Genomic DNA, 144,179 nt, shown 5'->3' with positions numbered 1-144,179 from the left:
TTCCTTTCCAATAATGAAGCTTCTACTAAAATAAATTATGTATTATTGTAATTAATCCATCTTATAATTTGATAACAATATTTAATCTTGAAGAAAATCAGTAAAATAAATATCAATTTCAGTCAAAAATTCGGAATTTGTGGACTTGATAGTAATTTAGGCTAAACTAACAAAGACTCGAGACTAAAACCGCGATGTCAAGAATGATATGAGAACTAATGGATCCTTGAAATATATCGGCTAAAATAGAGTAGGTTAAGTGGTAAGATATCCTATCACCGACAGAGGAACATCTGAGAAAGAAATAAACACTGGCTTAATGACAACTAAAAAGCACAGTTAAGTGGAGCTTCTTTGTCTGAAACCTCAATGCTAGCAATAAATGAGGCAATGAACAATGGTTACTCTTTACAGTAAAATTAAAATCATGATGTTTTTATTCCAACCTGTATAATGAATAGAGGGACATCAATTTGGAATTAATGAGAAAGAGCAAGGTTTATAATGAAGCTTTAGAATTTACGTTGATTTTTAAGGGTTGTGACATTCGTATGTTGCATTAGGTCCAGTTTCGAGTACAAAATAAAAATGCTTAATTATTACTTTTTTCATATGATTACTTGTGATTTGGGATACAGCAGTGTAAAGTAACAAAAAAAAAATATATAAATTCACATTGGTTTACTAATTATTAAGATTATTTTTTGTTCTCTCATGTCTGTAGAATAAACACTTAAGAAAAGCGTTCGGACCAATAATATTAATTCATAATCTCATGCAGTAGATTTGTACAATATCATATCTTTATTTATTTTTGCAACCAAACAGATTACAATCAGTATATTCTAAGATACACGTATATTGTGTTTTATTCTAGATTGCAGTCCTATGTTGACACATTAATGTTACTTCATAAATAATAATAAATATAAAACGTTTGGTCGTAATCTTCGAGGTACATTATATATAGATTCCGAAAGTTGTTTGATCCAACCTCTGATATTTATCTCAAGATTTAATATTTTTAAATGTCTCCGCTGTAAACTCCAGAGCAATCGTGAGAATAATTGCGACTAAATCTCACCTTAATCTTTATGACTTCGAAGAATTAAGAATTACAATGTCAATCATAAAAGGTTTTATTGCGACAGACCGAGACGTATTAAATGTTCCTTGTGAATTTAAGAGGGAACAGTCGTTAAGCCTTCACAAAAAGCCTTAAAGTCTGGCGCTAAGCTGGGCCTTGGACTTAAACTCTTGGTGATCGAGATGCTAAGGTATGCTGTTTTTTTTTAAAGTCGAATTCCGATTTTAGATTCGTTAATGTTTGTTTATTTGTGTTGCTATAGTCTGGCTTTAAGCGGGGCCTTGGACTAAACCCTTGGTGTTGGAGATGTTAAGCTATTTTGATTTTTTTTTTAAAGTCAAATTCCGATTTTAGATTCTTTAATGTTTGTTTATTTGTGTTGGTATGGTCTGGCGTTAGAGGGGCCTTGGACTAAAATCCTTAGTGTTGGAGATGTTAAGCTATTTTGATTTTTTTTTTAAAGTCGAATTCCGATTTTAGATTCTTTAATGTTTGTTTATTTGTGTTGGTATGGTCTGGCGTTAGAGGGGCCTTGGACTAAAATCCTTAGTGTTGTAGATGTTAAGGTATTTTTTTTTTAAGATGAATTCCAATTTTAGATTCTTTAATGTTTTTTTATTTGTGTTGGTATGTACATAATCCATAAACCCGTTGTATGTTATCTAATTTTAACAAACAGCTTGAATAGATCATAACTGATTTTGAATGTAACAGTTCTAATTTATTATAGTCGTAATTCAAAATTAATAAAACTAATAGCAAGTTCATTATGAACATTGACTAGCACAAGGGTTCCCATTTTTACATATAAAACAAAGTTCTGTAGTCAAAAAATCTTTTTACAATTGTTAACGCTAATAACAAACAAATAAAACGTATGACAATGTTAACGATAAGTCTATCTCTACGATATGCCATTTCCATACAATATAATAGTGTTAACTGTAGGCAAGCATCGTAGCTACGGCCCCTGGTAACGGTTAGCAATCCGGTATAAGTTCTGTATATTATTTTCAAGGCTCCAAGGGTGTTCCCTAAGGATGTCTGAGCCAATCTAATGAACTGTCAGATAGGATATTTCATTACTTAAGCATACAGTTATGTATGCTATAATCGATTTTAGAAGTTCCAATTTGTATTGTACAAATATTTTTATTTTTGATTATTTAAACGAAGTATAAATTATATTGTTTTAATTAAATTTTAATAATCGGTCTATATATATCTTGTACTATGTAAAGATGTCTACAAGATATTTTGGTTATTGAATAATACCTAATTGTAATAAATTAAAGATTGTAAATAAACTGCGTGTCAACTGTGTTTCCAATTCTTATAAGATAATAATAAAATAGATGTATTGTAACTTTGTTCGGTCTAAATAAAAGTGCATCGTTCAGCTAAAAACACATCGTTGCTCGGTATTTGTGAATGGGATTGATTTAAATAGATATTTCGAATTTAGAATGCCAATTTTCATTCGTTCAGTTTCGGTCGCATTCTCATTTTAAATTCTACAACAGTCCACTGTTCGGATCCAATTTGTAAACTGGAACCGTACAAATTCGGTCAAATGTTTGATCAAATTCACCGTGAAACATTTTCTACGTGCTCATTTAAGTGCTTAAATAACCAAATTAAAATTGTATAATAATCCGTAATCACAGTTGAAATCTTAATTAACTTTATAACATTGTGTAATGGATTACAATCACGAGAATCATAACTAAACAAGCATTTGCCGCGGCGCTCACGCGACGTAAACGAGCGTGAGTATCGCTTACTACACGGCTACAACCGAAGCGTTAGGTAACATGGTGTTTCAAGTACGAGCATCTTTACACTATGAATTTGTATTTCTAAATGGTACAGTACTAACATGATGGGGATCTAACTAGGGTTTCAGATGCATTATTCAATCTGTTGTCTGGGATTCGGTTGTTTCAGGAATGTACGTTTGGACAGCTAATAAAGTTTGACGCAGATTTGGTGGGTTCGTTACAATAAAAGCACATATTCTTCTAAATAGCGTTGATTTGTAATACAATTGATTGTTGTCGTTTGTATTAATGAATGAATGTTTGTTACTGTAAGTGGATTGTAAGTGATGAGAGAACAAATCTGCACCAAAGTGTTTTGGATGCATGCAAGGGTTGTGCGGGCGAGCTCACCGTCGGCATCAGCTGGTCAGTGCTCCTGACGCGCGTCACCTTGTTCTTGTAGATGAGCTTCTTCAGAGCGCGCTCCACCGGCTGGTTCCACCGCATGAACATCACGTATGCGCCGTACAGCGAGAACAGCACCAGCGCCTCCTGCCAGTAGATCTCGCTGTCGCGGAAGCAGTAGATCAGCACCAGCAGGCTGATCGAGTAGAACGTGCAGTCGCGGAACAGCGGCCACCAGGTGAGAGACAGCGTCGTGCGGGAGAACATCGCGCACGCCCCGATCACGAACAGAATGTTAAACACCGCCGAGCCGACGATCGTCCCGATGCCCACGTCGTCGAAGGACACGAACACGCCGATGATGGAGGTGAACAGCTCCGGCGCGGAGCCGCCCGCCGCCATGAACGTGGCGCCGGCCACGTCGTCGCGGATCGCGAGCCGCTCGATGATCACGTCCAGCGCCGGCACGAAGAACTCGTCGCACACGATCGCGAGCGCGACGAACATGTAGCCCATGCCGACCATGTGCAGCAGCACCGCGCCCGACCGCCGCTGCTCCTCCGTGAACAGGTCCGTGGGGAACAGCGGCGTCTTCTCCTCCGCGTCGGCGGCGGACGGCGACGAGGAGGCGAGCGCGTCGAGCGCATCGAGCGCGTCGAGCGCGTCGGTGGCGTTGGGCTCGCCGGCGCGCGCCGCCGCCAGCAGCGCGAGCACCAGCGCGCCACCCATGCCGCGCTCCCGGGGGCTCCGACCACACTGGCGCCGCCCGCCGCCGCTCCGCCGCGCCCGCCGCCTCCGCCGCGCCGCGCCCGCCGGCCGCTCGATAGCGCCGCACTGCGCCGCGCCGCCTCTCTAGCCCCCTGCCGGTGCGACCCTCGCCCCTACGAGCCGCTTGCGATGCCGCACTCGCACATCACCCAAACCGGTCACATTTTCTCTCCTAGTGCATTCACTTAATGTAATTAAAAATGCGCCTTTAGAAACTATCGACTAACCTAGAAAAGTACTCGCGGCTTTTCAGACAACTGGGATAATATAAAGCTTCGCTGCATCCCCTTGCATTAACAAACTCGGCTAGATAAATAAAAAGTATTTTTTATTTATAAATAAAAAAAATGAAACAAATCTGTAACTGTACGTTGCAATAAATAAAATATAAATAAAATTCGAAATCGAGATGAACTGCACGCTGCGTCGTGATGCTGTGGTAGTGCCTGTAAAGTTGTAAATACGCGTCTCGTCTGTCCATTTTAATTCTGTGTACGTACCGCGGCATTTCCTGGTAGTCGTGTTCGAGTTCCCAGACACGGATTGGTTTCGGACGTTTCAAACAAAATAAAATGTACAACTTGCAGCGGGTATTTTCCGTTTTTTTATACCTATACGGAGTAATAAAGAGCCGGACATTTATTCTATTAATTTTACTATTTACGTTACATACCATAATATTATAAGCATATTAATAATGATGTATTTACTGAACTACAGCTTACAAATAAGTTTAACATTTATATCCAACCATAATTCAAACCCTTTCCCATCAAACATTTTTTAACATTGCATCTACTGTTTTATCAGTTTATTACTTAAATTCAGGTCCAGCGCCAGTGAAAAACTAACGATCTTAATTATCCACTTTTGTTGATGAGGTCTTAATCAATAGCTTCGATTTCCAGAAACAAATCCTAATGAACTTGCACTGTTTCCATTGAAATTAATTCATCTACACAACAATTAACCGCCATTTTAATAAATTTTAAATATTTACCCGTACCATATTAAAACTATGCGACTGAGACAGTAGTGCATATCGACAGTTGATTTAAGCGACATCTATTTTCAAAAACTAATAATTGTGTTAAAAAACTATAGAAAAAGTGCTGATTTTAAATATGTGAAACCTAGTGTCGCAAAAAGATGTCGCTTAAATCAATTAGCTTTTCCACTCTCGATATGTACTTTTAATGTTTTAAACAACGCATGGCTTTGTTAAACCCATGTTCTTTGTGGAAACGTTTAAACTAATCTCATTGAAGTTGCAGAGTCGATTACTTCTAATCTAAACTTTTGTTCGTGTTTCATTCTTTAGATTCTTAACTCTGTATTAGAGTATGGTGGTATTGTTTTTAGAACGTATGAATCCAAAATACGACAGTAATTCTGTTACGATTGCAAGGTTGAATTGTTGAAACGAACTTGGTGAAGTTTGTTACCTAAGAAAGGACATTGGTATTTTTTATCTACTGGATTCAACTCGGGTGTGGCCGCAAGTAAATTCTAGTTTTTATTTAGCAGTCGCCGTACAAATGAAAACCTGTATAATGACTCCTTTCGATTTATTTTAAATTTTGTCTAATGTCTGTCGATTGCTTCGGTGGCTTATTTACTATATGTATGGCATGCAATCTTGTTAAAACCCGCCATAGTTACCCAGGCAAGTGTATCGCTTTCCAGGATCAGCCTGTCTTATTCGGCTCCACTGACTTAATTGTGTCGACTGCCGAGGGATAAACATCTCTCTTCAGTAAACATTCTATTGGACCTAACTCCATTTACCATCAAGTGCAGTGGGATCAATAAGCCGCGCGCGTACAAAAAAAATACGTAGTACAATTACCGCCTTGAAGTCCCAGGTTCGAACAGTTCCGATACACTGCCGTGCTAATCGCAAAACCGGGAAAGGAAAACCTTATTTCGAGATATTCGAAGTTTAGTAAATATAGTTTTATAGTTTTGTATGTAAAATTGAGATAGAAAAATTAATTTAAGGTTTTTTAACATGTTCTAAACAAGATACCGTTATTTAGGTAAATTTATTGGATGGGTATTTCTTTAAGCTATCTGACGACATAAAAATCAAGATTTTGATTTCTTTTTTGAGATACCGCTTTTGAGTTGATGACGGCAGTATAGTGATATTAAGCCTTCTAACGACGCCGGATCATTAAGATATTTCCATAAGGGAGGATACTCAGTTAACACGGCGCGGCACATAAATGGCGAAGTTACAACCGTAGTGATAGAATATTAATAGCCCTCTCATTCACGCGCGTGTTTACGTGGCCGGCTACTGACCTCCGTAATGTTAATAATGAGCTAATTAATTTTAATATTGATAAGATTATTATTCACATTATTTACGCAATATGTGTTTTGATAACTATTTTAACATTGGCACAACGTATTCGGCTGATTCGCTTTGACCTCGATTTTTATTTGTACACAGATTTGTTGTGTACGTTTTTATTTGGAGATGTTCTTTGTGGAGTTTTGATTTAATTGCAAAAACTAGGTGAAGAGTAGATACAGGCCACAAAAGTAGCTAAAAATTAAAGCTTCAAATTGTTTAATCGAAACTTGACTGCCTTAGTGGCGTAGTAATTCTACACGGTATAAGTACAGATACCGCGCTGAGGTCCTGAATTCGAATCCCGGGCCAAAATAATAGCGAATGCAACAGGCAATCCTGGGGCTCGTGGCATTTTAACTTCATGCCATCCTATAGTTACGCCTCTGACATCACCATTCCAATTTTAGGTTTTAGCTGGTTTCGTTAAACGTTAAGGACAGGTGGAATGATCCTATTTTAGGTTTTGTTTTGTATCTGCTATTATTACTAGATATTAGCAAAATCACCGATAAATAAATGGTGGCAGCTATAAAATAAAAGAAGAAGAAGGAGGATAGACGAGTAAATTCCATGTATTCGTTCATTGCTATACTTACTATCACATATCTTATGTACCTCTCGTAATTCCTATGAAGTATGTAACAGTATTTTACTAAATGCGAAAGTTTATGAAAATATTTGGATGTTACTTAGAAGAAGGTAAACTCTGAGACCGCTAAATAGATTTGCATGGAATTTGACACACAGATTAACCATGTCCTGAACTATGTAAACTACTTTTTATCCAAGAAATGTAATTATTTATTTAGAAATATTTTATTTATTCAAGAAGAGTACGAATACAATAATTTTACAATATTTGCCAGTGGCACCCAAACTAAGCAACGCTTGTATCTTGGGCTGCCATATTATCTACAAATTGCAACAGTAGAATTAGATGCGTACAGGATACTTTTTTATATACTTAAAAGTTGCATTAGGCTAAAAACATATATAAAAGAAAAAAATGTAATTAAAAATATAATAAAATAATATTGATAATTATCCCAGCATTATAGTTCCGCAGCCAAATATAAACCGTTCTCTCGGTGTAATCGAGGTCAATATAGTGTTATATTATTCCGAGCAAGGCCTTCAAGCAAGCGAACCTGCACGCAAAACCAAGTTTTTTGTTACGTAAATTGTTTTAAGTCGAACGTAACGCAGAGTCAATATAATCGCCTTAACTTCTTAGCATTCGTAGTCTTAGTCAGTGGAGTCCTCTGTTTTGGAGCTCATGTTTCTTAAATTAACCACAACCGCTTGAAGTTCCAGCCGCTGGTTGTTAACTTCTCTTAGACTTATTTTAAGTTAAAATGTAACCATAATCTATATTCTATTTTGTTACGACGTGTATAAGTCCTCTGCTTAGTAGTAACTTTTTTTATACAGCAAAGTGACTGAACTACACCACTACATACTGAGTGTAGTGCAATGGAAGTATCGACTGACAAGGAAATAAAGAAAGAAGAAAGATTTATTATTGCACACACAGTATAACGTGCGCATAGTAACAAAACAAAAACAAAAACATAAAACTAAATAACAAGGTATGATTATCCCTTGTCAGTCGATTACGCCGGTGTCTTTGAAATCAGATATATACAGGCTGATTCAGGAACGGGATATACTTACGAGGACCTCTTGTGTACGGTGGGTACGATGGGCGCTACTCACATACAAATATTGCACCATTACAAAGCTTCGCTTCTACTAATAAACAGGGGGGAGGGGTATGACTCGATGCCTTCAACTGGTTTGTAGGCGTTGCAGTTGCATTGCAGTACGAGGTGTTGTCTCGGATTCGATTTCAAAGCCGGACAAAATGGTTTTTAAAGTCAGCGGACGGCTTTGCCGTGACAGCTTGGAGACTCAAAATGTTCCCGCTAAACGGCAATAGGATGGCTATTAGAAGATAGAAACGTCACATGGGACCTAAGTCTTAACATCGCTAAATATGTGTTTGTTACACTTTTGTTTACCTATAAAGAGATAAAGGTGTGATATTGTTTTGTATGTCAAAGGCACGTAGGACCAAAGATATCTTTTTAATGGTGGTGTCACCTGGGCAGAGTACGATAGTTCTGTGGCATTTTATGGTTTCCTATAACAACCAAGAATTACTACAAAAAAATTACTAGAAGTTATAGTGTATTTACTTAGTCGTCTAGTGTCTATGATAGACCATGTATGTATTTTGTCCAACAGGGGGTTCCATTGTTTATTAAGTTTTTCAGTTGTTTGCATACGCAGAGAAACAAGATCGTTTTTAATTTCCGCGCTTTTCAATAACAGTTTTATACCAATACATTCAAGACCTCTCTACTTTATTAGCGCCAGTTAAGCACCTAGTGGTTTTAACCCGAACTAAGTGTGACGAAAAAGAATGATATGTCAAAGTCTTTTATTATCTGTGACTGTGACATGTGACACTTGAGATTTTGTCTGGCCCCTATGTTTTATTGATCTTAAACACAAAAGAAATAAATATTAAGAATAAAAAATAACGGTTCTCTGACCTCATGATAGTATTATTTGGTAAAATTTGTTTTATGTTATCATTATTCAATTAAATATTACAATAATTTATGTAAGCTGTACATTATTGTTTCCTATGCTTATTATTTCCAAACGAAAACGTGAAAAGGAAAAGATAAAAATTAAAAAATGAAATGTCATTGACCGAGTTATCACACGTAGGGTTTCTTATTGGATTATGTGGTGAAAATTGGTTTTTGTGTTAATTTCGTTAACTAAACATAATCTTTAAACATCAAAATGTGGTTGGACGAGGCGGACGGCTTTGCCGAGATATTTAAAGGCTATTTGCCTTACTACCTTCTTGTTGCTTTGCCTATTTTTATCATAATGTCTCCGGTGAACCCAGTTGCGGCGTCTCATGAGTTTTCTGTGTATAGAATGCAGCAATATGATCTCCACACCGTACCCCATGGTGAGTGGAATTTGCTTTGAAAGATTTAATTTATGAAAGTTAAAATTATTGACCTAGAATTTTGAGGTTATGTTTCATTAACATTTTTAGGACTATTTGGTTTGTGATTGGCGTTATCTTGTGTATGCTTCATTTACCTTGTATTTTATATTCTGTTTGCTAAGCCTCGATCCTAATATAAGATGAAAGTTCACCTTCCATTTTCCAAGAACAGATATTGTACTAGGTGACAAATGTATAAAATCTAATGAAGTCTTTGATCTGGGGAAATGTTATAGCGTTGTAATTATTAGGTAAAAGGATAATTAATATTTAGTCGACTACAGTGCAGTATAATATAGAATCCTAAATTACAAAATTCCACAGACATAAACAAGCAGGCTTGTTTGCTTTCAATAGGCTAGCAAGTTTTTTTTTGGAGGTATATTGAATATTTCTATAAAACGCCTTATTTACATCTACCACAAATAATCAAGATAAATTCCAACAAATAAATCTGATGGTTTTCCAACACGGGAACAGGCAACATAAAATTGACCATGGGAGAAGGATGGGTTTTCCAGATTAATACAACAAACACTTAATGATTGTCCTAGCGGACCTAACAGACTTCGTCCTGTCAAAAAGATTTGTAATATGACAGTTTTTTGTTCCTATCTATTTTATTGTCGGGGCAAAAATTCTCCTGAACAGAACCTTGTTTGATTTGACATTACATTATTATATTCTGTTTCTCCATGGTCAATTGTATGTTGCCTGTTCCCGTGTTGAAAAACCATCAGATTTATTTGTCTATGCGCCAGGGAATCAAACAAAATTTTGTGACTGTTCAATTTAGTCAGGTCCGCGATATCACTTTTGTTGAGTTTCAGAATGCGACATTACATTATTATATTCTGTGCTCCAACGCACACTGCTTTGATGTTAGGAACACACCTACATTGCTTAGACAACAGTGAACTTTATACAATAGCAATAAAGCTCAAATTGACTCTACGTATTAGTTAGAAAACGTTTGTATGGGATAAAGAAAAGGACTGTTTTTAGGGTTTTTCCGGCAATTATTTGATATTTTCTCGCCGTAAAAACCATCCTTGAGCTTCGACGAATATTAAAAAAAAAAATTGGCCCAATTGGTCCAGGCGTTCTTGAGTTATGCGCTTACCAACACATTTAGTGATTCATTTTTATATTATAGATGTAGATTATATTAATAACATCACCATCTATTGTCATCTCTTATACCTACGACAGAGTACTTACGAAGTCGTAAGAAGCGGTATTGTACTCAGGCAGGCAAAAAGCTAGTTTTGGCCATAGTAGAAGGTATACACTAGTGGCACGTTCAAAGACAGGCAAAAAGTATAACATGTTTATAAAACATTGTCTTGCAGGATGCCGTAGCGCCAGCTTCAACCTGGAAGGCCGTTCCCTCACGTCGTGGAGCACCTCGCGCCACTGCGTCGTCGCTCGCATCCAGGATATCACCATAGAACAGTTCCTTGAGATCCGCAGTAAAGCTGGCGCTCTGCTGCTCGTTTTACCACAGAATAGCACTCTGCTGACCCCTGAGGAAAAAGAGGTGAGATATTAATAGCTAAATATTGCTTGCGATTTCTGTGCGAAAGTGTGGACTAAAAGTAATCCAAATTATGACCTTTGTCATTTAAACACTGTACCTTTCTGTTTTTTTTATTGGTTCAGTAGTGCCAAAGGGTATTCTAGCCATAATGGCTCACTATCTCGTCTGCGTGGACTTTGACTGCTACAAAATGACCTCAATTCATCCAAAGAGAAGTTGGATTGGGGTCCATTAGAATGTCGACTGATGATAGATTACCCCTTGGCAGTCGGCTCAATTATGCCGGCCTGTTTGAACTGGATATACACAATCTGATCCCAGAATGCAACACTTACGTGGGCCACTATGGCGGATTTTAAAACCTTGTGTACGGTGGTCGCTATCCGGACGGATATAAAATATATCTTACCACCAGTATAGTATATTTAATTGTTACAGCACATCCAACTCCTGGAGATGGCGATGACACAGCAAGAGCTGAACGCGCCAGTATACTTTGCCAAGTGGACGCCTGAGTTTGAGGACATTCTCCGTGACTTGCAGCACAGCTTCATCACTGATGACAGATCTGGCACAGCTTTGGAGGCCATGATGAACACCGTCTCGTCTAATGGATATCAAATTGGTGAGATAATATTGATGGAATAATATGAGTGATTGTTTCGTAAGGTACAGATCATTTTCACTCAATATTGCAAAAATAAAAAAAAAAAAACTTTATGTTCTAATAGAAAAATATTATACTTATATTAATAAGGGGATAAATACCCATTTTTCCTTTTGTCAAGAATTTATTTAAATTTACAGCGTCATTTTGTCATGCGTTAATAAATGAAACTACATACTCAAGTTTATGTCTCATAAAGTTATGAGACAAATGAAAAGCGAATATTTTTACACAAGAACTTTGCTGATTTTTTTATCATTTTGTAGTTTAGTGCGAATATGGCTTATGCGTAACTGTATTTATTAATGAAAGTGTGATGTTGTTGATGCGACGAATTTTCTTAGAGTAGTAATGGCAATGTAAATTTAAAGTGACTTTATTAATATTCATTTGTTTGAATCTCATTATTAAAGAAGATAAGTATGTATGTGGTTTCGTTTAGTAACGCAATGTCGAAATGACCCTGTTTATTTAAAGAAATTCTACAAATAAGAAAAACACAAGCCTGACATTAAAATTAAACTATTTTATGGCGGTATTAATATTTTAGTTTTCTCCCAACGTTTCGAACACTGCAGCCTTCGTGAGATTGAGGTGTTAAACCGCAATAAAATCTTAAAAATATTTTAATTTTAATTTCTAACGCGCTCAAATCAATAAACACAAGCCTGATTGATATTGTCCCGACAGTGGTATCAGCGTCTGCCCCGCAGAAGCTGGACTCGAAGCCGGTGACGCTGCACGGCAAGCTGGTCGGCCGGTCGGGCTCCGGCCAGACCATCGTCATCGTCGCACACTACGACTCGTCCGGACTTGTGCCCGTACGTGCCTTTTCTGGTCATTAAATATGTTTGTTCTTTACGTTTCATTTCATACGTAATTTTATATGCAACATAAGTAAATTGTTATGTTGGATCAGATGATTTATAAGTGGTTGAAGGATGATAATGATATTTAAAATGTAAGTATTAGGCTCGAGTAGGTATGGGCGCGTAATGGGAAAGTTTACCTTTCACCACCTAACCTTCTGAATTTTTTATGTTAATAGAAGATAATAATTGTAAGAGAACAGACCCGAGCGTTAATATACATTAATTATATATTTTTATTGCTTTGATTGACGAGACGAGCTTCCCGTTCCCCTGATGTTAAGCGATACGACTGCCCATAAATAGCAGAAATACCATCCAACATCTTCAATTACAAAGTATTGTTTGGTATTCCACTGCCCTCGCCATCCTGAGACGTGAGACGTTAAGTCTTATTATGTTCAGTAGTTGCACTGGCTACAATGTCCTTAAAACCGGAACATAACAGTGACTACACACTGTTGCTTGGCGGCAGAAATAGACATTGCAGTTTTACCTACCCAGGCGGACTCTTACATATGAAGAGCCCAACCACCAGTAATTAAGATAATATCTAATAAGTAATATCGTAAGATATGTAATTTCCATAGATTTATTGTTTTGTATTAGAGGCCGTTCAAGTATTATATAACGTAATTTGGAGGGGAGAGGGGGAGGGGGGTTTCTTGTAAAACGTTACGATGCGTTACAGGGGCGTGAGGGAAGTTCCGTACAACGCGTTATGTATCATTAGTTTTTTTTATTTTAAAACAATAACAAAGGCATTCTAACGACTTTCTGGTACTTTGCGTGACATAATTGTGAATTTTAGAAAAATATGACACTCTAGAGTTACGTAACTGGGGACGGAGGCGTACATGAAGATGTTACGGCGCGTTACACGGAGGGGTAAAAAATCTTTAAAAAATGCGTTACGTAACACTTGAACGGACCCTTACCGATTGTGGAAAGGTATCTAGTGAAATTAAACTAATTTTCGGATTCTATCGCGGGATTAGTGTTTTATTTTCTCCCGACGTTTCTGACAGTCCCCCCCCGTGACCATGAAGGCTGCAAAGTCTTCGAAACGTCGGGAGAAAATAAAACACCAATACCGCGATAGAATCCGAAAATAAGTTTAATTTCAATGTCTAACATTCGCGTAAACGTGAGAAATCATTAGGTATCTAGTGTATGACGTACGTGTCCCGCAGGAGTTGTCTCTGGGCGCGGACTCGAACGCGTCGGGCGCGGTGGCGGTGCTGGAGCTGGCGCGCGTGTTCTCGCGGCTGTACGGCGCCGCCGCCACCCGCGCCGCGCCCGACCTGCTGTTCGTGCTGACCTCCGCCGGACACCACCTCAACTACTTCGCCGCCAAAAAGTGGCTCGAGGAACAGCTGGATTCCACTGATGCTTCGTTGTTGCAGGTACAACATGACTATATTGATCCCATTTATTTTTATAAAGTATACAAAACAATATTGCCAAAATAATATTAAGTCCTTATACATGAAATTAATGTTTTGTATGGGAGGCATACAGAGTCGAATGTTTTTTTTTTAAATAGAATTAATTAATCAATGTGGCTGTTGACGATGAGCCAGTACTCAACCACGTTAAATTAAAATAGGCGTTATACGAAAAATATATATTCACATGCGACGAAAAACTCTCAAGTGACAAGTAAGTACAAAAGAACATTATATCGAAGGATCGGAATTAAAATACTTAAAAAACTAAACCAGATTCACCAAAAAGTATTTGCGTCGCCAATAGTGGTCTAGCGTCGTCCTGAAGCAGCAGTGGCCTAGAGCGATTGACCTAATATTTAAATGTAGCTCATAAGAAATATGCCCTCAAAATTTATCGACAACGCCCTGGATGTACGCCATTTAACACCAGAATATAGCTTATGCTATGTTGACCAAAGATAAACTCTCCGGAAGCTAAATTTGTATTTTTAATTTCCTCAATTCTTCGCGATCGGTATAACAGGGCCCTTTTGGTATAAACATATATTTCTAACTACAGGACGTGTCGTTCGTCATGTGCCTGGACTCTTTGGCTTCGTCTCCTTCTATGACCATGCACGTGTCGAAGCCGCCCAAGCCGGAGGGAGCGGCGCACTCCTTCAAATCCCGGCTTGGCGTCCCCATAAACCACAAGAAGATCAACTTGGCGGACGAGCTACTGGCCTGGCAGCACGAGAGGTTCAGCATACGCAGGATGACTGCTTTTACCCTTAGCTCGCTGCAGGTAACTGTTTTATAGTGGTTACTAAGTAATGCTCGGGGCTTCGGTTTATGACAATAAAAAATATTTTATCTCTTTTCCTGTAGTTTGAGCTCACTCTGTACCAAATTTCATCAAAATTGGTTCAGTAATTAATCTTGAAAGAGTAACAGAGTTTTTTTCGCATTTATTATAAAACAGATATAAGTTAGGCATGCTAATAAATAGAGTTGTAAAAAGTTCTGAGATAACAAACATAAAAAATACAGTCAAATTGAGAACCTCCTCCTTTTTTGATGTCGGTTAATAAAGCGGGACATGTGTATCAGCTCGGTCGCCAGGAGGTGCATCGCGAGCGCGCCATTCCCCCCGCGCCTCGCCAGCGCTTCCCCTACGACGCCCTGCCGGCCCGCTCGCGCCAGGATTTTCATGCGCGTGCGCACGTCGTCCACCGCGAGTCACGTGCTAACCCTTTGTACTTGCCATTATAGTATATATGCGTATTGTATGTGCCCACTTATAATAAACACCATATAATACTAGCCGACACCACTTATAGTTGTATTTATCATGTGTTATACAATGCCCCCCAGAGCCACAAGTCTCCGGGCCGCAGCACGGTGCTGGACGTGTGGTCGGAGCAGTCCGCGCGGCTCGCGGCCGATAATATCGCCGCCATCGCCCGCGCACTCGCCTCGCACATCTACAACCTCACCGACGAGATCAACCACGAGGACAGGCAGATGTACGACGAGGTTCTGGTAAGGAATATTATGTTGTAATACAAGACTAACGCATATAGCATCGGAATGGTTGCCGGCAAACATGACAGCTACATGACATTTACGTGTGTCACGGGAATATAACCTTATATACTACATAATAAGGTTATTTTTCCGTGACACGCGTAATGTCATGTAGTTGTCATGTTCGCCGGCAAATATTCCGATTCTATATGGGTTAATTAATATCATAATGCTAAAACACCTTAGATTTTGGTGTAAAAGATCATATAAAAATACAAAAATAATAATACAGTAAAACCCGTTTAAGACGATTTCACAGGGACTCAACTAAAAACGCGTCTTAAGCGGGAAAGCGTATTATGCGGGATATAGGGAAATAAAAAACGGACCTACTACATACGTATGTATTAATATTAGGTATTGAATTGTACATTTCAAAATTATGTACGTTATATAAAATGCCGTGTATCTATCACGTTATTTAAAATAATCACTTATTTTAGTTTGACAAAAATATTTTGAGGCATTAACAATTACAAGATTTTCAACGTAATTTAACTTTTGTAGTGCGTCTTCGCTTTGATTCAAAGAAGTTACATAGCGTCTTAAATCATTAACTGCTGATAATGCCTGGGCGTGTAACAAAATCGGAGTTGACTCATCTTCTTGGTCATTATCACTTTCAGCCTCTTCTTGTGTGTTATTCACATCTTCAATTGATTGAATTTCGCACGATGCCATATTATCATCAATGGTTGGAGTTTGATTTTTAGTTTGTGATTTTTTATCAAAAGCATTCAATATCTTAATTTTTTCTTGAATTGACAAGGCCTTTCGCTTAATTGTAGTCATTTTGTAACAAACAAATGATGTGCACACAACACAATACGAAGAATATAGAGCACGAGCGCGTAAGCGTAGGTAGTAGTCCCGCCTAAACCAACAAACTGACCACGCGTCCCCCCTCCCCCGCCAACCCGCCGCCCGCACACGTTCGGTCGCCGCAGTTCAGTCAGTCCGCTGGCCACTGCCGCGGAGGTAATATGTGTTGGCATTAGGGCGTATTAAACGGGATGACGAATCGTATTATGCGTTAAAGAATGTATGAAAACATGTCTCAAGTTGCAGGGACTGATGCAAAATGGCGTATTATGCGAGAAATCGTATTAAGCGTGAACGTATTAAACGGGTTCTACTGTAGTAAACTCACGCGGAAATGATCATGCGCACCGCCCGCGCCGCGGCAGGGAGCGAGCGGGACATGTGCGGGGCCGCGGGGTGGGGAAGGGTGTACTTGTAATGGTCAGTTGTAGTAGTAGGTAGACTGGCTGTAGTACATGTGGAATTTAATTAATACAAAAGGTAACCTGCTTGACGATTTTTAATATGTTTTTATGAGATAAAATATAACATATATTACAAATTAGTGCAATGGATTGTGCTACTAATTCTCGACAAACTAATTTCGGATTTGTAATATACTAAAAATAATGCTATATAGGGCCCCAGTCAAGCCTGTTGTCGGAAATAAATACTGGATATTAATCAAATTAAATTTGGACCATTTCAAAGCCGCACAAAATTGAAGGTAAAAATAATAATTTAAATCGGAACATGGGGTTAAAAATTTGTGCTGTAATCAACTAAAAAAATACGGCAAATAATTACCTCTCTCTTTTGAAGTTGGTTAAAAAGCGTGAATCATATTCCATACTGTAAATAAACCTACACAAATCTACATAAATGTATTATAATAATAATAATATCAGTCCTGCATTATATATTGTCTCACTGCTGGGCACGGGCCTATACTACTGAGAGGGTTAGGTCTTAGTCCTCCACGCTGGCCTAGTGCGGATTAGTAGACTTCACAAACCCTCAAAATTCCTATAGAAAACTTCTCAGGTATGCAGGTTTTCTCACGATGTTTCCTTCACTGTTAAATCAAGCGATATTTTACAAAGAATACACATATAATTTTAGAAAAGTCAGAGGTGTATGCCCTCGATATTTGAACCTGTGGACATTCGTCTTGGCAGGCCATTCCATTCAACTAGGCTACGTTAAAATGATTTCTTATGTTTACGCGAATGTTAGACATTAAAATTAAACTATTCTTCGGATTTTATCGAGAAAACTAAAATAATTAAAACCGCGAATACTACGTAAATGTAATATATTTTTTTTGTTGTAGGTTAAACTATTGTTTTCTCTTTCAGAGTGTAGACGAGGCTTCAGTGAAGCATTGGTTCAATTATTTGTCATCGCAGCCGAGAGCGGCGCAAATCATCACGACTACTGCACCGAACGCGGGTAACTCATTTTTTTCTATTGTCAAGTTAATTGTTGAGTTCAATTTGGGTTTAAAATAGAAGGTTTTTTTAACAAGTTCTTTTGAGATACCGCTTTTGAGCTTAGGGGCCGTTCAAGTATTACGTAACGCATTTTTTGAAGATATTTGACAACCCTACTCTCCCATGTAACGCGCCATAACGTTTTCCTGTATGACACCCCCACCAAAAGTTATGTAACTCTAAAGTGACATTATTTTTTGTAATATTCACAATAGGGGACCGGCCTATGCTTGATTTTGTAAATTATTCTATATGTAATGGCTTTTAATACGAAAAAGAAGCACTTCTGCGAAAACTGCATAACAATTGGTTAAAAAATGAGTGAGTAATTAATATTTAAAATATTGTAATGTGCAGAAGTGGGCGCGATGTGGGGATATCGCTTCATCTCTTTCTTTCGCACGCGTCGTAATTCCCGATGACGTCACATGTGGGTATTTCGTCTCTTTTCTGTTTCTTGTTAATTACCCCTTCCACCAAAATTTAAAGACTTACAACTTGTTGATTTTTCACCGGATTTTAATAATTTCTTCTGTGTTATCTATACTATTATATAAAGCTGAAGAGTTTGTTTGTTTGTTTGTTTGAACGCGCTAATCTCAGGAACTACCGGTCCAAACTGAAAAATTCTTTTTGCGTTGGATAGCCCTTTGTTCGTGAAGTGCTATAGGCTATATATCATCACGCTATACTCAATAGGAGCGGAGCAGTAATGCCTAATCTCAGGAACTACCGGTCCGAACTGAAAAATTCTTTTTGCGTTGGATAGCCCTTTGTTCGTGGAGTGCTATAGGCTATATATCATCACGCTATACCCAATAGGAGCGGAGCAGTAATGGCTAATCTCAGGTACTACCGGTTCGAACTAAAAAAATCATTTTGTATTGGATAGCCCTTTGTTCGTGAAGTGCTATAGGCTATATATCATCACGCTATGACCGATAGGAGCGGAGCAGTAATGGCTAATCTCAGAAACTTGGAGTTTGAACTGAATAATTATTTTTGTGTTGGATAGTCCTTTGTTCCTGGAATGCTATTGGCTATATATATCATCACGCTATGTCCAATAGGAGCGGAGTAGTAATCGCTAATCTCAGGAACTACCGGTTCGAACTGAAAAAATATTTTTGTGTTGGATAGGCCTTTGTTCCTGGAGTGCTATAGGTTATATATCGTCACGCTATGACCAATAGGAGCGGAGCAGTAATAAAACATGATGCAAAAACGGGGACAATTTATTAGTTTTGAGAGCTTCTGTTGCGTGCGCTGCGTAAACGGTTAAAGTTATGCAACAATAATGTATGACGGGAATGTTCCTCTTAAAAAGTTCTACAAAAAAATATCATAAAACAAAAGTCCCCCGCTGCATCGGTCTGCCCGAACGTTGAGTTTAACTCAAAAACTACCCAACGTATTAGGATAAAATTTGGTATGGAGACAGTTTGAGACCCTGGGAAGAACATAGGCTCCCGGGAAAATATATAGCGTGACTTTTATAACGGAAAACTTTAGCCCGAAAAACTTTATAACGCGGGCGGAGCCGCGGCCAAAAGCTAGTAATTTATATTATGGTAATATTTGTTAATTGTTAAGAATAAGAATGAGTCCGGTACCCTATTATTTTACGCAAAATACCGAATGTCGCTAATATACCTTTGTTATTGTTTTAAAATAGAAAAACCAATGTTACATAACGCTTTGTACGAGCCCCCCCTCCCGCCCCTGATACGCATCGTAACGTTTTACAAGAGCCCCACCCCCCCAAAATTGCGTTACGTAATACTTGAACGGCCCCGTAGCACGGCAGTACTGGAGATAACAGTGATATTGCAGGAGTGACGGGCGCTTTGGAGCGAGCGCTGTCCCGATACATGGACGTCACCGTGAGCGTCCACGCCGTGGACAAGAGGGAGCCCGAGTACACCCTCTACTCGCCGACCAGCGCTGTGTTATACGTGTATAGGTAAGATTTACTGGCTGTAGATAAACTATCCTGAACTATAAATACGCGTTGATAATACTCTAACAATATCAGTCGTGTATTATACTGTCCCACTGTTGGGCACGGGCCTCTTATACTGGGGCCTTATTCTCTATCCCGCACGTTATTTTGACAGTGCGTAACAAGCACGCGTAACAAGTGCGTAACACAACCCATCATGTTTAGTACTATAGAAATTTGGCTTACAGAATACCATTCCACACACATTTCTCGAAGATAACATGACACGGCCGCGTTACGCGTTTACACTATCATACAGAATAAGGGCCCTGAGAGGGTTTTAGCCGTGGTAGATCAGTATACAGTTCGCAGATCTCCCATAGTGTTGACTTCAGGGACTGTAAAAAAATACTGAGAGAGTTAGGCCTTAGTCCACCACGCTGGTCTAGTGCGGATTGGTAGACTTTACACACCCTCAAAATTCCTAGAGGTCAAGTATGCAGATTTCCTCACGATGCCTCCTTTCATCGTTAAAGCAAGCGATAATTCACGAAGAATACACACATAACTATAGAAATGTCAGAGGTGTGTGTCCTTAGATTTTAAACGTGCGGATATTCCTTTCGGCAGTTCGTTCCACTAGACTATAGCCATTGTTTGGTTGTTTGTTTACGCGTTCAAATTCAAATAAACAAATCAAAATAAAAATATAAAAATAGGAGTACAACAAAGAGTCCACTGGTTCTGATGGTAAGTGGAGTGGGGTCCAGATAGAGTAACGACTGACAAGAAATAGTTATCCCTCGCCAGTCAATACAATGGCGACCTGTATACAGGCTGATCCCGTAATGCGACATACGTGGGTCACTATGGTTGGTTTTGCGCCTTGGATACGGTCGCTTTTTATGTAAGAATCCGCAATAAAATCCGAAAAATCATCGATATATATGTACTATAGATCTAGCCTTCCGTACACTCATTGTGTTCGACTCAACTGTACTGCAATTCGTACACCTGACTTAAGTATGATTTCAACATTGACAGCGTTATGTACGAAGTGGCGCTCATAATATAAGAACTCGAGTCTTAACGTTAACCTGGATGTGAAATAAAAATATTAGTTAAATAAGTAAAATTATTAGTTGTTCAAGCGAATAAATAGGTTATAACAGTGACGTTTTGGTCGCCATTTTAGTTCAGATTTTGAACAAATAGTTTATATGGACATTGACGTCTATAGAATATACTTCAATTCTAGAAATAGTTTTAATAAATGTGTTTGTATTCCAGTGTGAAGCCAGCTGTGTTTGATCTCATCCTGACCCTCGCGATTGTGGCGTATCTCACCGTGGTGTACTTCGCGATACAAGTGTTCCCGCGGTTCTACGACGAGTACGCCAAGATCTTCACCGGGAAGGCCAAGGTTCAATAAATTAACGTGCACACTGTGCGGGGAAATTCGGAAATATACTGAAAGTATTTCTATTGACTATGGGGTTGGTATTACATATAAGCGGGGGGGGGGGGGGGGTGACTATAAATAAAAGCGTGCGAATAAGAGTAAAGAATTACATATACTAAAATATTGCAAGAAACAATAAGTAAATTATTTTTTCAACCAAGCGGGTGTGACGATATTATATGATGAGTGAAATATTTATAAGTTTCTTATTCACCAGAAAAAAATATCTTAATAGATTCATAATCCATATTTTGAACAAAAAATAGTTGTGCTCTAACGTCGGTTATCTTTTTCCTGCCAAAATAGAGAAGTTACCAAAATAAACAAACAAAAAAAAGTAAAAGTCCATTCCGAGAATAAATATTTTTTGTATTTTCGAATTTCCTTCACATAACGTATTTTCATAGTAGTTATTGAACAACATAATATAACTTAGACATGTCCAAATCAAAGAGGAAATATTGGAATATTTGTTTAATATACAGGCGGTTGTTAATATTTGAAAATTAAGAAATAGATTTATTACGATTAATAATAATCGTGATTAATGTCTAAACAATTGTTAATGTAGTTGAAAAGACATCTTCGACGTAATTTAGGTGAGTTCGATCAATTTTGAACACCCTGTATATAAAAACATTTTTCAATTTTTTTTAAATCAAGTACTAAATAAGAATTTAGTGATAAAAATACATTGGAAGCAATATTCCCATTTTATAATCGTAAGGGTATGAAATTGTGAAATTTTATTATTTATTTAATGAAAAAAAAAAACTGAGCGTTTTTGTTGATATTTCGTTTCTAAGTATTATTCAGTGATCACATGTTTAATGTATTTATGAATTATTATATACAAACCTTCTTACACATATTCGTTTAATAGAACAATTCTAAATCTTTAGAAAAATAGTACTGAATTTCGTCCTACCATTTGGTCTTAATGAAAAAATATATACATATAAATATTTCAAATTCACAATTAAACGGTTATGTGTGAAAAGCCTACTCGACTAAAGTTGCTCGCATTAATTTAGACCTGGGGTAAAAGTAAAAAAAACGAAAAACAAAAAAAATACCCAAATAGGATTTAAACCACCCTATTTATTAAAAAAAAAAGACTTTACAGCAAAAAAGCAAATTTTACAGCAACTTAGAGCCAATTAAAACTTACCCCAATAATAAGAAGTAAAACTTTGTTAATGTCAGCAATTTTAATGTTTGTAAAGAGAAATCATATTATGATGTAGTTTTGTTGGCCGTCCTCACTCGAAGTTCCTTGAGATAATTTATCGACAGTTACATGTGCCCAAACACTGCATTCTACTTGCTTATTGGCGTTGTGGCCCCTTGTTAGAGGATAAATAATAGCACAGTACAATCCAGAAATGATCTATTGTTTGCATTGACGTAGCTTCAGAGTTATAGGAGGGATAGTTGGCGGGAAAAAAAGTCAAAAGGCCTGAACCACGCGTGGTGTAAGCAGAGTTTTTTTACTGTCAAACTAATATCAACATTGTATTAATTGAAATAATATTCTAAATCCATTAACAGAAGAATAAATTGCATTACATTTTGTTAATTGATTTTGAATATTATGTCGATGAAATTAATGTCGATATTACTTTGACAGAAAAAATCTCTTCCTTACGCTCTGTCATATCTATGTCAGCCCATAATCGATATCGAATCGCCATCGATTTAGTAGTTAATATGGAACGTCCCTATTTCGAATGTGTAAATGTCATTTTCCTCAATCAAGTGGCCAGAAAGCCGTTATACCAAACACATAGGGATAAAAAATGTAAGTTATGTACTGCGCTTGTTGTGTTTTTCCATTTGATTTAGTTTAAAAACAGATTTAATGTACATAGGTTTATGGTGCATTTTAAAATGATGGAAGTGGATGTTATTCTAAGATATATTTTTTTAGTTACCTGTGTGGACAAACTTGTTTTTGCTTTTAAAAGTAATAAAGTTCGAAATTGATTTTTTTTAATACTTCGATTTTTTTTTATTGACCAAACAATATCAAAAGGTAAAAGAAAATTTATAAACTTTGAATAGTAAATATTCTTTCTAAAATCGATAATTATTTTACTTCAAAGCATTTCAGATTCTATCTCTGCGGTATAAAGTATTTTACCCTCTGGCTTTGTTAGCCAGTGTCAACAAGTTTGTCCAAGTCAGTAGTTGTTCTGAACAAAGCATTAGTACTTGAGTTCGGTGTAAGCATAAATGGTGAACTTTGCATGGAATTGATAATAAAATTTTGTTTTTAATATTGTTGTTTGATTTATAGTTACTAGTAATTGTCCATTTGAAAGTCGATCAAATATATTACACAAAAATATAGCTAGCCAAATTATGTAAACGTCCGTACGATCTAAAAATTCAAAACACAAAAATGTATGGGTGACGCAGTGGTCCGCGCGAGCTGGCCATTTTAAACTTCCCGCCTTTTTCATCGAACGCATGATGCACCGACGCCATTGTGACGTTGCAGCCAAAGAGGATATAATCCTACGTTATAGTTGCAGCTAAGCCACACCTCCCGGTCTTCTAGTAATATTTTGCTAATTATAAGACTTAACATCTCATGCCTCAGGATGGCAAGCGCAGTGGAATACAAAATAATACTTTGTAATTCAAGGTGTTGGATGGTGTTTCTACAGTTTATGAGCGGTCGTATCGCTTACCATCAGGCGAATAGCAAGCTCGTCTCGTCATTCAAAGCAATAAATAAATAACACATATTTCGCAATGTCAATTAACAATAAGTCACACCAAGTTACAGTTTTAACTACAGCAGCTATTATCGTTCACTTTTGTTATTGTAGTTTTTAAAAATGGTCAACAATAAAGATTAATTTAATTTAATTAATAACACATTGTAATACCAAGTTACAATGTGTTATTGTAACTTGGTGTGACTCTAGATGGACCACAGTGCTGGTAGCTGTGCAAGTAAGTACTGCCGGAGACGACGAAACCGCTTTCGATGCGTGAGGGATTCAGTTGTTTTTATAGTAGGAAGTAATGCGAGTGCCGTTTGTTATATAGCATCATGAATAATAAAGTTAAAGCTCAAATGGAGAGCCATGTTCTTGCAAAGAGTTGCAGTTAACAAAAGATGAGATCGGATATATACTATTCACAGCTTTCATCCTGGTAAAGCAGTACGGACTGGGTGAGTCAAAGTGTGCACCCTCAAACTGCAGCTTGTCTGTTTTCATTGGTTGATCAGTATCATTAGTATGGACAGTTTGAAGCTACAGTCCGTTAAAAGCATTGTGAAAACAGAAGATAGGTACTAATGCTTAATGAAAAATACACAAGTATAATAATTTATCATTTATTATAAAGTTTAAAGTCTTACAAAAATATCCATATAAACAAAAATATTTTGAGATAAAACATTTACTTTGTCTAGAAATAAAGCTACCATTGTATTTTAACACAACTTAAAAGGTAAGTATGGCACATTGTTACATTTTCAACGTTGTTTTTATATATTTTTTAAATGATAATATACTTAAGCCTGTTATCTAAGTGATTTCGCAAGTTTTAAAATTGCACGAGCCGTGTATCTTCATGATTATTTTGGCAAGACTTCTACACTGGCAGCTCCATGAACGTCGGTGAGCTGGACCGACTTGAACGTCGCCACAAACTCGACTTTGCCCAGTTTCTGTAAAAAAAAAAAACATTTAGGCCATGCGTCCCGAAAACAATGGAGATGCAAGTGACATGTTCGGCAACGTTCCAATAAGTGAGTACGTGTACGACGTGTGACATTTCTATTGCATCTGGATGCCCACATGCTGGCAAAAAATCCTCGTTATATGATGAAAAAGCCAAGAGTACAAAGGTTTACTACCATTCCTAAGTTAAAAATGCCACTAGTTCTTAGGCAATGTTGATGTATCTGCTTGTCAGTAGACGCATTTCTTCCTTGTGCCTCTAGGTTCCATTTTTTTATTGCTTTGAATGACGAGACGAGCTTGCTATATGTCTGGTGTTAAGTGATACGACTGACCATAAACAGTAGAAACACCATCCAACACCTTGAATTACTAAGTATTGAGCGGTATTCCACTGCGCTCGCCATCCTGAGACATGAGTTGTTAAGTCTTATTTTGTCCAGTAATTACACTGGCTACAATGTCCTTCAAACCGGAACACAACAGCGACTACCATCGATATATTATACACACTGCCGCTTGGCGGTAGAAATAGACATTGCGGTGGCACCTATCCAGGCGGACGCCCACATATGAGAGACCTACCACCAGTTCACCACTATGAAAGTATTGTATTCTATATAAGATTTGGGCTTACTTTAGGCATTAACTTTAGCTCAGCATGAACCATTCCATGTGCCTCCACGTTGGCAGCGGGCAGATGCATCGTCCTGCCAACGACGCCTGATGACGTCAGTCGAAATTCGCAACCAGTAAGAGGGCGGTCCAGAGGGTTTTTGAAGGACAACACCACTGGTGAAGGTTGGTTCAGGACTAGTTTGTTGTTGACCTGAAGGACATAGCGTAGAATTACAATTACATTTCGAAGAGATTGCATATTATAGCCTTGAGATATCGAGTAAATATTGGAATCAGGCATAATTTATTTTTAAATAAAATTTCTCTTATTTAAGTTGAACTAAGACAAAAAGTTAATTAGTCTTGGCGTACACAAAGAAAAGAAAAAAGTAATTTATTTGTAGCAATACATAGCAGTTTAAAACGAAGTCCTTTCTAAAACATTTCACTAGGTAGATATAAAGTCGGTAGGTATTGTAATGACGCACAAAGGGAATCATTATTCGCTTCGGAAAACAATTGAATGTTAATAAAAGTGGTATAAATAAATTCATATTTTACAGCATTATTCAATTGATTCATTTGAATGTATACCTTATTTAATATCTATATAATGCGTGGTAAACCACATTTTCCTCTGTGTATATTTATTTTGTTACAATAATGTACATTTTTATTAACGAAAAATTTCGTCTGAACATTACGAATTGAATCATTCACAAAGCCTTGTCGGTATTTATATATCTACTTATTTAAACAATATAATTCTGTCTTGTACGCGGCAGCGATCAATGATGTTTTTGTATGGGTTATGCTTTTTGTTTCTTATGATTGTCATATAAAAAATAATATTTATATTAAATGTGAAAAGTGTAATATATTGTGCATTCTCACCTTAAAGTCAATTTTAGGTTTGAGGATTTGGAAGTCATCGGCATCTGCCCACGCCTGCTTGGTTGCCTCAACCATCGCCATCGCAGATATCTTCATGTTACAGTGCTCTACCAACTTTGGTAAATATTCTCCGTATGTCACCGAAACGCTCATAGTTTCTTCTGCAATAATTATTTTACTTATTGTAATGTTTTACAAATTACGATTTGTGTTATAAATACTTTTACTGGGGTTGTATACTTTGTGATACTTTGTTTATTCCTTTAAAAAATATATTCGCAGACAACAATGGCAGATTTGCATATAAATTTAAAAATTGATTCTGCATATTTTTTTTTTATTTTTTACCTAATAAGAAATTAAATCATTAAAGCTTACTTTTGTGCGGGCCTACGAAGATGTTTTGTTCTACTTCCTTCACTACATTAGCTCTTACGCCATTGTAGTACACGCTGATTGCTGACAACGAGGCCTTGACGTTGTGGCCCTGAATCCAGAGTAAAGACAGATTATAATAGGTGTGTATCTAATATGTTATTTCTAATTTTACCGACGATTTGAAAGCAGCTATTATAAAATCGAACAAGAATTATCTCAAATAATTCAAAATGGCAATATTCTACGATACTACACAATAATCGGGAGTTAAAGGACAATTAAATAAATTGATGTCGATTGATATGTGTTCTGTAGATGTCCCCTCATGAAGCAGTGCATAAAACAATATCTGGTATATTTTATTTCTCTTTCTGAGTTCTCTAACTCATAATACCTCTGTATCTAACGTGAAGCATCATCTATCTATTTCAATTTCAAAACCATTTTTAAACACGTAGGTAATCAATGATTCTCACTTTATCAGAAGTGTTCTCGATGTCAACAGCGACGCTGAAGTCATTGCCGATGGTCACTGTCTCGATGTCCCTCAGCGAGAACTTGACGTCATTATTCATCGTCTTCAGTACGTCGTAATACCTGCGGATCAGATTAATAATAATGGTCTATAATTAACAGAGACTGGATTTCGGATAGCTTAATTAAAAACGGTGATGGCAGTAGAAAGTTTTTAGGAGTATATTCCTACTTAACGTGCAATTTACTGTAATTTCGATATTAAGATCCTGTTCCTAGTAAGGATTTATATCTTATAGTGCCGACTGATGGCGGAGTATTAGTGTCAGAAATTGGGAGAAACTTGCATTATTATAAGTGATAATGTTGAATTATTAAGAGTATTTTCTCGTCGGGCATCAGTTACCATCGCTTCGTGGGCATTCAATATCTATTAAATCAACACACGCAAGATTGCCCTGAAATTATGTGGGAGGTGGTGTTCATTTAGCATTAGTTGTACCAACTAGCTGGCTCATGACGTATCTTTTAACATGAGCCAACAAACGTACTAGTGGGTCTTTTTCTTTACTACCAACTGACAGTGACGCATCCATGGTTCTTGAAGTATTTTAAGCATGACAAATACTTTATGGTTTAAAGGAAAAGAATAGAAAAGGCAAGAGAATAGTTGGACCTCCGGATATCCTAAGTATATGAAATGGCAGAAAGTATATCTGTGCCAGAGTGGTATTACCGTTCGCTAATTTATGCTATCAACAAATATGGCTATAGCATGGCTCAATCACTTTGTAAACATAACATATATGCTAAAAAAGCTTCGGAGAATTATTATTACAAACCTCCTGGCCTTCTCAGATTGACGTACACCGTTCATCAGTGCTATCCGCTCTGAATTGGTGCCCTCTTTGTATTTGTACTGATGTGTGATGTCCTCTACATCTTTGTCACCATAAGGGTCAAAGACAAATGGCTTCTTAGTGAGGATCTGACGGCCGACCCTATGAAACAAAACAGAGATGATGAGCAACTTTTGTTTTTAGTAGTTTTCGCACACACCTTCAGGACATATGACAACTAAAAGTAACCTATGTACCTATGTATTTTTTTTGAGTATGTCTTTCATTATGCGTACATTTTTTAGATAATCAATTTATACAGAAATGTCCTTTGGCTCTTCTAGCATTGGGCCAGAGTTACAAATTTACAAATGGTAACAAAATACTTTAAAGAACTGTTCACTTACTTGTACTTATCCGAACCAACTACGGAGTATCCCAGCTCTGCATTATCGTCCTTTCTCCAATGCAATACGTCAGCGTTGACTGTTGATAATAGGAAGTCTACGTCATAATTAAATCCGATTTCTCCTTTTTTGACGGCTATCACAGGCGCTGGCCCGCATTGGTGCATGCCCTGGGAGAGCTCCTGAGGAGTCGCGTCTACAGCTTGCCACCCGCCGAAGCCTGAGGATTTAAAAAAAAAATAGCATACCAATATATTCTATCTTTATAAATGGTCTGGAGCACAATAGATTTCTATTTTGTAGAAATTATTGACTGATTTAACAAGTTATTATCAGATATATAGCCACTAAATCAGACAGGCGGTGTAGTTTATTTTTAAATAAATTATAATTAAACTATGTTTCCGGATTTTATCGCGGTTTTAATATTTTCGTTTTCTTCGTTTCGAAGACTTTGCAGCCTTCATGGTCACGGAGGGGACTGAGGTGTTGTTCATCAGCAAAGTCAAAGTTACAATATCTACCTATTACAAATATACAACTTTTTAAAATTTTAACTGTTGGTGGCAACAATCTGAATAAATAAATTGTTATACTTAACTTCAAATTGGGCAACATAATAATATTTTGATTCATACCTGCGGGCAAGTCAGGGCGCGCCATCCAAACGTCATTCCAGACATGGTAGTTCCAGATGGAGTCGGGCGACATGTCTGGTAGTTCCTTCATGTCTTCCGAGAAGTAATTGTCTATGCTTAAGGACTTGTCACCGTCATGAGCTGATGAAAGATTGGTCACCACGCGAGATGGCAAACCAAGAGCGCGGCAAACTGTAATATAAAAAAGGATCTTGAAAATCAGTCCACAATTGGCGGAGTAATCGCCTAATAATCACCCAAAAAAACGTACAGTCGAATTGAGAACCTCCTCCTTTTTTGAAGTCGGTTAAAAATTAAAACTGTTAAATATTTGTAACATTACAAAAATCAAAACATCTTTGTTATTTTTTTAAAACTATATATTAAATTCTCCCTTTAGTTACACGATATTAGATGGAGCAAGCCTTCTTACCAAACAGGCCTGGCTTCTTACGTTTTCGTAATTGTTACGGAGAACTTTAGCGGGATTTTTTTCCTTTGAAAATATGCCGATACATAAGTATCTATATGTATGAATCTATATTAATCTGGCAAATTCATTTATAACTTACCAGTGTTAAGTACGCACGCAAACACCCAGCATTGTCCGTAAGCCACGGAGCGCTTGGTCTTCAGGTACTGGCTGAGGATGTCCACGGAGCCCGTCCAATCCCAAGGTGCTGTCCCATCTTTGTATTCTCCATACCAGCGGCCAATAACCACGCCGCCGTCGTCATTTACATTTACGATCCGGGAGATGATACGGGACATTTTGATTGGGTCTCCACGACTATAGGTAGAAAAAATGTTATTTTACAATCAATGACTAGAAGAGAATATCAGCGAAAGCTATGCCTTCCAGAACTACTTGAGTACTAACAGAGGCCTGAACCCTGATGCGACCAGCTACTTAGTGTTGCATTGGCACTTGTGTATAGTATAGTAAGATTGGCATTTGTCTTCGTGGTTATTTAATCAGTTCTAATTTGTATAGATTAATAAATAAAAAAATAACGAGATCACTTACTGGTGGAAGGGCATATTAGCTCTTTCTAGCATGTACATGCAGGCTGGCAGGACTACATCATCGAACTGGCCGAACGCCCAGGGCTTGCTGAAGCGCCCCTGCCACACCTTGCCGACGTCCTGCAGTACGTATTCTTTGAGGAGCTTGCTGTCCTCCATGTAAGTCTGGTCATCTGAAAGGCAAAAAATGCATTAATTAAAAACGTCCCAAGACGCTATTCAATATATTTGGCTACATATATTCAGAGTAAAAACTTGATACCCGACTAACAAATAACGAAGTTAAATGCTTATAAAAATGACAACTGCTATCAGTCTATATATTTCTAATGTCTTCAAAATCTCACCTTGATTCCATGGGTTGAAGAGGATGTAGAGGTCTTGTTCGTATTTGTATACCATCCTTTGTGACGTGCTCTTTAGTCTAGTGACTACCTGGAGTGCCCAGTTTCCCACAGGAACAGTGACTGGAGTTGTTACCTGATTTAAAAGAAATGTTAATATAGTTTCTAGCTAGGGATGTTACGTAGGCGCAATCTATATATTTTTTTCAGTATTGTAGGTATATTATCCAAGTGTGAAGGCTAATTGGCTTGAGCGACATTTTTTGCGACACTCATTTTCTAACATGTTGGCGACGCAAATACTTTTTGGTGAATTTGGTTTTGTTTTTTAATTATTTAAATTCCGATTCCTCTATAGTGTTTTTATGTACTTACTTGTCAGTTGAGAATTTTTCTTCGTATGTAAATAAATATTTTTCTTATAACGCCTATTCTTTAATCTTAACCGGTTGAGTACTGGCTCATCGTCAACAATTAAAAAATCAGCACGTTTTTCTATGTTTTTTTTTTAATTAAGTTAAGTATTTTTTAAAAAAAAATGTCGTATATGTCAATTAGCATTTCAACCGCCGATATCAAGGACGTCACAATAATTGTAAAATGTACAAAGTATATTTCTGTTTGGATATTTCTTAATTGTATTGGTAAACCACAGCGGCTGAAACTGAATTAATCGTGAGTGAAACCGCGACGGTTACCTTAAGGGAAAAAATTACTATCTGACGTCGCGATTTGACCCCTTCGAGCTGAGCTATAATTGTTTTCAACCCCTTTGACTCTACGTAGTAGCATCACTACATAGTATAAAACAAAGTCGCTTTCTCTGTCCCTATGTGTGCTTAAATCTTACAAAACTACGCAACGGATTTTGATCCGGTTTTTTTAATAGATAGAGTGATTCAAGAGGAAGGTTTATATGTATAATAATAACATCCATTAAATAGTCAGCATTGCACCCGTACGAAGCCGGGGCGGGTCGCTAGTTGTATATATTTCCCAATTCCGGAGAGGTCAAAGATGTTATGATATCCTCATTTAGCTAGATTTAATAGTTACCGTAAATCTGGCATTATCTATTAACCGGATACCATTCAACAGCACTGATGGGGCAACAAAACTTAATATAAACTTTCCCGCTCCAAGATTTGATGCCTCGAAAGTCTCGAAAACAATATTATTATTTTGTAAGATTATATAATAAAAACATTATGTTTATTATTAATTGTGGTTTTTCACTTGTGGTGTGATTTTTCCTGTTCGATAATTGAATGAAATCCATTAATGTTTACCCAAAGACAAATACCTAAGAAGTACAGTATTTAGATTGCTTTGTTTTACTATAAGGATTCTGATGGGGATATTAATATAAGTATTTAGATCGGGTTGTGACTCGCCCTCTATAGGTAACCCTTGATCGATATACCTATAAGTATATGTTTATTTAAAACGACGATAGCCTAGTTGGGTGTGGAACGGTCTGCCAAGACGAATGTCCGCAGTTTCAAATCCCAAGGGCACATACCTCTGACTTTTCTAAAAAATCATGTGTGTATTCTTTGTGAATTTATCGTTCGCTTTAACGGTGAAGGAAAACATCGTGAGGAAACCTGCACATCCGAGAAGTTCGCTATAGGAATTTCAAAGGTGTGTGAAGTCTACCAATCCGCACTAGGCCAGCGTGGTGGACTAAGGCCTAATCTCTCTCAGTAGTAGAGGAGGCCCGTGTTCAGCAGTGGGCAAGTATATAATACAGGGCTGATATTATTATTATTATATGTTTATTATTCTTTGTTTTTGAAACTGGGGGGCACGCCCCGTTTGGGACGTGTGACAATATGTAGAGCGGAGCCTTAACCGATTTTGTCAATTTCTATCACTCAAGAATAGTACTTTTTCTAGTTGTAAGGATCATATGTCATTTTCTATAGCTTAAAAACGATTTGTAAAATAGTTAAAGCATCAATGCGATACAAACAAAGATACGCATTTTCATTATATTAGCATACTAGATTTCATTAAAAAGGGGCATTTCTATTTTAGGCTTTAGGGTGGCGTGGGGTGATACAACTTTAGGAACCCCTGACTTAAAATTAAATGTCTAAATCTGTTTAATAGCATGTCGCGTACATAGTTATGTATTTCCATTTAGTCTTATTGTTGTGAAAACTCCTGTGGTTTGTAAACTCTATGATAAGCTCTCAGACTTTACAAAATCTAAGAAGCTCTTTGGTTTAATAATTTTTTTAGTTCAATTTGGGTCGAAAGTTATTATAATAAACTTATGTTAATATTTACCTCCTATCTAGTCGACATTGGCAAAATCACTGATGAAACGTTGGAGCCATTTTTAAAAGAAGAAAAAGTAAACCTAACTCGTGCATAGAAATTCTGAACATGTCTGAATGATACTGTTTATGTAAGTTATGAGCAACATTGCTCCTCCAAAGAAAACGTCTTGGACGACTTGATAAAGGACAATAATAGAAGTTGCTTACTTCAAAGGAAAGAGTATTCTCCTTGGATGCTGTCAGTTTGGCTGTCCACGTGTGTTTGTCCTGCACAGCGTCGGGGCGAATGTACATGGTTCCTTGGGTTTCCATGTGTACTCTTTTACCTAAAAAAAGTAACAATTTCAAGAGTTTGTCTCCAATCCTCTATACAATCTTGGTAAAGATATCTGTCCTATTTGTAATGTTGCGTCTGCGTGATGTTTAAATTTTTCAAACAATGGTTTCCATGTGGTTTAATCAATCGGCATTTAGTATTCAATTTCATAATAATATAATTATAATTTATTTAAAGACAAATACCTAATAAGTGCAGTGTTATTTTTAGATCTATTTGTTTTATTGTACTCCATTATAAAGATTCTGATAAATGCAGCTGAAGTTTATGAAATTGCGGAATATGCTCAAAAAGGCTTTTACTGATTAACTTAGGCTTAGCTATAACATTAGAATTGTATATATTTTTTTTAAAATAACAGGTGTATTTCCCCGCGGATGGCCCAGGAAGCGATGGCTTGACGTTCTCCGGGGAGATATGAGAGTTAAATGGTCTCGCTGAGCAAGACGCAAAACACCAGGAGAAATAGAAGTATTTCAGTAGAAAGGCGAATCCTGGCGCCTAGGCCAGAGAAGGAGAAGAGAGGCCAAGCAGAAGAAGAAGGATTATCACTACATAGCATAAAACAAAGTCGCTTTCTCTGTCCCTACGTGTGCTTAAATCATTAAAACTACGCAACGGATTTTGATGCGGTTTTTTTTAATAGATAGAGTGATTCAAGAGGAAGGTTTATATGTATAATAACATCCATTAAATGGTGGAGAAATATTGCACCCGTGCGAAGCCGGGGCGGGTCGCTAGTAAATAAATAAAATACAATCAGATGGAGCATGATACTACTTACCAAGAGAGAACACAAGCTGTACCAAGTCCTTGGTTTCGTCATAGGGCCGGTTGAAACGCACCATGCCCTTGAACGGCTGCCCGCGACGGACTATTGTGGTTTTTGGATCTTCTTCGTTTACTACATCGTACCTGAAAAAACATTGATAAGTTTGTCTTTTGTGGAATTTCAATAGGAATGTTTATTATCGTAAGGCAGTGGCCAAGCGTCTATACACCCCGATTGCTACAGGCTTCTCTTTTATAGGTTTTGGGTGATACTAAATTATATATTTCATAAATTATAAATTAAGATTAGTTTTTATTTCAGACAAGAATATATATATTTTTTTTATTTTAACTTTGATTCTGAAAGTCTTCTCCAAATATTTTTCATGCCTTTTATCCCCGAAGGGGTAAGCAGAAGCGCATCTAATGCACCAACTTTTTACCGTGTTTATTCCATCCCATAATATAATGGAGGATGAGTCTGTAGCCGTATTGGGCACAAATTCCTAACGCTAGGCTAATAATAAGTATAAATCCCAATATCACTGCCTGATCCAGTATTCGAACCAAAGACTTTAGAGCGGTAGTCGTACAGCGTATGCTATCGGCTATACAACCATGCCAATGACATATTGAAAGGGCTGACTCGACATTATTAGTACTCTATCTAGCTCTACACAGAAAACAATAGGAACGTCATGGAGTAAAATTCCGAACCGGCACATAAAATACGTATAATTTCATGAATAATAAATTACACAGCGTAAAATAACTAATGTTTTGTAATAAAAACAATGATACTCACTTGTTAGTGTTATGGGTTTTTGCGTTTTCTTTGGGATAGAAATGTACTTCGCTTACTTGCAACGGACTCATGATGCACTTGTTCTAGATTACCTGGAAAAAATCTATATATTAGATGGATGGGTAGATTATCACCTTTTGTAAGTTTTGTGGCGTACCGTTTACTGTGGAAATATAATTAGTGCGAAAATGTATTAAAATTTAAAAACAGGTAAAACTAATTTAATCAAATAGTATTTTTAATGCAATCATTAAAAATATTTTCCTTCTTTATAAGACACATTAAAACATTTTAAAGCTACAAATATATAAGGACCAATTATTAATTATCAAATAAAAAAAAAGAATAAAAAAAATGTTACTATAAAATGAAATAATGATAAATACCTTTATTTTAAACACGTAAGGTTCCAGTAGATTAATTTGGCAAGTTTCGATGCGCTCACGCCTCTTCAGGAGTCGTCTGATGTATGTATTTTCAAGTAAAATGAATATGTATTTATATAAAGAGTAGGGGAAAAAATTAAAAGTCTGCGTCAAAACATTCAGGATAATGTGTGGTATTGGGAAAACCTCATTATATTTAGTTCTAGCCTGAATATTCATAAATGAGTATTATGCGTAAACAATGGTAGGTAGTGCAGGGTCACGTAGGTACTAGGTACCCTGAATGCGTCCTTACGTGTAGGCTACAGGGGAAGCCCTATGCCGTAAATGGGTCGTAAGATGCAAGTAGTCCATGATGCTCAGATGAATGACTCTTCAGGTTAACATAAGGTTGGATGGGAATTGGTGTAAAGGTGTAACGATGTAGGGAGTATACAGGGTGACTTTTCAAGTGTTCACGGGTATACAGGGTGGATTTTTGATGACTTGAAAAATAAGTTACTGAGAGCATAAATGAAACCTTGTTATGGAAAAAACCGCGTACTGTATGATTGCAGCTTATCATTACGATAATAGGGTTCAAATTCTGGGAAGGATGGGGTGATGCTGAGCAGATATACCGAATAATAACCAGTTTTCCCGATCCGGGATTCAAACCGGCGACCTCATGGCAGTCATGACGCAATATAAAAAAATGGGTCGAATTATGCAATATCTGTCCGTATCTCGAACTTATTCGATATATTTTTGGTATTATGGCTTTGTAAAAGCAAAAAAATCAACATTGTATAAGGGGGTAAACATTTCTTATCCAATATTTTACATTCCGAAGAAACTAATTTTACAACTAACTGTGTAACCGCAAAAATAACACGTAGTACACAAGTCATAAACAAATTACCTTCTCAATGGAGGACTTTCCAGGAGGCACACTCAGCAGGGCCCTAAACGTGTGTAACAATTTATGACTCAAAATATCTAAAGTCGATATCAATTAAACTAAAACGAAGCAATTTCAAAACTGTAACAAATCGAACGTATAAGTAATAATTTCAATTGGACAAACTGAAAATTAAGGCTGAATAAACATAAATTAATATGAAGACGTGAATGCCTTCCTTTTGAATCTGTTTAAAATGTGTTCCAAATGCAGACGCCCAATAACGCGGTGGCAAAAAATCAAGTGTAGTAGCGGCACTTATGTACCTAGGGCAGTTAATACATGAAATAGTTATATATAGCTTGACTAGGGAAATAAAAAACCTCGCCATATTTTGGTAATATTTCGACGGGTGTAAGGCTAATGACTGCCTTGGTGGCGTTGTTGTACTGCATGCGTGGAACGACAGCGCTCTGAGGTCCTGGGTTCGAATCCCGGGTCGGCCAAAGTAATATTTGGGTTTTTCTGCTCAGTATCAGTCCGGAGTCAGAAATTTGTGCCCGATATGGCGATAGGCTCGCCCCCTATCACATCATGGGGCGGAACACACTTGGCGAAAAGTGGGTGCTCTGGTTGCACCTCTGTATACCCCTTCTGGGATAAATGCGTGATGTTGTGTGTGTAAGGGTAATTGACTTACGCGGCATGTTTTTTCGAAAAATTTTAAGTAATTTAAAAAAAACAGAAAACACGTGCTGAATTTCTTGAAGGGATGTCGTGACCACACGTGCTGATTTTAAATATGTATGAAACTTGGTGTCACAAGAAAATGTCGCTTGAGTCAATTAGGCTTTCACCCGTCGGTTAAAAAAAAATCTTGTACGAAGAATAAAACGAAAAAGCAAAAGCGTCCCCAAATCTTTTTTTTCAGTGGCTAAGGATCCGTATAACCCGATTCTTACCGGCTTTCTTTTCATAATTTATATAAAATCTAGTTATCATTACAACGATCTGCAGACCGCATTTATCCATATTAGTATTTATATGTTTTTTTTTTTTTCAATACAAATGATAAGACTAGGGGGAAACTTTTATTATCGATATAAGTTTGGTATACAATGTCACATTGGGTGGGTAAAGTTTAAGGGTCAGAGATGGGAAAGGTCCGCTTTTTGATACGTCTATCCCCAATCTCCGACAAGTATTTATATAATGATTTCTTATGAAATATAAGATCAAACTTAAGATTGCGGAGTGGGCCTCATACTTTGAGCTTTAATGTGGGCAGCATAAATAGCTTTTTGTCCATTCCTGTATCGGAAGAGGCTAACGGGTTATTAAAAAAATATTTTGATTTTATAAAAAAATTGTGGGCGTAGGTAAAAGTGGACGTACGGAGCGACATAGTCGTGAAATAATGACCAAGCCCCTTAAATAAAGATTTAAAAAAAAAAAGAAAACTTAAGATATAGAAGAATAAGATTTCTTATAAAATTAAACTATTTTTCGGATTTTATCGCGATTTCATTATTTTAGTTTTCTTCCGACGTTTCGAAGACTTTGCAGCCTTCGTGCTCATGTAAAAATTACGTCTATACAAATCTAAATAGGACTAGGATAGTTGAATGAAACCCAATGAAATTTTCATTCACCTACACATTTTAGTACATCTTAGCATTTCACTATCTAAAGGCTTTAATGAGTTAATAAGAAATTATAGTGTTAATACACGAGCAACGTAATTTGCTGTTCATTTTAATATCACAGTAATATGTTTATATTGCATAACGGTACCTAAAAAAGAACTCAATTCTAATTTACGTTTATGGTAGACACATAGTTTCTGTATCACAAGAGTGTGTCTTAAAAAGGCCTCCTATCCTGCTGCAAATAAGCGTACGATTCGGATGGATGTCCAAATCACCGTCCCCTCCGTCCACCCCTGAGAACCATGTAAAGTCCAATGATCAACATATGGTTTCCCCGAAGATTTCCAGATCGAGTCGTCAAAATAGGATTGCCTCCAACACCCTCCCTCCTCCCTGAGGGCACCACCAAATACTGGCTAGTTGCGAGCAACATCATTATACCCACATAAAGTCCAATGCTCAATATACTCTTACTAGTGGTAGGTCTCTCATATGTGAGAGTCCGCCTGGGTAGGTACCACCGCAATGTATATTTATGCCGCTAAGCAGCAGTGTGTAGTCACTGTTGTGTTCCGGTTTGAAGGACATTGTAGCCAGTGTAACTACTGGACATAATGAGATTAACATCTCACGTCTCAAGATGGCGAGCGCAGTGGAATAACAAATAATACTTTATAATTCAAGGTGTTGGATGGTGTTTTTACTGTTTATGGGCGGTCATATCGCTTACCATTAGGCGAACAGCAAGCTCGTCTCATAATTAATAGCAAAGAAAAAAAATGCTTTCCCTGAAGATTTCCAAACCGAATTCCAAATTGGGATTGCCTCCAGCGTGTTTCTGCGACTTTTATCAAGTTACAGACGTCATTATGAGGTATAGTTTGTGGAACGCTGATGTCACGAATTGTCATTCTATGTAGAGTATAAATAGCTTCGTGCTGGGTGTAGGCGCGCCTTTTCCCCCCTGAGCTGGACGGTGCGGATAAAAGGATTTTTGAAGTTACATATACGTCTTTTGGTGCGTTAAGGAAAAAATTAAGAGTAAATTTTTACGATGCGCGCGCACACCGTCATGAAAAACCGATACCATGAAATTAGCTAGTCATTTGTTAAATTATTACAGTATTATTTAATATGTAATAAGTGTACAAATAAATTTAAAAATAATGATTATTCAAGTCCGGAAAAAATTCATTATTTTATGATATTTAAATCAAATTGATTTAACTAGATAATGCGTTATAAAACTTTCTTCAATGTATTAAATACCTTTTTTACTATTATGAGTGTCGTTTTCTCTACAAAAATAGGATAACGCGAAGAATAAAATTTTTTGAAATATTTTTATCTTGTTACACCAAAGAAGTATTACTTCTTACGTGCGTACAAAAGTACACACACACTTTTTTTTATATTATCCTATTTTTATGTTTTGTCGATATGTCATGTTAATCTAATTCATCGTAATATTTATAGTCCATAGAAAAGTTACATTTGGGGTTGCGTTTTTTAGAGGACGCAATTTTATTTTTTTTAAGTGTAGGGGGGGTCAGTCTAAAGCTAAAACCAAGTTTGTGGGGTCGCCACCCTTGTCCCACGGCCGCCATCTTGAAAATAGGGGTTGAAATGGTTTTTACGATGTATCTCTTAAACTATTTATCTGACAAAAAAATGTATAAACATTTTTTGTTGCAAATTAAATTCTCTACAACTTTGGTTTAGTAACTTTTGTCGTAGAACTATAAATAAAAAAGTTATAAGCGAAAATGTTAAGAAATTCAATGTTAAGCAATGTTCATTGCAACGTCATCAGAACGTGTGTTTATAAGGTTCATAATACTTTTTTTGTACTCTCATTAATACCCAAATACCCAAGGGACCATTAGGGAACAAAAGAACATCTGCCTGCTATTATTATTATTATTTCTACTACTGGTTTTAAAATGAAACAATTGATTTATTTCGAAATCGTTTATTTTAATAACATATCAATCAAGCTCTTATGGTGCAAGTAGTTTTTATAACAAAAATAAAACAAAAATCGTATCGGAATGCACTTAAAGGATATTAAAATGTTTGTCAATATTCACAGTTTTAACCTAATCTAACCCTCCGAGCAGGGCCGTAGTTAGGGGGGGGGGGCATTGTGGGGCCATGCCCTACCTTAATAATCAACTAAATTGTACATTACTACTCAATAAAAATATATGGAGCAGCGGGTTTTTTATTTTACTATTTGGAAGTTGGTCCCATAGTAAGAGTTATTCGTATTGATGGGTGGAATTACCCTCTTTCGAGATTTAAGTGAATTTTGTTACAATCTGTATATTACCTTAATAATTACGTAAGTATTAAACATATTTTTTTATTTTTTTTAGTCACGTTCACAAGTCAAGACCAACAAAACCAAAAATCGATTGAGCAGATCAGATCTAGTAACATTTTTATTTCCTCCCTGCTTGTAATAACAGCTGCCCTACCTTAAATTCAAGTCTAGCTACGGCCCTGCCTCCGAGGAAATTCTTGGGCGGACATTTGTCGCGGCCCTAGGCACGCGATTATGTGTGTATACCTCATGGTTGTTTATTCACATTGAGGCTTATATATGGCTCTCGAACATTCCTATTCCTGGCCTGGCTCTTTCCTCCCATCTTATGAGGGTTCCTTCTTCTTCCCCACACTTCTTTCCGAACTATCTCCTCTCAACTTTCCTCCAAGGTCCTGCAGTCGTTAATCCGGCGGAAACCATTATTCCGTTCGTAGGTTTCTCTCGGTGTTGAATGCCCCCGCAGTCAACATCTGATCCCTTAGATGCTAAAAAAAAACACCGATACTAAATAATCTAATCAACCTGAGAATTAATATGATGAAAGTTTTAACACATAGTGCGTTTATCCACGTTGAAGAAATACATAATCCGATTCCTGCCGACTTCTATTTCGTAATTTATGTAATACCTAATTATCATTACAACGACTTCCAGCTACCGAACTATATTATGTGTCGGATTCACTTTGGGAAAACTTCACCCTTCGCCACTGGTGTTATTGATATTTACTAACCCCTTTATTCATAGACGTTTTTTTTTATCTAAGGACGAAGTATAGCTGTGATAACAAGTCTGTTTCTCAGCGCTGACGACCATAGGACCGTTGTCACAACGGCCCTATGTCTACGCACTGCGAAGGCTGTCATGCCGTCAGGGCCCTTATTCTGTATGATAGTGTAAACGCGTAACGCGGCCGTGTCATGTTATCTTCGAGGAATGTGCGTGGAATGGTATTCTGTTAGCCAAATTTCTATAGTCCTAAACATGACGCGTTGTGTTACGTGCTTGTTACGCACTGTTAAAATAACGTGCGGGATAGAGAATAAGGGCCCAGCACTGGAAAAAAGACTTGTCACATCTTTAATCCGTCCTTAGATAAAGAAACGTCTATGAATACGGGGGAAGTCTTTGGGTGAAAACCTATGACTTACCCAAAAGGTGATAGAGACGAAGGATAAAAATTTAAACCCGATATACGCCAAAGGTTCTTATAAATTTTGCATAAATGCAGTCTGTAAAACGTGCTAATAATAATTATATTTTACATAAATAACGAAAGGGAAGCTGGCAGGGATCGGGTTATTTGAACCCTTCGCCAATGGTAGGTGGTGATAAAACTTCTAAGTGAAAGATCATCCAAAATATTTCAGACTTTTGCCTTTTGTAGTCCGTAAATTTTAGATATTACAGCAAAACTTTAGGATTTTCTGTAATTCTGAGTTTAACTGTAACAGTTTAACTCGGGTCTTCAATCACCCTGAACTAGAATTTGCAAGTAATACAATCAGTTTTAAAATATTTTAAAGAATTACACCTGTTTTATGACTCTTACCCCGTCTTTAGATACAAGATTTACAAATTACTTTCATAATCCTCACAATAACATGATTTATCTTATTTAATTTTTATGTTTTCATAGATGTTATGTTTTTCAATATTTTATCTGTAATTATAAAATACGTTTATTATTTGTATATAAAATAATGTTGCGCTATCTCTGATGGATTGAAGTGTCATTCCTCGCTTTAAAGGTTTAATTATCACTAACATAGTATAAGTTTTCTTGTGTACCCACAAACAATGCTATACCTATTATTTTATTTATTTTAGTTACTCGCAAAATAAAATAAATAAAATAATAGGTATAGCATTACTGTCTTGATGTTTTATAAAAAAATATGGCACTCGTTAAGTGCTGTGGCGAATATTATCTACGTATGCCGTACTAGTTGTACGTAATATCAGTGACTTTAATACTATTGTTACTATGTGAACTTGTATTATATGTAATAAAATCTTTAATTATTTTTAGGTTTGTAATGAACCAATGAATGTATGAGAAATGGGCGAACGTATATAAACTACATAGATAAAGTTGTGGCAGCACAATTAACATTCAGCGCCATCTAGTCATCATCGCTGGGACTACAAGATGAAGTAGACAATTAGACCAAACGCTCATCTACCAGTGATTGACCATTATGGAATAACGCCCAATAATTACGCCAGATGGCAATAGTCAATCCTAAGTTGCAAAAATATTTACTCCAGAGGTTCCCAAACGTTTTTTTTTTTCAAAGACCCCTTTTTTCATAGAACGGATTTGGATGAATCTTTACAGTAATACTGGTTATACATCAGAATAACACATAGGCTACAATTTATAATAATTTTGTGTAATTTGGTCATAATATAATGTACATATAATATACATATCAAGTAAGTCGGAAAAAAATGTATCCCGGGAAACTCTTGCACGCGGGCAGAACCGCGAGCAAAAGCTAGTGTATTTAAAAAATAAATACTGCTTAAAACCAACGAAAACAGAATGATTCATAAGATTTTTGATTTTGGGAAGGTCCTTTATGAATTTTTGATAACCTAGGTCCAATGCCATCTTGAATGATATGGGATTATCTTGAAGCTAACCGGAACCAAAAAAAATCATTTAAATCTAGATAATTATGATATATGTGGAAACATACAATATAATGATTGAAATTGAAAAATAAAATGATCGCTGAGCATAGAAAAGATCATTTTGTAGAAACCTCCTCTCGAAGTCGGTTATTAAAAACACCAGAATTAATTTTAACATTTTATTATAATGCTGTCTTAAATATATAAAATTATATAAAAAGTATAAATGACTTAAAAATCTGGATACAAGATTATAATTGCTTAACCTAAAAATAAAGCTACCGTTGTGTTTTTAACACTCAAAAGCCATGTATGGAACTTTCATATATTTTTAACATTTTTTATTTTTTTTTATAACTAAATGACTAACAGCTGTTTTCAATAAACGATCCCAATCTCAATCTTCAATCCGTTCCGAGAATGAACCAATCAAAATAACTCATTTGTGAACATGTCAAAAATACTTTGTTCTGATTGGTCCATTTTGAGATATATTGAAAAAGCGATTGGGATCGTTTATTAGAATGTCGGTAAGTACCGTATAAGCTTATAATCTCTTGTGACTTAGCAATGTTAATAATAATAAGTTTTATTGAAAAATAACATAATGTTGTTTATAGTTACAAACAGTGGTTTAACAAATTACTAAAAATATAGTTTACCAATGGTACCCAAACTAGGCTATGCCAGTACATTGGGATATTTTCATTATGATCTTTAAAAAAACGCTTTATAAAGCATCATTATGAATATTTTATCCTTCCATTACTTCTACGCTGGCGGCTCCGTTGATGTCTCTGAGCTCAACTGACTTGAACGTCGCGACGAAGTTGATCTTGCCCAGTTTCTGTAATAAAATAAAATATGTAGATGTTTGAATGTTGCGCAACGTTGCGATAGCATGATGGCAAGATAAATAAAATGACACGCGGCATATCTATTGTACCCAGGTCAGGGTATCGACTGTCGTCGGTAAAACTTGATTGTCGTTGTTTAACATATTATTTTTCAATGCCTGTATGATGAGATAGAAGCGAGGATTTACTACAATCAGCAGACAATTTCAATTGTCTATAGGCTGTATCTACTGTCAAAGGTTTACTTCCTGTGCCTGTGCTATAAATAATTTTATGATACTATGAAAAAATACTAATTTGCTTATGACATGGCAGCATGGTGTTTGGCCTTATTCTGATTAAAAATTATGAACGAATTAAAAAAAGGGTTTTTTTTTTATCAAGTATTATAAGATCCGTTATGGTACTTAGGACTGTCACTGAAAAACAGTGCTTTGAAATGTTTTTTTTTACGCGCCCAGCATAGTGACCCCCTTGCATCGCAGGTGGGACATGGAATATGTTTTAAAAACTTTTTTTATATATACCTCGACAATTAATTATTCTTTCTTATTTCCTCTTTTCTTAGGTCGGTTTCCTTGATACAGGCTTGCCTAGTGAGGAAATACTTCACAGACACATTGTGATCAGCAAAAACATTGTTCTACTGTTTAATTGTTTAATTTTCAGTGCATGTTTTGTGTTTTGCTGTAACAATTTCTTTTTATGTATAGACTGTTACTTACGTTAGGCTGTATCGGGAGCTCAATTTGCAGGACCTCGTATGACGCCACGTCAGCCGCTGGCACACGGAAGGTCCTGCCTGTAATGCCCGATGACGTCAGACGAAATTCGCAGCCAGTGAGAGGCCGGTCCAGAGGGTTCCTTAGGGACAATACCACTGTCGACGGCTGGTTGATGATTAGGTCGTCGTTAAACTGAAAGGATAATGTAGAATAAAAATTATGTAGACGAATAAAGGGCGTTATTTGTTACAGAAACATTAACGGATCGAATAGAAACATTAAAGAATCGGGATTTTAGAACCGCTAAGTTCAGATCAATTCGGCAAATATTTTTCTGTCCATAGTTATAACTATTTTATATATTTTTATTTTGATAGGGTAGAAACAGCTGTTAACAATTAATATTTAACAATAATTTGATAGCCAATAACAACAATTCAATTTACATATGCTGAAGTATCAAAATAATATAATATAAATAATAGTTATAACTACAAGATCGTTTGGACAGAAAAATATTTGTCGAATTGATGTTAGTTACATTTCAGACGGTTTTTATGGAAAAAAGAAAAAGTAGGGCAAATTAATATAATGATTAATAAACGTTGATATAATATAAAAAAAATATCAAATCTTACCTTAATGTTAATGTTAGGCTTGAGGATTTGGAAATCGTCGTCATCTGCCCACGACTGTTTAGTCTCCTCCACGATCGCCATCGCAGATATCTTCATGTTACAGTATTCTACCAGCTTCGGTAAATAATCCTCGGATCTCACCAAGATGCTGATTACTTCCTCTGTAAAAAAATGTGAGATTACAGATTGTGTTATTTATAATATCAGCCCTGTATTATTACTGTCCCACTGTTGGGCACGGGTCTCCTCTACTACTGGGAGGGATTAGGCTTTAGTCCACCACGCTGGTCTACTACGGATTAGTAGACTTCACACACCTTCGAAATTCCTGTAGAAAACTTATCAGGTGTGCAGGTTTCCTCACAATGTTTTCCTTCACCGTTAAATCAAGCGATAATTTACAAAGAATACACACATAATTTTAGTAAAGTCAGAGATGTGTGCCATTGGGTTTTGAACTTGCGGATATTCGTCTCGGCAGTCCGCTTCACAACCAACTAGGCTATCGCCGTTTTTTGACTGTATGTGTGATTGTATTACTGAAATTAATTAAATCCGCTGAATGCGCTACAAATTGTCATTTGTTTTTGATTAAATGGATTTAAAAATGCGCACATCATTTCAAGATGGCTGCTGGCGCAATCTTATTCCATTTGTAACAAATATATAACCAGGGCTGAATAAAATTTGATTATTATTGCTTATTACAAAAAATAATTAAAGTTTTACTTTTCTGTGGACCCACGAAGATCTTTCCTTCAGTTTTCTTCACCATATCAGCCCTTACACCATTGTAGAAGACACTGGTTGCTGACAACGACGCCTTGATGTTACGGCCCTGGAACAATAAGGTAAAGTTGTAAATATTGCGCAAATATAAAAAAAATATTAAAAATATTTTGGAACTTTTTGTCCTGCGGTATTAGAAGTTCCGTCCATCAATCATACTGATAACCTTATTTACCGAATTATAATTACGAGAAACTGGCCACGTATGTGATAGTAACTGGAACGCATTTTCATAGTATAAAAATCTTATTAATGTTACAAATGCGATACAAATTGTGAAGAATTTTTGATATATACTAGAAGTAAACGCAGATACGTCAGAATAGATTATGATCAGATTTACCACATCGATATACCACGCTCTGGGCTTATAGACTACTTTAATCCCATATAACTACACATTAAACTTTTTAAACCGAGAAAAGATACATAAAACTCTATCGGTCGTTTTCTGTAAATAATCCCGAGAATAAACTAATAAAAAAAGAAAACGTCCATTTTCGCGACGGATTGAAAGAAGCGATTGCTATAGTATTGTAAACGGCAATTTATGAAACTAGGAAGTACTACTAGGAAGAGACTTTCCCCTCACACCCACCACTGCAACTCCTGTAAGCCAGGATCAGCAGTGGCACACATTCTATGACCCGAGTGGTAAAGCTCGGCGAGCCTCAGAGAAAATTAATTTGTCATTATCTCACAACGGACTTAAATAAATAGAAAGATAGGGAGGAGTTGGAAATATTAATTGTCCACTTCGTCCATAGCAAAGCGAGAGCCCAAATAATGAAATAAGAATGTTAAGCTCTTTAACCTCAAATATAGGGACGTTTAAAAACTAGATAAGGCAGTTGTAAAGCACCACAGATAAAAATTAAAGGACAGGGTCCTATCACATGAGCTGTTAGATTTGATTACTTGAGTACGTAATGATTCTCACCTCATTAGAAGTATTCTCGATGTCAACAGTGACCCTGAAGTCCTTGCCGATGTTGACAGTGTCAATGTCCCTCAGAGTGAACTTGACGTCACTCTTCAACGTGCTGATTACGGCGTAATACCTGCGCATTGGTTGAATATTAATTATTTATGTTCTGTTTATGCAGCAATGAATATTTTAAGTTATTAATAACAAAGACTTGTTTGACTTTATCGACGACGGGTAGAGTTTTTTGTAACCATATTTCGGAGAGATCAGGTATATCCGTGCCATGAAGTGATAGGGAGTGAGTATAACTCCACGTGAGCTACAAACTGATGTCATTATCTAAATGCTGAAGCTATATCGAATCAACAAGATCTTGGCTTGGTCAGTCGTTATACTTAGTTTCGGTACGATGTTCAATGTGGTAAAACATCCATACAGCAAGGCTTGGTGGTTCGAAAATGTCAGAGTGTCAAGAAGCAATCACTCATTACCTCAAAGGACTGAGTAAATAAGCCACTTTCTGAATATTTTATAGTCGATAATCATTAACCATCAATCGACTAGTAAGCCTTCTTGTAAAAATCTTTTAAATATGCATCTCACAAACCTGCGAGCCCTCTCAGAGAAGCGCACTCCGTTCATCAGCGCCAGTCTCTCTGACGTGGTGCCCTCTTTGTATTTGTAAAGGGCTGTGATGTCCTCACGATCCTCGTCGCCGATAGGGTCGAAGACGAATGGCTTCTTAGTAAGGACCTTACGGCCAATGCTATAAGAATGATTTTATGTATATGTTATTTTTAATTTTCTATAGAAATTTTAAATTATTTTTCAATGATTTATCACAACGTCAAATTCTTAAAACAAAGGTAGTATCATGCACTTTCAACTTCTTTTAATTGCTTTCTTTTAGCTAAAAGAATAGAGTTTATGTACATCTCTTTTACAGGTTTGAGTTTTTTTTAAGTCAACAATAACTTAATGTAATTTCAATTCTCGATTTTGAACTAGATCTAAATACATTCTGATATTATTATTGAACCACTCACTGGTAATTATTCGTGTCAACCATGGCGTATCCCAGCTCTGCCTCAGGATCCTTTCTCCACCGCATCAGGTCAGCGTTAACTGACGCCAACATGAATTCCACGTCGTAGCTGAGTCCGATCACACCTTGCTTGATGGCTTCCACAGGAGCTGGTCCGCACTGGTACATGCCCTGGGAGGTCTCCTGAGGAGTCGCGTCGATTGCTTGCCAGCCGCCGTAGCCTGGGGGAAAGGATGTTAAAGATGAGTAAAGCGTAAAATAAAGTAAGCTTAATTTTGTAATTTCGTATTTATAACTTTATCCATCGAAGTTCTATTAATCTTATACAATAGGTTTTATTTTTGTAACTAGAAGTGGAGTTTGTACGGATGAAACATGAACTATATTATTCGGTTTAAAGCAGGCCGGCATAATTGTTCCGACTGGCGTGGATATTCTTCTCTCGTCAATCGAATCTACTCAATTTAAAACACACCTTAAGTGTAGCAGAGACACTTTTACCTGGTCGTATGAAAAAAATATTATATCCCATACCTGCAGGCAAGTCGGGACGTGACATCCACACGTCATTCCAGACATGGTAGTTCCAGATGGAGTCAGGCGCCTTCTCTGGGTTGTTGGGGTCATAGTCCAATTCCTCCATGGTTTCTGTGTAATACTTGTCAACTGTCAGCGTGCTGTTGGCATCGTGAGCTGACACCAAGTTGGAAACCACGCGAGATGGTATACCCAGGGCTCTGCAAACTATTATACAAAGAGAGATTTAATATCCACCCACAACATTTGTAACAATAACTATTTGTATATCACTACTCTAAATAACAGACTAAACGTGAAGAAAGTAAACGATTGTTTTTTTTTTACCCTGACATTACTTTTGTTAGCCTGGCAAGGGTCGGCTTATAAAAAACATTGGATGTTTGTGTGAGCGCTTTAGGTGGTTTCAACCCTTGAAAATTAAGCAACCATGCTGAAGGCAACACATTAACGGCTTTAGAACTTCGGAGGTCATTGGGGGAACAAGGCATCAACAATTATAGATGCCCGTAATCGCAACGAATCTAACATTTAAACTATTTTATTTACAAAGTGTTATTATTTATAACACAATGAGTAGATAAAATAGAGATGCATGATGTACGTTTAGTAATCATAAAAGTTAAAAAAGGTAAATGAAAATTCACACAAGCTTGTAGTATAATGATAAAATTATAATCGACTTTATGTTATTAATTACTAATTATATGATTCAAGTTCTGTTAGGGCAGCCTTCGCTTTCACCATCAGAGTTTACTTCTCGTAGTAATTAAAAAAAAAAAAAATTTTTTACTTCATGGATACATAGCCCGTTATTGTTTTTCAGACTGCGTACATCTAAATTACTGTATTTTTATGAGATAACCTGAGATAACTTTGCGTATTCATTACTTTTCTATGTGTGCTCTAAAACGTTTTTAAGTTTTCTATTTTAGCATATTTTAAAACTCTTTATAAATAAAAATATAATTTAAATAGAAATTATTATCATTCTTTGAAAATGATATGTATTAAAATATTTATCGTACATTATGGTGATTTTAAGATCGTATTTATGCAACTAGATTAGTAATGATTGATAGGAATAGGGGAAATACTTGTAAAGACTGCAGACGCGAAACTGGACACCGATTACCATACACAAATATACCGCTTGTAAATAAAAAACCCATATCCACAAATATGTCTGACGTCGGCTTGAATCAAATCATTTTCTCAGTAAATATCTTACCAGTTACCACCGATATCTTTAATCTATCTCAATCGCTTTTCATCGATCGATAGTGAGAATGGGTAAATGACTTATTTTGATCTGTTTATTGTCGTCATCGGATGGAAGATTAAAATTGGAATGAAGTGGCCATTAAACGTAAATAATTATACCATTCTAATCGACGCTAGCTATTAGGTCACCGATAAATTTGTAGTTACGTTAATCGTATGCAACATCCACACGATTCCTAGCTAACAATCTCCAAGTTTATGAGTTCAATTGTTTTATTACATATTCAATTGTCTAGTGACGAATATACGTTCTTATTATAATCATTGTGATCATGGTTCCGGTTGTTGTGCAAATTCTTATGCCATAAGACTATGACTAAGGGACAAGGCAGTCATGTGGGTGTTGTGTTGGATCCTACTGAATCTAATTAAGGGTACGTCAACAATAAATTATCATCTTTAATATACAAAGTTACTAATAGTTGCTGGTAGTTAATTATAGATGCCGGATGACTAAAAGTCGACTTGCCTTATGACGTATTTACCGAGTTTTCAACAAAAGAATAATTGAGTAACACATCTTTCATTGAGTTACAAGTTACTTTAGTATGGTCAAGCAAGTCCTAAAACAAGTCTTAACTCCTCTTATAAGACTATCCAGTAGACATGGTAACATACACGCAGTAAACTTAAAATTTGAAAGTCATTAATAACAACTGACCAGTAGTGACAACTCCAGCGAACACCCAGCATTGTCCGTAAGGCACGGGCTCCTGTGTCTCCAGGAATTGGCTGAGGATGTCCACGGAGCCCGTCCAGTCCGAAGGTGCTGTCCCGTCTTCGTATTGTCCGTCCCAGCGGCCGACCAACACGCCGTCGTCGTCGTTTGAGTTCACGATCCGGGAGATGACGCGCGTCATCTTGATCGGGTCCCCACGGCTAGTGACATAAAATATGCAATTTGAAAATAAATGTAGATCACTCAAAATACTAAGCTATTGAATGACTTGGAAAACCAAGGCCGCTCTCTTAACGGTAAATAACGTATTAATTGACAAATAGTTGTACCACTTTTCGAACTTTAAAGAAACTGTGCAAGTCCCCTAATACATCAATTGTTATGTCTCTTATTCTCCATAAGTAAAATGATTTTTTTTGACAGTATTTACACACTGTTGCTGGTGGAAATAGATTAAGCGGAGATACCTACTCGAAATCCCGCTTATGAGATACAGGTGCCAGTTTTTAAAGTATTTAAGAGACACCACTGCACCTGATTGTGAGATTGAGCGGAGTGGGGTTCTATTGGAATAGAATGTCGAAGAGAGATGACTACACCTCGACAGGCGACACAATTATGCCGGCCTGTTAGAACCCGCCACTATGGCAGGTTTTAACACCTTGTGTGTGGTGGTCGCTATCCAGACGGATATAAAATATCCTACCACCAGCAAAACATTTATTTTAAAGACAATATTCAGAACGATATTCAATATCAAATCACTTTTTAATATTTTTTAAGTGTTGTTAGTAACTCATGTAATTTAGTTACATGTGTCTTGTATAAAAAAATAGGTAAACAGTATTTTTAAAGTAATTTATGCGGTTTTTAGATGACATTTTTATTATCATCATTAATTATTACGATGTTCTTTTCTCAATGTGAAGTTTAAGGTTACATATCATTTACCTATTCTACAGAGAATATACCTACAATATAATTCTAGCTAGCAGTGGCGAAGAGTGAAATATTACGAAAAGAAACAGACAAAACAATCAAATAAAAAGATATAAACAAAAATTATACATCCACGTTACTCTCATGTATCAATATTTCTACAAAACAGGTAAAGCTAGGATTAGTTCTAATCTCCATCCATGGTCGTATTCGCGTCTCGACGCTGTCCTCGAGTACACGACTCGTGACATCAATGTCGCAGTCACGGTTCGTGGATCACACTTTCCTCTTACAGTGTGATGTGAATCGTAATCATAAACAGTATTCTAGACTTTATTTTTAGTCTAACTACATTGCAGTTTTGATTTACCATAAAAATAATATGATTTCTGTTTAAATCGACAATCTAACAGAGATCGGCTCCTTTGTAAATCCATTCCAGGTAAGGCATGAATCCTAGTTATAGTATATTCGTTTTAGTACCAAAAACCCGTCCTGATGTAGTTTTTGTTACCAAAATCGCAAATCACATTGTTAACGATCTACAACCTTTAAGAAAAAAAAATATTGATCTACTTCTAGTATCAAGAAATGTTAAATGAAAGCTTTTTATTACGAAAGTATCACCTCACACCCACCACTGTGGTAAGCAAGGATCAGCACACATTTTATAACATCAAGCGATGAACTCGACGAGTATCTGCAATAATTAGTCTCCTTATAACACTGGACATAAAGCACAAAATCAATTACTCACTGGTGGAAAGGTATATCAGCTCTGTCCAGCATAAACATGCACGCCGGCAGCACCACGGCATCGAATTGTCCATACGACCAGGGCTTGCCGCGGGTGGTCTTAATGGGACCCACCCACACCTTGCCGACATCGTTCAGGACGTATTCTTGGAGGAGGCTGCAATCCTCCATATAGGTCTGGTCATCTGAGAGAGAAACAATCTACTATCAAGCCAGTATTTTGTGAGAGACAAGGCAACACACAAGGAAACTAATGAACATTTCGGTATTGAAATTCACGATGTGGTAATAATTATTAACAATAGATGATCATGGGATTAAAATCAAAACGAAAGGACCTAAAACTATGCAGTAGCACATTGAAATTGTGTAGAAAATGTCACGGTATGTAAAAAATACAAACACACGTATTGAGAACTTTCTTTTTGAGAAGGTGGTTAGAAATTAAATCATTTAATAATAGTGTGAAATATTTGCCAATCAGCTGCGCTGCGATAAAATATAAGGATTGATTTGATCATTGCATATGTGCAGTAGGTTATATTTAGCATCATGTCGTTCGCCATTTTGCAACTTAAAAACTTCAGTTAATAGATATTGAAGAATAGAATTTGGCAAATATATCGCACAATTACCATTTTTATTATATATTTTTAAAGAGAACTACCTAATCTCTGGGTCTCTCATCCAAAAAGCGCTGCAGTATTGGTTATGCTGTACTGCAGTATGGAGATGAATGAGAGCCCCATTGTTGGTACGATATATTTTTGTAAAATAAATATTTAACCGTGTTTTTGTTTGTTCCAACAATAAAAACCTTATTTCTTTCTTCTTTATTTTTTAATACCTGAAAGAAACTTACGAAAGAAGAATGACTATCTGATTTAAAATCTAATTTTCGAACCATACCAGGATTCCACGGGTTGAAGAGGATGTAGATGTCTTGGTCGAAGTCGTACACCGCCCTCTCTGGGGAGTTCTTCAGTCTTGTAACCACCTGGAGCGCCCACACTCCCACAGGCAGAGTAACTGGGGTTGACACCTAGTAAAAAGTAATAGCAATTAAAGAGAATTGTTTTCTATTCGGCGGGTTTCATATACATCTATTTTGTTAAAATAATTCCTTGTTTGATTTACACGCATCGCATCTGTAACTTCGAAGGGGTATGGAGAGGTGCAACCAGGGCACCCATTTTTCGCCCTGTGTGTTCCGTCTCATCGCGTGATAGGAAACGAAGTTATCGCCATATCGAGCACAAATTCCAAACTCCGGGCCGATACAGAGTAGAAAAACCCAATCAATATAAATTACTGGACCCGAAATTTGGACCCGAAATTTGAACCCGAGTAGGTACTATCAAGTTTAAAACATGCTCGTTAGTGGGTTAAAAAGTAAAATATATAAACAATCCGACTTGAGCAATATCGTAAATATCGATGTTTTCAATTAATATTCAATAAAATAAAAATAAACACAAAGTCACTTTTAACATAACATTTAATGATTTGCTATCAGAAAATCCGCTTATTAATATCGCGTTTCTATGCTAATCTCCAATCTGCGCATCTAACTACATAAATAAAATTATAAACATCAAGAAAACCTGTGCGCTTAAGGATTTCTCCTTGTATCGTTTAAGTTTATTGAAGACAAGCACGAAATTCTACGTCATAATGGTTCTGTAGTTCAAAGATACCAAATTTTGCGTTCAAAATTATATTTGGATGGGTGATGTAGATCTAATATCAGCTGTGTTTATTCAGCAATTAGGGCAGGCACTATATTTCGAGATGTTTTTGGTCTATTAGAACCTAGGTGAAATAGCCAATTTTGTCAAGCCAATGTCAGTCTTAAAACTTTGAACTGACGGTCTTTCTATCATTCAATAATGAAACGATCACTTTAAACATTTTAATATGACAATACTGGTGATTAAAATTAAATAAGTTTCTACTATTGTTCTTCGTAGTATCTTTTGTACTCATGAAATGCCCTGCAAATACTATTTCCGTTTTATGTTTTAGATTATATACATATCCAAAATCCATAGTGTGGGGTCACCCGCAACAGTTGATTCTGTTTCTTTATTGTACCATCATCTCAAAGACCCTTGAAGTTACATCAACAACCTTCTGACCTTGCTTAACAAATTGCATTACTAGTTTTATTATTTAAATGGACAGATTTTATAGCAATAATTGGCTTTACGCATTCTACTTATGTAAAGCAATTAAAATATTATGATTACTATTACAATAAGATTCTTATAGAGGAACAAATTTTTAAAAAAATCTAGTGTCCAATCTACGCACAATGAGGTCACAGTGTTTAGAACTCTGGCGACCAGCCTTTTGGGTTCCAGTTTAAAATTTTGTATAATTGTAGATATTATAACGTTGACATTTAAGACAACCTATACCTCAATACGGCTCGTAACTATGAAGGATACAAAGTCTTCGAAACGTCGGAACAAAATATAACGTCGGAATATCACGATATGCAATTTGATTTTATTATTCATTTCGTGATTAGACTTCTTAAGTCAAAATTTGCCTAAATCCACTTCTTATATTCACATTGACTTTTTAATGATAACTTATTGGTCACAATGATTTGCGTATTTTAATCACGTCTACAATCTTATAAATGTCAAGTTTCCCTTCTTTGTATGCCCACTTCTGAACTAAATACCGTGAGAAATTTGGTCACAGCAGCGGGAGGCAAAACGACTCTGTGACCAATATCTAATACTTCTAATCTTCTATCTAATCCATCTAAGAAGTTCTCTGTGTCTATTGCTACAATTCTTCTCTCATGCCTTTATGCTGCTAAAAACATTAACCTCTATAAAAAAAAATTAAGGGTATGTGACGTCTACCCGTAGTAGACCAGCTTGGTAGACTAAGGCCTAATCCCTCTCAGTAGTATAGGATGCCCATGTCCAGCAATGGGACAGTATATAATACAGGGCTGATATTATTATATTATTATGCCCTAATTAATTTAATAAATGGGCAGGAACGCACAATCATTTCATTACGTAGCCTGATGATCTTGATATCAACTAAACAGAAAGTCGCAAAACCTGACTTGATTGTAGTGGAGTTATTGTGATTGTTTGACTCTCAAACTAAAATATTTTACAGAGGCCAGCTCTTAACGTTAAGAAACTATGACTCTCTCCGTTCTGTTAACTTTTGTTGATTAAAGTAGAAAGAACATAGCACAAAATTACCTACAATTTTCGGAATAACCAAAGGTACTACGTAAATATTTCCAAATCAAACAATAGTGACATATTCCCGTCACTTTGTGTATTGAATGCAAACAAAACGATAAAATTAACATAATATACATTCAACGCCGAATAAAATAAGATTATGCGTCGGTTATTAAAGCTTTAATGTTGTTTTTTGTCGAACAATGCTTTGTGAATAATTGAAGTCGTTTCGTTCTATGCAGAATATGAATTACATAACGATGATTGATATATTCTACTAATGTATTGTCTACGACGTGTTAGTCTGACTTATATGCATAATTAATGTAAATTGAATCTATAAGCGGTCCGATCCTTTGTACTGAGCTTTGGGCAACTTAACCTAATGATGAATTTAAACGACTATATTATATAATTCTTTATTCTAATTCGGATAGAATCGCATTGTATACTTATATGTATGTAATATCAATAACTGCCGCTCAGGCGACAACGGGAGGCCGTGGGTTGGGCTAACGCGATGAGACCAACATGTCACTAGCCAATAAGTGTTTGTAACGGATCTGTTGGGTTATAGAAAATATATAAATGGCGGATCTATATACTGCGCTATTCTATTGGACAAACTTAATCACGCGGGCGGCTTTTGCAAAAGCATTATAATGTCTGAAAACACGTTTTCTTAACATTCAACATGTTTCATCATCATCAGCCACCAGATGACCATTGCTGAACATGGAACTCCGTCAAATATTTATTCAGTTGATTTGTGAGAAATTATTATAGCAAAATTACGATCTTATAGCGGTTCATTAATTTAATCTTAATTTGATTGTAGCTAAAATATGGTAGGATTTGTAATACTTGAATTGTAATTGTATCTAATTTGACAACATTTTAATGAATTGTGTAAAAGGCCTTTATAAAATATATTTAGAAAATGATGTCTTCTTATCTAGCGACTATTAAAATAAAAATAGGACTTATTAAATGAACTCTTGTTGAACTCGATTGTAAATGTATTTTGTTATTAAATTTTGAAAATTAACGTAGTGTATTTAAAGCCCAACTCTACATCTAAAAGGCTATAATTAAAGTATCAAAGGACGTAAAAATACTAAAAGAAATTTTGTATAATGTTTTAAATATCTTAACCTAAATATTTTGACATTTCTAAAAGGGTCACTGATCCCGCGGTGAAAAACTAAAGATCTATTAGTGCTATCTTAAAAGCGGTGCGCTAAATGCTCTGTTCCAAGAATTATTGCTTTTAATCTTAATTAGATTACGTTATTGCTGTTTGAAGAAAAAATTACGTCTTAAATAGTATTATAATGATGTAGATAAAAGCAACAAAACGTAATACGATAATTTTAAATATTTCTATGTGAAGGAGATTGTATAAACGAAATATATGTTGCCACGTTTCCGCTCGAGTGAAAGATTTTTTTTGGAATAAAAGTCCCGTCCGTGCCACTGGAATTATCGGGACTAAAGTAACCTATATAATCCAGGGTATGGTCTATAATATAATCATAATACCAGCCCTGTATTACGTAGTGCTCACTGCTGGGCATGGGCCTCCCGTGAGTACTCAAAAAGTTCAGGCCTTATTCCATCACGCTGTACTAGAGCAGATTAGCAGACTTCGCATCCCCTAGAAATTCTTGTAGAGAGCTTCTCAGGTATGTAGGTTTTCCTTCACCATTAAAGCAAGCGATAACTGACAAAGAATAATATGTAAATTTAGAAAAGTCAGAAGATATGTCCTTGGGTTTTGAACCTGTGGATATTCGTCTCGGCAGTCGTTCCACTCCCAACTAGGCGTCCGCGTGATGCATACATATCGCATGTTCAAAACTTGTCAAGCAAAATTCATCCAAATCTATTTAACATTTTATACCTTTACTTCTAACAAATATCAAAACATCTTTCCCAATTATTGGTATACATTAGGTATTAGTACGACGTAGAGTCTGAGTAATAAGAAGATTGTCCGTTTTCCACGAAAAGAACAATTGTATTTGTGAAATCTTTCCTTACGTAAATGCAGGTAGCTGCTGTAGTTGGTAAATGTTCCCTTTATATGTATCCTTAATTGCGGTTGGAACAATATATTATTATTAAAACAAATCATTGAGGAAATTTTAATTGTAAACAACAATTTCACTAATTAACGTCTGGATATACGTGTTTAATTAATTTGCAATAAACTTCTAAAACCTAAAATGTAACGTGACGCAAAAAGGCTAAGATAAAAGCCATTAAGTGCATCATTACAGCATTTACGAAAGATAAAATAAAAAGTATTATTATCTATCTTCATTGAAAGTATTTTTTATATTGTCACGCCAAAGTGACCCAACTGCATCTGATGATAAACGAAGTCAATTGAAGAAAGGTGAAACACTCACCAGTCGACACAACTATGGCAAGCTGTTTGAACCGTATATACGCAAGTTGATCCCAAAGCGACACACTTACCTGGCCCACTATGACAGGTTTGGTATCTTGTGTGCAGTGGTCGCTATCCGGATTGATATAAAATATATCCAACTACCAGCAGTTAATATTAATGTAATAATATCAGCCCTTTATTATATACTTGCCCACTGCTGAGCACGGACCTCCTCTACTACTGAGAGGGATTAGGCCTTAGTCCACCACGCTGGCCTAGTGCGGATTGGTAGACTTCACACACCTTCGAAATTCCAATAGAGAACTTCTCAGATATGCAGGTTTCCTCACGATGTTTTCCTTCACCGTTAAAGCGAACGATAAATTCACAAAGAATACACACATGATTTTAGAAAAGTCAGAGGTGTGTGCCCTAGGGATTTAAACCTGCGGACATTCGTCTTGGCAGTCCGTTCCATACCCATCTAGGCTATCGCCGCTATTATTTATTATTAGATATAAAATCTGGATATGAAATATGAAAAACAGGATATGCGTTTTTGTATAAAATTGATCTAATACGATCACATCATAAAATTGGCACGGTTTTGCTTTTCAAAATAATATTATGGAGTTTGAAATCGGATAAACTTTGTCTAATATGTTACTATTCAGGAATACATTGTTTGTGCAATCCGTAAATATTTGTTTCTGTCTAATGTGTTGCACGACGGAGATTCTGATTGTATATCAGGGTTTTTCAATATGTTAGATATTATAGTCTATTGTATTAAGACTCCATGATACTTGTGGTCCCACAACACAACATTGGTGTCTTACTTTGATGTGGGAATTATGCGTAGTAAGTTAAAACTGATTTAATTTTAACTCTATTATTGTGTGTGGGAGTGTTTGGCGGTATAACTCGCCCCACTCCTTTATAACCTCTTCCTCTTTTCTTGCAAAACTTTTGCTTCAAAGTCAGAATTAACTTTATTTTATTATTTGATCTAGACATGCTATAAAAACATTTGGAAATCACGTCTATGCGCGTATGTTATTACGTCTATGCGTTTAAGTGCTTAAAACATGTTTGAAATGGGCAAAATAGCGTCGATATATAGTAATTTGTCAGCAATTTAGGTTACGCAACTAAATTTAACCTTATATGCTGGAACAAGTTTTGAATTAATCTAGATAATGTTTGTAAATTGCGACGTATAAATCGGTGGTTGGGAAAAAACGTACTATAATAAAACGCGTGAAGGAATGTGGTTATGCGTTTTATTTATGGATGAGCAAAAGCATTAACCAGCATACATTAACATGGTTTTAAAATCCGCCAGGGGGCGAACAATTAACCTGTGACTTTGAAGACTACACAGACTTGCTGGTGGTAGGATATATTTTATATCCGCCCGGATAGCGACCACTGTACACAAGGTGTTAAAACCCGCCATAGTGGCCTACATAAGTGTCGCGTTCCGGGATCAGCCTGTGTATATTCGGTTTCAACAGGCCGGCATAATTGTGTCAACTGCTAAGGGGTAATCATCGCTCGTTAGTCGACATTCAATTGGACTCCACTCCAGTTACCATCAGGTGCAGTGGAGACACTTAGCCGTGCCCGTGAAAGAAAAAATCAGTAGTTCGAAATAAAGTACTAGAGCAACATCATAAAATAAAAGGACTCTTATTAAGAAGAACTTATTACTTAATAATAAATGAAAACTAATAAACATAAAACCAGGAAGATTCAAACACAAAATCGTCAGGCCAACAGAAAATCATAATTATTAAAAACTTACCTCGAAGGACAGTGTGTTATCTTGGATTGCTATCAGCTTTGCTGTCCAGGTATGTTTGTTTGGCACTGCGTCTTGGCGGAGGTACATGGAGCCCTGGGTTTCCATCTGAGGTTTGTCACCTACAAAAAAGGTACGTTTTAGATTTTGATTGGTTCTGTCTCTCTATTTTACTAAGGTCTTGATTGTATCTGATGTTAATGGTTAATCCTAGTGAAGCTCTAATATCATCAGTAATGAGGGAACGATTAAGAAGAAGAAGAAATGAAGTTCTATAAAAATTTCGACCAAAAAAGTGTTGTTATGTCTCTTTATATTCGGCTCAAAATGCTTACGATGCGCTTAAACTACAATAAAAACCGCAAGAAAGACCATGATGTGGAAAAGATTTTTTTTTGTTCCATTTTTAAATTCAAGTGAACTTAGAACTGGCACTTCTTTCATAAATATTACTTTTTTATTGCTTTGATTGACGAGACGAGCTTGCCGTTCGCCTGATCGTAAGCAATACGACCGCCCATAAACAGTAAAAACATAGTCTAATACCTTGAATTACAAAGTATTGTTTAGTATTCCACTGCGCTCGCTATCCTGAGACATCAGATGTTAGTCTTATTATGTCCAGTAGTTACACTGGCTACAATATTCTTCAAGCCGGAACACAACAGTGACAATACAATGCTGCTTGGCAGCAGAAATAGACATTGTAATTTGCAGTGGTACCTACCCAGGCGGACTCACATATGAGATACCTACCACCAGTATTGTTGGAAAAGTAAAAAAAAATTTGATTAAAAAACTTAGTGAAAAGTGCTTACCCAGAGAGAAGACAAGTTGCACCAAGTCTTCGGCTTCATTGTAGGGTCGGTTGAAACGCACCACGCCATTGAAAGGCTGGCCACGACGGACTATCGTGGTTTTCGGGTCCTCATCGTTCACTACTTCGAACCTGAATGAATTAAATCTTGGATTGATTTCTGAAGATACTTTTAGATAATGATCTGTTGCATTTACAGATTTTTTTTCTAAACTAAGATGCCTTACAAATTCTGTCACTACCATGAATAACGGAACTGATAGATATTGCAAAATCAGTTGTTAGTTTTATAGTAATCTAGAATTTCTCAGTTAGAAATTGACAGCGTTTGCGTGACGCCTAAAGACATATATTTTGTTGTTTAAAAATATTTTCGTATTACATATTATCCTTATATTTTTAACATGTAACCAGTTTTAATCATGAGGAACCGGTTTGGTATTAGTTGAGACCCGTTACCCACGACTATGAGTAAATAGTTTTGAGTATATGTTGGTATTTTCTAAATATACGCATGCCGCTTGTTTTTTTTTGGCGGTGGTACTCACTTGACAGTGTTGTGGGGCTGTGCGTTTTCTCTGGGGTAGAAATGTACAACATCTACTAGTAGCGGCTCCATGATGCACTTTCCTTTTCCTGAAAAAAATAAACTTGGTTGTATAATAATATAAGCCCTGTATTATATACTGGCCTACTGCTGCACGGGCCTCGTCTACTACTAAGAGGGATTAGGTTAGTCTACCACGCTGGCCAGGTGCGGATTGGTAGACTTCACACACCCTCAAAATTCCTATAGAGAATTTCTCAAGTATGCAAGCTTCCTCACGAAGTTTTTCTTTACCATTAAAGCAAGCGATAATTCACAAAGAATACATGATTTTAGAAAATTCAGAGGTGTGTGCCCTTAGTATTTGAACCTGCAAACATTCGCCTCGGCAGTCCGTTCCACAACTAACTAGGCTATCGCCGCTTTGTTGTATAGTTGCTCCTATATGTAAAAATGTACTTCAGAGTATATTAGGAACTTAATTTTAAATTCAAAACCACAATTCCATAAACCAACGATTTGATTTCACATTGGTGAAAAAAAAATATGATTTTATTTAACTTATTTATTGATTTTACAAAAAATGACTACTCTATTGATCTGCCTACAGACATGTGGGAGAAGTCGAAATGTTTCCACATTACAATTACCCTATAGAACAATGAAACTCACCCTATTTATAACCTCCCTGGTATACTAATGTCCTTAATATTTTAATTAACAAATACTGAACTAATCCCGCAGTCTAATACCCTAGCATTATAACAGAATAATTATAAAATTAGCTAATACAATGTGTATGACTAGTTGTGAGCAAACACGGGCCAAGGTTAGTTCAAAATCTTCAATGAACTGCATCGAAATATCGATGACCACAATATGCTGGCTCCACTTCAAAACAGTTGCATGGTACCATCTAACATTAGCATTCCTATTATAATAAATAGTTTTATGGAACGTTTTATTGACGATAGGTTTTATTTAATATTTATAAAAGAAATATAAATACTAATTATATTGAATCATTATATTTGAATTAGGAAATCTGGTAAAACAGTTGTGTTGAGGAGAGGAGGGTTCATAGAAATCAAATTCTACAAGATTAAATTTGTAAGAGCCATACAAGACTATAAATATTAAGACAACAACAGTTGAATCGTTATAGAAACAGCAAGACGCTAACTTTTCATAAAACGCACCGCCATGTCTTCTTCGACAGTAAGAAGCAACAACCTATAAATTTTCACTGTAAAATACTACGTCCCTTACATTAAGACAATCGATAAACTGATAACTAAAAGCATTGATATTTACTACTACACATACACTCACACCTTTTATCCCCAAAGGGGTAGGTAGATGCGTAACATAGGTACCCACTTTCCGCCGTATATTTTCCGTTCCATGATGTGATAGGTAACCTATCCTCATATCGGGCACAAATTCCAGACTCCGTACCCATTCCGAATAAAAAAAACCCAATATGATTTTGCCCGACCCGGGAACGAACCCAAGACCTCAGCACTGCAGTCGTACAATGCAACTATGTCACCGACGCAAACATTTAATAGCAGGATTCAATTAATTATAACATATGACTGAAAACAAATAAAAAAATAAAGTTTGATATAAAAATAGTTAATCGGGTTTGTTAGTAATAAAAAGTCAATAAGATCTAAAAAGAAAGCAATATAATTCGCTTCGCAAAACTAAAGCCCGACTTGCGGTTGTTGCCATGACAGAAATAGATATCAAGCCAACATTCTATTAATATAAAAATCTGAATTGTTTTGTTTGTTTTTCATATTGTTCTTTTGATAGGCTTATCTGTATGTTTTGTTACTGTGCAAAATGTTTAAAATGCTTTTCAGTTTAAAAAAATATTGATATGTGTGAACAACTCTCCTCTTCTCACTTCGAAGTGGTATCAGCACAAAACATGTTTCGGTACTTTCGATTAATTGCCCCTACGGACTGAGTGGTCCAATCTCATACGATTTTGAAACTCATTTTTTGCGTTTTGTGTGTGCTCGATCTGAGAGTCGAACCTAAGACCCGCCAGTCTGGAATCTATATCCGTTAGTAAGACCTCAAGAGTGCATTAACCGCAACTCTTCGTTTTTTATGGACATGTCAACTAGAATTAAAGTAAAGCTGACAGCTATGTCGGAACAAAACCAGTTCAGTCATGTCTCCTACATCGTTTAAAACATTTATGTTGTTATTGTATTTAGTAAAAACATTTGATTCAAAATATTTTAAGACAATTTAAAATTACAAGATAACTATTATAAATAAAAGTTACATTTTTAAAATCATTTGAGTAAACGTTTGTCTTAAAACTAATCAAAGAGCCCCGGAGCATACCTGGCGCAAAGATGTCCATAACGCTGGAAACATTACCGCGCTGTATAGCAAGAGGTATGTATTGCACTACCTATGATGCGGCACGGAAACCTCAATATTTAAAATTAATATAATAGTATCAACCCTGTATTTATATATTGTCCCACTGCGTGGCACGGACCTCCTCTACTATTGAGAGGGATAACGCCTTTGTCCACTATGCTAGCCTAGTGCGCATTGGCAGACTTCACATATCCTCAACATATTTATAGAGAATTTCTTATTCTCACAATGTTTTCTTTCACCTTTAAAGCGAGCGAAAATTCACAAAGACTACACACATAATACACAAAGAGGTGCATATCCTTGGATTAGAAACCTGCGAACTATCATGTCAGCAGTCCGTTCCACTCCAAACTATCGCCGCTTTTTATTTCAATGCAAAAAGACAATTATTTCGTTTTTCAAAAGATATCTACGTTGTAACTTTTCCTCGCGATGATTACACTAATGCATGCCTCAAAGATTAAACCTGATAAGGCAGATGTTTTTTTTCAGATCGATCAAATATTACATCACGTAGTAAATATTTAAAGTTGTTAATCGACTGACATCATGTTCGTAATGATGCATTCCACCCCATTCAGCACGTATTTTAACAATGTTACATAGATTTTACATAGTTACTTACATCTATTATTATCACATACTCAAAGGGGGTTTATGGTAATCTGGCTAATTAGTGCGTTACATTTATTTAATCAGGCCTTACTTATTAATTTTATGATGGACAGACTTGGTAATTCACTGTACTAACTTCACTGGTGGGTCTCTCATATGTGAGAGTCCGCTTAAATAGGTACCAACTCAATGTCTATTTTTGCCGTAAAGTTGCAATGTGTAGTTACTGTTGTGTTCCGGCTTGAAGAACATTGTAGCCAGTAACTACTGGGTATAATAAGACTAAACAATTCATGTCTCAGGATGGCGAGAGCAATAAAATACCAAATAATACTTTATAATTCAAGGTGTTGGATGGTGTTCTTACTGTTTATGGGCGGTCGTATCGCTTACCATCAGGCAAACTGCAAGCTCGTCTCGTCATTCAAAGCAATAAATTTAGAGATAGTAGGTATAAACAATAGCTACGATGAATTAATATTATTTCATAGTAACTACTCTTGGATATCGGTGAGGTATTAACCCTGAACTTGCTGTTATGAGATCAGACACGTCTAAAAATAGCCTTGTATGCAGGATCAATAAATTAAGTAAACTAGCACATGTTAACCGTCGGGGGATGTGAAGTGAACCTTGAAGACGAGTCCGCAAGATTAATTCCGTAAAATCCGATGAATCTTCAAGGTAAATTTAAGATTGTCTGCTATAATATCTTTGTGGGGTTGAATTGTCATCTCTGAAGCAGTAACCTTAGGCTGAAGATCAGTAGGTCAGGGACCTTATAACCCGATTCCTTCTGACTTCCATTTATATAGAATTTATGCAGAGTCTAATCAACCTCAGAACGATTTGCAAACCGCATTCATATTGGTATCTATGTGTCGGGTTCAATTACACCTTACTAACACCTTTCGCCACTGCTGAAGACTAATAGATTCTGGGTTAGAATCCTCTACGTTATTATGAATTGCACAGACGCTTTATCTGTTTATATCTTAGAGGAGAATGAATTCTCTAAGCTCTACGTAGTAAAAAAATATGGGTACTAATTTAGGCTTTAGTCAATTAATTATTAAATATGGAGCCAGGTGTCTTTCTCTCAATGTCGACTGTGGTTTCAACGACAATAATTATTATTTATACAGCCGGAAACTATAAGAAAAATGTACTTATTTAATTTAAAAATATAGTATGGCGTTTAATATATTCGTGAGTATATTATATTGTAAGTATTCGTATTCTTCACATGATAAATAAATAAAAAATAAAAAAATATATCAAAGCTAAGGAAGGGACAGTAAGCCCGGTTTTAGAGCAGCCCCTAATGCTGACGAATTAATGTTTTCGCGACAGGTAATAGGTAACTAATCTATTGAGCCATTTCTGTGATTATCAGCCTACCACGTCATTAAACAACTCCTTTAATAACAAGCTATACTTTATATTTTATTAATTTTGATTATTTATGTATATATTAATTTCTGCTCCGTTTATTTATTTTTTTATTATTTTATAAGTACAATTATTAGATATGATATGCATAGAAAGCTACGGAGGTTTATAGTGAAGCTAATATATAGCTTACAATTTCACGTTACATTAATAAATTAGATTCGTAAGAAATATAATCAATATTATTAAGAGAGTAAACTATGTAACCGCATCATATGTTATGTTAGAGATTTAAATATTATTTCGTAAGTACTTAAATAATAATTCTTCAATTTGTTGTAGAATTGCAGCTGAGAATTTAACTAGACGTAGAATAATTGTAGTCTTAGAAAATCTAATATAATAATAAATAAAATATCAGCCCTACTGTCCCATTGCTGGGCATGGGCTCCTCTACTATTGAGAGGGATTAGGCCTTAGTCCACCACACTTATATAGTGTATATTGGTAGACTTCACACACCTTCAAAATTCCTATAAAGATCTCAGATATACAGGTTTCCTAACGATGTTTTCCTACACCGTTAAAGCTATCGATAATTCACAAAGAATACACACATAATTTTAGAAAAGACAGAGGTGCGTGCCTTTTGATTCCAACCTACGGACTTCGTCTTGGTAGTTCGTCCACACAAAACTAGGTTATTGCCGCTACTAACCTAACTAAAGAGAGTATATGTCACTCGAGAATTTCTTTCTAATAATCGAAAATATATACATAATGGCCTTTCTAGTAGGGGTTTTAAACACCAAGTAATAAAACTTATTTACAGCTGAAATAATATCTTTAGTTTTCATTAACCCATTTTTACATCAATCTAATAAATAAAGTACCTAAGTAATACTTTTTCAAAAATTACGAGAAACTTCATAAACAAGTAGGAATAAATAGATTAATTATTATGATTGAAATATGTTTTCCATCAGATGATGTTTTAAAAAACGATAGTGTTTCTAAACTAAAAATAAAAAATATTACAAGTCTTCTTAGTAGCCCTGTCTTCTAAACTAAGAATAATTATTATGAATTCTTAAACTTTTACTACGCAATTCAAGTTAAATTTAAATCGAATTGAATAGTTTTCAAAAATAAATAGTAATAAATACCTTTATATGAAATACGTAAATTCACTTCACAATATATCGGACACTAATATTATAGTTCGTGCGTATGTCGGGGTGCGCGCGCGCTTCTTGTTGGCAGTCGACTAACATAACACTTTTGCGCACTCGTATATATCAATGTATCTTTAGACGCGGCGCCAGGTTAACTGCGGTGACCAGAATTACACGTAATTTAGGGACTATTCTATCATTGGACGTGACTCGAAATTTAAACGGATGGATGTTTATTTACTTAATGTTGGTAGTCAAAAATATTTATAAACGTTTCCATTTCTTTTTTATAAAAAATCAGACATTGGTTTTGTGATAGACACTCTGTAATATTTTTCATAGAAACCAACGATCGTCTACACAAAATATTATTGGCTATGAATTATATTAGCAAACTTGTAACTGTGGCAAATTAGGCTAGGCAAAAAAAGTGTTATTCACATGCTGTTGTGAAAACGAGTTACCTTCCTATAAAATATATGTCCTGCAGATAATTGTAGGTTGTTTGAATGACATCCCAGGCAGCGCTAAGACTTTATATAAGTACTTACAATATTTATACTTTATTTGTGTATCAAAATGAATTTTTACTAAATACTAGGTGTTGCTCACATCCGCCCTGTGGAATGGGGGCGTTTGGAGAATTCCACCACGGTATCCCCTGCCTGTCGTAAAAGGCGATTAATAGGGGCCATCGGGGGGTCGTCGGCGGGCGGCTGGGGGCCGTCCGCCCTTAGTGTACGTTGTGCACATCTCGCACATTGTGATGACCCCCGGAGTTTTAGTTGGTATGCCGTGCGTGTATATAGGTTAGGGACTCGGCCCGGTGGTCACCCGAAGGTCAAGATCAAATCCGGGTGGCTCAACGCCGGGCCGTAAGGCACGGTGACCCCAACATAACCGCTCAGTCGCCCCCCCCCCCCCCCGAAGGCTGGGCGGTAGTCATAAGGCACTTTCTCCGCGAAAAAAAAAAAAAAAAAAAGGTGTTGCTCACATCTTCACCTTCGTGAAAACCCTTTGCCGCTATAAAAGGCCCTAAAATAATATCATCTGTACGACGGCAACGCCATCTATTTTAAAAATCTCATAAAAAAAACAATAATTTCCTCGGAAGCAAATTACCGGTATAAAGTCCTATGTGATAATCCACGACATGTTCTGTCCGTGTGACAAATTTCATCCATATACGTTAAAGTGTTTTAAGTTTACTTCTAACGAACATTTTCACAAACATTCATTAAATATTAATTAGACTATTGTAATTTCACTACAAAGTAACTAGATAAACGCTGAACGATATTTTTTTAACTCACAACCAAAAAGAAATAACCAAGATGCCAGACACTACTCACAGTTAAATTATACATTTATTTCTCTTATCTTTTATTACATATTAATTTTATAAAAAAAATCCAATTAACTTTATTAATTTAAATAGAATGTCTCAATCAAAACTTAAATCATGGTCACAATCCACTATTTATCACCTAATTCAGTGTATAGTACATTAATGTTGATAGTGTTCCCCAAAGGTCATCTGCGGACGTGACAGCGTCATCAGGCCATCGTTATGACGAATTGACGAAAAGCGTCAAGTTCAATCATCGGAATTAAAACAACGTAAACAGGATATATTGCTGATTCAGTGATAAAGGTTTAGAACCGAAGGTGTTTTGCTTGGCAAGTGACTTCACTCTCCCTGATGATTCTTTTTTGTGTTACCAATGCGAAGGCTTCAATAGCCCTGATGCAATCAGTGCGATATACAACAATGATTAATAAGCATCCTTCGCCCGTGGTCATTAGAAGTCGGTTTTGGATGTATTCAATCGAGCAAAACTAGAGCGTTTCACGCATTTCACCATGATCTATGTATTTTTAGACGCTATCCTGTTCAGTAAAATAATGACCATACGTGCAAAAATACTAAATTTTAAGTGTTTTTTGGTTTCATATTATATCTTTCAAAATTGTTTTTTTATGTTTCATAATTTAGTGTTATAGCTTTTTACACAAGGCGCAGTAAGAAAAACAAATTATGAAATTGTTATTAAAAACAGTGTGTAAATAACATTAAGATAATTATAATTTTATGATATTTTAAATCTCATAAATACTATTTCAAACAAAAAAGACATTCAAATAAAATGTTTATTTGAGGTAAATCAATTAAAGTCGTCGACTAACCAACTAACCAAAAATAATCAGAAATGTATATAAACCTATATACATCTCTGATTATTTTTGGTAGTATCCGTGTTAGGACCCCTAATTTACAGCCCATATCCATTGCCACTAGACCAGAAGTTCCCAAACTTTTTTTCTCATAGACCACTTTCAAAATTTTGATGGTGCCTGTTGACCCTCAGCAGCAAAATTTCTACCATATTTCCCAGAATATGCAAGTTTTTACTAGTAACAGTCGCCGAGCTTTTTAAAATATTACCTGCCTATCGGCGAAGTCAAGCCAACATTTTAGTTATTTACTATCAAACCAGATAAATTTTCGTGGACCCCCGCTGACAAATCGTAAACCCCACTTTTTGGTCACGCTAATGCAGACCCCCGTCGAATCTCCCGTGAATCCCTGGGGTCCATTGGACCACTTTGGGAATCAATGCACTAAACTAAGGAGTTGTAGGGCCACCAACGTAGTGATGTTAAAACGATTAAAAAAAATATATTTTGGTGTCATTAATAGCCCGTTTTCTTGGATCATTGCCAGTTTTTTCTTCTCGATGTTATTTTAAGAAAGTTAATTCACTATATTTACACATTACACAAATATATTTCCCGGCATACTAGTGAATGATTATATTATATTTTTATCTCTATTTAATTCGTGTTTCACCCGCGTGACAATCTTTTCATTTCTATCTTACAAACATATCTATAAACAGTTCTATATACATTTCTTATGGAAAAGAGCTCAGTCCCTTAGTCCCAAAAACACAACTCGTAAGGCGATGTCTTTTAATTTTGATGTTATGTACAAGAGACCAACGCGTCAGTCACGTGGTAATCTCAACCAATTAAATAAACCGTTACGGAGTCGTGTCGTCGTTTTTGCCACATTCAAAGCATACCAGTAGGACTTATCTAGACAATATTCACGTGGACGGAGCCACGAACAAAACATATGTCGTACACAGATTAGAAAAATCTCCAATCAATCCAATTAAATTTATTTTGTTTGGCTATTTGTTTATACGATAATTCTTCTAACGTCAAGTTTGAAAAGCAGAAGACACGTGCTATATGTATGTCAAAAAAATCTTTAACTGGGTGAATATGAAAACAAAGATAACGTATACGAATGAAATAAAAATAAAATAGAAAAATCTCGTCTTCGTCTCAAGCGAACCACTGATAGATTGTATTATAACATTTGATTTTTTATTAACAACTTGAATTTTCACTTTAAAATTAACATTTTCATCTCTACCTTAGAAAATAAAAGTTATAACCTTTTTTGATACTCAATAAATTATAATGTTTCCACTATATATTTCATTTAGCGGCGATAGCCTAGTTGTGTGTGTAACGGACTGCATAGACAAATATCCGCAGGTTCAAATCCCAAGGGTACACACCTCTGACTTTTCTAAGATTATGTGTATATTCTTTGTGAAATATCGCTTGCTTTAACGGTGAAGGCAATCGTGAGGAAACGCATACCTGAAATGTTCTCTATAGGAACTTGGAGAGTGTGTGAACCTATCTATCCCTACTATGCCAGCGTGGTGGACTAATTCCTAATTCCTCTCAGTAGTAGAGGAGCCCGTGCCCAACAGTGGGACAGTAATACAGGATTGATATTATTATATTACACGTATTTAATCAAAATTATTTATTAGTAAATCCTAAACTTGGTTCTACGTCACTCCAAAATACGTATGATCTCAAATCCTGCAAATGAAGAGTGAAAGTTGTTTTAAAATATGCACGTACAACTATTACTTCTATGTTAATTATATAACACAGTATATTAATACCTGCATCCCCAATGGTGAAGGCAATGTTGGACATAGTACCACATGCAAAAGCTAAGACTTGTGATTGTTGTTTTTAACTAGAACGAATAAAAGGAAATTATGTCTCCATTGTAAAAACTCATAATATATAAATTGTTTAGCATTCTGTAAATGAAAGAATTTTTATTATTGTATCAGTGGTATTATAAGTTACCTCTTTTATATCCTCCCTTACAAATTTTACCTCTGAATAATCAGTGGCGGTCTTAACCAAAGTGAAGATCCGGATTAAAGCAAATAAAAAAACTGACGCAAGGGCCTTTGCGCAGCAAAAAAAGCCTCACGATTTTAATAGTTTCATAGGTAAGATGTTAAAAAGGTCCTACCCGGTAATTCTAACCACCACCCCCCGCCCCGCCTCCGCCTCCTCCTTAAGGCCGTCGCTGCAAATAACATAAGTTTAGAGTGCTATAAGAAGCAGCGAATATGCGTACCTAAAAATAAAGTTAGAATAACAGGAAAAAATATTTTTGATAGTTCATATTTCGTTGCAACGAATAGTGATTAATTAAACACTATCAAATTTATGGGTAGTTGTGAATAACCATAAACCCATTGTTTTACTAACGTCATTGCGATTCATCAATGACGTTTATTTCCTTTAGTAAGCGATATAGTTCATCATTCCTTACACAGCTTTATATGTAATACAACAAATATTTACCACACGTGAATAAAAACACGCCACTCCAGGGTTTTCCGATGATTACGGAAGGCCGAAGGTCAACACGCCTAGACATTTCTCGGAATGTTTAGAAAACTTTACGGCTTTTAATAGAACCCAACGATAATCGGATCTTAAATCTTAAGGTTTTTATTCCGGTGTTGACTACAAATGTCTATATTTAGGTTGTCAATTGCATTTGAATAAAATGTGTCTTTGATATTGGAATAAGATAACGAAAACCTAAGTTTAATTACGTAACTTAGTAAACTTTTTTAACATATTTTTAAGATTTCATGATGATAAGATAAAGTTATTTTAAAAACTATTTGCGGGGGTTCATAATTCGCTTATCTATTGTATTCTTTTCGTGCTATATTTATTGGTCTTTAAAAGCTGTGAGCCACCCTCAGAGAATAATAAAAAAAAACTAAATTTAGCGACTTCTAGAATAAAGATGAATACCAGTATGAAAAAATGGAGGATATATGTTTGTGAACTGATTCATGATTTACAATTATTTTATTAGTTCACGAGACAACTGGCATTTTTTAAAACCACTATTATTTTGTAATCATAAAATTCTTCTTTCTAAAAAGTCCTGTGTATTTCGTTAAATGAGCAAACATAATTTCAGTTTTGTCCGTTCTCCGAATTTAAAGGAAACCACAAATATTATATTTACACTAATTATTCGTCGAGGTAAAACTAGTTTTTGGATTTTTATCGCGGTATTTTATATTGTAATTTCCTCCGGCGTTTGAAGACTGCAGCATTCATGGTCCGGAGGTGGACTATTAACCTGTGACCATGAAGACGGAAGTCTTACTGTTGGTAGAATATATTTTATATCCGCCCGGATAGCGACCACGGTACATAAGGTGTTAAAACTCGCCATAGTGGTCCACGTAAGTGTGTTGCGTGCCGTGATTAGCCTGTGTATATCCCGATCAAACAGGCCAGCATAATTGTCTCGACTGCAATAGGTAATCATCTCTCGTCAGTCGACATTCTATTAGATCCCACTCCACTTACTATCAGGTGCAGGTGGGGTCTCTTTACCACGCCAGTATTAAAAAAAATCTTCGTAAACTCTACAGAAAATTAAAATACAAAAAACCGCATAAGCCGCGTAAACATAAACTAATTATTCATTCATAATTAAACAGTATTTGATAACCGTCTGCAAAGGAAATACATTCGTCAATACTTAAAACAATTCTTGAATAGGGAAAAACTTGTTATCAATGATATAATCAGGTTTTAATTGACGAAATAATAATTTGGTGTAGTTTTTGTATAATTTGATAAAACAAATATTTTTTTACCTTATTTATAAGACCGGATAGACTTATCAAAATTTGGTTTGTTGACCTCTTCTTATTTTTAATTATGGAATATATTATTGATTATAATAAGTTTGTTGTTTAGGAAAACATCAACGGATGCTTATTTTGCTTAAAATAATAATAATATATTTATTTATTTTCCCACGAGTTTTAATAATACAAATAAAGGCCCCCTGACTTCTAAGCCTACAAAACTGTGTTACAGCTAGTGTTTTCTTTCTTAACTATCAATTCTTCTCCATATGAGGAAGGCAAAAAAATTATACCGCCTTTAACAACCACAAAAAAAAAACAAAAAAAAAATTAATATTACCTATACTGGTTACCAATTATAGAGTCGGTGACTAAATAAAATTGCTAGTTACGCTAGATAAATACATGAACGACATATATAGGTTCAGGACATAATAGTTAACGACATAATTTTAAGATTTTTCTGATGTATCTCCGAAGTCAAGGATCCAACAACAATGAAATGTATATGGGGCCACACGGAAAGCATAAGCTTTCAAAGAAAAAAATCATCAAAATTAGTTCACCCGGTCAAAAGTTCTGAGGTAACAAACATAAGAAAATATAGACGAATTGAGAACCTCCTCCTTTTATAAGGCGGTTCAAAATGCTACTGCCGATTCTGCCTTGCAGGGGTAGCAGTGGTGAATGTGATGGGGTTAGTCTCGTATGTCAAAATAGATCTATGAAACTACTCTAACTCTGCAAATTCTTTTAATTATAGAAAGCTATCAAAATTAAACTACTTTACGGATTCTATCGCGGTTTTTTATATTTTAGTTTTCACGTTTCGAAGACTTTGCAGCCTTCATGGTTACGGGGGGGAATGAGGTGTTGTTCATCCGAAAAATAGTTTAATTTTAATGTCTAACATTCGCGTAAACGTAAGAAATCATCATAATAGAAAGCTATCTTATTCCTAACAGATGACTTATCTCCTAATGATACCTTAATGCAGACAGTCTTGAGCAAACGCCACCTTATAATATAAAAGGAATCACTCATTTCTATAGTATGACCAGGATAATAAAAAAAACTAATTTAGGGTTGCCACTTCCGCTTTCTTGCGTTTTAAAAGTGACCGTTGTCAGTAATAGAAATTATTTCCATATACTACAACATGGTAAGGGTTTTTATTTTCTAATCAGACAACTCATATATCTTTGCATCATGTGCTTATGAAAGTATGATAACATTAGTTTCTTAGAAATTAATTGCATCAATAAAATAACACGTGTGTTTAAATTAATATGTAAATTTAGTATTTTCCTTATAACTATGTTGGTATTAGATTTCTTTAATTACAAGAATGACCACATCGAACTCTACGTTAAATTGGCTGTAATAGATAAAAATAGTTTTTGCATTTATTTATCCTTGTTTGTACCTTTTTTGGTCTAATGTAGTATATTGGCTATAGAACGGGAGATTTTGGTCTCACAGATAGGGTAATAATTAGATTTTTTTAACACGAATGCTTGGTACGGTTTTAAACTGGGTTGAAATTAAGCAGGCGGTCAGGAATTCATACTAATTCAAAATTTTAAACATAGAAGAAAATGTGTTTTGTTTCGACCATACAATAAATAGAATAAACAGAGTTAGATGGAGTTTTTTTTATTTTTAAAGACCTAGTGACCATTTGACTTTATTAGAATCTAAACACTGTGTTTTCTTTTCTTTATACTTTTTTGTTGTATTTATGTGTGTGTAGAGAAATAAATGGTTTAAATGGTTTAAAATATCTTTATTTCATTTTTTTCCGGTGACCAGCGCTCTTCTTCCAAAGAAGTGGCATTAGCACCCCACAGCCAATACCATGGGATAAACATAGGACGCATGTTAAGTATAGTGTAATTTAATTTAAACCAGAAACCATTGATTGACGGTCTCTAGAATTATACCTATTTAAATGATACAAGTACTTATTTGTATGGTGATTAGACTGCAGCATAATTGCTTATTTAAATAGTTAAATGTATAGGTAGGTAACCTGAGAGCAATAGATAACCACTTGAATAAATAGCGTTGCCAGATACCCAGGATTCAAAAGTTGGTGGAATTCTTTAGTCTCCTTCAATCACGATCTTATGAAAAGCAACTGCTTATAAGTTCTTCGTCTTTACAATATTTCTGCATGTTTATAGTAAATATTTAACTAATACGAGGAAAAAGAAGGACAACCACATCCAATGTTTAATGATACCAACATTTTATGAGATAATGATGTACATAACAAAACACTTATCGTAAATCTTGAGTCATTTCCAATGGTTTCTAAGAGAATCAATTTTTGTATAATATCCGTTAATGGAAAGTAACTAGCTCGTTTAATAGTATGCACTACGCCTTTCTATAAGCAACGTGACACGGCACTGCTTTGGTCATCCCAAGTTAGAATATATTAAATCAACTGCATAATTTATCTAAAATATAACAAATAGACATCCCGCCCGATTCCCCGATGGAGTAGGTAGGATGGGAAAGGTGCAACCATGGCACCGACGTTTCGCCATGTGTGTCCGTCACATGATGTGATATGAAGCGAATCTATCAATATATCGGGTACCAATTTTATACTTCGGGCTGATTGAGCTGAAAAACCCAATATCACTCGATTCCGGATTTGAACCTAGGATCTAACGGTGTAATCGAACTGCGAACGCCTGTTCTCTGGGACTTAGATAGTTAGGATATTATGAAAGAGGAATACTAACCACTTCTTTATTATTATCTTTAATCAATATTAATATGAATAATCCCTATGTATTGTGCATATTTGATTTAAAATCTAAATAACTATTTCATAAATTCACTAGTCACTAAATTATACTAGAGTATTAGATTTTAGTGAAGAACCCTTAATTACAAAAACTTTAATTGTAAGGTATAAATCTACCGGATATTTACAAAAAACATGATACTTGCCAAACAGCATTCATGAATATCTCAAACTAAAATTCGCAGATACAATAACAAACTAATCTATACGTAGAATAATATCGTAGAATTATATGTTCATTGACATATCATGACAAAGGCACTCATTGTATTAGAAATCAGATTACTGACAAATATTACGGTTTATTATCTGTAACAAATAGAGTTTATATATTATCAAAATTTTGTCAGGAATCGAAAAGTATTAAATTGCCGCGTTGCGCGTGTTCTGTGTTACGTAAAACTTGATGCAATAAATTGTATCGTACATTTTAAATTGTGCCAATACTTATTCCCAAAAACCAGTTTTTGCAGACGCGACATAAAATTGGCCGGGAATTACGGTCATTGCTATCTTCTGATAATTATCTTATCCATATGAATGGTCTCTTCATTTGGGTTTTACAGACGAAATCAGCTGAATGATTCAACGTTCGGCTTCTGATTAAATCGTTTCGACTTGTAACTAATTATATTAATTAAGTATTTGTAAGGAGGTCAAGGAACAAAATTGTTCCTGTATTGGGTTCCTAACCTAGGGTAGGGGTGAAAGTGAACCTAATTATAGGATCGTAAAAGTGTGCTGACGTTTAAATTATAAGGCTGTTGTGCAATTTAAGATTAATAAAGATGTTTGTATTTACTTGTATTGTTTGTTTTGATAACATTTTGAAGGCGGGGTAAAATTAGTTTTCCACATAGATTAGAGATTAATGTGTACGAAAAAATATTACATATAAAAATTTCTAATGAATTCCATCTTTTTCCGTTGATTTTCCAAATTAGTCTTTTATATAAGCCTCCTGATGTTTAGAAAAACAAAAAAAATCATCTGATAACTAATTTTAAGAGATTCATTTACGTGCTTAAATAGTGCTCGCTTCATAAATTTCTGCAAGCATTTTTTACGTATTTAAACCTCATTATGATAGGGATCAAGTGGCAGTGGGAAAAAGACCTGATATAAGTATTATATTTAGTCTGTGTTTACTACAAACTTATCTAATAGAAACTTAGTGCCACATAATATATGTACCTTATAAGGCAAACTCAAAGCGTTCCAAAAACATATGAAATCATGTTAATATACATAACAAAATAGCAAATTAACATCCTATCAATATGTAAATTATATATCTATTACAATAATAATCAAGAAACATTATGTAATATACATAGCAGATATTTTTACGACTGATTGACGAATCAAACAGGTTATTCTGGGCGCCATGTTAACCAACACGTAAACAGTGGATGGAAACGTAACAAAATTAAACTGACGACTTGATAAAGGCTTAAGCAAAACCACATCTAGTACACAGCACTATTTACATCAGGTAGTCAACTCGGAACGTCATGCATTCAATATAAATGCATGGTATGATATGCGGTCATCACCCGACACATCACAGAGAGCATCTAATATTAAACCGCGTTATAAACTAATAATATAATGCCGTTGTCAGGCATTTCAATGTCATTTTTGGTTAAATAGCGCCTTAAAACTATTCGTATTACTGCTGCTGAGACTACGAGAATTTTACTACATCTATTACAACAATTAATCGATTTCAAGACAGTAAATTTTATTTTGCTAATAACAATGCTGTCATCATCAACATCGAAATCAAAGTTCATCAATAAGACGTAATACCAAGCGTCAATGATTTCAACCGCAAATCTGCTTTTAGTTTCATTGAAGAAAACAGTCATAGGGCGCCGGAGGGCTTATGTATCATCAGAGATGATTCCTCACGCGGATGTCACGCTTAAATAACTCTGAGTAATTACGATTATATTTGTTGCTATTACTAATACTAAATAGCTGGGTATTATTAGATATTGCTAAATAAATGCAATGAACTTTAAATGTAGACTGTTGAGCGTATTGACATCTCTCTGGATTTAAAACATATGCAAGTTGCCCTGGATTGGATTTGTGCTCCATATGGCAACGTCTTTGCCCTGAATTGCAATGAATTTAAAAATAACTTTGACGAACCTTGGACGCATAACTATGCCCCTGTTTTCTTCAGACGCGAAATAGTTAGAATCAAGCGCAAAAGTACAAGGTTAGTTATTACATATTTGTTTACAGAGTAATGGTATTGTTGTTCCTGATTTCCAGAACAACCTTGAGTTTACTACGTAATTTAATATCTCTGTACCCAAATGGCCCTGACCCAACAGGATAAAATGAAAAAACGTCATGCACCAAATGTGAATCAGCCATCGCTTCTTCGAAATCGATGTGAATGCAGAAAACTCTGTGGATGGATATTTAACTTTATTCACCAGATTTATAATTGCATTTCGAATGAATGCAGTTTTAGGGACGTGCTTACTGTTAACCATTGTTATTTATGAGGAAAGAGAAAGTTTCTAGGGTCTCGTAAGTTTGAAGACTTATTACGAAGTCATTCGCAAAATATATGAAATTGCGGTGACAGAAAAATAAGCTTGTAATCTATTTGAATAATTAAGTGGAAATGAATCACACGAAATTGCGTTTTAACCTCCAATAATCTCTGACCACAGGAAACGAGCGCAACAGTTAATACCTACGTGGAATTAAAAGTGCTTGATTACTTTCAAATTTCCTGTTATTCGTACGATTACACGTTCTCATCTAATTATGGTAATATATATTTTAGTATGTTGTTTTTAGATAGCTGAATATAGTTAATTATATATAGTAACGTAGTGTGACCGAAGATAGCCCAGTTCCTAACATGGCCCACCATACATGTTTTTTTAAAGTAATGCAAAAACTCTATGTTTTATTATAGGTTTTAAAACAATATATAATGATATGTTGCAATTAAATCAAGTCAAATTTTCTATAGACCGGATTCTGCGAAGATTCTAAAATTTAGTGGACCATTAGCTTAGTTAGTTAAAGTACTTTTTTATAAGAATATTCATTACGAAATCTGAATGAGCATAATACTCGTAAACAAAAACAAGGAATTGAATAACCTCCTTCTTTAGAAGCCGTTAAGATACAAAGTAGGTATACAGAACTCTCCGTTCGGAGTAAGTTTGTGGTATTCGACTACAATATGGTATGAAACTATGTCAAGAACGCCATACATCCAACTCATGATGTTATAACTCATTTTCTATATGCTATTGTGAATTTCTTGGAACGCTTTGGTTACAGAAAAGTTATTTACTATATTCTGAACTACATAAGGCTAGTAATCCTTTGCTGTTGGAATATTATTTTTATATTGTCTATATTTTTTACATTAACGTGAATAGCCTAGTTGGGAGTGGAATGGACTGCCGAGATGAATGTCTGCAGATTCAAAACCTAAGGCAGCTCTGACTTTTCTAAAAAGTTATTTGTGTATAATTTGTGAATTATCGCTTGTTGTAATGGTGAAGGAAAATATCGTGAGAAAATGTGTATACCTGAGGAGTTCTCTGTAAGAAATTTGAGGGTTTGTGAAGTCTACCAATCCGCACTAAGCCAGCGTGGTGGACTAAGGCCTAATCCCTCTCAGTAGTAGAGGAGGCCCGTGGTGGTTGTTGATGTTTTTAAATTTCGAGCGTTCTTTCTTATATTTTGTCTTTTATTTTTTTCTTCCCCCTCTATTTATATATAACTTTACTGATAAAAATGCGAAAGTTTGTGAAAATAGCTTGACATTTTTATGTTTGTTAGAAGCGGCGATAGCCTAGTTGGGTGTGGAACGGACTGCCAAGACGAATGTCCGCAGGTTCAAATATCAAGGGCACACACCTCTGACTTTTCTAAAAAATCATATGTGTATTCTTTGTGAATTTATCGTTCGCTTCAACGGTGAAGGAAAACATCGTGAGGAAACCTGCACATCTGAGAAGTTCTCTATAGGAATTTCGAAGGTGTGTGAAGTCTACCAATCCGCACTATGCCAGCGTGGTGGACTAAGGCCTAATCCCACTCAGTAGTAAAGGAGGCCCGTGCTCAGCAGTGGGCAAGTATATAATACGGGGCTGATATTATTATTATTATAGAAGTAAACGCAGTTACAACTGAACGGATATGGATGAAATTTAAATCACGAGTACCTACACCTCGCCCTGGATTAACATATAAGCTACTTTTATTCTGTTAATTTACTCCCATGGGAAATAAAGGATTTTTATTACATTTTTAAACCATGAAATTGTCGACACTACACGTTCGGGCGCACCGTGTGTTCTCATTCTATTATTTGTGAATGCGGACGTTTGCATTGTTGTAATTTCTGTTGTATAGAGAGCCGTACAGGAAAATAACTGGTGGTAGGTATTTTATATGTGAGAGTCCGCCTGGGTAGGTACCATCGTAATGTCTATTTCTACCGCCAAGTTCCAGTGTGTAGTCAATGTTGTGTTCCAATTTGAAGAACATTGTAGCCAGTGTAACTACTGGACATAATAAGACTTAACATTTCATGTCTCAGGATGGCGAGCGCAGTAGAATAATACTTTGTAATTCAAGATGTTGGATATTATTTTTACTGTTTAAGGGCGGTCGTATCACTTACCATCAGGCGAACGGCAAACTCTTCTTGTCATTCAAAGCAATAAAAATACATAAATAAATAATCTATAGTTCAGCGCCTTAACACTTTTCAATGACACTTGTTGGGAGTGGTATACTTTATGGGCGCAAATTGCATGATTATATATTATTTTGTCTAATTTCACGCTAGACATTGCGATTAAAGCACTTTATTAGAATACTTTAGTGTTTATATTTATGTCTAGACATGCTAGCATTTATCTAAATCTTGATACTATGTTGTAATGAAGATTTTAAAGTAAATAATGCAATATTATATTGCAATATAATGCAATATTATATGGTAAATAAGGTAGAAATTAGTTCAAATATAGTATTATAGATTTATGAATTAACTATGACGTTAATATATATAAAGCTACAGGAAAATGAGTTGTAGGTTTTCCTAGACTGTATAACTATTAATACATTATAGTTTCTATTGACGTATGGATGTAAATATCAAAAATTGTTTACAAAGTGCTAATGACTAATGACTATATTACGATGTTGATTCGTAGAATGACAATTATATATTATTTCAATAGGAATCCCATACGTTTACGCGGTTATGTCAATGATTGATTTTCTGAATAACTTATATACGAATACACACATATTTTTTAAAGAAATCGGAGGTGTTTGCTTTTTGATTTGAACCTGCGGAAATATGTCTCAGCAGTCCGTTCCACACCCAACTAGGCTATCGCCGCTCAAAAGTTACTCTATTCGACCAAAATACTAGCGTAGTTCAAACGAAGCTTTAGTGTTAATCATTGGTCTCGCTGACTAAGTACACACGTCACGCATTTATCCCCGAAGAGGTTTGTAGAGGCGCAACCAGGGCACCCACTTTTCGCCAAGTGTGCTCTATGCCATGATGTGATAGCGGCGAGCCTATCGCCATATCGAGCAGTAATTTTAGACTCCGGGCAGATACTGAGCAAAAATAACCAAATTTCACTTTGCCCTCAGGGCACTGCTGTACCCTGCATGTAGTACAACTATGCCATCGAGGCAGACTAATTATGTCCCTGCCTAACCCTTCAAGAATAAAGGCGTGATATAAGAAAATCGCTAACATTCATATATCGTTACTAAAATATAAATAAGGCTGATTATACGTAACGCATGCCGATGGAAACCTGTCATTACTGCTGCTCGGTTGGAATTTTTTATTCCTCGCCATAAGTACAGTTGAGGAGAAAAGTTCGGTTTCCATGATCCTTTGATATTTTACTACGCGACGATCAACTTACCTTATCGTTTAAACTTGGCCAGAGGAAAACCACATGTATAAAAAATATTAGTAGATAGATTTATAAGTAGATATTTAAAAACGTAAAAAACAACACTTGAATTGTAATAACCCGATTTCAAACCAATAGAATAAAATAATAATATAAATATGTCGAATAGAATAATTAACTCGTATATCAAAGGTACAAAAACACAGAAAAAAACATAAACAAATATTATGTTTCAACTTTAATAACAGTTGATCATATGACACTTTTTTTAGGTCTTTAGAACATGAAAACCGAAAGAATAAAACATTGGTGTCATATTTTAATTAATAAAGATACTAATATAGTGCTTAGAAATAAAAACAAATGAAATAAAAAGAGATATGAAATCGTAGTTATTGAATTAAAATCAGGGGTGTAGTCCCTTCATCGTGTTAGAAACCGGGCAAGTACGAGACGCACTCGCGCACCGATAGCCCCAAAAAAATTATAGGTACGGAGTATAGTAGGTATATAAATACAACACGGTTATTTTACCAACCGTAAATAATAAATTTGTTATAGTTCTTCTTCTTATTTAATTACATATTCACGGTCTTCAGATTGTTTCCTTTACATGTTCTGTAAGACATTGGTTCTTACCAAATTTCATGATTCTGGGTTAACGGGAAGTACCCTGTAGATTTTGATTCTCTTTTGAAATCGCGAAAAATGTTGCTTCGGGTTACAAATTAGATTTTCACAGCTGAAAAAGACTATAGACCCGAGTATTTCTCACAAATTTCAACTTTACCTCTACGCGTTCCTGAGAAAAGAGACACACAAACAGACGGACGGACAACAAAGTGATTTTATAAGAACTTCTTTTGGTATGAAACTTTAAACACAAAATAAAATAATGCTAATAAACTTTAAGTTCATGATTGTACAATCAAAGAGCATTAGGCACAATTGAATATAGCTTTCCAAACTCCATCCACTAGCCTCTCAATAATTGAACGATGAAGTTTGGTATTATTGCCTTTCTTGCGCTCTCCACAGCCCTAACATGTGGAAATGTATTGAAGATGATTGTTTCTTTTGTTACACTAGATAGAACACCTACGTCTGTATTGATACCAGGTTTATGTTGGAATAAACGTGAGTAAAGTACTAGGAAGTATATTTTACATCTTACTAATAACCCCTTTATTATAGTTTGTGAGAATGAAAATTAATGTATTTTTCGAATTTTATCGCGATTTTTGTATTTTGATTTTCTCCCGACGTTTCGAAGACTGCAGCCTTCGTTGTCACGGGGGGACTGAGGTGTTGGTCATCCGTAAAGTTACAATACCTACGTACATTTTAAACTTATACAATTTTGTTTTTAAAATTTAACTGTTGACGTATGATATCACGCTTCTCTGGGGTAGGCAGAGACTATGAATAAGTCCTTTGCTCGATTCTGGCACACTTCTTTCGCTTCCACCACCGTCATCAATCTTTTCAGGCCCTCCCGCCGGTTTATGGTACTTTTGACTTCGTCTTTATTTATTTATTTAAGGACCTCCAACGAAGGATACACGGCATATAATAAATACAATGTCGTAGCATTTTTACAATTAGCAATGTGACGTGCCTCTTCAATAATAGGAGACCACAGCATGCAAATTTATATATTAGTACAGCGACAAAAATATCTTTAAATATATTGACAGATATCCGATATTCGAAGTTTCCATACATTCGACCCCTACCGACTCTGCCATCCTAGTTCGCCTTATACATTTTTTATATTTTAACGATTAAAACTATACCTGCCAAACTGCATAACGTACTGAATAAAATAATTATTTCTAGACCAAACGAGTGTCCTCGTGAAGATGCTGAATGAATTTGGAATTAGCACAGCCTCGTCTCTACAGCCTAATCGATCTAAGTATTTCCTACAGTATGTCTTGATAGTGGTGGATCTCTCTTGCCCGAAGACTCAGGAATTTCTTGTTGAAGTAAGTTTAGTATACTCATTATATATTGATAACCTTTTGTTTTAAAAATTCGTCATACAGAGGCCTATATTTGTAACACATATTATAACATTTTATTTTTGTGCACTTTCAATGTGAATTTAAAACATGCTAAATCACTTTCCTGCGTACGCGCAATATGTACAGATAGAATATACATCAATGGGTTAATACAAAGTTTTCTATATAGATACTGCTTCTATCCCGCTAATTTTACTACTTTTATATTGTACTACTGATAAGAATTAAACAGCGGTTTACTAATAAATAGTACAGTAGTAATTGACATGTAGATATCAAAAATCATGGATTTTGGTATAGTCTACTTTTAATTAAAAATGCTCAATGTGACTATAATGTCGGGAAAGGTCCGTTTCAGGTTAGGTTTCTTATAAGGTCCAAGAATTTATTTATATAGGAATAGGATTCAAAATCTGAGATAATTTCTGATATATTATAACTAGTGACCTCCACTTTTTGTTATAGGCTAATGCGCAAGGCTATTTCAACTCTCCGTACCGGTGGCTGATCATTGACTCGAAAGCTTCGAAAATTCTAGAAAAGCTGGACCTTTTAGTCGATAGCGACGTGGTTATTGCTTCTGAAGTTGGATACGGGTTTTTATTTATGGAAGGTAAGGTAAAATCTACGAGTATTCAACAGGAATATATAAAAATACATGGACTATGGTTCCTAAAATAGGCATTTATTTTTTTACTCCGAATATTTTTAAAATTTTACTAATCGAAACCACATTGGTATTTTCCCCGCCTATACGTTTGTTAGCCAGACTAGGGTTGTCTTTTACAAACACTGAACTTTTGGATAAGCGCTTTAGGCGAACGCAATCCTTAGAAATTAAGTGACCATCCTGAGGGCAACCCACTAAAAGGTTATGAACCTCGGCTCAGAACGATCACTGGAAGAGAATGGAGACATCAGCGATGACGGGATTAGCCTATAACAACTATCCACTATCGTATTTGTCAGCACGTGAGTCGGAACTATTAGTACTAACAACTGTCCGTAAAAATTATTCGTCAGCCCGCGGGTCGGAATTACTGGAAGGGTCGAGGGGGACGGGGAACGCGCCGAGGACAGAACTGCGGTCTTGTAGAGTGTTGATATCTACAATGAATAACAATTTAAGTATAGCCTGACCAAGAAAAAAAGAATCTTGCCAGGTTATGGTAAAATATAGAAATATTTTTTGGTTCTGACAACGTTAACTTTAAAATGAAAACTGACCGAGTTCCGATGTAACAAACATAAAAAATACACGTTGAATTGCGAACCTTTTCTTGAAGTCGGTTAACAAGTGGCGCACCGAAAGGGTTTTTTTAATTTTTATAGTCAGACTATATAAGTAAAGTAATGCCGACGTATTCAGACGCAATACGTACCGATAGCAAAAATCTGTTTAAAATATCGTTTTACATTCATGACATATTATAGTTGTATAGAGGAAAAAATGCGTTATTTATAGACAATTTAATTATACATACGATTTGTCACATGTTTAACTATAAACAAAACAGAAACTGCGAAAAATACATTTAAATTCTGCGACCTTGCAGTGATTTTGCCTCTTTCCTGCGTCGGATGTAAAAGGACGTTTGTTATTTTATAACTAACTTCTCAGATTTGCCTGTGTAAAGGGTCGTAAGCACACACTCACACACACACAGATACACATCACGCTTTTCTCCGCTAAGTGGTAGGCAGAGATGTAAGCAGATTATAGACTCGGGGCCAACACTGAGCCGAAAAACCCAAAATCGTTGCTCGACCCAAGCATTCAAACCCAAAACCTAGGAGAGCATACGGCGCACGCAATACAACTACTTACACCACCGAGACAATCTGTTATAAATTTAATGACAATCAGACTTACACTCCGAGAGGATAGGCAGAGTTACAAATGAATCACTGGCTTGGTCAGTTTATTTCATCCATAAGGTCAAAACTGATAACTCCAGCCCCTATTAGAGACAAATACAAATCTTTTTTTTTTTATCTTTTATTTCATCTTTTTTTTTACGGACACGGCAGAATCACGTCACTGCACCTGATGGTACAAAATCTCTGCTACTTAATGTATATTAACCGGCTTCAAAAATGGGGAGGTTATCAATTCAACATGATTTTTTTCCATCAATCAGACGGTTCTTTTAATGTTTTGACAGCTTTCGAAAGGTGTCAAATGCTTTTTATCCGTAAACAAAAACGGGCGTTGACAAATTCTTATCCATTTCCTAGTCAGGTCGCTAGAAGGTCACCTGTCTGACCTCTTTTTATTAGCAAAAAATACCGATTAAAGGTGACATTTATTACCAGTCACTTACATGTACAGTCAAAAAGTAATTCATATAAAATAAGAAACTTGTCTTTTAAATATGCGAAAATGATCTTAGAATTCTCGACAACTGTTTTGACATGTAAGTCTGCCTACCGCGCTAGGCCAACCAGGCCTGGCCAGCTATGCAGCGTAGATGTATGGAATTAATGCTCAAGGACGTTTGCTCGGGCTAGGCTTTGAAATTCTGTTTCGTTGCTATTTTTTAGCAATAATGAGACAAGAGCAAGGTTCCCAAAATATTGTTTGCCTCGACATCCTGTCGTTTACAATAGAAATGCCCACGCCCTCCTTCTCCTTAATTCAAGGCAGAGGAAACCCAGGGTCTCACCATATATCCTAACTAATTTTAATAATGATTTTGTTTATTTGTTACGTCTTCACGTTTTTAATACTCAAACCGGATATGATGAAATTTTGCATATACTTTGCCAGGCATAAAAAAATCACATGTGGTACCTTTCATAGAGAAAAAAAACTGTTCCCATGGGATAGAACTTGATTGGCAAAATATACATTACGCGCTCCTCATTTTAAAAACCAATGCTTTAGGCCCTAAAGCAAGTCGGTCAAGCAGCGGCCGGCAAAACGACGTGATTTTTATGTATAGATGTTTTAAATAAAGAGTAAGCGCGTCTAGAGAACGCGCATCTGCCTTCAAATAATCAAACGAAACACAAAGTCCTGTAAATCAGTACCTATGTCAGAACAAAGATTCTTATAGTATTAGATACGACCAATTGTATGTATGTTAGGCATCTAGGGTTAATATTTTACGTGTGGCCCGCCTTTACTTAATTTTGCCACCTTGTGCCCCTTGTCTATCAAAAGGTTGCCGACCGCTGCTTTAGGGAATACTTAGATTATCTCGACATATAGTTGCATACAAATTCGATATGCCGTAGGTGATGCGGAAAGTGTTCCAGGAAGCAAAATACTATAAACACCAGAGTAATTGTATTGCGCAAATACACTTAAAACGTATTATTTACGTGTCTGGCAGATTACCTGTCCTGTACTAATCGTTGGATCGTCGTCACGCGTCGAAACACTAGTTTTACACGTGTTTTACATTATAAGGAATTTGAAAAACGATGTTGTTTATCTATATCTATACTTATAATAAATCTGTAGAGAGGTCAATTCTGTACATGAAATATATTTCCAAAATAAATAACTATCAGGGGGTGATTAGGGATCGATACTGATGCCAAAAATGCAATTAGTAAAATTTTTGTCTGTCTGTCTGTCTGTCTGTCTGTCTGTCTGTCTGTATAACCGTTATAGAAACAAAAACTACTCGACGGATTTTAACGAAACTTGGTACAATTATTTGTCATACTCCTGTGCTGGTTATAGTATACTTTTCATCACGCTACAATTAATAGGAGCAGAGCAGTGAAGGGAAATGTTGGGAAAACGGGAGAAGTTACTCCATTTTTAAGCTTCCGTCGCGTGTGCAACCTTAATGGTTAAAGCTACGCAGAAATCATGTATGACGGAAATGTTCTCCTTAAAATTATGTAAAAAATATCCCACGACAGCATATGTCTATCTTTTATGGTTGACTCACAATAACACGTGTAACTCCCGATAGCTTAGCAGTTCGAAGCTAATATCCTTTGTTAGGTTGCTAACATTACAAATAAATAAGTTGAAAAATTTAATAAATACTACGACTGCATTTCTTGATAATTCTTGTCAAACTAGTAGCATATTCCTTAGCATTAGTTATTTCATTATTTTTGATAATTGTTTAAAATAACGAGTTTTTACTTTAAGTGAACAAAAGTCCTCGAGTTTTAAATTAAAACAATAAACGTTTACAAGGCATAATCTGTCTATCTTGCTTCTTGTCCAACGCACGCGGAATACTTAAATTATAGCCTATTTCTATTTCCACATCGTAAGAATTTGAATATTTCCTTGTTTTGATTCTATAAGAAATGTATTTCGTGATCACGAAGTGGCAGTTGCAGGAGTCGGGGAATTTAAAGATGCGCTTATAGTGTTATTTGCAATTTGAATAAACTTGATAGGAGATCTAGAGTTCATCCATGTTTCAGAGTATGGTAATGTGCAATTTAAAAATAATGATTGTAGCATGGATGTTATATTAAATCTAGTAACCTTTGAAATTGTCTGAATGATCCTCGGTTACGATCAAGAATATTTATTTTGTTGCAATAACAAATAATAAAAAAAATCTACGATTCGTTCTATCCAAGATATCGTGTTAATTTATATAATATATTCTTAGTATAGACCTATATAACTATTAAGATTTGATAACTTTTAATGTTACAAATTTCTTTTACAGCTTACAAAATAGCTACTAATTCCAATATTATTTACAACAAAAGATGTTTTTGGACAGAACACAATCACGGTGAATATTTTACGAACGGTAATGTTTATACAAGCAACAGCACAGCAATAACAAATAACAAAGAATTGGACTCCAAGACCAATAAAAGTAAAATTTCTATGAAAATTGATAAATATGGAGTAACAGAAGATTATAGAAAAAGTAAGGTTTTATCAACGAGAAGAAGTGATTTGAAACGAAAGCCATTAACCATGGTGAATGTGATTACCGATAGTAACGAAACGAGAAAACATCTGGACGATAGACTGTGAGTAATGAAAAACAAAAATAGAATATTTTAAATAAATTATAGACCAATGTTAAATATAAAATATTTATAGGTTTACTAGAAAAACCTGATAACCAAGTAGAATCGTAATAAAAAAATTACAAATAATATAAATGTCAAAAATTGTGTTGTCAAATGACCGCATTCAGAGGCTTAGGGGAAAGCAAACCGGCCAACCGTACGGGGCTTCGCGCTTACATCGTCCTCGCGCGGTGTCTTGAAGGATCTTTATTTACGAATCTCTTAAACCCGAGGACTTTTTTGCTCCGCCTGGGGCCGCGTGCAGTTTTTTTTTGCTTTCGCCTGGTGCCTTGTATCGTGTAGGGCCGCCACTGACCCCATTTATATTTTCCGTTTAAAACTTGGCAATTCAAATCTACAAGTAAGTCGGTATCAATTGAACTCTTACGTCTAGTGTTAAGAAATAGGTGCGACCTTCTTCATATAAGTTTCTAATGGGTCATGAATATTTGCCGTTACAATAATTTCTCTAGGTTTGGAATCGGCTACTTCAGGGACAGCTCAAAATACAACCAGTCTATAAGAGCTGTCATGATATTATCATATTTTAAAATAGTTCCTGTTTTATATGCAAGAATTTAATTCTTGGTCAAATACTATCTACTTATTATTTATACATTAAAGATATATATCATTTGCATAAGTATTTAAGAAACTAGTTTTAGATACCTTATTATATAGTAAACAAGTTAATGGATGTAAGTTATATACGTATAATAACAAGTAAGTAAGTAATGTCTTATTTTGACGGCATGTTATGTGGCCAAAGACAAAAATGTTACGAAAAAAGATACCTGTCTTTATCCATGAATATCTAAAAGTATAAGGCATCTATATAAAATTCTCGTTTTGACTTAAGGAATTTAGTTTATCAACTATTTTTTTTTAAACGGACACCTTTAATTGCCTCCGCTGCACCTGATCGTAAGTATGGTGCGGTTCAGATAGACTGCTGACTGAAAAGATGTTTCTTCTTTGCCAGTTTACATAATTATGCCGGTCTATTTAAATGTACACAATTATACTTACATTACTATATTTCTAGAAACCTCCACCAAGATTCAATATCGAAGATGTCATACGCGGTGGTTAAGATCTGCTTCGAGATGCTCAATGCGACTGAGAAGCTAATGTTTACCCACACGTGGGGTACAGAGACAAAACGGCAACTGGCAGGGCGTCGTCGACTACTTGATTAAGAAAGAGGCTGATCTTGGTGAGTATATATTTAAAATTAAAGCCATCAGAATAAGTGGACCTCGGTGACCTCAATGTATACTTAATATTATAAAGAGGAAAGTTTGTATCTTTGTTTGTAGGGGTAATCTCTGGATCTACTGAACCGATTTTGAAAATTCTTTCATTGATAAGAAGCTACATTACTCCTGAATGCTGTAGGCTACTTTTTATCCGGGATAACTTATCATGGGGCGGATCTGTGGGCAAAAGCTAGTAAGAGAATAAATCTCTACAATCCGAAAACACCAACAAAATTATGGGCGCTCTTAAAAAAGTTATACACAATCTAATAGCGGTATTTTCAAGAGGATACTGGCAGTAGCAACAGCTAAGCTAATAACTTAGGTTACTGTATTGCTAATACCTTAATCACTACACACAAGATGGGCAAACATCGGCTGTATACATCAGGTGTTTCAACACGACGTAATTCGGCACATAATTTGATCAATTCAATTATCGGCGATTATTTGTATTCGGTTGTATTAGAAATTTACTTATTAATAACTAAAATTTACTTATTACTAGCTTTTGCCCGCGGCTCCGCCCGCGTTATAAAATTTTTCAGGCTAAAGTTTTCCGTTATAAAAGTAGTAGTTTCCCGGGAGCCTCTCAAACTGTCTCCATACCAAATTTCATCTTAATACGTTGGGTAGTTTTTGGAGTTTAACACGTTCAGGCAGACAGATGCAGCGGGGACTTTGTTTTATAATATATTTTTAGAACTTTTAATAGGAATAATCCCGTCATACATCATTGTTGCATAACTTTAACCGTTTACGCAGCGCACGCAACGGAAGCTCTCAAAACTAATAATTTTTCCCCGTTTTTGCAACATGTTTCATTACTGCTCCGCTCCGATTGGTCATAGCGTGATGATATATAGCCTATAGCACTCCAGAAACAAAGTGCTATCCAACACAAAAATATTTTTTTCAGTTTGGACCGATAGGTCCTGAGATTAGCCATTACTGCTCCGCTCCTATTGGTCATAGCGTGATGATATATAGCCTATAGCACTACACTAATAAAGAGCTATCCAACACAAAAGAATTTTTCAGTTCGAACCGGTAGTTCCTGAGATTAGTCATTACTGCTCCGCTCCTATTGGTCATAGCGTGATGATATATAGCCTATAGCACTTCACGAACAAAGGGCTATCCAACACAAAAGAATTTTTCATTTTGGACCGGTAGTTCCTGAGATTAGCCATTACTGCCCCGCTCCTATTGGGTATAGCGTGATGATATATAGCCTATAGCACTCCACGAACAAAGGGCTATCCAACGCAAAAAGAATTTTTCAATTTGGACTGGTAGTTCCTGAGATTAGCGCGTTCAAACAAACAAACAAACAAACAAACAAACAAACAAACAAACAAACAAACTCTTCAGCTTTATATAATAGTATAGATTTGAAGAAGACTAAGACTTGCATCTATATCTTGACTAATATGTTTGACAAACAGGTTCTCAATATTAAATATGTCTATGTCGCAGGTATATTCTCAAAGGCCTGATATCTACATAAAGAATTACTATTATTCTATAATTCTTTGGATTAAAATTGTTTCACGATTAAAATTCGCTCCTATCGCTGATATTACTATGAATAAATTAATTATATCACATGAAAGACTATAATTTTAAAATACCTAATATCTACTCCCAAAAAAACTAGAAATATCAATTGTATTTGTCTGATAAGTCTGTTTAAGTTTTAGATCAAAGACGACGAATAATGATCATCATATAATTATCTGAAGAGCATGACGAATGACTAGTCAGTTTACCGAATGTTGTATCAATAAATCATACCTACCATTAACGTTGTTAATTATGCGCGGAATCCATCGTGAGTCGCTATCAGACGGTTGTTAATTTTAACAAATTATCTAGTGAAGTGTGCATTATATTTTATGCATCATTAGATTTATTGACTTTTAGTTTGATAGGTACATAAAATATGATTAACAATGTGTTTATCATCATACTTTTAAGACCCTTCGATTAAATAAAACATTGCAGTACGCTGTGCGTGGGGCGCACATTCCGAGAATTCTTCTTCTACGCCCCTATATAATGTTTTTATTATTTGTTGAGCGGCGATATCCTAGTTGGGTGTGGAAGTTGGAACGGATTGCCGAGACGAATGTCCGCAGGTTCAAATCCCAAAGGCACACACCTCTGACTTTTCTAAAATCACGTGTGTATTCTTTGTGAATTTATCGTTCGCTTTAACGGTGAAGGAAAACATCGTGAGGAAACCTGCACATCTGAGAAGTTCTCTATAGGAATTTCGAAGGTGTGTGAAGTCTAGCAACCCGCACTAGGCCAGCGTGGTGGACTAAGGCCTAATCCCTCTCAGTAGTAGAGGAGGCCTGTGCTCGGCAGTGGGCAAGTATATAATACAGGGCTGATATTATTATTATTATTTGTGAATAATAATGTTTCAAAGATAAAGCATTTATAAGTAAGACCGAATGAAAGAAAACTCAATATAACAATCCGAATCTTATTCGCAGGTACACTTTGATTCTAAAATAAAATGGCTTTTTGAGCCTCGGACCTTTAGTAGTGAAGGTTACCTATCTACTTAGTTTTACTCACGGTTTCGCCCACATAGATTTTTCGGGATAGAAGTCCCGCTTTATATTTTCCCGGGGTAAAAATTATTTAGCATCAAAGAGAAATGTAGGTTCTAATTATTGAAAGAAAATCAAAGTCGGTGTAGTAGTTCTTGAGATTAGCGCATTAACAAACTCTTTAGCTTTATTTGAGTATAACGCATGTATAATCTTTAAATGTCTCACGTCTCACAACCTTCCAGGAACCCTGACAATCTTCACACAAGAGCGCATGGATGTGGTAGACTACATAGCCATGGTAGGTTCAACAGCAGTCAGGTTCGTCTTCAGGGAGCCTCCTCTAGCATACATCTCGAATATCTTCACGCTACCATTCACCGGAACTGTCTGGATGGCAATCCTGATCTGTGTGCTGGGATGTTCCGTGTTCCTTTATATTACTTCCAAATGGGAGGCTACTATGGGAATGGTAAGACTACCATAGTTTGGAGTAAATATAACTAGATTTTAAAATATCTTAGACTAGCTTTTGCTTGCAGTTTAGCCCGCGTGAAGGAATTTTTCGGGATATTTTTTCCGACTTACTTGACATGTATCGTTATATTATGACCAAATTACACAAAATCTTTAGAAATTGTAGCCTATGTGTTATTCTGATGTATAACTAATATTACTGTAAAGTTTCAGTCAAATCCATTCAGTAGTTTTTTTCGTGAAAGAGGAAAAAACATACATACATCTATACATCATTCCTCACGTTTGTGAGGAATGATGTAAATGCGAAAGTTTTTTCGCATTTATAATATTAGTAGGATTACCTCAGTGGCGTTATTGTATAACAGTATGACTACACTGTTAAGGTCTCGGGTTCGATACCCGGGTCGGTCAGTAATATTGGGTTTTTTTACTCAGTATCAGTCGGTCTGGAAATTTTGTCCGATATGGCGATGGCTCGCCTCCTATCACATCACGGGACGGAATACACACGGCGGAAAGTAGGAGCACCAGTTGCGCCTCTGTCTATCCCTTCGGGGATAAAGGCGTGAGTGTGTCTGTCTTAGTATTATTGTTTCTTGATAGTACTATCAAATAATGCATTTAGTACGTAGCTTATGAATTTTAAAATTCTGAGAGATTTCTTCAATAGTCATTTAAAAGTAACCAAATACTTTGCTTTTGGTTTAATATTTCAACTCGAATGCCTTCTGTTCAAATAATACTTGTAATTCAAATGGTAACATCCAAAAATTCCATTCGTAATAAATATTCCAAATGACGTTATCATTACTGAGAACACTTACTGAAATGTACTAAAACAATGACTCCAATCAGTATGTTCATGGCAAATTCCATCATAAAATTTGTGTGTTTGGAGCGTCCCACGTAAACGGGAATCCAGTAAAAGATTGCAACATGAATCATGGAAACATATTGCCGATCCTAACGCTGAATTTTGGTCTAATTTACTAGAAGGAATATGTTTTGCTGGTGGTAGGATATATTTATATCCGTCCGGATAGCGGCTACCATACAAAAGGTGTTAAAACCAAACATAGTGGCCCACATAAGTCGCGTTCTCGGATTTGCCTGTGTATATCTAGAAACAACAGGCCGGCATAATTGTGTCAACTACCGAGGGTTCATCATCCACTTCGGCATTCTATTGGACCTCACTACACTTACTGTAGTCACCTTAGCGTGACGATATAAAAAAATGAGTTGATCCGAAATTTGATTGCTCCTCTCCTCTGGATCGAGAAAAGCTATTAATTACTTTATACTTAACTATAAAGTAATTAATGGACTGCCTCGGTGGCGTAGTTGTATTGCATGTCCGGTACAATAGCGCTCTGAGGTCCTGGGTTCGAATCCCGGGTCGGGCAAAGTGATATTTGGGTTTTTCTGCTCAGTATCAGCCCGGAGTCTGGAATTTGTGCCCGATATGGCGATAGGCTCGCCCCCTATCACATCATGAGACGGAACATACTTGGCGAAAAGTGGGTGCCCTAGTTGCGCCTCTGCATACCCCTTCGGGGATAAAATGCGTGATGTTATGTATGTATGTACTTAACTATAATGGTTATTTTGCTGACACTCCAAAATAAATTCATTGCACCTACTTAAATTTTAAGAAAAGTTATTGTTCTTGTTTCCAGCATCCTCTTCAGCTAGACGGTACTTGGGCGGACGTGCTGATTCTTATCATTGGTGCTGTACTGCAGCAGGGGTGCAACCTGGAGCCCAGATATGCAGCAGGTTTGAACTTCTGTACCGTAGTCGGATTATAGTGTTCCGAAATAATTGATAGGTAACAGGCCGGCATAATTTTGTTGACTACCGAGGGGTAATCATCTCTCGTTAGTCGACATTCTAGTAAACACCCCTCCACTTACTAATAGGTGCAGTGAAGTCACATTATCGTGCAAGTAAAAAAGGAAAAGTTGTTATGTTTGTTTCCCAAATAATAATAAAATTTTCAGCCCTGTATTATATATACTGTCCCACTGTCGGGCACGGGCCTCCTCTACTACTCAGAGGGATTAGGCCTTAGTCCACCACGCTGGCCTAGTGCAGATTGGTAGACTCCACACACCCTCGAAAATTCCCACAGAGAATTTCTCAGGTATGCAGGTTCCCTCACGATGTTTTCCTTCACCGTTAAAGCAAGCGATAATTCACAAAGAATACACACATCATTTTTTCAGTCAGAGGTGTATGCCTTGGGTTTGAGCCTGCGGACATTTCTCGCAGCAGTCCGTTACAAAGGCAAATAGGTTATCGCCGCTTTAAAAAAAATAGCATATAATTGACAGGTAGATGCGTGACCCTGTTTCTGTTCGTGGCCCTGACGATCTTGTACGCGGCATACTCTGCCAACATTGTGGTGTTATTGCGAGCGCCGAGCTCTTCCGTCCGAACTCTACCTGATCTCCTCAACTCGCCCATAAAACTGGGAGCCAGTGACTTTGAATACAACAGATATTTTTTCAAGGTAAATAGCCACACAATGTTAAATTCAAAATATCAAATCGTCTTTAAAATGTGTTTTTTAACAATCGTTTTTTCTAAATTAAAGTATAATTGAAAGAATTTACGTATTTTAGATAGAGGAAAAATATATTTAGACTGAAGTTAATATATAGATTTTAAGGTTTAGGTTTACAGCTACTTTTTTGGCTGACCGTACTCCGAAATATATTTGAGAAAACAATAATTACGTAGGCAATGTTAAATGCGCTGTCGTTCAGTTAAATTGAAAAAAAAAGTAGGGGAAACTAAAGACCGGGATGATTAGCAATTGGGTGAGCCTACATTCGAGAACCAGATTACCAAATTGTCCATCCATTTGACTGCTTGCCTATTCTAAATGCAAGGTTACATTAAAATGTTACCTACCTATTACCAGTGTATCCAAGTAATTACGGTAGATGCACCGTAATCTGGCTCTAATCTACTGTCAAGATTAGATATTACTCTGACCATGTCATACTCCATCATATTGGTCGCCGGAAACCCCTAATTAATGAACTTGAATTACGAATTGGGGACCTTCTTTTACTCCCGCCTCATTACGGTTTGGTTTCAACAGAAATTAAACGAACCAATACGGAAAGCCATATACGACAAAAAGATAGCGCCAAAGGGAAAGAAACCAAATTTCTATACTATGGAGGAAGGCGTGGAGAGAATTCGACAGGTCAGTAATGTTTATTTTCATTTTAATTTCTTAAAATTCTATTATAATGGTTGCAATCCTCGTGAATCTTCGGAACTAACTCGGACAAATTTATTGTTCTTAATAATAATAATACCAGCTCGTGTTATATACTGTCTTAAAGCTGGGCACCGGCTTCTTCTACTACTGCGAGGGTTTAAGCCTTAATCTACCATACTAACCTAAAGCGCTTTCACTGACTTCAAATGCCCTCATTTCAATTCTTATAGAGAACTTCTAAGTTATGCCTTTTTTCGTGGTTTCTTCACGATGTTTTCCTTCATAGTTACAGCAAGCGATAATTCACAAAGAATACACACACAACTATAGAAATGTCAGAAAATATGTCCTTGGGTTTTGAACCTGCGGACATTAACTCTAGAAAAATCAGACGTGTGTGCCCTTTGGTTTTGAAACTGGAGAAATTAGTTTCGGCAGTCCGTTCCATTCCTTACTAGGCTATCTTATTATTACTACGTATGAACTCGTGGCTCCAACAAGTTGAAAGACAATTGCCAAAAGAAAACCCTATTGTGCACATTTCCGAGATAAAGCCTTCACATATTGTTAATTCAGGACCTGATTTATCTGTTTTTATTTATTTATTTGTTTATTAAACACAAAACAGGTTACAATCATGAATGCATTATATTATGACATGAAAAATAATTCCTGGACTATAATTATAACCCAAAACAAGTTTTATCCACATCTGTTCAGTGCTTTCGGAATTTTCTTCCAATACACATCTAAACTAACTTTCGCTTTTATTAAGATAATTTCTTATGTGTTACGTTAAAGAAAAAGGCATACGTACATTTACATATGAATGTGCGATAAACAATGTTTACTTGTATAAACTAATTTAAATATAACACCACAAATGCTGAATCTTTTGTTAAAATAAGGGTTATAATATTATGCTCACGTCATCTATTTGATTTACATTTAATATTAAATACTTACTATAAAGTAATCATAATTAAATTGTGCTTCATGTAATTCAAATAATTAGATACGTTATTAAAACAAATAAAAAAGTTGCAATGAGTATCATTAATTATTTTTAATTAAGTACTTTTTATTTTATTACAATAATAATATTTACTTTTTCAATAATTATAATTACTTAGTACAGTCAATATTTTCTAAATAAGAGGGCATACTTACTATAAGCATGAATGTATACCTATTTGACCTCTAAGTGTTAGCTTATATGAAAAAAACCTAGTATAAAAAATTAGAGATGACCATATTAGAAATCATACCGTTATTTGGACACGGGTGCCATGCGACGAGGTGGCCGAGAGGTTAAGGCGTTGGACTGCTAATCCAATGTGCTCTGCACGCGTGGGTTCGAATCCCATCCTCGTCGATCAGTTTTTGTTAATTTCTATAAAAAATAATTGCGTTAAAAATAATTTTAACATAATAATATTCACATTATGTCAAAAGACAATACATAATATTTTTTTTACTACTTTTTTTCAAAAGTTTTGGATAGTAAACATCCATTATACAACTTATTAATGCTTATATTGTTAGTCATTAATGCACCTATCTAAGATAATTAGTCTAGTTTCTCGTATGAACAGTAATTTTTTTTACCGAATCGAATAATATTTTTTTATGTATTAAAAGAAAAAAATATAATGACTTGTCTGAAATTATATCTTTACGTAATACTGATTAACAGTAATATTTCAGAGTTTCGAGATGTTCATGGCTGTATAGTAAATATTTTTTCCAGGGATTGTTTGCCTTCCATATGGAGCTGAACCCTGGCTACAGGCTTATCCAGGAAACGTACCGGGAAGACGAAAAATGCGACCTGGTGGAGATAGACTACATCAACGAAATTGATCCCTGGGTGCCGGGGCAGAAACGATCGCCTTTCAATAACTTGTTTAAAATTAAGTAAGTTCTTTTTTTTGCAAATCGTTATTTTTGTAGTAAGATGTAATAAAAAATAATATATTAAACGTGTTAGTTACATTCCGATTATTTGAGAAATATAAGCCGACATAGTTTTGACAACTGACGAACGACGTCATTACAGCCGTTTATTTAGATTACAGTATACCAGGTATGTTTTCCGAACTGGAATAAAATAAGAAAAAAAGCTAGGTTCCTGTAAGTAGTTCCTGGAACTACTAAAGTAAATAACACGTACGAATTTTTTTACGGGTAGGAAGGGAAGTGACACACCATCATTTCGCTCATTAAGTACAATGTAATAACAAGAAATATACGGAAACTATAAATTTTATATACACAGAAAAAAGCGGCGATAGCCTAGTTGGGTGTGGAACGGACTGCCGAGACGAATGTCCGCAGGTTCAAATCCCAAGGGCACACAGCTCTGACTTTTCTAAAATCATGTGTGTATTCTTTGTGAATTATCGTTCGCTTTAACGGTGACGGAAAACATCGTGAGGAAACCTGCACATCTGAGAAGTTCTCTATGGGAATTTCGAAGGTGTGTGAAGTCTACCAATCCGCACTAGGCCAGCGTGGTGGACTAAGGCCTAATCCCTCTCAGTTGTAGAGGAGGCCCGTGCTCAGCAGTGGGCAAGTATATAATACAGGGCTGATATTATTATTACACAGAAAAATAGTGCTAATTATTTTACCTTCCATAACCTCAAAATCTTGTTAGTTTTCTCAAGATCCGCGAGTCAGGCATCCAGGCGAACATTCATCATCGGCTCCACGTGCCCAAGCCGCGGTGTTCAGGCACCGTGTCCACCTTCAGCAGTGTTGGCATCACCGACATGTATCCCGCCATGTTGGCAACATTGTATGGAATGATGCTGGCCCCCGCTGTACTGCTATTGGAAATTACTTATAAAAAATTGTGAGTATGTTTTTAAAGTGTTCTGTCAGCCAGCTCTAAAAATTATGAACATACTTTTTTTAATTATTTTTGCCATGATTCAGCCATTACAAAAACATGTCGCGAGTTGGATTCGATATTCAAATTCAAATGAGAAAAAATAATTGATCTGTTTAATTGCAGAATGATCGTGAGGCAGAAAAAGAAAATATCAACGGAAAATCTCTACATCACTCCATTTGTAAATTAATTTTCCGTTTGTGCAGTCAGCTAGATAAGTAGCTGGAGAAATTCAAAAATTCATATCACCAATATTTCCAACCCCTCCCTATCTTTCCATTTGATTAATTAAGTTGCGGGATAAAGACAAATTAATGTTCAGTTCAGTTCAGTGACATAATTGTTACATAGGCGATTTGAAATGTTTAATTTGTTCAGCTACTTATGTGGATGACTGCACATAAAAGTTAGAGTAGTGATTGTCATTTATATAAAACCACTTCAATAGCATACTTAAATTTAACATTAAAACCAGATACTTAATAAAATATTGCTACGATAGCCTAGTTGGGTGTGGAATGGACTGCCGAAACGAATATCCGAAGGTTCAAATCCTAAGGGCACGCAACTCTAACTTTGCTAAAATGATGTGTGTATTCTTTGTGAATACACACATAAAAAGTGGATGCCCTGGTTGCACCTCTGCATACCCCTTCGGAGATAAATGCGTGATGGTGTTCTTTGTGAATTATCGCTTGCTTTCGTTGATGGAAAACATCGTGAGATTTGCATACCTGAGAAGTTTTATATTTTAATTTTCTCCCAACGTTTTGAAGACAAATTTAAAAAGTTCTATAATTGTAAAATGTAGGTAGATATTGTAACTTTGACTTTGCGGCTGACCAACACCTCAGACCTCCCCGTGACCATGAAGGCTTGCAGTCTTCGAAACATCGGGAGAAACCTAAAATATACAAACCGCGATAAAATCCGAAAAATAGTTTAATTTAAATAACATGCGCGTAAACATAAGAAATCATTATAATTTAGCTTCGTTCTACACTTAGCATTAGAGTAGATAAAATATTAAACACAAGAACACACAAAAGATATCTAAATATTAAGCAGCCCCGGATCTAAGCCCCCGCTTAGGGGGCTAGTCGGCGCCCATGCCCCGGGCGACGAATTCAGAGGACGGCAAATTCATTATTAACGCAACTTTGACTACTGTGACATACAGTACATTCAATACTAAAATTATTTCTCGCTAGACGCGAAATGATATAGGTGGGTGGGGGCGGCATTTTCCAAATTTTGCCCCATCTGGAAAAAATTCAAGATCCGGGACTGATATTAAGTAAATCACTATAAATAAAAATAAACTTGTCAGTTGTTTTATTTATCAGCCAATTTATGTCGTCAAAGTGAAACATAAACGATGCATGTCTCTTTGAACTCCAGTATGATTATTAAATTGTTTTCCTATGCAAACAGGCTTACATTAAGTATTAACATATGACTTCTATATATAAACGAATAATATTTTGTTTGTCGTTATCAATTAGTTTAAAAGAGTGTATTTTAATGTAGCTAAAATAATGATTTTTGTTCAGCTCTATCAGAGGTTTCCAGACTTTTTAACTCATAGACCACTTTCAAAATTTAGTTGGTTCCGGTGGACCCCCTGCATATGTACTTAATCAGGATTTTAAAACATTTAAACACTTGCGTCATCAAAAAGAATATACATTAGAAAAAAATGAATTAAAAAATGCAACAAGCAAATCCGCGTGATTTACTAGTTTTATTGAAATAGAGATGGCATTTAGACGAATTGTTACGACTAAAAATTATTCCTTTGTGAACACTACTTTGGAGAACAAACTTGATTGAACAAAAATGATTGTATTAACTTTATTGTTTACTGGTTTAGTAAGAGCTAGTCATGATTTTAATGTACAATTTATCACTAATTTTGTTATAAATGAACGGAAACCTACGTTTTTGGTATACGCCGGTCTATGTTGGAAGAAACGTAAGTACTATAAACTAATATAACAATTTATGATATAGGTAAGTGTGCGATCCGGGGTCAGCCTGTATACATCAAACAGGCCGGCATAATAATGTCGACTGGTGAGCGATAACCATCTCTCGTTAGTCGACACTCCACACCCACTTCGCTTTCCATCAGGTGCAATTGGCAATTTAACCGGCCAGATAAAGAATAAAAGATACAAGTTCACATAAATTGCGGCAGTGGTTGCTGATGGACATTTTTTCTATGGACATAAGTCATAACTTAGATCCGATACGTACGTGTATTCTTTTTGTACACGAGTTTTATAGCAAGCATTTACCTTCGATCATATAAGTCTACAATGTCAAAGAAAAGGCGACGTTTTACTTCATTTAGAATGGAAAAATCAATGACGTTTTACAAATAGACGCGTCATACACTAACAAAATGGCACATAAAAACGGCGCACTATTTGCTATAGTCACGTACCTGTACATATAATTACAAACTGGCTCGAGGAAGGAATAAAAAGATGCAGCATACATTCGTTAGAAAAGGATATATATACATCGACAGTTACGTAACAACGTTAGTGCCGCACGCTCATTGGCCGTCAAGTCGGGCAATTACCTTACTTTCGTCTTGCCAATATTGTGCTCAAACAACGTATCTATTTAATAAAAACATCTTAGGCAAAAATATCCTTTTTTTAAACGTCTTAAGCAGAAGCGTAGCTTCCGCTGTATAGGCCGTATCAGTGATACGGGGTCTCCGAGCTTTGGGACCCATACCTACATTAACCTAAGCAGGCGTCCAAAAGGCCCCCCAACAAGTTTAGATATAGGGGCCCTTTATAGCAAACTACGCTACTGATCTTAAGCAAAAGGCATCCTGAATTATTATCTAGTAACATTTTTAATACGCACATTAAAAAAATCCGAAATAAAACACTCAAAAGCTCACTGAGCGTAGTACACAAACGCCACACAACCGGAAAGAGTTCACGACCGATAATCAAACCCTAAACATGATTAGCACAATATAAATTATTATCAATGCGCAATACGTCACCGCACCGTGCGCGCGCGCAGTGGCAAGAATGTAGCAGATATAGTATGAGTACATTTCAGATGATGAAATTAAACTGACTAAAGCACTTAATAAATTGGGAGTGAGGACATCGTCATCGCTAGAAGTGAAATCCAAGTTCCACGAAAACGCTGTGATGTTCCTAACTGATCTGGCTTGTGACAAATTTGAAGAAGTTATTGCCACTGTAAGTCGTCTGTTTAAAATGAAATCTAAATAATTTTCGGGCCCATGACGTTTTGACCTGCTGTAAAAAAGTCTTAGTCGTTGTAATATCTACTTATTGATACTACTGGTAGAAAAATCCATGACAAACTGGCCATGAATTATGTTACGTGACCAGCTGGTATATTTAAAAACGTAAGCCGGCGTTAATTTTTGACTCTCTGGCGCATCTTACCCTACAATACATATACTTAGTAAGTTTAACTTTACAAATATGTTTCTCAATTACCTACACAAAAATATTTTAAACAGTGGGTGGTAAAGCTTATTAATTAGTATTTTACGTCAGAAGCAATGCCTTTAGTGTCTAGATATAAAAAAAATACTATAATTACTGTGCCAATCTGCACTTGCGCGGCCAGCGTGGTGGATGGACTAAATACTAAACCTGCAGTAGTAGAAGGGAGTGCCCATTAAGGGTACAGTAGGTATAATACAAAGCTAATAAAATACCAAAAGGTATACCGATTCTAATAATACAATCAATAAAGTTATTTCAAATATTTTACAATATCCAGCTGTCGACGGAAAATTATGATCAAGGTAAAGAATTCCAAGGTATAACAATAAAATTTTATTGTTTAAGGCGACGTCGAGACGACTATTTCAATTCTCGTACCGATGGCTAGTTCTGACGAATTCCACTGATGCTTTGAAGATGAGTCTTCTCGAAGCTAGCTCAGTATTAGCTACTAGTGACTTGGTATTAGCTGAGAGAGAAGACGAAATGTACACTATGACTGAATGTATGGGATAAGTACTTAACTTTATGTATATTATTAATTTAAAATGTGTAAAAATGTGTTTTAGATCAAATTGTTGAACGATTTTGATGAAATTTAGTTCATAGTACATATACTAAATTATTATAATTTGGGATACTTTTTATTCTGAAAAAGTACGCGATGGAACAATTATTTTAAGATACCGACGAAGAGACCGAGAATTTTCGATACCGACGAAGCCGCGAGCAAAACCTAACGTGATAGTAAACCCTATCCCAATGATGGGATGTGGATATATATTGCCTATAATATGGATGCTATAAAAATCATAATCACTAGCAATTTTCGCATGTTTTTAATTTTGTTTTATGCAAAGGAATAACGGAAAGTGCTTGTGGCCTGATGGTAGGCGACATGAACGCCTGTCTCGAACAAATTGCTGCCCGAGATATCAAACCCAGAGACCGGGCTTGGAAGCTTGACAGTCATTAAACTAACAATGCAATGTAGGCCATAGTACAAATTACACAAGATTACATTTTCAGTGCACAAGCCAGCTAACAACAGCACAATGGTATCAACTCTTCGAGGATACTACAATGGGACTTTCTTAGATGTAAGGCCTCGCAGGGAATTGTATTGGCGCCGCCGCGATCTCATACGGCATCCTATCACAATGGCCAACGTCATACAAGACAGCAATAGTACGAAATATTATTTGCCCCGGGATGACAGATTGTGAGATTATCGCGTTTTATTTAGTTTTGATATGTCTAGATTTATATTAATGCAAATAAAGCGACGATAGCCTACTTGGGCGTGGAATGGACTGTGGAGACGAACGTCCGCAGGTTCAAAACTCAAGGACACACATATCTGACTTTTCTAAAGTTATGTGTATATTCTTTGTGAATTAATGCTTGCTTTAGGGATGAAGGAAAACATCGTGAGGAAACCTGCATACCTGAGAAATTCTTTATAAACATTTTAAGGGGTGTGTGAAATCTACCAATCCGCACTAAGCCAGCGTGGTGGACTAAGTTCTATTCCCTCTAGTAGTAGAGGAGGGCTGTGCTCAGCACTGGGACAGTATAAATACAAATAAAATAATATGCCAAGGCATAAATAATGTGTGAGAAAGTTTTGAATGATAAAGGTCCGTACCAAAACAATAAAAATGTTAATGGATTTGTCTTATAAAATCATTAAATTATTTCATAGTAACATTCAATGTAATAAACTTCCACAAAACTGTAATAAAACTACACAATTCATCGGATTTTTCGTTTAATTTTCATATTTTCTAGGGAATTACAAAACGACGCCGTCGCTAAAGTGTGTTGGGTGTTCGCTAAAATAGCTTTCGATACGTTGAACGCGACCCCGCAGTATATTTTCAGCTACAGATGGGGGTACAAAGTGAATGGCAAGTGGTCTGGAATGATTCACGACATTGGGGAGAACAGAGCAGATCTTGGTACGATTTTAGCACTAATATAGTGAGAAAGTTTCTTTATGAATTTATCGTTCGCTTCAACGGTGAAGGAAAACATCGTGAGGAAACTTGCACATCTGAGAAGTTCTCTACAGGAATTTCGAAGGTGTGTGAAGTTTACCAACCCGCACTAGGCCAGCGTGGTGGACCAAGGCCTAATCCCTCTCAGTAGTAGAGGAAGCCCGCGCTCAGCAGTGGGCAAGTATATAATACAGGGCTGATATTATTATATAGTGAGAAAATTATCTTAAAATGGAACTTTTTGCTGCGGTTATAGGCTTTACTTTGTTGGCTCACTTAGAAGAGTCGAATATTCATCTGTTGTGCCACCATCTTAACATTTATTTTATTAGACTTAAGACTATTCATTCATTTACCAAAAGTTAATTATATTCATTGCATATAATTCAGATTCTCCTTTGACAAGCAACACATTTTTGTGCCAAGTTCGATGCAATTCGAAAACCCTGTAGACCAATACAGTGGTCAGTGGTTGCGATTCCTTCACCTTTCAGGAACCAACTGCGTATTATTCAAAGATCGTCTCGACATGATCACTTACACCGATCTAGTGGCTCCGATGAGGATGCGGTTCGTTTTCCGTCAGCCGCCTCTTGCTTACGTCACCAATATATTCGCTCTACCATTCTCTTCTGGAGTGTGGCTGGCTATCGCTGTCTGTTCAATGGTATCCGCTGCTGCTTTATACCTCGCTAGTATTTGGGAAGTGAAGATTGAAAAGGTAATTCTTGGTAAGGTATAAAAAACGCCAAAATAAATGTGTTAAATTTTTTTTTATAACCTACACAAAAAGCTATAAAGTAGTCAATTTTTTAAACTATTTGGTAGTCAAGCTTAGTCATTAGCACGAGCTAGCAAACATGGAATATATTATGAGTAACGAAGACGGAAATGACGTGATGGAAGAGAAACTGCTCTAAAGCAGATAGAAAAAGATTGGGTGGAAATACTAGCAGCATGGACGTAGCAAACGCATCGTAGTCCTAGCTAATGTATACAATAAAGCATTGTTGCTGATTAACCACCGATAAATTCTATCGCCGAGAAGAGCTCAAGATGGGCAGAATAACTCTCGGAATAATTGGATTATCTTTTCAGATTGTTAGCTATATAAAGTGTGTATATAGGGTGCAATTTATAGAGATAACCTATTATTTACCTATTAATATACCTATATAACCTAGGCCCCCCTAGGAGTCCGATGGAAGAGTGCGGCCCAAAACCGGTCCCAGTGGTGCTCAATGGGGGAGGCCTGTGTCCAGCAGTGGACGATTCCTGGTTGAAATGATGATGAACTTATTATTTTTAGAGTCCAACACAACTCGACGGTTCTATAGGCGATGCTCTGCTTCTAACTGTTAGTGCTGTCGCCCAACAGGGATGCTTCATCGAGCCAAGGAGGTCTCCAGGTACTTTGTAGCAAAAGTTAGACAAACCAGCCGAGAGGTGTTCTGAGGTTATGCAATTACTTCCGCCACTCGTGACCACCCACGTTGTCATAGAAAGGTGGGACAATATGGAGACGAATCGTATTTGGTACGAAAAGGAAATCTGTGAGACCAGGACCTTACTTTTATAAAAAGCCAGGTGACTGACATTTCACTTCGGGTTTTTGTGTTGACGTATCATCATAATCGAGCAATCTATTTCGTTATTGTTATTGCTGCAGATATAACTGTAGTTAATACCAAGTAAGACGCATACCTATAAGATATTTATACCGTTATTCATCAACACGGATTTATAAAAACTGGTTTACGAAACAAATAACAGTTATTTGACATAATATAATTAAGCAATATACAAGCGAAGTAAATATTTTTATAAGCTTTAAATCCTCGAAGGTCGTATCATGGAATGGGTGTTCTTCACGGCTCTGATGGCGCTATACGCTGCGTACTCTGCCAACATCGTGGTGCTGCTGCAGGCGCCTTCCAACTCCATCAAGAACCTGGCCCAGCTCGCCGACTCCAAGGTCACGCTTGCTGCCAACGACGTCGATTACAATAGATTCGTATTTAACGTAAGTTTTTTTTTGTACAAGCACGGCAAAGCGAGCCCACTGCACCTGATGGTAAGTGGAATGGGGCCCAATAGAATGTCGACTGACGAGATATTTAATTACCCTCAACAATCGACAAAATTATGCCGGCCTGTTGGCACCGGATATACACAGACCTATCCAGAAACACGAAATACTTAAGTAGGCTACTATGGCGTTATGTTGGTAGATCTATCTCCTAGAATTATAGTTTACTTATAAAGTTAGCAAAAACGTATTTAATATAACCAATTATTTCCAGGATAACAGAGATCAGCTGCACATTTCAGTTCATAATACAATTTCTCCAGAGAATGGTAAACCACACTTCTACGATATATTCGATGGTGTCGAGAGAATCAGGAAGGTCAGTCAGCCTCGGATAATCTCAGGCGCCATGATGGCTATCTGGTTTTACTACAATATAGTAACACATTGTTAAATTACTAATCGTGTATCATATTATTCGAAAAAAGATAATCATGCTTCGGTAATCAATAAAATACTAGCGACCCGCCCCGGCTTCGCACGGGTGCAATGCTGGCTATTTAATGGATGTTATTATACATATAAACCTTCCTCTTGAATCACTCTATCTATTAAAAAAACCGCATCAAAATCCGTTGCGTAGTTTTAAAGATTTAAGCACACATAGGGACAGAGAAAGCGATTTTGTTTTATACTATGTAGTGATTATGTAGGTACCATCAGATGGAGTGGAGTTACCTTTTTGTATGCGGACATGACAAAGTGACTACTGCACCTGATGGTAAGTAAGTGGAGTTGGGTCCAATAGAATGTCTAATGACAAGAGATGATAACCCTTCAGTGTGCATAATTATGTCGATTGCAGAGTACAAGAATAAAAAATCGTCCTCATACCATGACAGAGGATAATTAAGCATATTATTCAAGGGTCTCTTCGCGTTCCACTCGATCGTGGAGCCGGTGTACCGTCGGATCGAACAGACGTTTCTGGAAAGTGAAAAATGCGACCTCACCGAAGTCGACTTCATTAACAGTCTGGACGCATTCACGCCTGTCAAGAAAGACTCTCCTTACCTGGAATTGTTGAGAGTCGTGTAAGTCTTTAACGTGGCTAATCTTTTCAGCGAAGTTTCGCCTATATAGTTTCCGATATTTCTTATAAATAGTGTGCATGCATTGTTAAAGTTTGAAGCACATTGTAGCTAGTGTATTGCTGGGCATCATATCATGATGGTTTGTAGCCAATGTGATCTTAATACGACAAGTGGCTCCCTAGTTTTATCATTTAGTTTCCTATATAGAGAAAATGTATCAAACCTTTGTCCACGATTTTCATATGAAATATAATAATTGTCTTTCTCATCCTAAGTTATATTATATAGTACCTCTACAATATAGACTGTTTATTGTTTGCATTTGCGCAACTATTTATTGACTGTTGATAGTTCAATTGACGGCAATTGGATGCATGTTTTTGCAGGAAAATATCATCGAATTAAATTATCGTATCTATATTTGCAGCTACAAGCAAATTCGTGAATCCGGTCTCCAAGCCGCTTTGAACAAACGGTATCAAGTCCCGAAGCCTAAATGCCTGAACAAGATCGCAGCGTTTAGCAGCGTCGGCCTGCTGGACATTCAGCCAGTGTTGATCCTAATGCTGTATGGCGTCGCGCTGTCAGTCGCTATTGCTGTCTGCGAAATTATCGTCTTTAAAATGTAATAATTTGACATAAAATTTCACGGACAAACTTGGTTATGCTCTTAGTATTCACCAGATGCCAACCACTGCAATAGATCAAGGAAGCAACGATATAATGCTCCTGATGACAAAATGTTAGCAAAATCAGCTGCGCTCATAATCATGAGATTATTATAATAGATTATTATAATATTAACTAGGCATTTTTTATGTTATTTACAGGGCCAACTGCTGCAGCAAGAAAAAGAAAATTAAAATTGTACACTTCAAGAATTAAAAATTAATTAAACTCTGTGAATACGTAGCAATTCTTAATATCCTCACGTTTCTTTAAATTACGCTCGAGTATTTTTAAAGTATCCACGTAAATTTATTTATTACTTGAGCATTAACTTTATGTACTAGGATATAAGTGTGAAAAATAAATTTACTGTAATAGAAAAATATTTTTTTTTATTTGTACCTATTTATATTTTAACTCAATTGATTATCAATATATAGTAATAGTGAATATTTTTGTTCTAATGATCAGCATTCATTCTTTTAGCCCGTTTTTTATCGAGCGCTTTTTGAGGTCTTAATGTGGTGGCCTTGCGCGGAGCTTCAGCTTTTCTGGGACGAGGAGAGCGCTTTACAGTCACTGTCCTGGGATTTGAAGGATAACTTCGTATGGTCTCACCAGTACTGATTTTCTGACCTTGAAATTTCTTTTCTTTCAACTTGCTAGGAACAGGCTGAACTAAATTCTTCCTTTTATGCTTTTGAGATTCCTCGACGTGAGTAACATTATCGTATTGAATGGCAGTTGTCTTTTTTGCACTGTGTTTTAAAATATCTCTTCCGTCGGGACTAGAAATAGTATTCATGGAAAGATTATTTACCAAAACACGGAGTTCTGTAAGAGTTTGACCATGATTATTTACGTCATCTTGCAGTTTATCTAACTTTCTCTCGAATTGACTGAACGAAGTTATAATACGTTGCAAAACATCCCGATTTCGCGGTAATGACATGGTAAAAGACTAGAATTTTTATAATTTTACTCTTGTTAAAACAAGAGTTTAACGGTAAATTTTGTATTCTGGATTATATCAGTATGACAATAATAAATTGTCAAAATATTATCACTTACATATTATGGCTTTGTATTATGGTATGTATGTATCAAATCCTTTATTTATTGGTCTGACGTCAAATCATATTTTCATTTTAAATGTTCATTGTTTCAAGTAGCAGGTACTAAACGCAATTCATATGGTAATGTTGGCAAAACTGTTAGCACATGTCATTGTGTTAGTTGTCAACGAACGTCAAACGTGGGAGAATCACGATGGGCGATACGGCTGCCGAAGACATCCAAAACTTAAATATTAACGAAAAGGCAGGCTTTTAACTAATAATATTTATCTTATCAGTGTAAACATAGTGTTATTTACAATGTTAAAATTGTTCAACTTCCGTGGGGGTTGCGTGGTCCGCTTCAAAGAGGGCTACGCTTTTGCCACATGGGTTTGTACTCCGTAGGAATTTCGTCAGCAACATCATTGCCTCATAAAACTGTTTGAATATTATAAATTTTGAATTATCCACGTGTTATGAGTTCCTATTTTGATTCCTTAATTGAAAAAATAACATCAAACTACTTACTTAGGGATTAAATTTGAGTTCTAGCTTCGTAGTTTTTTTTACATCTGCGTTCTCTACGGCAATTAAATTCCGTTATTTATGGCGTACAGTTAGTGTTTTGTATCCTGCGACGATTCTTTGCTAGTTAAAGTCACTGTTAATGTATTTTTCACACATAAATAATCATCATATGGATTTATGGTTGCGCGAAATTTTTGGTTATATTTTGCAACGTAGATATGTTTACATGAGATAATGTAGACATATTAATCCGTTTTCCGTCACAAATTGTTTAAAACTAACATGTTACATCCATCTTTTTTTTTTTTAAAGTACTGAAGCATGTCTAAGAAATACTACATTATACATTTTATTTTACCAACATGCTAATTGGTCTATATTGAGAAGGCGCTAACCAACTTGAGGGCAATGATCAGGCTCCAGAGTATTGGCTGGACCATTGTTAATCAGGGCATAAGTCTCATAAATTTAAATCAAATGTTTATATATCTTCTCTTGGCCTCCTGTGTGCCCTTGCCTCAAATAGCTCTTATGACCTAAGTCTTCTGTAAATACTTGTAATGTTGCACAAGACAATATGTAAATTATTTATAATGTGAAGGTCACTGATTCATACATTGCAGAGACTGTTATTTTATAAATTATATTCTAATAAATATATTTTTTTGCCAAGTTACTTAGCAAGTTTTAGATGGATTTGGGCTGATTAGGTTAGCAGGGTAGTGTATTCCAACCATATAATAGACCATCTAAATCATCCCAAAAAATATAGTGGTATTCGCTAATTTAAGTGGGCATTCACTTTACCTAATTATACTCAATAGATCTAGATAATACAAAAATGACCTGAGTTATAAGTTGTAATTAAATTTTATTTGACCATTATTGTATTATGAAGATAGTACTATTCTTATAATTATTAATTTTGGAGGATATATTAGGGACTTTCATATTTGGTCGGCTTATACATTTATGTGATGCATAGTATTTATTAAAACAGTTGTGAGAAAAGGTCTTCTAACTTTTTCACTAACATTATTATTGCCGTTATAAAATCATATTGCCATTTCAGTGGAACATTTTGGATATTTTCAACATTGCCACAACACAGTGGATATTGTTGCATTATTGATGTGAATAATTTTACATATTTTACTATTACAAGAAGTGTAAAATAAAGTATCTTTTGAATGGTTTTCCTTCTATTAATAAAATTCATAGCCATATTTTCCTCATGGTATATTAAACTGCTCAATTCAAGTCAACAGTATGGGGCAATGATAAAAAACTCCCTGTCTATAGTCAAGATATCTTAGAAATCTTTTTTCAAGAATTGAATATAATAAAAACGAATCATGCCTTAATAAGATTTAAAACCATTTTCTTTTACAGTCAAAAACCAAAGCGATGAAGGAGAAGAAGAAGAAAGCGGAAGATTCCGGAGCAGTCTCAGAACTGAATCCATGGCCTGAGTACATTAAGAAACGTATCACACTGTGGGACAAGTTCAAACAACAACATGCAGAGGAATTAGCATCTAAACCAGACATGAGTGTTGTGGTAACTTTGCCAGATGGGAAGACGGTAGAAGCCAAGGCCTGGAAGACCACGCCATACGATGTGGCCAAAGGAATCAGGTACATTCATCTACAGCATAGTGTCACTTGGCTAGCTGGTGGTAGTTTTCATATTAAAATCACCATAAAATTCCCAACAGACTGGAAGTTCAAGCGACATGGCTCTTTGATTTTTAATGCTATTTTCATTTTATTTCACAAAAAAGGTTATATAATACAAAAAAACAAAATTTTTCAGTAATTATAAGTAATGTTAATTAATGTAAGATATAAAGCTCCTTCCACATTTTAAAGCTTACCTTTTAAAGCTCTATTAAATATTAAGTATTAAGTGTGGTAAAAATTTAAAACCTTTTATAAATATACACTATAACACGAATAATTGCTAAAGAAGCTTTACAAGCACCGAATCACATGACCATATAGTAATAAAGTACCTTATTTGCCTGCACACCAGCGAGTTTTGGAGTGAATAGTAAGTATTCTTGACAAATTGATGAGTGTGGCTGGCTGCTTTTGTGGCATTTTATAATATATAATACTTATAGGTTTATAATAAAAATATCTGTACTAAATTCAGTAAGACCCCTCCATTGCATGTATGTCCATTTTCCCTGTCATTAAAAAATAAAATATATATTAGGATTTTTTGGAAAAATTGTAGAAGTATCATCAGTTTCAGTTTTTGTTGAAAATATTTATAACAATTATGCATTTATTTGATATAAAAAAAAAATTGTAAGAGTTTGCAATATTTATATTATTATAATTGATTAAAAATACTAAAACTATTTATCATATATCTGACAGCTATGTTCATATTAAATGTTAATATTGCATGGCTTATATAATATATTGATTAGGACAAAATACAATGTCCATTGAATAACAGCTTTATGATGTATATAACTTACATTATTATACTGTATATATACAAAACAGTATATACTGCTTACGTACTTGTATTCAAGTATTAAAGAAACACCTGTGTTATGAATAAATAATATTAAGGAAAATAAATAAAATATGCCAATATTGAAGTTAAATACCGCATATACTTTTTACATATTACAATAATATCAGCCCTGTATTGTAGTATACTGTCCCACTGCTGGGCAGGGGCCTCCTCTACTATTGAGAGGGATTAGGCCTTAGTCCACCATGCTGGCCTAGTGCGGATTGATAGTAGTTAAAAACCTACTATTAACTTTTAATTTGTCTTCAAAAGCTAATAGGTTCCAAGGCAATTGGGAACTAAATGTAAAGTAACTGGAAAAAGTTATTGCAACATGCTAGGAGTGTAATACAAGACCAACTTCTATTTACTCTCAAGTTTGCGATATAAAAATAGCTCATAATTATGTGTGTCACACAGTTCTTAAAAAGTCGATAGTATTTTCGCAGTACAATTTAAAAATAACATAGAAATGTTATCATTCTTTTAAAAAGCATGTAGTTCTGATTATATTTTTAAAAACATTTTTTTTTATATCACAGTAAATTATAATGAAGAAGGTGAAGTTGGTAAGGTTATTCCTTGGAGGGCGTATCTGTTTCTGAACTAGTTTACGAATATATATTGATACACATATATGTAGCTAGCAGTTACCTCTCAGCAACACAAATTACAAACAAACTAATACAGGTGGAACAGCAAACAAAACTTTTCAGTATGATGACCTAGTTTTTAGTATTGTAACACAAAATCTCTTTGCAGTCAAGGACTGGCGGACTCCACTATCATCGCTCGGGTGAACAATGAACTCTGGGACTTGGACCGGCCACTGGAGGGAGACTGCAAGCTGGAACTCCTTAGATGGGACAACACTGACGCCCAGGCTGTGTTCTGGCATTCATCTGCTCACATGCTCGGAGAAGCTATGGAGAGGGTGAGTGATTATTTTTAAGAATCAATAAACAGTATCACAAGTGCAGTAAATTTATGAAGTTGAAGAGTTTGTTTAAACGTGTAAATCTCAGGAACTATTACACTTCTTTTGATTTTTTTTTTGCACTACTAGGAGTGCTATGCTGCCGTGCTAAGCTCAAAAGCGGTATCTCAAAAAAATCAAAAACTTGATTTTTATGTCGTCAGATAGCTTAAAGAAATACCCGTCCAATGAACTTAACTAAGATTTAATCCAATTGGTCCAAAATTTTTCTAGACTTAAGAAGTAAGAAATGAATAATTTTCTGTACTTTATTTTTGCACTAACTCGCCGAAATGACTGCTTGAAAGATATTAAATTGGAAATTACTTACATGAAGTCATCATATATTTCAAGTTCATTACATTATAATTAGAGCATGTGTCATTACACATTAGCAATCGTAGATGTAACAAGAGAGCGATTGTTCTTAGTACCTACTAGTGACAATAAAAAAAAACTATTATTAACAATTAATTAATGACAATGTTATCTCAAACATATGTATAACTAGCTTTTGCTCGCGTCTTCGCCCGCGTGAAGGAGTTTTCCGTGATAATTTTCGTTTATGACTTACTTGATATGTATCGTTATAGTATAAACAAATTAGACAAAATCATTATAAATTGTAGCCTATGTGTGATTATGATGTGTAACCAATATTATTGTAAAGTTTCATCCAAATCCGTTCAGTAGTTTTTTCGTGAAAGAGGAACAAACATACATCCATACATCCATCCTCACAAACTTACGCATTTATAATATTAGTAGGACAATGACCATATTTTTTTTTTGCCACCGGGAAAGTGCCGTAATATAATATAGATAGTGGGTAATTTGATTATTTATTTGATATAACTGATAGGAATAAAACCCGATAACATCAATGTATGGTCCACCTACTCTATTCCACGCGACTTCTAATTAGCCTTAAAAAATGTTGGTCCCTTGATACGACTCCAAAACATACACGGCATCGTGCATTTATCCTCTAAGAGGTAGGCAGAGTTGCAACCAAGACATCCACTCTTTGCCTTGTGTGTTTTGTCCTATTCTGTGAATTGTGATGTTCCTACTATTTAGGGGTCGCTCGTCTCGTCATTAAATCTTCTAAAAAATTCAATCCTCACAAATACGACATTTTGAGGGATAATTTCAATGTTTATTAGCATAATCCTTTTGCCCAATAAACATTATCGTTATGATTTTTATTATCCACTTATGGATTGGTCGAATGTCGAGGGCTGGTTTATCTATACTCCATATAAAATATACAATTATATTCAGATACTATGGATGTATGTTTTATGGGTAATAAAAAAAGCTATTTACGCTTCTAAATTTAATACCTAAGTCAAAGGTACGTGTAAAATTGAAACAAATATAATTTTTCACGATCACCCTATATCGGTATGCGTGTATTCAAAAAGATTAAATCACGCGGAAAGCCCGTTCCGGTGAATCATTTCTACGATTAATTTTATCTCAGCAAATGTAAAACAAACTTATCTAAGGAATATATTTCACGTTCATTAATTATTCACAATGACGTGGCAATTTTATTGTTCTCCTAACCTATTTATGTAAGTGAAATGTTATATAAAAATGTACACCGCGATGTTAAATTGGTTTATATTGATAGAAATGCGGCACTTGTGCGAGGCTTCATTGTAGTCAATCTTTATGACCGGTCTGAAGTTAGCTGCGTAGTTTGTGCGAGTTAGCAAATTTCACAACTCTTATAGTTTATTATAAGTCCTCGATCTCGTCAGTGCATTCCACTTTCAAAAACGCTTAAGGTTATTGCGGCTTATAAAAATATTTGTATCAAAATATTATATTATGCAGGGATGTCCCTAATGGTTATCTAATGATGTAACGTCTCACGTCTGTTGACAAATTTGGACTCTGCTGGGTTGACCATTAGGTTTAAATAGTAAAAAAAAATAAAACTAGTAAAATTTAAAAGAAATCTTATTTATTCATGATTATATTTTTTAATTTTAATTATGATCTAGTATCACTTGCCATGAGCTTTTGTTATTAGGTTGTCAACAAGTTTATCAATGATATTTTGTGATTCAAAGCATATCGATGGATGAAAAACTAGTGTTAACTAGTGTAAAAAACATAGAAAAAGTATTGCTTTTAAGTATGTATGAAACTGAATGTCGCAAAAAATGTGGCTTAAGTTAATTTTCAACCGTCGATATGTTATTTTAAATGAAATCTCACAAAATGTAATCATGAAAACTATATCAAAATCTGTCCAGCCAGTTTTACCTACTATACGAACAAATATTGTTCTTAATACATATTCCGTCATACATGATTCTTGCGGAACTTTAACCATTTACGCAGCGCACGCAACCGAAGCTCTCAAAAGGAATAAATGTTCTCTATTTTTGCAACATTTTCCATCGATGCTCCGCTCCTATTTGTCATACCGTTATATAGCCGGCCCCGGTAAATGAGCTATCCAATACTAAAATATTTTTTCAATTCGAACTAGTTGTTCCTGAGATTAGCGTGTTCAAACAAACAAACTTCAGCTTTATATATAAGTATATATGTATTTATAGAAATTGCAATACCTATGCTCATAGAAACTCAAGCCCAGAGGCGAACACTAAAAAACATATTGTGTTTTAGTTTATTTAACTACTAAAAAGTTAATAGGAATAATGAGTCAAATTAAAAGTCATCCAGACTAATTTAATATAAAAATTAGTTTTCGTAACCGCACTAAAACTAAAAGAAATCTAAACAAATACTTATGAGGTACACATTTTAAATGCTAATAAAAAAAAACACTATTATTATTAAATTTCAAGTGAGTGTACTTTGACATTCCACCATTTTGAAAATTTCATGATCATTTGAATTACTTATAGGAATACATGAAATGAAAAGTACTTCTGGGCAGTCTTTTAATAACGCGCTAAAAATATATTAAATTTATTTACGCATAATGATACTCAGTGGTGTTTAATTTTGTGTTTATCTTTCTAGGTATACGGAGGTTGTCTATGCTATGGTCCCCCCATCGACGAGGGCTTCTACTACGATATGTACTATCCTGAAAAGGGGGTAAGTAGGATTTTATAATTTTTTGTGTATTTTTAACATAAAATAGGTATGAATAATCAGCATAATTATGCCAAAATATAGTTTATACAACATTTGTGTATTGTTATTTGTTAAATATTGGTTGGATTTTAAATATACAATAAAATTGTCTGGATAGGTTCAAACATTCTTTTTTCTGTCAGATATAAATAGATCTTGGCGTGTTTTGCAAATAGTAACATCACGTTGGAATTAATTTAAATATTCATATATATTTTTTTTTTAAAATATGGGTTGTTACATTTTGGCATAATTGATCCCAAATAGGGAAAAATACCTTCCGTGTTACAAAAGAATATTTATAAATACAAGGAAATGGATATTGGAAAGATAATCTTATCTATTATGATTATAACTAGAAACAGTGTATAGCTCTCAAATGTTATCATTTCGGGGAAACCTCATACTGTCGATGTCTAATTAAAAACCCAGCGCAAGTTCGATACCAGTACGTAGAAAAATTATGTGATCCACAAATATTTGTTTTGGGTATTGGTGAGATCTATGCTTAGATTCACTAAAAATTCGAAAATTTCTTTTAAAATCAATTGTGATTGCAACTAAGCGTCTCTTGCTTTCTTTTAATCAAATAAAGGCGCGTTAAAACACGCACAAGTCGTTTAAAACATTTTTTGAATGGGCCTTAAAGTCCTAAAAGTTGACAAGTTTAAAACATCACATTCACTGAAATGAAAGTATTTTTCGGGTGTCTCCCTCGCGGCCATGAAAGTTGCGAAATCTTCGAAACGTCATAAGAAAAAGAAACAAAAGACGCGATAAAATCCGAAAAATATTTTAATTTCAATGTCTAACATTCGCGTAAACATAAGATATCATATCGCATTTACTACCGAAACTTTGCCGCGTTGTCTTACAAAGAATATTGTGTAGAATCAAAGACATTAAACAGTATAGTTATAGACTGGACATCAGTACCAAATGTGCTCCAAAAGTTATTACGAATCACTACATAGTATAAAACAAAGTCGCTTTCTCTGTCCCTATGTGTGCTTAAATCTTTAAAACTACGCAACGGATTTTGATGCGGTTTTTTAATAGATAGAGTGATTCAAGAGGAAGGTTTATATGTATAATAACATCCATTAAATGGTGGAGAAATATTGCACCCGTGCGAAGCCGGGGCGGGTCGCTAGTTGGTAATAAGTCGCTGTCTAATTTGAAATGTCCGTGACCCGTGTGACAAACATCCTTACATATTAATACAAAAATAACATATCGACGGTTAAAAAACTAATTTACTTAAGCGTAATTTTTTTGCGACAATAAGTTTTATAAGCGGCGATAGCCTAGTTGGTTGTGGAACGGACTGCCAAGACGAATTTCCGCAAGTTCAAATGCCAAGGGCACACGCCTCTGACTTTTCTAAAATCATGTGTGTATTCTTTGTGAATTTATCGTTCGCTTTAACGGTGAAGGAAAACATCGTGAAGAAACCTGCACATCTGAGAAGTTCTCTATAGGTATTTCGAAGGTGTGTGAAGTCTACCAATCCGCACTAGGCCAGCGTAGTGGACTAAGGCCTAATCCCTCTCAGTAGTAGAGGAGGCCCGTGCTCAGCAGTGGGCAAGTATATAATACAGGGCTGATATTATTATTATATTATTAAGTTTCATACATATTTAAAATCAGCACCTTTTTCTATATTTGTTTAAACTAGGTAAACTTTTTCGAAAATAAAATGTCGCTTGAGTTATTTAAATTTTAAACCGTGGATATGTACAGAAAATGTACTAATATGAGTATTAAAAAAATGCAAATCACGATAGGGAATATATATGAAGAATTGTACATTATAATATCAGCCCTGTATTATATACTGTCCCACTGTCGGGCACGGGTCTCTTCTATCACTGAGAGGGATTAGGCTTTAGTCCACCACGCTAGCTTAGTGCGGGTTGGTAGACTTCACACACCCTCGTAAATTCCTAATAGAGAATTTCTCAGGTATGCAGGTTTCCTCACGATGTTTTCCTTCACCGTTAAAGCAATCGATAATTCACAAAGAATACATACATATTTTTTTAGAAAAGTCGGAGGTGTGTGCCCTTGTGATTGAACCTGCTAACTTTTGTCTCGGCAGTCCGTTCCATAACCAACTAGGCTATCGCCGCTTAATTGTATATTGGTGTTTTGCTATTTAACGGTAGATTGCGTATCCCATCGCATGCATGCAAAATTTGTATGAAAATCCTCCCTATGTCCGCTCTATATAATCTTACAATTATTTGTATAGAACTTTAATTCAAAAACACAGTCTTATTTATCACGCTGTTAGGTCATCAATTGCCATGACCTGTTCACATAATTACTTATATTAATTGATAATACACTGTTGAATTATAATTTGGAAACTTACGGTGCCATGGTCACTTTTAACCGCATCTAAAGATAATGAATTCTTCGTATTTTTTTTAATGTTTAGCGATAGTTTTTTATTTAAATCGGACCTCGGGAGGTCCGATTTGTGACCTTGAACTTCGAAGTTGCAGAAAGAAACTCTTCAAAATAGGATGTGAATGAATCAACATTTCACTTTTTCTTCCCTGAATATGGTTTACATTATCGAACTGGACACTAAACACTTATTTAGCATTTTTTTCAAACGGACACGACCAAGTACCTCCACTACATTTGTGGTAACTGGAGCGGCATCTATCGATTGCTGAGAGAAGATTATCCCTCTCCAGTATACATTATACCGCTCTATTCAAAATGGAACGGATATGTCTTTACCATTTTTAACTGTTTTTTTCTTTCGCAGATATCATCCACAGACTTCCACGTACTAGAGGGTCTGATCAAAAAAATTGCAAAGGAAAAACAGCCTTTTGAACGTTTAGAATTGACCAAGGAACAACTGTTAGAGATGTTTGACTACAACCCGTTTAAAGTGAGGATTTTGAAGGAGAAAGTTAACACGCCGACCACCACGGTGTATAGATGTGGGCCGCTTATAGATTTGTGCAGGGGGCCCCACGTCAGGCATACGGGGAAGGTCAAGGCACTGAAGGTCACCAAGGTGAGAGATAGTTTTGTCTTCCATAAATTGTAGTGGTCATTTTGTTAGTAATGTTGAGACGAAGGTCATCAAACCCAAGTCTTATACAATATCAGCCTTGTATTTATATACTGTCTCACTGTTGGGCACGGGCCTCTTCTACTACTGAGAGGGATTAGGTCTTAGTCCACCACGCTGGCTTAGTGCGGATTGGTAGACTTCACACACCCTCGAAAATTCCTAATGGAGAATTTCTCAGGTATGCCAGTTTCCTCGAGATGTTTGAACCCAAGACTTAATGAGAGTTTATTAATGTGTATTCTTTGTTAATTATTGCTTGGTGATACCATTTTATTTGTGTTCAAGGTAATGATACATTATATAAAAAAATAGTTGAAAGCTACAACAATGGTTATGTTGAGTAATTCAGAGATAATACTAAGTTACTTTTATCTGTTTGATAAACATTTTTTTTTATTTAATTAATCCATAATAAACATAATATTACTCTAATGTAGTTATTTTATGATGGTAATTCTTTAATGCTGGTAGGTCTCTCATATGTGGGAGTTCACCTGGTTAGGTACCACTGCAATGTTTATTTCTGCCGCCAAGCAGTAGTATGTAGTCACTGTTGTGTCCCGGTTTGAAGGATATAAGGTAGCCAGTGTAACTACTAGACATAATAAGACAACATCTCATGTCTCAGGATGGCGAATGCAGTGGAATACCAATACGCAGTGGTCATTCAAAGCAATAAAAAAAAATCTTTTTTTTTTGTTTTAGAATTCAGCGACGTACTGGGAGGGTAAGGCGGACGCGGAAAGCCTACAACGGATATATGGCGTGTCGTTCCCGGAGCCGAAACAGTTGAAGGAGTGGGAGACCATACAGGAAGAGGCCGCGAAGAGGGATCACAGGAAGATTGGAAAGGTTAGTTTATACCATATATGTTTTTCCAGGATAAAAGTCCCGCTATGTATTTTCCTGGAATAAAAAAAGCGATTGTCCTTTCAAGGGTGTCGAAACTATCTCCATACCAATAGGGGACCGAACTCATTTTTGTTCTTTATTATTATCAAATATTTACGTTATATAAATTATAACACAGAAAGAATTATTTAAATCCGGTAAAAAATCAACAAGTTATAAGCCTCTCAATTTCGGTAGAAGGGGTAAGTAACAAGAAACAGAAAAGAGACGCAATCCGTTGATTTTTAACGTGTCGCATTCAGACAGTCTGGGGCGATGGAGGACTTTGATTTTTAAGAACAATTATATCACTGCAAAATCCCACTATTACATTATGAAAAAGAAAAGAATATGTTAGTAATTATATTTGATGTTTTCCAGGAGCAAGAGTTGTTCTTCTTCCACGAGTTGTCCCCCGGCTCGTGCTTCTTCCAGCCACGCGGCGCCCACATCTACAACACGCTCGTCAACTTCATCAAGGAACAATACAGGTAATAACCTATGCCAGCTCATTCGTATCGATCCAACTTAGGGGGTCGGGAAAAGACGTATCAAATAGCGTAGACCCAATACTACTTTCGAAACACAAATAGTGATGTTGCCGAAAGAACCAATTCGAAAAACACATAAAACCCAAGTCGAACCATTTGGGAAAAATAAAAAAACGTATGTCAGTCCAAATGATTAAATTGAGAATGATCTTGGTTATTAAAAATGGCTGTCTGTTTGAGGACAGAGCGAATTAAAAACATTGTTATACCTAAAATATTGTATTTGAACAACATCGAAATAGATTTCATTTTGATATCAAAATGAAATCTATTTTGAAGAAATATTCTTATCAATTTTCCTCATGATAATATCATTAGTCATTTCCTTTTTCCTTACTTTGATTTATGTATCGATTTTAGCTTATGTTATAGCCAACGGTGATTTAGTCCATACGTCTTGTAACACATTTTAGACCTAACTAGCGACCTGCCCGGCTTCACACGGGTGCAATGCTGATACTAAATACACTACAGAAAAACTGTGAACGTTGTATATAAAACATAGCGGCCCGCTCTGGCTTCGCACGGGTATAACATAACAAAATAACAGTATTTCTCCACAATTTAATGGATGTGATTATACATATAAACCTTCCTCTTGAATCACTCTATCTATTTAAAAAAACCGCATCAAAATCCGTTGCGTAGTTTTAAAGATTTAAGCAAACAAAGGGACATAGGGACAGAGAAAGCGACTTTGTTTTATACTATATAGTGATGAAGTGTATATACCTAATGAAGTGTAGGCGCATAATTAAAACAACCATTTGCTCTGGATACTTATTTATTACTGACTGACGTTAGCTGCGTATCGGCATGACAGTGACAGCTAGTTTTTTTTATAGTTTGCACTCAGGCTATGAGTGTCATACATATCACCTAATCATTGTCATCCTCTCCCAGTGACCGTTCTGAGCCGAGGTTTGTTACCCTAGTGGGTTGCCCTAAGGTCGCTTAATGTTCAAAGGTTGTGAACGCCTAAAGCGCTCACCCAAAAGTCCAGTGTGTTTGTATAAGCCGGCCCTGGCCAGGGTAATTAACATAAGACATGTGAAAAATACTATATTGAAAACAGTGCTATTGGGTCCATAGCTATAAACTTTTTGAAGTTGGAACCAACCAAACTCATACACAATTTTAATTTGGTGATTGGCGTGGTTAGCGTACATACGGACGTATTGACAGGAGATTATTATATATAAAAATTATTAACTATATTTTTATATTATATTTGTCTGTGTAAAAATATGTTTACATGTTTTTTTCCGCAATTTATATCGATTCATCACATATACACATAGGTTTTGATGCCAAAAGAGACTCCATATTTTTTTTCTCTTGTCACCCAGGGTCCGCGGTTTCCAAGAGGTGGTGACGCCCAACATGTACAACTCGAAGTTGTGGCAGACCTCTGGACACTGGGCTCACTACGCGGAGAACATGTTCTCCTTCGACGTGGAGAAGGAGACCTTCGCGCTGAAGCCCATGAACTGTCCGGGACATTGGTGAGTCTTATTGCTTTTTTATATTGTATTGTGTAGATGATGTCAGTACGTTTGTCATCAAAATATATGATAATGAAAGGTGTTATTAAATAGTTATTGTAATATTATAAGGCCTTTCACATGAAAATATTAAAATAATAATAAATATTGGCGCTATCGATAGTGGCCAGATTTATGCCAGTTTTAATTATAATTAAAAATCAAGGCAGTGATTGACTGCACTATGCTGTGATTTCCGGTTGTGGCGGTAATAGTCACGCTTATTATTGGCGGAAATGGAACCGCACTCGATTTTCGACGATAATCACCCGTCGCGTCGGAGTGGCCGCAGCTGGCCAGGCTCATCGGCCGCCTAGCTGGAGATCCTGCCCTTCACTAGACAAACACTAGCCTTTCCCCTACAAGTGTATTATTGCTACCTGTCGAGTGGCCGCGTCAGTAAAGTGCGTTGTGTGCAGCCTGATGTTCGACAACCGCAACCGCTCGTGGCGCGAGCTGCCGCTGCGGCTGGCGGACTTCGGCGTGCTGCACCGCAACGAGCTCAGCGGCGCGCTCACCGGCCTCACGCGCGTGCGCCGCTTCCAGCAGGACGACGCGCACATCTTCTGCGCGCCGCAACACATCGAGCAGGAGATGGTATGACTCTCACTTACATCTATTTACTTCGGCGTGCTGCACCGCAACGAGCTCAGCGGCGCGCTCACCGGCCTCACGCGCGTGCGCCGCTTCCAGCAGGACGACGCGCACATCTTCTGCGCGCCGCAACACATCGAGCAGGAGATGGTATGACTCTCACTTACATCTATTTACTTCGGCGTGCTGCACCGCAACGAGCTCAGCGGCGCGCTCACCGGCCTCACGCGCGTGCGCCGCTTCCAGCAGGACGACGCGCACATCTTCTGCGCGCCGCAACACATCGAGCAGGAGATGGTATGACTCTCACTTACATCTATTTACTTCGGCGTGCTGCACCGCAACGAGCTCAGCGGCGCGCTCACCGGCCTCACGCGCGTGCGCCGCTTCCAGCAGGACGACGCGCACATCTTCTGCGCGCCGCAACACATCGAGCAGGAGATGGTATGACTCTCACTTACATCTATTTACTTCGGCGTGCTGCACCGCAACGAGCTCAGCGGCGCGCTCACCGGCCTCACGCGCGTGCGCCGCTTCCAGCAGGACGACGCGCACATCTTCTGCGCGCCGCAACACATCGAGCAGGAGATGGTATGACTCTCACTTACATCTATTTACTTCGGCGTGCTGCACCGCAACGAGCTCAGCGGCCCGAGCCACTGCCTCACGCGCGTGCGCCGCTTCCAGCAGGACGACGCGCACATCTTCTGCGCGCCGCAACACATCGAGCAGGAGATGGTATGACTCTCACTTACATCTATTTACTTCGGCGTGCTGCACCGCAACGAGCTCAGCGGCGCGCTCACCGGCCTCACGCGCGTGCGCCGCTTCCAGCAGGACGACGCGCACATCTTCTGCGCGCCGCAACACATCGAGCAGGAGATGGTATGACTCTCACTTACATCTATTTACTTCGGCGTGCTGCACCGCAACGAGCTCAGCGGCGCGCTCACCGGCCTCACGCGCGTGCGCCGCTTCCAGCAGGACGACGCGCACATCTTCTGCGCGCCGCAACACATCGAGCAGGAGATGGTATGACTCTCACTTACATCTATTTACTTCGGCGTGCTGCACCGCAACGAGCTCAGCGGCGCGCTCACCGGCCTCACGCGCGTGCGCCGCTTCCAGCAGGACGACGCGCACATCTTCTGCGCGCCGCAACACATCGAGCAGGAGATGGTATGACTCTCACTTACATCTATTTACTTCGGCGTGCTGCACCGCAACGAGCTCAGCGGCGCGCTCACCGGCCTCACGCGCGTGCGCCGCTTCCAGCAGGACGACGCGCACATCTTCTGCGCGCCGCAACACATCGAGCAGGAGATGGTATGACTCTCACTTACATCTATTTACTTCGGCGTGCTGCACCGCAACGAGCTCAGCGGCGCGCTCACCGGCCTCACGCGCGTGCGCCGCTTCCAGCAGGACGACGCGCACATCTTCTGCGCGCCGCAACACATCGAGCAGGAGATGGTATGACTCTCACTTACATCTATTTACTTCGGCGTGCTGCACCGCAACGAGCTCAGCGGCGCGCTCACCGGCCTCACGCGCGTGCGCCGCTTCCAGCAGGACGACGCGCACATCTTCTGCGCGCCGCAACACATCGAGCAGGAGATGGTATGACTCTCACTTACATCTATTTACTTCGGCGTGCTGCACCGCAACGAGCTCAGCGGCGCGCTCACCGGCCTCACGCGCGTGCGCCGCTTCCAGCAGGACGACGCGCACATCTTCTGCGCGCCGCAACACATCGAGCAGGAGATGGTATGACTCTCACTTACATCTATTTACTTCGGCGTGCTGCACCGCAACGAGCTCAGCGGCGCGCTCACCGGCCTCACGCGCGTGCGCCGCTTCCAGCAGGACGACGCGCACATCTTCTGCGCGCCGCAACACATCGAGCAGGAGATGGTATGACTCTCACTTACATCTATTTACTTCGGCGTGCTGCACCGCAACGAGCTCAGCGGCGCGCTCACCGGCCTCACGCGCGTGCGCCGCTTCCAGCAGGACGACGCGCACATCTTCTGCGCGCCGCAACACATCGAGCAGGAGATGGTATGACTCTCACTTACATCTATTTACTTCGGCGTGCTGCACCGCAACGAGCTCAGCGGCGCGCTCACCGGCCTCACGCGCGTGCGCCGCTTCCAGCAGGACGACGCGCACATCTTCTGCGCGCCGCAACACATCGAGCAGGAGATGGTATGACTCTCACTTACATCTATTTACTTCGGCGTGCTGCACCGCAACGAGCTCAGCGGCGCGCTCACCGGCCTCACGCGCGTGCGCCGCTTCCAGCAGGACGACGCGCACATCTTCTGCGCGCCGCAACACATCGAGCAGGAGATGGTATGACTCTCACTTACATCTATTTACTTCGGCGTGCTGCACCGCAACGAGCTCAGCGGCGCGCTCACCGGCCTCACGCGCGTGCGCCGCTTCCAGCAGGACGACGCGCACATCTTCTGCGCGCCGCAACACATCGAGCAGGAGATGGTATGACTCTCACTTACATCTATTTACTTCGGCGTGCTGCACCGCAACGAGCTCAGCGGCGCGCTCACCGGCCTCACGCGCGTGCGCCGCTTCCAGCAGGACGACGCGCACATCTTCTCGCGCGCCGCAACACATCGAGCAGGAGATGGTATGACTCTCACTTACATCTATTTACTTCGGCGTGCTGCACCGCAACGAGCTCAGCGGCGCGCTCACCGGCCTCACGCGCGTGCGCCGCTTCCAGCAGGACGACGCGCACATCTTCTGCGCGCCGCAACACATCGAGCAGGAGATGGTATGACTCTCACTTACATCTATTTACTTCGGCGTGCTGCACCGCAACGAGCTCAGCGGCGCGCTCACCGGCCTCACGCGCGTGCGCCGCTTCCAGCAGGACGACGCGCACATCTTCTGCGCGCCGCAACACATCGAGCAGGAGATGGTATGACTCTCACTTACATCTATTTACTTCGGCGTGCTGCACCGCAACGAGCTCAGCGGCGCGCTCACCGGCCTCACGCGCGTGCGCCGCTTCCAGCAGGACGACGCGCACATCTTCTGCGCGCCGCAACACATCGAGCAGGAGATGGTATGACTCTCACTTACATCTATTTACTTCGGCGTGCTGCACCGCAACGAGCTCAGCGGCGCGCTCACCGGCCTCACGCGCGTGCGCCGCTTCCAGCAGGACGACGCGCACATCTTCTGCGCGCCGCAACACATCGAGCAGGAGATGGTATGACTCTCACTTACATCTATTTACTTCGGCGTGCTGCACCGCAACGAGCTCAGCGGCGCGCTCACCGGCCTCACGCGCGTGCGCCGCTTCCAGCAGGACGACGCGCACATCTTCTGCGCGCCGCAACACATCGAGCAGGAGATGGTATGACTCTCACTTACATCTATCTACCTCTGACTTGCAACTGGACATCGAGCGGGAGATGGTACTTACACCTATTTACACCTAACTTACAACTGGTATAATGTACCACAATTGCAAAAAAAAGAACTATGTACCTACTAAAAATTACCCCGTAATTATTCACTAGCCCTTCTATTGACGTATCTGTTAATAGCAGGGATGGTCCAACACAACAGCAGTGATATCACTATCTCGCAAAAAACTAACATGAAATAGCATTCTGTCATATTTTATTTTGCAAGTGAAATTTTTAAACGACCAAGCACTTCCATCTATTTTCTGATACCTCTATTGCAAGACAATGTATCTACAGTTCTTCAGAAATTTTGTTAACACTATTATTTTTCTATCTGGAAAGTATCATAAGCTTAAGCCATAAACTCGAAATTTATTTTAGTTAATCCACTTTACTCTCCCTAAGCTGAGCTATAGTGTATAGACCTATGCTATATAGCATCCTTAAAATGTAAATATTATGTAAGTTTTAAAAGGCATTAACATGAACAAAACTGATTAATACTAGGTCGATAGATTAATTACATCGATATATATTATTATATTGTTTGTTGCAGGTCGGATGTCTACAGTTCTTGGAGTGCGTGTACTCGACGTTCGGTTTCACATTCCAGCTGAAATTGTCCACCAGGCCGGAGAAATACCTGGGTGACCTCGCCACCTGGGACCAGGCCGAGAAGGTTAGCCTTGGCTATATACCATAGTTTTTTAAACTTATTTCGTCTATTGCCAACTGAGAATCTATTATTTTCTAGCGCCCCTGAAATTGTTTCATTTTAAATATACCCCAAGTGTCATATGAGTCTTTTCCTTTTGATTGCTTGGTAGTGTAGTTGTAATGTGTATGCGGTACGAGTACGACTACCGTGCCGAAGTCCCGAGTTCTAATCCTGGGTCGGGCCAAAAATAAACAGTGACTGGGTTTTTCCATCTTAAAAATTACTCAGTCAGGAAGTTGAGGGTATATGTAATATGTCCGTGCCTCGGAAACCACGTAGAGCTGTTGATCCGGAGCCTGATCTCTCTCCGGACATGTCGGATTGCCGTTTCATCGGAGTATGAGAGTGAAAGAACAGAGAGTGCACCTCTGTATGGCGCACACACTTGTGCACTATAATATCTCCTGCATAGTTGGCTGGATGATTTTCATTGAAATTGGCCGCCGTCGCCGAAATTCGGCTTCGAGGGATTTATTGATCCTTTCTCTGAGTTCAAACGTACATCCTTAGTAATGAAAGACTCCAGCGCCGACTAGATTTCCCCTCACTTGCAGAAACACTGCTTTATACATTGTTTTATTTAAAAAAATCAACATAATGACTTGACTTTACCCCTGTCATAACAACCCGCGGCGTAGGCATTGTACTTAATCTAAAAGCTAGGGGATATCGGTAAGGACTCGTGCAAAATACTAAGTATTGAAAATAATATGTAAGCTCTAATCTCGAGTTCGCGTTGTCTTTGCCCCAAGGTTTATCATTTTTTTTTTTTATTCTAAGAGACGAGCATATCTCATTATCGAGTACAAGTTTGAAAATTAGGCTACATAAATATATATACCTATAGTAATATATAAAGCTGCAGAGTTCCTATAGTTTGAACGTGCTTATCTCAGGGACTAGACCGATTTTAAAGTTTTATTCATTACTAAGAAGCTACATTACTTCTGAGTACTATAGGCTACTTTTTATTCCGGGAAAATATTAATACCCGAATGTTTTTCAAGCCAACGGAGCCGCAGGCAACGTCTAGTATTTTATAAAAACATTTTTCTTGGAGTGACAATTATCGGAAAATTGATAAAAAAAAATATACAATGTAAGAAGTTTTTGTTAAACATGTGTTCTAGACTGACATGAACAGTTTGTAAAACTGACATAATTCCGTCGTTTTAGACAATTATTATGTAATTAGTGTCTGTGTGTTTTGATCGGCCGTCAAGTTGGCGCTAATTGTTAAGTAATTGTTTGTTCACACACAAACGTGACGGGCCGGCGCGTGCGCATGTTAACGTTTATATGAACAGTGATGGACAAATTTAATGGTTGTCAAGAAATAAATAAGACCACGGCACGGCCTCGTCACGGGCGTGTGTAAATAAGCAAATGTTATTATTAAATTGAAATTCAAATATGCATAAAATTGAACAGTACTGAAATATTTATCGAATACAGAGATTAATTCTTCTTTCCCGTTTGGGACAATATAGTATGTGTGTAAGCATATGAAATATAATAGAAATAAATAATACATAATGTACTGTACTGTATCAAAACTTACCTTTGAAAAGTCCACTTATTTTAATCATTTGTACAACCCAAACATAAAGTCGACACTATAATTACGCACGTCAAACCGAGAAAGTATGTACGCGTTGCCATGGTTACGTCAAAGTGGTATAGAGACGCGCGCGTTGTCGATCTTCGGTAATATACTGACATGACTGGTCGACAATAGTGCATCCCTACCATGCGCAGTCAGCTGACGTAACGCGCACAAGGCTAGTATGTGTTTTCAATGTCAAGCAAATGTAGATTTTGTTTGTATGTTGCTTAGGCATTGGATAGGCTACAAATATCTTGATACTGTATACGCGCCTGGTATTGAAAATCATCAAATTCAGTTCGGTAATTTAGGCATAAATATTTTATGCGAAATGAGTCTATATTCCCGTATTATGTTATTTTACGACTTTAATAAACTCTTTGAATTAATCCTCCAAATGAAACATGTATCATATTTTTTTTTTCAATAAACGCCAAATCTTAATCTTCGATACGATCCCGAACATACAGCAATCCAAATAAGTAATTTGTAAGCACGTCGAAAAACTTTCTTCTGATTGGTTCATTCGCGATAGAGCAAAAAAGGGATTGGAATCGTTTATTTGGATTTGTTTATTATCAGGATCGATTTAAAAATAGCCGAGTATGTTTATTTTTAATCATATTTATTTCCAGGCGTTAGCAGACTCGCTAGAGAAGTTCGGCAAGCCGTGGCAGTTGAACCCGGGCGACGGTGCATTCTACGGGCCCAAGATCGACATCACGATCCAGGACGCGCTGCGGCGCTCGCACCAGTGCGCCACCATACAACTCGACTTCCAGCTGCCGGAGCGGTTCAATCTCAATTATGTCAGGTGAGAGACTTGTAAGGCTGGGGGTACACTAAGTTTTATGTCAACGTTCAATATCCTGAGGGATTCTTTAATGCTGGAGCTACACTGAAGCTAATTATCATTGTCCAATACAATTCGTAAACCGCTGTTTGATGAAAATTTTACTGAAATTGCCGTGCTGTTAGCAAATCTGCTTTGAAAACGGAAAATACGGCATTAAATATAATATTTAAAAAAAAGACATGCCATTGACACACAAACATCAACAATATATGAGATATTACCAGTGTTTTATCCTCTACAGGTAGGAATGGGTAACTGATAAAAACAATTTGCAATAAAATTTTATTTCATTATTATTAGCATAACAATTGACTCAGAACAAGGCAGCTACACAAAAATACTGAGAAAGTAATAAAATTACTAAAAACACAAACACAATTTACAAATTTAATAATTGGGAATGTGCTAAGAAGGTGTTTTGTCTAAAATATATTGTTTATATCCATGTATTTCCAGTGAGAGCGGTGAGAAGAAGCGTCCAGTGATCATCCACCGCGCGATCCTCGGCTCGGTGGAGCGCATGATCGCGATCCTCAGCGAGTCGTACGCGGGCAAGTGGCCCTTCTGGCTCAGTCCGCGGCAGGCCTGCGTCGTGCCCGTCGGTCCAGCATTCGACGACTACGCGGTGCAGGTAAAACAACATTTATATATACATATATCGCACTCTTAATAAAATAATGACCTATTTCAAAATTGCTAATTTGTGGCAGTCGTCGGATAACTAATTTTTGTTTGCTACCTTTTTTTGAAGTTGCTATAAAATTGAACTTATTAAAGATAGGTAAATACTGAAACGTATAGCATGAAAAAAATGGGAAAAATCTAAAAGGTCGCAAACAGAAATTGGTTGTTTGACGATTCCCACAAATCGTCAATTTTGGAATGGGTCATTCACATCACATTTTATTAAAAATGCGAATTATTATAACACCATAACAGTAAGAATACTAATGCGATTATTCAGACAAAGAAGTTAATTATTAATCTTAGCAATTAGTTTCAATATATCTATCAATATATTAGTCAAGATTGAAAATAGGCTAAATGTGACCTCACAAGCGTTAACAAGTATAGCATGGTTCCCCTGCCTTCATAGCATTCCAATGTGGAAACGGCGAAACAAATTTCTAAAGATGTTGCAATATTTAATAATTTTTATCGACTATTACTACCACTCGCTTGCCTTGCGTTAACCCGTCGGAAGGATATAACCTCGACTAAATAAATCAATAATATAAACTTAAGAAACAGATGTTGATTGTTATAATGTTTATAGATATATTATTACATACATACATATTTTACTGGTGGAAGGTCTCTCATATGTGAGAGTCCGCCTGGGTATTTTTGCCGCCAAGTAGCAGTGTGTAGCCAATGTTGTGTTCCGGTTTGGAGGAAATTGTAGCCAGTGTATCTACTGGACATAATGAGACTAAACATCTTATGTCTTAGAATGGCAAGCGCATTGGAATCCCAAACAATACTTTGTGATTCAAGGTGTCGGATGGATGTTTCTACTGTTTATGGGCGGTCGTATCGCTTACCATCAGGCGAACGGCAAACGCGTCTCGTCATTCAAAGCAATAAAAAAAAATGTCTAAAGACTGTTGCTTTAATCGCATGTTTTGTTATTCGCAGGTGAACGAGAAGTTGTTCGCGGCTGGGTTCATGTCGGAAGTGGACACCGACGCGGGAGACACGCTCAACAAGAAAGTCAGGAACGCACAGCTCGCGCAGTTCAACTATATACTCGGTAAGTTTGTTATTAATCATCAAATTATTATCAAAGTCTTTCAAATGTGTTTAGAACATCTTCAGGAATCAAAAAGGCGAAGTTAAACAAAAATCCTTTGTTTTTTCAACTATGCCCTGTTATAGCAGAAATGGCGAACCAATGGCACGTGTGCCAGTGGTGGCACGTGGCAAACTATTTCGGGCACGCGATTAATATACCAAACGTTGTATATTTATCTTTTTTGAGTCTTCACTACGCTTAAGATCAGGTGCAGTGAAGTCCCTTTGCCGAGCATTGGTAAAAAAAAAAACAAAATAATTGGGTCATAAAAATCGTTAAAAAGGGGCAATCGGATAGTTAAAACCGATCCTGGATGGCACGTTATATACCGTATATTTTTTTATAAATAATGGCACATTAACCATTAAAGTTTCGCCATTCTTCCCCTTTAGATTATATTATATTATGCACAAGAAAAGGAAAGAAAAAACTCAGCTCAAATTTACAACACATAATCGATAATGTGTGTATTAAATTTTCGTTTTTTGTTTTCGCAGTGGTGGGAGATCGTGAAAGGAGTTCGGGCACGGTCAACATTCGCACCAGAGATAATAAAGTGCACGGAGAGATGTCAGTGGAGGCGCTCATAGATCACTTCAACACGCTGGTCAGAGATAAGACGCTCTCGGAGGACAGCGAACTGCTGAAATAGTTGTAGCACCAGTGATTTAGGCATAGACTACCGCTAATAGATGCAGCATAGTGTACCCGGATTTGCAATATCCGGGTAAACCTTTTTAGGCGGCGAAAGTGATCTTTGAGAACAAAAAGATTTTTCATAACTTGATTGATGAATGTTAAATCTATGGATTTGTAATGACATAGACTATAAATGATGATTGAAACTAAATTGTTCATCGGTGAACTGTTTTTGTTCTTCGGAAAATATTAATTTTGTCCAACTCGATATTAAATCACTATGTAGTATCTATTTGAGGTAATCTATAAGATAAAATTAAGTAAAATTTCCAATGTATTTTGACGTAACGGCTCGACACGTGATTTTATTTTAAAACAGTTCCTATGTTTTAGTTCTAAGTCGAGTTGCCCAGCTAAGCTGGGGTATAACCACACTTCGCCCGGTATTTGAAATCTGTGGTCAAACCATAGATATTCTTGTCATAACGGGCTGTTTCTAAATCGACAAAATTGTATTTTAAAATGAAGGTTTTATGTGATTTTTGGATTATTTTCCCTTCGCCTAATCTTAGAAATCTATGGTTAGACCATAGATTTTCTTTGTTTGACGGGCATTTTCTATACTGCCATTTTATAAGAAACCAGTATATCTTTAATTTTAAATATGCTTTAAACTAAGTTATTTCACAGAATTCCAGTCAAAATACATTGCGAATCGCTTTTAACCTGACTTAATTATTAGTGTAACAAAGTCGATACATTAACTTTCTTCGTCATCGTATCGACTGTATTTCAATCTTATTTATTTTGTATATTGGTGAATGAAACGGCATTTTTCACGCATTTGGGTACAAATTCTAACACGACGTGCATGGATGCATTTTATCGATAAAACGTATCGATATTTTAAAAAAATATTTGGGGTCTCGTATCTCGATAATTATTCTTTCAGTATTGGTATACCGTGGTATACGACCTATTTACGCATTATTTTCGATGTTTATGGAAATTACGTGTATCGATAAGTTCGATAAAATGTGCGTGACGTCATTATTTTCTTTAGTAATTTAATGTAGTACACCTCTGATTACAGTATGAAATAAACGTATTTCTGGATGTATGTGTTTTATTTTGTGTGTTACATAACTTCCTACGATTCCATGAATTTTGAAAAGTTTGTACAGTCGGCCAAAATAGTAGCTAAATAAATTCAAAATTTGTGTCTTTATGAGCAATCGGTTATTCCCACATTTTTTAACTTTTTATTTTACATAGAAAAAGCATAATATTTCGATTAAAGATAATGTTTAGAAGCGTTTTGGATTTAATAAAAAATTTGCACATAGACATTCTATGTCCCTGAATTAACATAATAATAGCTTATTGTTTATGAATTTAAATTAAAAATACAACTACACATTTAACAAAAGACGAATCAACTTACATGTTAAAAACAGCGACTTCGACAGCCAATATCGCTGTCGATATAGCGATGCCGTACAGCATCAGCACGAGGACCGGCTGCAGGTCAAGCAAGCCGACGCTGCTGAACGCCGCGGACTTGGTGTGGCACGGAGGCTTCGGGACTTGGTAACGCTTGTTCAACGCCGCTCGGATGCCAGATTCGCGGATTTGTTTGAACCTGTAAACATACAAACCATAAACACATCACGCACTTATATTAGGGGTATGCAGAAGCGCAACCAGGGCACCCACTTTTCGCCAAGTGTGTACCGTCCCATGATGTGATAGGGGGCGAGTCTATCGCCAAATTGGGCTCAACTTCCAGACTCCGGGCTGATATTGAGCAGAAGAACCCAAATATCACTTCCCGACCCGGGATTCGGAACCAAGGACCTCAGAGCGCTGCCGTATCGCGCATGCAGTACAACTACGCCACCAAGGCAACTGTAAACGCGATTTCTAAACATGGTAAACATAGCCTTTCGCAAAGACATATGCAATTACTCACTAAAAGAGTCCTCTGATTGTAATATTATTTTAGCTAATTATCATTCAGAAGATGCAAAGTTGCTCAAATGTATACCTTGTTGCTCAAATGTATACCTTGTTGCTCAAATGTATACCTTGTTGCTCAAATGTATACCTTGTTGCTCAAATGTATACCTTGTTGCTCAAATGTATACCTTGTTGCTCAAATGTATACCTTGTTGCTCAAATGTATACCTTGTTGCTCAAATGTATACCTTGTTGCTCAAATGTATACCTTGTTGCTCAAATGTATACCTTGTTGCTCAAATGTATACCTTGTTGCTCAAATGTATACCTTGTTGCTCAAATGTATACCTTGTGTTTCACCCCATATCAGTCTAATTAGTATAAAGAAGTAACTTTTGTTTGTTATTTTAGTTAAATTGTTTAGAAATTGTTCTCGTGCTGGTTGTGGCTCGTGTGGGCCGCGTAATAACTCAGTGACACTACTGAAATAAGATTGAAAATCTACTTGAAATGTTGATACCTCTACATAAGATTCCTGACTACGTGTTATTGTAGGATTAAAAACTTAACATCATTTTCACTTTCGCAAGGCAATTGTATGCAAAATTTTATACTTCTAAAGCACCAAAAAGGTAGAGAAATACTGCCTGTTTAGTAAATAATACTGAAGTTGGTTTCCACGGGGTATTTTCCAGAATGCGAACAAGAGGATAAATAATAGATAAAGGCCAAATTAAGCCATAATTAGGCCAAAAAATGTACTTACGTTACTCGTAATAACTCTATATAGGGAGAGTCCTTCTTCACGGGCACGAATGGGTCGAAACTGCTTAAGAAATCAACCTCGGTGAGGTCGCATTTCTCCATCTCTAGAAACGTCTGTTCGATACGGCGATACACACCTTCCACTATAGAATGGAAGGCAAATAGACCCTGGAATAAAAATCTGTATTGTCTATCCATGTACTTTAATAACATAATATTGTGTGCATATTTAAAATTATATATTTTTTAGAAACCTCTCGAATTTTTTCTACTCCTTCGTCAATGGTATAAAATTGTCCTTTCCCTTTATCGGGGTTAATTTTCTTATTCACTGACTGATGAACAGGATCTTTGTAGAGCTGAAATAAAAGTTTTTTCTTAATCTCTGACGTCAAACTAGCGCCACTTGGTGACTAATCATCAAGTACAGTATTTATTTTGCCCCACTTGCTTGAAAAATATCTACCTACATTGAACACGAATCTATTGTAATCGACGTCGTTGGCGGCGAGCGTGATCTTGGAGGCGGTGAGCTGCGCGAGGTTTCTGATGGAGTTGGAGGGCGCCTGCAGCAGTACCACGATGTTAGCCGAGTACGCCGCGTATAGCGCCATCAGAGTCGTGAACAACACTACCAGCATGATGCGACCTGGCGGGATGTTTAAATGCTGATAGCACTCACTGAAGGGTAAACCCTACTGATAGTGCAAATACCATCGAAAATTGCTAGTTAGAGCAAGAGTGTTAACTACGATTGTCCATTCTGAAAAATTAAAACGTTTAGATCAGACCAATGATATGTCTGGAGTCTCGATTCGGGGGCATTATCCCTGAACTAGAGAAACCAGTGGTGAACATACTAACAAAGAACTTTTGCATAATCCTAAGTCATAAGTTGTACATAAATTAAAACCAGTGATCTAAAAAAATCAGGATTCCCGATTATGGACATTATCCCTGAATCAGAGAAACCAGTGATGTAAATAGGTATTATATATAGTAACAAAGAACTTTTTGCATTTTCCGGAGTATTAAGACTACTTATGTACAGAATTTACAGTGAAGAGTATTCAACCTGGAGCTCTCCGCGGTTCGATGACGCACCCTTGCTGGCTAACTGCACTCATGGTCAGCAACAAGGCGTCACCAATATTCCCAGTCAAGTATTGTGAATCCTGGGTAGCAAAAAAATTGCTGAAGATATCATAAAAGAAGACAGCCAGATACGTGGTAGTGATCACAAAAATAATACAAAAGCTACAAAGTATATCCAGCTATATGTGTGCTACGTTACCTTATCCTCATTAATCAGTCAACAGAAAACTCAGACATAAGTAATTGGTGCGAAATCATGATAGAATTTTAAAATATTACCGTCATATATTCAACTTAGTACCAAACCTTATCCAAGTTAGCTTCCCACTTAAAACCAAGAACCACAGCAGCAGTAGAGGCGAAACAGCAGATGACTAAGGCTATCCAGACATTGCTGCTAAACGGTAGCGAGAATATGTTCGCGACGTACGCCAGTGGAGGCTGTCGAAATATGAACCGCACTCTGTATGGAGCAACGGAATCCGTGTATGAGACGACCGAAAGACGCCGCGTGTCTGTCACTATGCAGTTTGTGCCTGGACCAAAATATGAAATTAAGTTTTCTCATCGCAAGGCGGTGGCAAGGATAATCGAAGACATTACTATTTGGATATTTTATAGCCGACATTCAACTAGAATATAAAAAGATTTATCATAGTGGCTTGTTCTAAAAGACCCGTTTCGGCCATAATTCAGACAGTTGGAAAACACATCTTCGTTATTTGATGTTATGTTTTGATTTACATTTTATTTAATATCAAGTGCAATATATTTATGATATTTCTGGACTGTCAGGTTGAGCAAAATATAAGTACTGCAACATATTAATCATACTTTTTGCACAGAAAATCGTACTTTTAATATTATCGTTTACCGTATAATCCACTTACCCAAATCGGCTTTACCGTTCTTCAGGTCGTTGATCATGCCAGACCACTGGCCGTCCACCTGGTACCCCCAGCGATAACTGAATATGTATCGCGGCGTCGCGTTCACCATCTCGAACGCGAGTCGCGCTATCATCCAGCAGATTTTAGAAGTGACGTCGTAATTCAGCTCTCTGTAACACGCGTTAGCTTTGGTCCTAATTTCTGAGGGTTCAGTTTCAGTTACATAAATCAGAGAAGCCCATACTGTTATCCAATTTGATATTTGAACCCGATCAACAGGTTTTATACGGTACCAGTAGAAAAATTGGCTTTATGTTATTTTACCTTGTGCTACTAGATAGGAAGATGCTAAGGATCTTCTTAACTAGAGTATTCTGGCTACAGCACTCGACCCTAAGTGAAGGAAGAACAAAGATTAAAGACTTACAGCGCATCTTCTCTAGGCAAGTGGTATTGCGTGGAGTTGCTGTCTTGTATGACGTTGGACATAGTAAGTGGATGTCCCATTACATCTCCGCGCCGTCTGAACAACTCCCTGTGGGGTCTGATGTCCACATAGCTCCCGTTGTAGAACCCTCGGGGTGTGGTCACCATACTGCCGTTAGGGGATGGTTTGTGTACTGCATTGAAAGATTACCCTCAAGTATCTATTTAGTAACTTAAGTATTTTACTATTATTTTAATATTTTATTTCAAAGGAAACTAAGAAAAAATTTGCATCAGAAAAATTACGACTTCTAAAGGATAAGCCTAAAATTAAAAAGCAATTACGATTAACAGATTACACACACCGTAACTAACCATTACCGACTTAAGTGGTAAACATAATAAAAAAATAATTTTTACTCTCGACTAAAGAAAACCAGTCTCCACTCCTCTGGGCCAAAACCACGTCGCTATCCAACAGCACTGGGCTGTCTTGCAAATCCTGAGCGAGTCCAGTAAAATTAGACAGTATTAGCCAGCGGTAGGGGGAGCGGAAGAGATGTCTTAACGATGCCTAAATCAAACAAATAAAACAGATGACAAACAATTTAATAAATGAAAGTTCGTATTACCTAAAAAAGTGGCACTAAATCATAACATGGCTGTTGAAGGGAAATATTTCTACGTAGCATCCTCTTTTTTAGGATTTAGAACTTTAAGATTTCTATCGCATATTTGTACATCATTTATTTATTTTGGTGCAATAGTTCTGATTGTAGTCTCGTTTATTTCTCGCTCATGGCCACTTTCTGTTTTTATTTTTATGAGTGCATATTTACTTAATAGTTTTTAAACATATGTTCGTCGCTGCCAGCAATCAGATAATATACGACGTTGAACTCTAAGGCAATTGATTAGTTATCATAATAACATTAATTTACTTACCGGTGGTACGATATATTATATTATATCTATCATCGATCGATATATATATTATATCTACACGGATAGGAATGGTGGCCCACGTCACTTAGCCATGCAAGTATAGTAAAAACAATAATAATAAAAATTTAAATACCCATTCAATGATCACATTGGAATTAGAACAATCCAAGTCAAGAAGATACATCGTAAAATGATCTTGGTTTTTTGAATGTATGCCAGTCCCGTCTGAAACTCTTCCTCCGATCATAAAAATGTCCTTTGCCAAGTCTATTTTTATTTCTGAAAAAAAATTACTCGTATGAAAATCATTTCTAAGCTCTGCTACACATATTCAAAGTATCTGCTTAGTTTGATAGGACCGGGATCATATATTAAAGTCCAATTCACCAAGTAAAAAATAAGGTAAAACTAATATAAAAAAAATCAAGTCACATAAACAGACATTTTACTTAAATTAATACACATTATATACAATCACGCCTTTTATCCCCAAAAGGGTAGGCAGAGACGTGACTAGTGCATTAACTTTCCGCCGTGTATTTTCCGTCCTATGATGTGATAGGGGGCGAGGTTATCGCCATATCGCGCACGATGTCCAAACTCCGGGCTAAACTGAGTAGAAAAACCCCAATATCACTTAACCCAACCCGTGGATCAAATCAGAGACCCCAGCACTGCAGTCGTCAGTCGAGGCAACTAAAATTAATCTTAGCAAGTAAGTCATGATAATTTATTATGATACAAATAACTGCGCTTGCCATCCTAAGACATGAGATGTTAAGTCTTATTATGTCCAGTTGTTACACTGGCTACAATGTCCTTTAAACCGGAACACACCAGTGACTACACATTGATGCTTGGCGGCAGTAACAGACATTACGGTGGTACCAGCCCTGGCGATCTCCCGCATATGAGAAACCTACCATGAGAGACCTACCACCAGTAAAACCAGATTAAAACAGATTAGTTTAAACTTACTTTGATCCCAACATAAATTACCCAACAATAAAATCGTTGGCATTCTTTCGTTTGATACAAAAGTTTTTATGAATTCAACCGTCAAAGGATCCCTCGAATTAGCTGTCTGAAGAAACATTATAACAAATATTAACTTTGACCAATTCATTGTGTGTTTCGGTCGGCGATACAATATGAAATGTCGATTTATAGGTATCTATTTATTGGTTTAAGCTTACGAAATGAAAGCTTAGTTGCAGGCAGTTATTTAGCAGGTTGAATCAATATTGAATTATGTAATTGCTTGTGAAAGGGAAGATGGTAAACAGAATTAAAACTATTTTGACGGTTGGTACTTCTTATAAAGAAGTCTTGAGAAAATCATGAGGGGATTGAAATACCATTTAGGTACTTGAGTATTCAATTCGTAACTTTAACTAAGACAAAGGTGTATGTATACTAAATTATTATTGATTTGATAATTTCACATTATACTGACGTACGCACACACATTGTAATATTACTATATGCTATTTATATATTTTAAAATAATAATTATTTTTATGAAGATTTTAAATAAAAGACGATGCCTGTGATACAAAAGCAGCCTAGTATGGGGATCACCGTTAAAGCGAATTATTTGGATAAACATAAAATTAGATGCATAGGTAATTATTAAAGAAAAAATACCCACGGGCCATAAATATTTCATTCAACGCAATTTTTAAAAACCCAATCATATTTTTTATGAAATATATTCAACAAAAACTAAGAATTGCAACCCTAAACTCAAAACATAACGTTTATGTCCACCAGGTTTACCGAAACAATAAATTATTTCTTACAGTATTTATTCAAAGGACAGCAAACAGTGAAACTAATGAGCATAAGTGGGGTATAATTGCGCATTTACCTCCATAGCTATAATTACCGTTCAGTAGGTTTCAAACGATAATTTCTCATTATATATTGTTGTATCGGTACAGCAAGGGTAGGTAGAACTTATGAAAGTATTTTTATAGCAATTTATATCTAAAACTCGGTTTAAAATTCAACATAAATTAGTAAATAGGGTTAAAAAGAACCTAAGTGGTGAAAATTTGATTAATATTTTTTAAATAAATAAATTAATTGTAATTTATACTGGCATAAAAATAAAACTTGTTAATTTGAATTCAGTTGGTTTTTTCTAAATCTTAAAGATTCTTGAGAAAAAAAATTGTTTCCCCTTAAATTGCATTTACCTCAAACACGGTTTTAAACTTCAACCACAAATTCACTTTTATTGCGTTTTTCCGGCCAAAATACTTAAATATTAAAGCTTTGTTTAGACGGATCAAGTATTGCTTGCAATAATCCTACGAAATTATTGCTTAAAATTTAACCTGTTTTCAACATGCGCAATGGCAAGTCAATTATCGTCCGTGTTGACGTATTATACTTACAAAACCTTTGACAAATATTCAAAAAACGATTAAGAAAAGCCTCAGTACAATGACAAAGCAATAAAGTACCCATCTAACGCAGGTTTAACACATCTTTTATAGTGAAGACCAAAGGTACAATTAATAAAACAAAATATGATTTGAAAATATATATTGAAATGTGTACAAAATAATTTATATAAACGACTTTGTTGCACTTATTATTTATTATATCTTAAACATTAGTGCCGCGGTAATCATCTCAGTTGCAATACTTGTAAGTGGTCTAAAAGTAAAAATACTAAACCTTATACTATTTGGTGCCACAACAAAAATAGCTACACTTCAAATTCAACACATATTTATTCTGTAATAGAATTAGTAAAAATACAGGGTCATTTTGACATTGCGTTACTAAATGTAACCACATACTTATCTACTTGGAAATAGCACTTTACAATAAGTTACTTGAGCTGTAGATGTAAAATAAAAAGTGTAAGTTTCGAACAAAATGAATATTATTAAAAACTAATTTAAATTTTAAACGCTGTAATGCCCAACTACTAACTACTCTAAGCGAATTTGTTGCAGTGGCACTTTCAGTCAGAAAGACATTCACGCACACGCCATATTCACATTACCCTCCATAGTGGTAAAAAAATCACTAAACTAAAACCAGGATTTTTGGTGAAAATATTCATTAATGGATGATTTTTGGCACAATGTCAGCAAAGGTGAAGACGAGTATGTGGTTTCATTCAGTAACGCAATGTTAAAATGGCCCTGTATAATTGTAATGAGTGCGACTAGACTTTTTGCCGAGTGTTGTGGGTAAATTGACACTTCACACTTTTTTAGGGGCACTGACACGAATAGAATCACAGATAGCATCAGATTATGGTCCAACTACTATTGTATACAAAATCTGAATGAATGAAACCATGAAACTAAAACTATGCCACGAAGCAAATAATATTTAGTCACAATTTTATGAACTATTTCCACATTCATTTTATTCTGCTATTTGATAAAAAAAAGTACCATCAGTTCGCAGTTTTTACTTTGTAAAAATAAAAAAAATGAATTACTAAACTTTAGGTACATAATAGCTTAATGAATAAAATTGCTCGTTTTTTTATTTTTAAGGTGTGTGAATTGTAAGCCTATTTATTTAAATATACCACATTTAAGACCAATACATAAGCACCTACAAAGTACACAGGAATGTAACTAATATATAATTAATAATGATTAGAAAAATATAGTAAAAATATTGCTATTTGATTCTGCATTTAACAATAGTCTACAAAATAATGGAAAAAATAAATTATGTTTTAGACGACATACATAGATTTTATGTTCTGTTCAACAAATAGACCTGCCATTTCATTGAATTTAATTTTTGTTGTATTAAAGATTTGAAACAATAATACAAAATGTTGATTATAACAATTTACAAATGGGTTAATAATAAATAATACTTTAAGCATATTTCTTTGGTATGCTGGGGTAAATGCAACAGTCCAGTCGTTTACTTCAAGGCTGGGAAGTAGGTGTAAAGACTGCATTATCTAAGCGACACCCAAAGATTCAGTAATGATTTCGAATATACTGTTTACCCCTTGATCCAAAATTACCCCAACATATAATACCCATGACCAAATCCAATTAACGACCCCAGTTACTAACTACACTTTAATAGTAAGAATAAACAAAATAAGTTTGTATGCATGTTCCTGGTAATTTTCCCAGTAGCTGAGGTTACCTTATGGTACACCGAAGCTGCCTCTAATGCATTAACGAAGGATACAGTGGGGTTTTAGTTGTTGCATTGGCATGCATGCAAAGCGGCGATGGCCTAGTTGGTTGTGGAACGAACTGCCGCGACGAATATCCGCAGGTTCATATCCCAAGGGCACACACCTCTGATTTTCCTAAAAAAAATATGTGTATATTTTTTTGAAAAATCAGAGGTGTGTGCCTGAGAGTGATAATTCACAAAGAATACACACGTATTCTTTGTGAATTATCGCTTGCTTTAACGGTGAAAACATCGTGAGGAAACCTGCATACCTGAGGAATTCTCTATAGGAATTTTCGAGGGTATGTGAAGTCTACCAATCCGCACTAGGCCAGCGTGGTGGACTAAAGCCTAATCCCTCTCAGTAGTAGAGGAGGCCCGTGCCCAACAATGGGACAGAATATAATACAGGGCTGATATATTATTATTGGCATGCATTACAGGCCCGAAACCCCGACATAGCCACCTCAACTCCTCGGCCTAACGAGGGATCTTAAAGAGATTTCGTTGCAAAAAATTAAGTCTACGGTATGACATACTAAATTCTTGTTATGAAACCGACAGAACACTTACGCATTTATCCCCGAAGGGGTATGCAGAGGCGCCACCAGGGCACCCACTTTTCGTCAAGTGTGAAAACAGTATCGGTTATAATAGGTTATTCGTATTAGCCAATAATCTAATTTTCTATTTTGCGATACATCAAACATGATCAATTGACATCAACGCTGTGGATACAAAAACTAGTTTTTTATTAATAAAATATTACAAAAATATGATTTTTAGGTCATAATGACGTTTCAATAATCTCACTTACTTATAGATATTATTATTGCGGATAGCGACCACCGTACACAAGGTGTTAAAACCCGCCATAGTGGCCCACGTAAGTGTGTCGCATTCCGGGATCAGCCTGTGTATATTCGGTTCCAACAGGCCGTCATAATTGTGTCAACTGCTAAGGGGTAATCATCTCTCGTCAGTACGACATTCTATCAGGTGCAAAGGGGTCACTTTGTTGTGACCATATACAAAAAATACTTATATTCTTTTTAATCATGAATGCCGGTAAAATACCCCATCTTTCATGCCCTAAACAGTACGCAGAGCTTGCTTCCACCCCATAATATACTAGGGTTGTCCCCTATGGAGTAATGGATTTCTAATTCAAACGAAGAGCTTTTTTCCACCCCATAATAGGCTAGGGTCCCTATGGAGTAAGAGGGTTCTTATTAAAATTTCGGGCAAATAATATTATCTAAATAAACCTTAAAAACAGATTTATCGACCTGCGAATCGAACTCAGAATCCAAAAAAGATCAAGCCCTCAAGACGACACAAAGTGGAATTAAATTCCTTTATATTTACTAGACATTGGCTTATCGATAAAATGGAATGGACTAGTAACGTAGTACTACAACTAGGCGAATAAATAAATTTAACTAAATAAATATTAAATTAGTTAACAATTGTAAAACTAATTGATCGACCTTTTGTTCGATAAATTGAAACTAGACTCAAAAGCAAAAAAATACACTCATTCCAAATATATGTTTAAATTAAATCGCAATAATATGGTAAGATCAATTAGCCTTTCAACCATTGCAATATGATGGCATCACACTGTATATTTGGGCGAATATTTGCGATTGGCCAATCCAACATCAACTTTGTACATAAAGTACATAAAGTCGATACTGCTTTGCTTAAATTCTCAAACATCTTGACATATACGCTAAGTATAATGCCACCATTACAATGACCAGCATTGATAAGTGTTCGACCATGTAAATAAATAGATATTGCCTCCATCACCCAAGTTTGATCACAGACTAGTGACGTATGCAGTCGATGCTTGAAATATCGATAAAAATCGCATTCGATAGTTAAACGAGTTGAATGTGTTAAGTACAGAACTTTAATAATTGAATTTTAATATTTGTAAATAAATGTTTCGATAATATAGATATAGATTCTTCTTTCGGCAATAAATTATAAGCAAGAAGTTAGGATACTAATATAATAAGAATTAATATTTGCTTCTGAGTACTACATTAGAGACGTATCGAATTAAATTACATATCGATATTTCAATTGACGATAAAATCGATTATATCACTTATAATATAAATTATCTTTTTGCTTTGAAGTACGTTTATAAAAATACTATATTTAAGTAGTTCTGGCTTCAACAGTTTCTGTGTTATTGAGAATTAGGCCGTCCGAC

The 144,179-nt window shown here is 36.5% G+C and overlaps 9 protein-coding genes and 1 non-coding gene across 11 annotated transcripts in view; 5 read left to right on the top strand and 5 right to left on the bottom strand.

Moving 5' to 3' along the window:
- Nucleotides 1-2,476: 2,476 nt before the first annotated feature.
- On the bottom strand, nt 2,477-3,981 carry LOC119189516 (sodium/potassium/calcium exchanger Nckx30C-like). The gene has a single exon (XM_037439414.1). The coding sequence runs from the start codon at nt 3,979-3,981 to the stop codon at nt 3,172-3,174; it is 810 nt and encodes a 269-aa protein (XP_037295311.1). The 3' UTR covers nt 2,477-3,171.
- A 5,099-nt stretch (nt 3,982-9,080) lies between these two features.
- Nucleotides 9,081-23,486, top strand: LOC115448000 (nicalin). The gene is made up of 10 exons (XM_030175296.2): nt 9,081-9,374; nt 10,769-10,956; nt 11,395-11,581; nt 12,314-12,444; nt 13,686-13,898; nt 14,503-14,727; nt 15,297-15,464; nt 17,669-17,762; nt 19,637-19,766; nt 21,036-23,486. Exons 1-10 carry the CDS (start codon nt 9,200-9,202, stop codon nt 21,175-21,177), a joined length of 1,653 nt encoding a protein of 550 aa, XP_030031156.1. The 5' UTR covers nt 9,081-9,199; the 3' UTR covers nt 21,178-23,486.
- Nucleotides 23,487-24,543: 1,057 nt separating this feature from the next.
- Nucleotides 24,544-35,190, bottom strand: LOC115448004 (hemocyte protein-glutamine gamma-glutamyltransferase). The gene is made up of 15 exons (XM_030175302.2): nt 35,114-35,190; nt 34,728-34,819; nt 33,936-34,066; nt 33,022-33,140; nt 30,530-30,662; nt 30,184-30,355; nt 29,729-29,946; nt 29,157-29,348; nt 28,519-28,738; nt 28,115-28,273; nt 27,275-27,395; nt 26,799-26,907; nt 26,421-26,581; nt 25,546-25,737; nt 24,544-24,895 (listed from the first exon to the last, which is right to left on the bottom strand). Exons 2-15 carry the CDS (start codon nt 34,796-34,798, stop codon nt 24,803-24,805), a joined length of 2,091 nt encoding a protein of 696 aa, XP_030031162.1. The 5' UTR covers nt 34,799-34,819; nt 35,114-35,190; the 3' UTR covers nt 24,544-24,802.
- A 7,586-nt stretch (nt 35,191-42,776) lies between these two features.
- On the bottom strand, nt 42,777-66,289 carry LOC115448005 (hemocyte protein-glutamine gamma-glutamyltransferase). Its single transcript, XM_030175303.2, has 15 exons — nt 66,161-66,289; nt 60,577-60,664; nt 60,030-60,160; nt 59,215-59,333; nt 52,698-52,830; nt 51,790-51,973; nt 50,076-50,293; nt 48,128-48,337; nt 47,595-47,814; nt 47,156-47,314; nt 46,561-46,681; nt 45,561-45,669; nt 44,832-44,992; nt 44,194-44,385; nt 42,777-43,458 (listed from the first exon to the last, which is right to left on the bottom strand). Exons 2-15 carry the CDS (start codon nt 60,645-60,647, stop codon nt 43,366-43,368), a joined length of 2,121 nt encoding a protein of 706 aa, XP_030031163.1. The 5' UTR covers nt 60,648-60,664; nt 66,161-66,289; the 3' UTR covers nt 42,777-43,365.
- A 16,508-nt stretch (nt 66,290-82,797) lies between these two features.
- Nucleotides 82,798-98,918, top strand: LOC115448007 (ionotropic receptor 75a). Its single transcript, XM_037439332.1, is given in 12 exon segments — nt 82,798-82,940; nt 83,445-83,592; nt 87,635-87,950; nt 89,038-89,142; nt 89,144-89,208; nt 92,061-92,287; nt 93,975-94,074; nt 94,632-94,810; nt 95,408-95,515; nt 97,284-97,450; nt 98,193-98,390; nt 98,553-98,918. Coding segments are annotated over 12 exon segments (1,806 nt in total). The 5' UTR covers nt 82,798-82,814; the 3' UTR covers nt 98,620-98,918.
- On the top strand, nt 96,827-96,908 carry Trnas-gcu. Its single transcript has one exon. It is a non-coding gene; the product is annotated as a tRNA-Ser (tRNA).
- A 1,350-nt stretch (nt 98,919-100,268) lies between the features above and the next one.
- LOC115447997 (ionotropic receptor 75a-like) lies at nt 100,269-107,696 on the top strand. Its single transcript, XM_030175293.2, has 11 exons — nt 100,269-100,404; nt 101,520-101,665; nt 102,290-102,449; nt 102,974-103,166; nt 103,736-103,905; nt 104,439-104,665; nt 105,254-105,353; nt 105,789-105,967; nt 106,248-106,352; nt 106,901-107,067; nt 107,495-107,696. Exons 1-11 carry the CDS (start codon nt 100,269-100,271, stop codon nt 107,694-107,696), a joined length of 1,785 nt encoding a protein of 594 aa, XP_030031153.2.
- Nucleotides 107,697-108,933: 1,237 nt separating this feature from the next.
- LOC115448008 (threonine--tRNA ligase 1, cytoplasmic) lies at nt 108,934-132,806 on the top strand. Of its 2 annotated transcripts, none has more exons than XM_037439197.1 (14): nt 108,934-109,056; nt 110,715-110,959; nt 112,617-112,788; nt 115,840-115,917; nt 118,739-118,996; nt 119,762-119,908; nt 120,329-120,438; nt 121,848-122,003; nt 122,462-122,639; nt 126,633-126,755; nt 129,036-129,214; nt 129,713-129,887; nt 130,895-131,009; nt 131,549-132,806. In XM_037439197.1, exons 1-14 carry the CDS (start codon nt 109,006-109,008, stop codon nt 131,701-131,703), a joined length of 2,142 nt encoding a protein of 713 aa, XP_037295094.1. In that variant the 5' UTR covers nt 108,934-109,005; the 3' UTR covers nt 131,704-132,806. The 2 variants fall into 2 exon arrangements, with proteins under 2 accessions (XP_037295094.1, XP_037295093.1); XM_037439196.1 differs by having other exon boundaries at nt 108,999-109,184.
- Nucleotides 132,807-133,130: 324 nt separating this feature from the next.
- Nucleotides 133,131-138,043, bottom strand: LOC115446190 (glutamate receptor 4-like). The gene is made up of 10 exons (XM_030172756.2): nt 137,904-138,043; nt 137,246-137,399; nt 136,827-137,019; nt 136,400-136,569; nt 135,816-136,045; nt 135,490-135,589; nt 134,885-135,063; nt 134,669-134,773; nt 134,416-134,582; nt 133,131-133,332 (listed from the first exon to the last, which is right to left on the bottom strand). Exons 1-10 carry the CDS (start codon nt 138,015-138,017, stop codon nt 133,131-133,133), a joined length of 1,614 nt encoding a protein of 537 aa, XP_030028616.2. The 5' UTR covers nt 138,018-138,043.
- A 4,220-nt stretch (nt 138,044-142,263) lies between these two features.
- LOC115446206 (phospholipid phosphatase 1) overlaps nt 142,264-144,179 on the bottom strand; it is a 9,851-nt gene continuing 7,935 nt past the window's right edge. The window contains exon 6 of the mRNA XM_030172778.2: nt 142,264-144,179. This exon is cut by the window's right edge and continues 56 nt beyond it. Within this exon, the coding sequence (XP_030028638.2) occupies nt 144,125-144,179 (55 nt within the window). The 3' untranslated portion in view covers nt 142,264-144,124.

This window comes from Manduca sexta, chromosome 16 (assembly GCF_014839805.1).
Source record: "Manduca sexta isolate Smith_Timp_Sample1 chromosome 16, JHU_Msex_v1.0, whole genome shotgun sequence".
Lineage (NCBI taxonomy): Eukaryota > Metazoa > Arthropoda > Insecta > Lepidoptera > Sphingidae > Manduca > Manduca sexta.
The sequence above is the reverse complement of the archived record's forward strand: the minus strand, read 5'-3'. Positions and strand labels throughout refer to the sequence as shown.

Excerpts from the sequence above, each read along its gene's own strand:
- LOC119189516 (XM_037439414.1), bottom strand. The coding sequence starts at position 3,981 with ATGGGTGGCGCGCTGGTGCTCGCGCTGCTGGCGGCGGCGCGCGCCGGC.
- LOC115448000 (XM_030175296.2), top strand. The coding sequence starts at position 9,200 with ATGTGGTTGGACGAGGCGGACGGCTTTGCCGAGATATTTAAAGGCTAT. Across the intron at positions 15,465-17,668 it reads AGATGTACGACGAGGTTCTG|AGTGTAGACGAGGCTTCAGT; the intron begins GTAAGGAATATT and ends TTTCTCTTTCAG. Across the intron at positions 19,767-21,035 it reads GCTGTGTTATACGTGTATAG|TGTGAAGCCAGCTGTGTTTG; the intron begins GTAAGATTTACT and ends TTTGTATTCCAG.
- LOC115448004 (XM_030175302.2), bottom strand. The coding sequence starts at position 34,798 with ATGAGTCCGTTGCAAGTAAGCGAAGTACATTTCTATCCCAAAGAAAAC. Across the intron at positions 30,663-33,021 it reads AGAATACTCTTTCCTTTGAA|GTAACAACTCCAGTCACTGT; the intron begins GTAAGCAACTTC and ends CTTTTAAATCAG. Across the intron at positions 26,582-26,798 it reads CTTCGTAGGCCCGCACAAAA|AAGAAACTATGAGCGTTTCG; the intron begins GTAAGCTTTAAT and ends TAATTATTGCAG.
- LOC115448005 (XM_030175303.2), bottom strand. The coding sequence starts at position 60,647 with ATGGAGCCGCTACTAGTAGATGTTGTACATTTCTACCCCAGAGAAAAC. Across the intron at positions 48,338-50,075 it reads CGCTGGAGTTGTCACTACTG|TTTGCAGAGCCCTGGGTATA; the intron begins GTCAGTTGTTAT and ends TTTGTATAATAG. Across the intron at positions 46,682-47,155 it reads TTCTCTGAGAGGGCTCGCAG|GTATTACGCCGTAATCAGCA; the intron begins GTTTGTGAGATG and ends ACCAATGCGCAG.
- LOC115447997 (XM_030175293.2), top strand. The coding sequence starts at position 100,269 with ATGATTGTATTAACTTTATTGTTTACTGGTTTAGTAAGAGCTAGTCAT. Across the intron at positions 100,405-101,519 it reads CGGTCTATGTTGGAAGAAAC|ATGATGAAATTAAACTGACT; the intron begins GTAAGTACTATA and ends AGTACATTTCAG. Across the intron at positions 102,450-102,973 it reads AATGTACACTATGACTGAAT|TGCACAAGCCAGCTAACAAC; the intron begins GTATGGGATAAG and ends TTACATTTTCAG.
- LOC115448008 (XM_037439196.1), top strand. The coding sequence starts at position 109,113 with ATGTTAAAATTGTTCAACTTCCGTGGGGGTTGCGTGGTCCGCTTCAAA. Across the intron at positions 112,789-115,839 it reads TCGGAGAAGCTATGGAGAGG|GTATACGGAGGTTGTCTATG; the intron begins GTGAGTGATTAT and ends TTATCTTTCTAG. Across the intron at positions 122,004-122,461 it reads ATGAACTGTCCGGGACATTG|CCTGATGTTCGACAACCGCA; the intron begins GTGAGTCTTATT and ends CGTTGTGTGCAG.
- LOC115446190 (XM_030172756.2), bottom strand. The coding sequence starts at position 138,017 with ATGATCGGAGGAAGAGTTTCAGACGGGACTGGCATACATTCAAAAAAC. Across the intron at positions 137,020-137,245 it reads CTGGTTTTCTTTAGTCGAGA|TACACAAACCATCCCCTAAC; the intron begins GTAAAAATTATT and ends CTTTCAATGCAG. Across the intron at positions 136,570-136,826 it reads TTGCCTAGAGAAGATGCGCT|AGAGCTGAATTACGACGTCA; the intron begins GTAAGTCTTTAA and ends CGCGTGTTACAG.